Source organism: Hippoglossus hippoglossus, chromosome 7 (assembly GCF_009819705.1).
Source record: "Hippoglossus hippoglossus isolate fHipHip1 chromosome 7, fHipHip1.pri, whole genome shotgun sequence".
Classification (NCBI taxonomy): domain Eukaryota; kingdom Metazoa; phylum Chordata; class Actinopteri; order Pleuronectiformes; family Pleuronectidae; genus Hippoglossus; species Hippoglossus hippoglossus.
In genome coordinates, this window is record NC_047157.1 from 24758850 (window position 1) to 24880745 (window position 121896).

At 42.5% G+C, this 121896-nt stretch overlaps 11 protein-coding genes and 1 long non-coding RNA gene across 15 annotated transcripts; 4 read left to right on the forward strand and 8 right to left on the reverse strand.

Moving 5' to 3' along the window:
• Positions 1-26688: 26688 nt before the first annotated feature.
• On the reverse strand, positions 26689-29581 carry fam43b (family with sequence similarity 43 member B). The gene has a single exon (XM_034591101.1). The coding sequence runs from the start codon at positions 28916-28918 to the stop codon at positions 27935-27937; it is 984 nt and encodes a 327-aa protein (XP_034446992.1). The 5' UTR covers positions 28919-29581; the 3' UTR covers positions 26689-27934.
• A 1463-nt stretch (positions 29582-31044) lies between these two features.
• On the forward strand, positions 31045-41531 carry LOC117764543. The gene is made up of 3 exons (XR_004614410.1): positions 31045-31054; positions 35538-35547; positions 40694-41531. It is a non-coding gene; the product is annotated as an uncharacterized LOC117764543 (long non-coding RNA).
• On the forward strand, positions 37076-40620 carry mul1b (mitochondrial E3 ubiquitin protein ligase 1b). 4 transcript variants are annotated; one of them, XM_034590406.1, is made up of 5 exons: positions 37076-37224; positions 38291-38423; positions 38536-38623; positions 38759-38879; positions 39380-40620. In XM_034590406.1, exons 2-5 carry the CDS (start codon positions 38304-38306, stop codon positions 40107-40109), a joined length of 1059 nt encoding a protein of 352 aa, XP_034446297.1. In that variant the 5' UTR covers positions 37076-37224; positions 38291-38303; the 3' UTR covers positions 40110-40620. The 4 variants fall into 4 exon arrangements, with proteins under 4 accessions (XP_034446297.1, XP_034446296.1, XP_034446299.1 ...); XM_034590405.1 differs by having other exon boundaries at positions 37077-37224; positions 38288-38423; XM_034590408.1 differs by having other exon boundaries at positions 37084-37142.
• A 5576-nt stretch (positions 41532-47107) lies between the features above and the next one.
• On the reverse strand, positions 47108-69759 carry vwa5b1 (von Willebrand factor A domain containing 5B1). Its single transcript, XM_034590403.1, is given in 25 exon segments — positions 47108-49595; positions 49708-49831; positions 50663-50732; positions 51235-51306; positions 51738-51875; positions 52388-52525; positions 53107-53400; positions 56535-56793; positions 57571-57767; positions 58011-58197; positions 58903-59088; positions 59241-59355; positions 61158-61360; positions 61669-61779; positions 63521-63697; positions 65141-65265; positions 66525-66656; positions 67959-68113; positions 68314-68396; positions 68399-68535; positions 69274-69427; positions 69429-69436; positions 69619-69688; positions 69690-69734; positions 69736-69759. Coding segments are annotated over 25 exon segments (3864 nt in total). The 3' UTR covers positions 47108-48935.
• Positions 69760-74254: 4495 nt separating this feature from the next.
• On the forward strand, positions 74255-79671 carry zgc:193690 (ATP-dependent RNA helicase DDX19A). The gene is given in 12 exon segments (XM_034590404.1): positions 74255-74469; positions 75441-75504; positions 75599-75773; positions 76313-76405; positions 76809-76822; positions 76825-76910; positions 77000-77114; positions 77189-77366; positions 77473-77710; positions 78213-78375; positions 78601-78792; positions 78883-79671. Coding segments are annotated over 12 exon segments (1446 nt in total). The 5' UTR covers positions 74255-74406; the 3' UTR covers positions 78948-79671.
• A 476-nt stretch (positions 79672-80147) lies between these two features.
• On the reverse strand, positions 80148-81767 carry ubxn10 (UBX domain protein 10). Its single transcript, XM_034590410.1, is given in 5 exon segments — positions 80148-80481; positions 80484-80675; positions 80678-81079; positions 81285-81503; positions 81675-81767. Coding segments are annotated over 3 exon segments (546 nt in total). The 5' UTR covers positions 80877-81079; positions 81285-81503; positions 81675-81767; the 3' UTR covers positions 80148-80326.
• Positions 81768-83254: 1487 nt separating this feature from the next.
• On the reverse strand, positions 83255-85385 carry cptp (ceramide-1-phosphate transfer protein). The gene is made up of 2 exons (XM_034590691.1): positions 85016-85385; positions 83255-84164 (listed from the first exon to the last, which is right to left on the reverse strand). The coding sequence occupies exons 1-2, from the start codon at positions 85141-85143 to the stop codon at positions 83642-83644; spliced, it is 651 nt and encodes a 216-aa protein (XP_034446582.1). The 5' UTR covers positions 85144-85385; the 3' UTR covers positions 83255-83641.
• Positions 85386-85980: 595 nt separating this feature from the next.
• ints11 (integrator complex subunit 11) lies at positions 85981-92445 on the forward strand. Its single transcript, XM_034590689.1, is given in 18 exon segments — positions 85981-86183; positions 86559-86656; positions 86836-86909; positions 87006-87234; positions 87343-87441; positions 87833-87867; positions 87960-88098; positions 88198-88262; positions 88497-88686; positions 88773-88833; positions 88836-88855; positions 88933-89022; positions 89133-89295; positions 89444-89554; positions 90152-90213; positions 90351-90493; positions 90807-90936; positions 92181-92445. Coding segments are annotated over 18 exon segments (1803 nt in total). The 5' UTR covers positions 85981-86155; the 3' UTR covers positions 92247-92445.
• An 82-nt stretch (positions 92446-92527) lies between these two features.
• On the reverse strand, positions 92528-94367 carry LOC117764703 (lysophosphatidic acid receptor 6). The gene is given in 3 exon segments (XM_034590690.1): positions 92528-93496; positions 93499-93660; positions 94225-94367. Coding segments are annotated over 2 exon segments (960 nt in total). The 5' UTR covers positions 93623-93660; positions 94225-94367; the 3' UTR covers positions 92528-92660.
• A 2085-nt stretch (positions 94368-96452) lies between these two features.
• LOC117764939 (lysophosphatidic acid receptor 6-like) lies at positions 96453-98046 on the reverse strand. Its single transcript, XM_034591112.1, has 2 exons — positions 97768-98046; positions 96453-97398 (listed from the first exon to the last, which is right to left on the reverse strand). The coding sequence occupies exons 1-2, from the start codon at positions 97941-97943 to the stop codon at positions 96453-96455; spliced, it is 1122 nt and encodes a 373-aa protein (XP_034447003.1). The 5' UTR covers positions 97944-98046.
• A 9559-nt stretch (positions 98047-107605) lies between these two features.
• On the reverse strand, positions 107606-116548 carry LOC117765048. The gene is given in 7 exon segments (XM_034591275.1): positions 107606-108838; positions 108840-108878; positions 108880-109086; positions 113161-113318; positions 113321-113735; positions 113737-114154; positions 116040-116548. Coding segments are annotated over 7 exon segments (2190 nt in total). The 5' UTR covers positions 116216-116548; the 3' UTR covers positions 107606-108061.
• Positions 116549-117761: 1213 nt separating this feature from the next.
• On the reverse strand, positions 117762-119174 carry LOC117764969 (lysophosphatidic acid receptor 6-like). The gene has a single exon (XM_034591153.1). The coding sequence runs from the start codon at positions 119172-119174 to the stop codon at positions 118212-118214; it is 963 nt and encodes a 320-aa protein (XP_034447044.1). The 3' UTR covers positions 117762-118211.
• Between the last annotated feature and the right edge of the window lie 2722 nt (positions 119175-121896).

A 121896-nucleotide genomic window follows, 5' to 3' on the forward strand; every position in this document is an offset into this window, starting at 1 on the left:
CAATAGTTGAGCTCCTGGATGTAAAGCTCCAGAATCAAAAGAATAGTTATCAAATTAATATTTCCCCTGGTTCACAGGGTAAAATCACGATCCAGTAATAATATATGGTGCCCATTAACAGTGTTTTCTTGAAATGTTGAAATGTACTATACAAATTAACAATTTATTTTTGAACGGGGCCATAAAAGTTCCAGTACTTTTTAAATTCAAATTCAAATGATGAATCTCAAAGCAGGATGTTAACGCCTAACATCGCAGATTAACTTTTCAGTGTTGATACTTTTACTCTAGCGAAGGATGCGATTCCTTCTTTTGACCTTTTGAGGAAACTCATGTGCAGTAAATACGATCGCTGGTCCCGTCGGTGAAAGATAGTTATGATTCAGCGACTGAGCTAATTAAAAACTTTGACGGAGCAGAAGTGACACTTGTGTCTCGCCTGCATCGCGCGTCACTGTCAGATGGTGCGAAGCCGAACGTTCAGGGTGCAAACGAAGAAGCGGCAGCTGAGAGTTAGTGGCAGAGGGGGCGACGTGAGGCGAGTCAACGGCGTATCAGCTCCCATCAGTGTTCGGGGCCAGATGTGAGGCTGGGTTGTGTTTGGATGTGAGTAAATATCACGCCCTCTTCTTTAATAACACACATCTGGCATCTCCTGTCTAATCTGGGGAATAAGACGCAGGTTTTTTCTAACAACAAACCACAGAGACAACCTCGCTGCTGCACGTCTTGCTCTCGGGCGTGTGTGCGCTGCGTGCCTCCAGTGTACGAGCACCACTGCACAGAGGAAGACAACATCCATCCAAACTGCAGATAAGAACCCAGAGAGCCACTGAAATGTTCTGATCAGACAACTGCGATTAAACCAGCGGCAATGTTGTTCAGAGTGAGACGGGGAAGCAGAGAGACTATTGTTTTGACATCTGCGAAACCAGACAAAGTTGGAATTGTGTCAGGGAAAAGGTAGCAAGAGGACGAAGTGGAGCAATTAATCTTCATGAGCTCTGAAGCTCAACTGTCTGAATTGATGCCGCCGCTCAGGAGAGAACATAATCACACATCCGTCCAAATCTGGAAGGAGGACAGAGATGAGATGTGCAGAGCTGTCGTGCAAAGAGCAGCAGAGGGAGGCTGTGACGCTTTGATTGGTGGGTTGGCTCGCACTTTCTTTTTGAAGTTGACCCGCTCAGACAGAATCCTAAATGAACCTGGCAAACCGATCTCCCCACAGAAAAGCCACTTTAACAAGCTCCCCGAGTCACAATGAAAGAGACGCGCTCGATCCCGTGTCGGGGAGAACACGCGGTGTCACATCTGGGCCTGAGCCGCCTTCATCACGAAGACTCTCTGCAGATCACGGATCTGCGAGAGGACGTGGAGCTCCCGCTCTGCTGGAGCCGCGGTGTCAGGGCCGATCCGGCAAACTTTAAACATTCATCCCTGTCACAGAGAGAATCAGAATCCCGAGCTGGACACGGTGAGGTCAGAGGTCACAGCAGCTGTCGCCCTTCACTGTGGATGCAGCTCATCAAAGAGACACATGCCCCCCCCCACTCCTTGTGTTTACGTGAAGGAAAAATCTTTTAGCACTCAGCTCTGTCCAGAAGGCGACTTTCAACAGGGAACACTGATTGAACGGAACAGAGTCATTTCCGCTCCTGTGCCCCTCGGCCGCCCGATAGCACTTCCAGCTGGAGACGGCAGACAGATTACATCTCATCCGTATGCAGAATAGAAGAACCCCCCCCCCCCCCTTCGCTGCCAGGCAGTGATTACTCATGGAGGAGAAGAAGGGATGGCAATCAATAAAGGGGGGAAAGAGACTGATGCGATTCGGGAGTCGACGGGGCGTGATCCAAAGAGATCCACGTTCCCGCCTGGTCAATTCCAAACCAGGACAGGTATCGTGAGGCTGCTTCTTATTCGATGGAGTTTCCAGAGCAGCAGGAGGAGGAGACCAACAGAAGTCATGATCCTGAGAGACTCCTCATGAGAGACGAGCATCGCGACAGTTGAGAGAAGTTGTCAAACTGGGTTTTGTGCAATCTGGTCTGAACTAGTAGATAAAGTAGTGAGAGGCTTCGTGTGAGAATATCTTCACCGTGACATCACATATGCTGCATAATGACACATGCAACCCACACAAGCAAATACAGGAAAACACAACCAGTGATTTTTAGATTTTGACTTCAAGTTCATCTCTATTTGTTCGACATACGTCATCATTGACTACGTTGACATGGACGCTAACATTACAATTACAACCAAAATAAGCTCTAATATATAAGTATGAATATGACACTGACATGTAAACAGCATTTTCTGATGAGTTTAACCTGAACTCAGAATAAACTATAATCGAATTAGGATGTGTGGAGTATTCTGACCTTAGTCTCATTGTGTACACACTTTTACTTTTTACTTTATTAATTTAAAGTATTGCATGTTACTTACTACTTTACAGATGTCAATATTTAACTGCACTTGCTGCTGGAATATTGTAAATGTCCCTGTTGTGGGACTAATTTACTTATAACTTATCTGATCTCATTTGATCGTATCTTAAGAAATAAAATGAGAAAAAACAACTCTACAAATATTCATGGAGGTTTCTGTGTTTGAATTCTTTTGGGAATTTTGACTTGGTGCACAAAAATATCAAAGAGCAGAAGAAAAAATTCAGGAGCAGAGGAGAAATCTGAAAACAGACGTTTCACAGAAGCAGCGTAATCGTGAAGAGAAGAGCTGAAGCAGGAAAATCAGGAAAAGTGAGAGCATATTAAAATCTGTATGTTCTGTATCTGCATCCAGATGTTTGCAGCGGCAGTAGAGACGCAGGACGATGCTGTTCACAGAATATTTCAGATGAACCCTGAGTGAGGAGCAGAGGGAACATCCTAACTGACATGGTTACATAATGATTATTTCATAATTCACTGGTGAATTATTAGCTTTTTTTTTGTTGTGCTCTGCTGTCACTTTGATTTAGCAGCTCTCTCGGCCACTTCATGATTATGCTTGATTACCAAATAATTCATCCACTGACTCTCCAGCAGCAGTTTGTGCAGATTCGCTGCCAAGATGGACTTTTTTCATGCATTTGCATTTCATAGTCCCCACAGATTAATAAGTATATTCAGCCTTCAGGTCAACTCGTCCCCACAAGCACAAACACACTGAAAACCACAGTTCCAAAAGTTTCTGCACCAAAGTGTCGCCTGATTCACGAATGTCCATCTGTGGCTTTGCTGTGCAGCTTTGACAGGATGCAATTCAATCTGCTGCAATGTTGTGATGTAATGCCTCTCAAAGCTGGTGATGAATATGCATATAATCCATAACAACTATTACAACAAGCCCTCGTCTCCAGGTTGCTGGAGACAGAAACAAGCAGCGGTGGCGGCGGCGGCGGCGGCGGCGGCGGCGGCGGCGGCGTCGGCAGCGGTGGCAGCGGCGCAGCAGCACAGCTCAGTGATCCTCTGGCTACACAACAGGGCTAATGGCTTCATTAGTGAAGGGCAAGTAATTAGGATTAACGAGGCTTCGCCACAAACAAGCCGCCATCGCTGCACTTAAACCTCCATCTGTGTCAGGTTGCAGCTTGTTTCACTATATTCAGTCTCTGCAGTGGACGTCACGTGGTGCCCTGATAACCACTGGTCCATAAAAGAGAAGCTGGAACGAGTGAGTCCTTCAGTTCATGCAGAAGATACATGGACCTTGTTTTGTGAAAGTTAAAGAAGGTTTAAACCGAATGGGGCTTCATAATTAGTTGGTTTAAAGGATTATTGGTCCCATTAGTGAGTTTTCTCCTCAACATGTGTGTAGGAGCGAGGTGCATTCAATCACCAATAGTGGAAAGCGATGTGTGTGTCCGTGTGGGCGTCATAATCAATATCACCCCTCACCTACACTTTTTCGTTTACTTTAGCGCAGGTAGAAAACGTCGGAAGAATTTTGTTTTTAAATGTAAGTAGGCAACCGAAGAGCTAACGATAAAAAAAAGCGTCTCAGACTCAACATCCCTCTCCACTGCTTATCGTTGACCTTTGATTGTCGCTGCCTCAATGTTTTTATCCTTTGGATAAAAATCTGAGTGTTGATTCCATGCGGCTTCTATAATACTCTCATTAAGTGGAAAGCTGTGCACCCCCCCCCCCCCCCCGCCTCGGGAGCGTCCACAGATCCATCACATCCTTTCATCGTTGTTCCACTGGTAGTTGTGAAGATGCAGAGTTAGATCAGCATCTGTTCCTGCAAACAAACGGCCTGTGAACGCACGACCCGGACGATTCAATTAATTCAGGCCCTCTGAGCAGCCAATTCGTGCTGGTCCCTGTTTTTTTTTAAATTTGAAATCTTCCTGATAGGACAGAGCTTCGTGTGCATGTGAAGAAGTAAGGAGGGATTTTCGCTGGTTCAGCTCAAAGTTCTCAGTGAATGTGTTTGAAAGACTTTAACTGTTAAACTGCTGTAAATGTGCTGAAACAGAGCAACGAGTATGGATCAAGTGCAGATGAAATACAAAGCTTGCTGTTTCACAAATTAACTTCTTTAGGGAGATAGACAGTGATTTATTTTGGCAGCTGAATTCCAACAGAGATTAGTTTTCTACCTTTAGTTCGCAGTTTTTTTTTAATTCATTAAGAGCTTGAATCTATCGTCCAAAACTCCCCGATCGATTTGTTTCATTTCATCAAATGGATCTTTTCTCCGACAGTAACAAACAGCTCAACACTGAAATGAAGATGGTTTGTTTTTCACTCTGTCTCTGCTCAGAATAACTTTCCCTGCTCTTTGCTCGTTTTTTAATTCCTTTTTAATGACCTTTCTCTCAGAAATATAATTCAGCAAATGATAAATCTCTGACTCTTTTCTGACCCAGTTCCTGTTCTCCATTATAATAATTCTTTATCTTTACTACTGAAACCTAAAGTCCATTTCAGAGGCTCAAGGTAAAACCATTTATTAAATATATGTAATTATTGTATTGTGACCATGATATTATATTCAATAGTCAATATTGAGATCACGATTATTTGTAAATCATTATTCACTGGTAAAAATATTCATATCCGTCCATAGACTGTAAAAACATCCACAATGCATCTCCACCTCCTCCCGTTAAGCAGAAATGAAGTTAAAACTCCCTGAATGCAGGTGCTTGTGCTTTTGATTTCTCATCTGGAGTGAACATCTGTACAGTAGTGATCTGTGGCGTGGAGATGAAGTGTCAACGTCCCACCGACACACATGCTTGACCAATCCCGAGTCCGTCTCAGCTGTCAATCATGACAAGTCCCTGAAGTGGGGAAGAGGAGGCTGTTTGCTGCTTCTGAACAAAGTGAAGGTTGGAGCTGCAGCAGACGGTCGTAAACGGATGAGCTCTCTGGAGAAATACTTTTCAACAACTAATAACTGAGGATTTATGTCCGTTCTTGTCTCTATAAAACCAGACTGATACTTATTTTTTATCTTTTCTTGTTTTTATATATTTTTACAACAAACCTCACAAGCGAAGTATAAAATATTAAATGGGATAATATAAAGTTGCGCTGCCAAAACTTTCCAACCACCCACACACCCGTCTCCCCTTTTCCACTGGTCGCCTGTTAGCTTTAGCTTCAGAACCCATGAGACACTGGTTTGAAGCTCTGATATTTCCGTTGCAGTATTTTGATTTGTCTAAATAACCGTCGGTGACACATCCAATAAAACAAACATGTCAGAATCTCAGTGAAACATCTTTTCCTGCCGCCTCTGGGAGCTGAATATCTTTTTAATAAGTCTTGCTGTTACGTGGCATCTCTGTGGTTCTACTGCTGCAGATTGAAATGAAAGTTATGGGCTTGTGTGCACAGAGCTCTGTAGGGTTTGCAGGTGTATACGCGTGATTGTGTGTGTGTGTGTGTGTGTGTGTGTGTGTGTGTGTGTGTGTGTGTGGAAGACGAAGATTACAAACTGTTCCTCTTCCTCATCCTCTACATTAATGCCCCACTTGGGCTCCCTCACTCAGATTGCTCATTTTCCAGCTGCCGCGCTTTAATGGGAAGTTTGTCCTGTGAAACTGGACAATCGGTGGGAACCCGCAGAGACTCGTTCAACGACGGGATCGGTGCTTCGCTTTAAGTCGCACACGTCATAAAGGAGAAACGAGTGCCACAAACAATAAAGTGACTTTTCCGTTGTGTGCTTGGCCTCCTCACCGCCGCGCTGTTAAAATATATGAGAAATATGCTCATTATATGAAAGTGATTTCAAGAAGAAAGGCTTCTCTGTGTCCTCTGTTAATTATATTTTATGTATGGCTCTGTGGGGAAATTTTGATTTGCATGAATTAACAAGATTTGGCTCATTCCAGATATCCTTCTTCTTTTCTTTTTATTCTTATGAATCTTTAATTATTCTCCGCTGTATCTCCGTACAATTAAATAAAGTTTTAAAAGTCATCATGCTCGTGTGGCACCGATTGAAACGACCCGGCTAATTTCTGTTTTAATGTCACGTTGAGTTTTGAGGAATAATCATTATGAAAATCTGTTTAATTGGCAATTTATTTCCCTTTATTTATATATAAAATAAATAAGAATGTAAATAATCATCAAACAGCATGAAACAAGGAGAAGTGATTCTCTCTAAGACACAATCTGCTGGTTCAGTTGAGAACTTGCCTTCGTCTTGCAGCTGATGAAATTTTCTTCAGGGTTTAAGTTTAACCAAACAAACGCACCAGGAGGAGGAAGATGCAGTGAATCATAAATATTTGATCGTTAACGTTACCGCTCCCGGCACGTGAGAACTAAAACAAGGGGAGTTCTGGATCCATTAATGTGAGCACTTTTAAATTGAATGCACAATTAACTCGAGTCAGACTTTTACGTGGGAGCTTTGCCGTGTTAATTACCAGCTGTTAAACCGAAATGTAAATTTACCCTCTTTTGTGTGCAGCGAGGCGGAGAACTTCAACTGTTCGAGGCACGAGACAAAGAGGAGCATTTAAAATGAACTTGAGGAGTATGTCGTCACAGTCAGAGCCCAACTTGTACGTCAGGATACAGAAACGTCTGTTGCCTATAAAGCCGTGTCTCAATCTGGGAGACGCATCCTTCTGAGGCTGCATTTGAAGACCGACATCGTCCCAATTCGAAGGTTCTGAGAACTGCGTCCTTCCACCCCCGAGCAACGGAGGCCCCGCCGGGTGGATCCTTCCTTCCTCGTGCATCCCATTATACATTGCGCTTCACTGACGTACTGGTGGCAGCAAGCGAGGTGAAAACGTTGAATTTATCTTTTCAGCGTTTTTAATCAACCGAAGAACTTTGTCATCCTTAGCTCTGTTGCTAGGCGATGGCGTGACAAGCAGGTGAGTTAACAAGAAGATCAGACCGTATCGGTTCGGCCGACGCAGACTACGCAGCCGACGTCTGCTGCATAGACCGGGTCCTCTGAATGTGACACAGCTTCGAGATGCAGAGATCTCTGGGATGCTGTTTAGCCACGTGATCGACTATAAAACCAGATGTGTCGTGAGCATTATTGCATTCTACTAGTCATGTTCTACACATGTTACTGGAGTATTCCACTAGAGGGAACACTATCGACCTCAGACCGTGTAGAGCTTCTGGATTCGCATTTACGTACTGCCCCCAACAGCACCTCCTACCTTTTTACGTGCATCTTGACGTGTACGTTTAATTTCTGAGGACGTGCACACAACCTACGCATCATATGGACGCAGGACACGCGAAGCAGCCATCTTTGACCCTAAGTACACAACAGTAAGACCAGCATGCATGATGCTGCTCATGATGCTGCTCATGATCCTGCTCATGATGCTGCTCATGATGCTGCTCAATTTTTATAGCAGCACATATAAGCCTGTAGAGTGTTTGTGTCCTTTCTAACTGAGCAATGGTGCTTGTTATTCTTTAGACATCCAACTTTTCATTTGCAAGATGAACACTATGTGGTGAATATTGCATGTGATGAGTTGTTCCCGACATGTAGTAAACACGTGTTGGTAATATTTGACACCAATAAAGTAAAATACAATTAACCCCATGGGGCTGAAAGTGTGATTTTTCTGTAACTCGCTCATTATTTCTGTCTCTTCAAGGAAACAATCCCACTGGGTGATGAAAGACTCTGAGGAAAACTCAGCTGACCCGACTTTCTTATTAAAATTTGAAGCACCAAATATTTATACAGCTACCGAGGTTGCATGATACACAGATCTGTGTGGAGAGGCTCCCCGGAGAAACATTCGGGGAAAAGCTTTCCTTCCTCTCCCTCTGTATTTTGACTGGGTCTAAATCTCACTGACGGAAACAATAATCGCAGAACAATAACAACCGTGAGCGGGGGGGGGGGGGGGGGGGGGGGGGGGGGGGGGGGGGAGCGGGGGGGGAGAAACAAAACATGAGCAGATTTGGAAAAGGACTTAAGCAGCAGCAATTGTTACATAAAAAGGAAATAGGTCAGGAAGAGTGGAGTCAGTTGTGGGAATCTCTCCTCACAGCGTGCATACAAAAATATCAAACAGAAGATTCCCAAAGCAGAATTATGAATTCATGAATCTCACAGTTGTTTTGACTGTGAAGCAGAACAGAGCGACCGACTGGGTGAAATATTCCGCTGCTTACTCGCACCACATCCACGGCTAATAAGTGTGAGCGGGTACACGGCCAGAAGCGCAGAGCAGAGCTTTATTTGCATTAAATATTCAAATGTAGTCGTATCAGATTTCCTCAACCGAACGACGCCACAGAAAAGTTCACACAGTGTTTCATAGAAACCACCGTACCTTGTCCCCACTGGGTTGCATTTAAATAAACCTGTGAGATCTCGTGTGTATCAGACACAGGCATCTTATTGTAGTGCGATGATTTGTTTGGACTCAATGTGCAGAGACTCTGAGACGTGGTTTGAGCACAAATAGTTTTTATTTACGTTGTAAAAAGTGACAGAACACAAACTAAGGTGCAATGGTGAAGGGTTGTATGATGCATACATGACATGTTTTAGTTTTATTTTATTTTTCTTTTGCTCAGGTCATGGAGAACCACTTTCTACTATAATACTGAAAAAAGAAGTAGAGAAAAAAATGAATGTGCAAATATAGATCAAATAGTGATTAGTATTTTCCGTTAGCAGCACAGCATCAGTGTGATGTTATCTAGTATTAATAAATGCTGCTGCAAACAGATTCCCCCTTTTTTAACAACTCAAAATGTCCCAAGCAGTTATATTTGAATCAATGCTGACTCAAGTAACGCTGCATAATACAAAACTCTATTTAATATTTCTTCTATACACACTCTGTTCAACGTCTAGCAGAGATTACGGCCAAACTGTCAATTCTAAAAGCAGGAGACCAAAGGTTTTTGTACTCAACATACAGAGCATAAACTCTCAAACATAAAATTGAAATTGGCTGAGAAATGTAAATATTTTTTTTATACAGACCAAATGTTCATGGTCCAATATGGCTGTGATGTTGACGTACAATCCAACGACCAGGGCAGCATGTGTGGAGGTGGGGGGGCAGGGAGAGGTGAGAGCTGTTAGCTGATTGATCCTCAGGTTTAAAAGGCAGCGGCTGAGCTGCCTCCAAGAGAGTGACGGACAGACACTGTGGCAGTTGACCAGGCACCGGGGCGCTCCCACACACAGCCAGAGACCAGATGACTTTATTAGATCCACACAGCAGCAACAAACATAAATCTACACAAACCTCGGCTTTTCAGCTCAGTATTGTCTCCTGTGTGTCTCTGTGTGTCTCTGTGTGTCGGTGTCTCTCTCCCTGAGCTTCCCTCGTGTCTCGTGTGTCTCTGTGAGTGTCTCCATGAGGCAGCTCAGCCACTGCCTTTTAAACCTGAGTATCAATCCACTAACAGCTCTCACCTGCGCTGATTGATCCTCTGGTACAGGTGAAGGTGCTCTCCCAGCCCCCCCCCCCACCTCCACAATATGTCACATCACTTTAAACATGTGAAATGTGACCTTAAACAGTCGTAGGGTTACAGACATGAAACTTAAAATAACTCCATGACTAAACATATTCCAAAATGAAGGAGAAAACTGGATTTCGGGGCCTCAAAGAGGATGAAAATACAAGGTTACAACCTGGTATTTATTATTCAAAGCCTCGGTTCTCTGAGCAGAGAAGAAACACTGTGTTCTCTCCTGGACTGAAGCTCTGCTGCATCTTTGCTTCTCGGTTTAACATGCATGTTTGCGGAGGCAGATTCTTTTAATGAGCAGCGCACTTTGGGGTTTGAGCGACTCAGAGGTAGGGAGGGCTCATAAAGTCTGACCGCGCATGAAACAATTATAGCTTTGCTTACTTATTATTTTTTTCGAGTGCACACGTCCCCGTGAGGACGCCTCTGAGAGGACGGAGCGCTCGAGAGGAGCGTTCTCTCTCTCTCAGCTCCGACAGCCAACGCCTAATTGACATTTGCACCAGCCACCGTCTGTCCTCTCAGGCAATTACTGTAAAATCTGAGCCACACAAACACCCACTGATACTGACTAGCATCATATCGATATACTGACAAACATGACCATGTTGTGTGCAGCCAGCGACGATGCTTTTAGATTTCACGCGTCTCTGAATCGTTCCAGTCCAACGTGTTTCTGATGATCACACATCGTGCATAATTGATCATGTTGTGAAAAACGCAGGTTTGTTGTAACTGAACACACTTCAGACGATGTGGTGAAGCATGAGGCAGTTTTCACTCACCTTGTCTTCATCAGTGTGGAATCTGAAGTCGTTTTCAGTCCACACAGATCACTGTACTACATTTTTATGATGTTTTAGGTTTGAATTTGGGTTAATTCTCGTGACTAATTGATCCCATGTTGTGTGTTTGGATCCCCTCCTCCTCTGTGCTGGATTTTCCATTGACTTTCATTCATTGTGGACGGTCAAACCAATAACTTAACCTTAACCATCACAGAACGTGTGACATGAACCGATCCATAGATTATAATTAACGAGGAAATTAAAGAGGATAATTCGTTTTTAGAGTGGATAATTGGTGTATATAGTGTGTGTATGATCCATGCCCCTGGAACATAGATGCAGCCTAATAAAAGCACAGACAGTACAGTAAACCACAGACAGTAGGTTTATAAATTCTTAAACACAAGATAAAAAATAACTGCATACATCAGTGTGATAGTGCTCTGGATGTCATTGTTGCAAGAATCTAGAACAAAGACTAGTACTTTAGACTGTTGATCAAAGACAGATCAAACAGATCAAAGCCAATTTATATTAGCAAGCAACTTATTGAGGAAGAGACACTTCTCATTGCGATCAGAGAGTGCGACAGAATTACACAGAGAGGGTTCAGAATAACCCTTGAAATGACACATTATCTCGCAATCTTCAGACTCAGACAGAATCCATAGTCTTTCTGACCAAGGGGTTTGTAGATGATTAGTTATCACTCCCGCGTCCGTCTTGTTTGCAGTTTAATTACACCGTGTGAATATTTGTATCATCGAGAAAGAACTACAGCAGACAGAGACATTACTACCAACTATGCATTCTGCACAAACATTATCTTAAGAAGCAGGAAGTAGGTCCGAAGTTTTTCTGCATTTTATACAGAAATGGCAGACTTAAAGGTTCAGTTTGAAGAATTTAGCGACATCTAGTGGTGATGTTGCATGTTGCAGCTGAACACCCCTCACCTCACCCTCCCCTTCTAAACATGAAAGAGAACCTGTGGTAGCTTCAGTTGTCATAAAAACTCGATGTTTAGTTTGTCCAGTTTGGGCTACAGTAAAAAAACAAGAGGACCCACTCCCAATGTAAATATAAAGTTTTTTTTTAGAAGAAACTTAAATCTTACACACTGAACCTTTAAGTTGAGATGTGTCCCTGTTACAAAACACATGATCCCAGGGTTCGATCCCAAGGAGGCAAGCATCCCTGTTTTTTAATAGTTTCTCCTGACAAACCTTTGTACAACTTTACCAAATAAATCTACCCTTGAACATAAATCATCCTTTTCAAAATGCCAGAAATAGTTTTAATCCCTTGTCTTTATCTCATCAACATCTCAGAGACCAGCATAGATATCACTGAGTGTATTCCTGGCAGACGACATAGGCATTCTGGTAAAATGAAAGCGGAAAACAGCAGAGGTGTTTGTGAAAAGCAAGCAGGGAGAAGGGGATAAACTGATAGCAGAGGCGAGTCGGCAGTCGGCAGGTCACTGTGACTACGAGACACCTCCTGAGGTGAAGCTGAGCTGCGAACTGTGGCAGATTACATCCGCTCCGAGAGAATACTCCCACGTTTTCTTTTGGTATCTGTACCAGACTTTTTTGGAGGTGAAAATGTGACGACATATGCGGTTTTGGGTTTGAGCCAGTATTGGAGCAGCTGAGAAAAACATTGCTAGCTGTTTTTATGGATGGACCCTGAACTTGTGTTGTCAGTTGTCCAAAAACATATTTCACCTGACAGTGATGAATCCGTTCACATGACCGCTGCTTGGTGGTTTTTTAGTTAAAGGCACCGAGCTGGGAAATGAGTGAGAGCGAGGAGAAGGACTTTCTGGTGCCTGTTAATGTTGTTGGCCCTCGGGCGGCTTTTCTACTGGTGGAGTGTGTTAGTGTGTTAGTGTGTGTGTGTGTGTGGGAGCTGCTTCACTCACCTGACTCCTGTTGAGCCTCCTCACCTGGTCTCAATCATTTCATGATCTCGTCACCGGATTACAGGTCACAGCTAAACGACAGCAGCTGCTCTCGGCCTGTCGGTGTTTCAGCTTTAACTTTAACCTGTGTTTCATTTGACCAAAAACACAACAGAGCTTATGAGCAGTAAGTAATTAGAAATTAGAAACAGCTCTGTGGGTGTGCAGAGAGTAATTTTAACTAAATGTTATCGGGGTAAAGACTATATTTCCCTTTGAACTGTGGTGAAGTAGAATTAGCATAAAATGGAGTACAAGTACTGAAGTACCGAATGAAATGCTCTATTAGTTGCAGTCCACTACTGAATTTCGATGGACTTGCACTGCTGTGAAGGTTTTATTTGAGAGTTAGTGTGTGAATCTTTTTCCCTGTGGACTCATCATCCACTAACTTTCATCCCCTCAGCCGGTTTTCATTTCCTCCAGAGGGGTCGGGATGCGAGGACGTCCTCTACCAGCGTTCGTAAATATCTCCAACGTAACGGCTGCGGTGAAACAGACTTTGGCCGCAGTGTGTGGACTTAACCGCTCCTAATTTGTGCTGTGGAGTCACAGTGGTGTCATCCGCACGCCGAGGCGCTGAGAGCTGACTAACGTGCGGCTATTTATGGTCGTCAGTGAGAGCTTCATGATTAACTGTGTCAAGTGTGGGAGGCAGCGCTTTCACACGTTGGGAAATTTACACCATGTCCTTCCTCTCCACTGATTTGGTGGGTCTGATTTATCTAATGGCTTCGGTATCTCATCTGCAGCGAGCCTCCCTGGTGCCCTTCACTGTGTTATTATGATCTACAGGAGGAGGGAGGAGACAAACATATGGTTCTCAATGAAGGAGGGAAAACACATGAATTACAAAGTGGCCTGATAACACAGGCAGAAATGAAACTGATGTGCCGCTGTGGCAACTCTGTTCTAATGCAGGTGCAGTGATGCCCTGAGCCAAACGCCAGCATCAGCATGCTGATTATTAGATCTTTCTACGGGGAAATCTAACGTGAATTTTGCAGGTTACATCCAGTTATTATCACAGACTGTCACCCTGTCCACACTTTGTGCAAAACAAACCTCCTCTGTGTTTGAGCCTCTCATCCACATGCAAACAGAGATTTAAATCACTAAAACAGATTTTCCTAAACTCCGGTTTCTTTATGTCCGTACATGTAAAACGCAACGGCCCCCGATTACGTCACGGCTTACACACTGATGCTTTGCGTAATGAGCATGCACCAGACACAACAACAACAATGGCGACTACACCGCTTTCTCTACGTTTTGGTTAGCGTGGCGAGGCCAAAATTCCAAGTTTCTAGCTAGATTTGGCGTCACTGACATTCACGGACATCTGCTGTGCCCAATTTTATTTAGCAACACAGCGTTCTTCTTCATCTTTGATGTAGACTTTATCGCCACCTACTGGCCCGATATTTGTGTTCTGGACAGAGGTATTTTGTAAAAGGGAAAGAGAGAAATATCCATTCAAGTGAATATCAGCAGTAGTGTAGACAAGGCCTGTACGCAAATATGGACATAGACTGATTCTCTCAAATGCCCAACAGAGGGCGACTCCACTGATTGCAAAAAGAAGAAAATGATCCTCATGGATTTATAAACATTTCTCTAAGGAGTTTAGTCTCAATCTTTAGTTTCAAGTCTTCTTCAATACAGCGTGATGTTCACTCTGTGAATTATTACAATCATTTAGAGTCAAACAGATATTAAAGCACATAAAAGTGAAATTACGAGACTTGTACTCATCCCCTGAGGAACATGAATAACTCCATTCAATATATATACCATTCAATAGTTATGGACATTTCACTGAAAGCCATAAATGTGAATCTCAGGGTGGTGATAGAGGGAAAGTCAAACAATCACCACAGTCAGTAGGTTTCATCCTCTGGAGACCACGAACGTTACCACTGACATAAAGACGAGGGAATGAGGTTGTTCTGCAGCAGCTGAATCGCTTCGAGCTCTCGAGACACATTTCTGCCTCTTTCTGAACATGTGGCTCCGGAGCAGCCGAGCAGAGAGACGAGTGTTGCTGGGGAATCATTTGCCACCGTGAGCAACGGCTTAGCCGAGGGGGCTCGGCGTGCCCTGCCTCTGACAACCACATTGTTTAAAGCTCGGGGAGATTAGCTGAGCCACAGCCGCTGCCAGGCGCTGATATGACTGCAGCCGAACGCACAGAGCGGCCCGCTGAATAGAAGCTGGGTCTACGGGGGCCGTGAAAGGCAGGTGTGCTTATTCCAGCTGAGCAGTGGGAGCAGGAAAAAACACATCTGCAGTGTTGTCAGAGGTGCATGGGGGGGTGGGGGCAAAGGTTAGGGCCCTCCGGTGAGGCCCCAACCCAAAGGCAATCTCGTTTTAAAAGGTTCTCATTACCCCCAAGCCACTGCAATCAGGTATGCCGTAAATCGTCCGGATCCAATTTATTCTGGAGTGGGGTGACAGGGAGCCTCCATACCAGCTAATAGCTCTCCAGGACTTCCAGCCTTCACACACACGGAGCTAATCCTCTGATTACAATAGCTGACAAGGCCGGAGAAGTGCTGATCAAATGGATTAACATTAACTGGGTTCATTATGTGGACCGTTAATTAATTTCTCACATCTTCAATAAAACATTACAGAATATCTTTTGGTTCATATTTTACCTTCCAAAAGCCATTAAACTTAAATATTATAGCTTCGAATCCATTCCAAACTCATACTGTGTCACTTTCTGTGCCTGTTTTGGGACTGATGGAAAAGCTGAGGGGGGCAGCATGGTGGTACAGTGGTTTGCACTTTGGCCACAGCAAGAGTGTTCGCGGTTTGAATCCCGGTGCCCTGAGGTCTTTCTGTGTGGAGTTTGCATGTTTCTCCTGCTTCCTCCCAAACTCCCAATAACAGACGACAAATGTAAAGAACCGAAATAGAATGAATGAGTTATAATAACTAATTTATTTTTGATTGCTCATAATCTGAATTTTGTAAACACATTTTTTTCCCCCCGTCTACAATGCCAAACCTCTAACTGGGATTAGAATCTCACCAGCTTTAACTAGCTACACGAGAACCTAACATTTCCCAGCATATGCTCAGTGAGCTCAGCATATGGTGCAGGAGCTCGGAGCCATGTTGCATAACTAATGAGGAAGCTTTAATTCCTCCTTCGGTAATAACAAAGCAAAAAATGTTAATAACAGATGTACATTAAACCTAAATTTAAGATTTGAGGTGTTTCCTGGGGATACGAATTATTTGTTGTTGTTGTTTTTAAATGAAATGAGTTCTTTCAGATTGTGAAACAGCAACAAGACAAATCCTGCAGCTGCTTCTCTGACAGTGAATGAAAACCTGGTGGAGATATGATGTTTTCATATTCAAAGCCTCCAAAGCTTCAGGGGGGGGAAACAGAAATTTAATTTGGATGTAAAACACTCTGCTAAAGCCTGAGTCGCCCCAAATCCTTCTCGTCATTAATTATTGGTGCAACAGCTCCAAGTTTGGTCTCTTGATGATTTCACAGATGGAGGCTCTTTGGTTTCCAACATTTTTAGATTCATATGTGTCTTAGGGAAAGTGTGCACATGCTAATTTATCTATTCCAGTGTCGTGAGTATACCTCACACCAGGCTTCTTCACCCTAGTGGTCTAATTTATTGCTCATTATCCAGAGGCCGTCCCATACGCACCACATTCCCTCCACTTCCCAGCAAACGCTGTTCATGAATGAGTAATGAAGACTGGAGGTGGCCCGCTGTGTGCACCGCAGCATTCATTTTCTGCTGTTAAACGCCTTGTTAGTAGCACATCCCTCTCCTCTCTCCCTCCCCGGCGTGATTGGAGGTAATTGTGTTTGGTGTGCATGACTGAAATCCTCCGAGAAAGCAATAAAATGCCAGAAGAAAAACAACAACACAACCTATCGTTCTCTGTCAGATTTGTTGTTATGGACAATTAGAAGGTTTTTATTATTGATTTTATTCTCATCTATACGTCGTGATGGAATTCTAATGGAGGGTTTTGGTTCGGAGTGCGTGACTTTCATCCTTGTTATCACTGGATGAAGGATGTGGAAAGATCTCTCTGTTGAAAACAACACAAACACATGTCAACACGTATTTTTATTAATATATTAATTTATTTGCAAATGAGGATTGTTCAGCTGCAGGTTGAGATCACTGGGGTGTTTTTTTTTCTCATTGCAAGTTTCCCCCACTCTGCAAAATCTGCAAAGCAACTGTGCCTGAATTGACCCATTTTACAGAATTTGCATATTTGACTTTCTATGCATTTCCCTCAGATGATTTAAATTTTAAAAAGGGATCCAGCAGCATCTCCTATGAAAAGTTGGAACTTTCCCCAAGAGTTAAAGAATGGGTGGTTTGAATACTTTTGCATTTGTAATTTGTAGATATTTCGCCATGGTTCTGCACGACAGGGCTGGGGGAGTGAATCTTTGACTCTGGGCGACAACGCGATGCAGTTCTCGTGCCACCGTGAGATTGACACGTTTCTAGTTTATTGAACTGTCTCCACGGCTATTAAATAAATTGTCTTGACATTTGAACGACGTTCACGATGCTCAGGGGATGTGACAATAGCGATCGTCTGACCTTTTCCTTTATCACCACCGCGAGGTTTACATTTGTGGTTTCGATTGAGCCATATTGATAAATATTGATTAGATTGTCATCACATGAGTAGCGGATTGTTCTCTCCGCGGCCTGAAGGGAATTTAGTTTAAGTATCTCAGGGTCTTGTTCACAAGGGAGCGTGAGGTGGACGGTGGGTCGGTGCGGCGTCAGCAGTAATGCAGGTGTTATGTCACGTTATGTTGTGTTGAAGGAGTCGATCGAGGCGAAGCCTTTGATTTACCGTCCGATCTACGTTCCAACACTACCAACACCCACGGTCACAAGCTCTTGGTGGTGAAGGAAAGAATAAGGTCACGAAAACAGCCTCCTTCTGTCGGATGGCTTGCTTTAGCTTTAGTGATAAGGTTCAAACATCTGGAGGGAGCTCAGAGTATAGAACCGCAGCTCCGCCATGTCGAAAGGGTACAATGGAGATGCCTAAGAGCATTCATAGGCGTTGGATGTTTACTTGGCACGCCCAATCCCTGGAGAAGACCCTGGGGTAGACCTGGAACTCAATGGAGGGACTACATGTCCCATCTGTCCTGGGAAAGTCTCAGGATGCCCCAGGAGGAGGTGGAAAGCGTGTCCAGGGAGAGGGACGTCTGGAATACCTGACTGGGCGGGTTCACTCCGCAACTGGAGTCCGGATAAGCAGAAGAAAATAGATGGTTGGTTGGATGGTAAACTAAACAATATCTGCACAACATCAGCATATTAGCGTTGTCAGAGTGAGCATGTTAGCATCCTGAAATCTTTAATTTGCTCAGTGGACCATTGGGCCTGAGCAGAACCTCACAGATCCGCTGCCATCGCTGTTAATTAGTTAGAGTAGAGAAAAATGTAAAATTCAATCCAAAAATTGTTTTGTTTCCCCTTGAAGTGAAACTGTAAATGTGTAGACGATGATATGTTGCCGTGACACAGGCTGTGGCAGCAGCTAAGGGGTCACGGCTCTGTGCGGTTGCCTGAAGAGTCCCCGTCCTGCTGAGTGAAAAGGACACTGCAGAGCGAGGCCTGGTTCGTGTCTGATTGGAGATGATCCCTGGTCATGCTCAGCTTCTCACAACACTGTCTGGCCCGGCAGCGTTAACCGCCTGCATCGTATCTACAGATGGCGTTTGCTCCGCCTCCACTGGGAAACTGAGCAAAAAGAAAATTGAGGGAAAGAAAAAAGCTAAGTGGTAGAAATGTTTAATCACTGACTTCCAGCACTGAAATTAAATGTTTGTTTCTACATATTTATTTGTAGAAGAATGATCGTCACGAGGGAGATTTAAAGTTAAAGCTATGATGAAAACATTTATATGTAGTAATGGGTCTCGTTGCTGCTTGTATAGAAAGAGGTTGCTGATAGATTTTATATCGCAGCAGCTTGTTGATCAGATGTTAAAGTTCAGGTGCTGGTGGATTTGTGGGAGATCAGGAAACCAGAGGCCAGAAAGTCAAACAACAACAAACCACAATCCCAACGGATATGAGACAAATGTCAATACCTATGAGACACTTTTATTTTTTTTTATTTCAGACGAATTTCAGGAAGTTACAGCATTACACAACAAAAGAAGAGAGTCTAGCAGAAGCCTTACTCGTCTCTCTGGAGATGGAGTTGCCCAGATTTGCAGGATTGTTGGCAGCCTTCACCTATGATGAAATAATATTTGAACAATGCAGATTTGACGCATTTGAACTAGTGTCACGTACTGCGCCTGAATTTGAGGATTGTGGTTGTTCAATCAGGAGATTTAGGGGAAGGTGAAGATGAGAATGAGATGTGGAGACCGGAGGTGACTGGAATGACAGCTGACAGCGATGGAGAGGAGGAGCACAGGTTTAAAGTTTGACAGCAACAACATGATTGGCGGATTGAGATCATGGCAAAATCCGATTGGATCAACATAAACACCCAAAAGTCATCTGATTAAAGGGGGCGGGGAGAGTTAAAGCAGAATTGTGAATGTCAATTTCCATTCAAACTGGACCAACCAGCTCTGCACGTTAAGGTGTGAAGTCAGACTCGACTATTTCTTTATTTCTCACCACAATAAATCACCATTGTGTACAGGGGCTGTGCTGATGCAGCAGAGCTACAGGATGTGACAGTGTGCATATGCAGCAGCTTAGAACTTACAGATCAGAGCCTGGGAGAAAGTACAGCCGGAGGACAAACTGTACGTCTGTGCAGAACTGCGTGGGCTTCGAATCAAGCACAAATCTGATTTGAATGAGACAAGCAAATGACTTTTTTTGCTAAAATATAGAAGCTGTATCTTTTTTTTTAATTTGATTATTTCTGTCTTTTCAATCATCCGCAGACGCTCACTTTTTCCTCTCACACACACATTTGTACTCTGACACTTACTGCTCCGAAGCTGAGTTTAATATAAAGTTATATATGTGCCCAGCTCAACACCTCGGATCACATCCAGCTCATTTGTCTTCTGTCTCCGAAGCTGATAAAACTGACAAGTCTAGTCCCCGTTCGTGAAAAGTAGAGTAAGATATTAATTCCACCGCTGCCTTTGAAATGTAAGCGGCGGCGCTGAATCGTCAAGAAGACATATCCCATTCCCCTCATTTATCTTTTTCAAAGTAAAACCGCGAGCCGGGCGTTTTGAGGTGTTATTTATTTATTCGACTTGTAAAAAAAAAAAAGATGAAACTTCCTCACAAAGCTCATCGGGAGGCTCCACTCAAACAGTCCTCTCACAAACTGGCAACTTCATTTATACACAAGTGTCAGCAGGGATTTCAGCTTCTTCCCTGTTAGATTGTGCTTGTAGCAAACTAATGATGCCTGATGTTAATGTGAGGCTAAAGTGTCTGGATCGCCCCCTGGTGGCTGGCTGCAGTGCAGGTCATAAACCCTGCCTTCTCCATGTTAGTGGACGGGACATGGACCAAACATTTTAGAGCAAAGAGCAAGATGGAGAACATCCCATGCATGTTTGAGGATTGATTGATTGAGATGCCAACAACTAGTTGAAGTTAGCGGATGTTAGCGACCACCAATGTTTTTATACAAGTGTTTATACTGTATGTACACACACACACACGTGTAAATAAATGTGTACTTTTGTGTGTTTCTTATTTTATAATCTTATAGATCCATTAATTCACATCTTATCACCTCTTTCCGTTGAGTTTGACCCTAGAAAACAGTTTCCACCAATATGCCCCAAAACATATTGTATCCTCTTGTGCAAAACAAAAAAATGTCGGTAATGTCATCTTATCTAATATTTCCTTTATTTGAATTCCAGCGCAGCTCCGAGTTAGTAAATTATCAAACTGTCTGTTGGAGCTGACGACGCCCGTGAAAGGTAATGACGACTCTTGATGAAGGAAATCAGGCTCAGCGTGTGGAACCGATCGGTGATGATGTCTGTCTGCGTTCCTAACCCAGACACAGAGGATGATGAGTTTTACAATTAATTAGCAGCGCGCGCGCGTGTGTGTGTGCGTGTGCGCGTGTGTGTGTGTGTGTGTGTGATGCGCTCATAGACCACATCAGTATTCCCCTCCAGCTCTTGTCAACATTTCCAGCGATAGCGTGTCATGTCGTGCGAAGATAACTGACAACATGGATCCAGGGATAAAACAAGTGCGTTCGCTGGAAGAGCAGCTAAAATGCACAGATGGTGAATTATATACACATTAATGTTTAAGCAGTTCTGTGTTATACTGCAGTGAAGAATATACGAACCCAGTATTGTACCACATCTGTCCTGACATGTCACGTGACGTAACGTGTTGCACGGAGCACGCATCTGAAGATGATGATGTCCCCCTTAACCTCCTCCTCGATAAGCGGCCCCCCTGTGCAGAGTGGCAGGTTTTTTAATGACTTCCTGCTGATCCCAAATGAACACAGGCTCCGTCTGAGCGACTCAGAGGGATTTCTCATGCATGTAAATCGCCAAATGGGATAATTCAAGTGGAAACACAATACCTCTGGTTAGGGGAAGCGTCATAGTGATGAAATAACCCAGAGAAAAAAGACAAATGACTTCCTGATGGGTGGTGTTTAATATCTGTTTTATTTTTAAAGGTAAATCTCATTTAATCTGATTTTACATTGTCTTAATTCGCATTGGATTCACAAAATAAACCTTTCCTATTCTTGGCCTTTATCATTCTAGAATAAAAAATATTTACCAATGATTGAATTAATAGGTTTTAAATCCACCATCATTATAAAGTGATGTGAACAATAAAGCAGTCGTATATTAAACGTCCCCTCGAAAGGACGTCAGAGGTCCAGCCTGTCGTCCTTGTTGATTCAGGCACAGTGTCCACGGCTCGTGTCCGTGCTCCGTCTCCTCTGTGGCATGTGCCAACCCACTCACAAGCCGGCCAAGTCCACCCACTCCCCCACCCCCGGAATCCACCTGCCACTCTCCGTCGTTCATCACAGAGAGAAAGAGAAGTCCTATCTTGTCCTCGAACACCGTCCACCTAAATAAAATGCCCCCCCCCCCCCCCCCCCCCCCAGCCGTGCACGTGTGTGTTTTGGCCCAGTTTCTTTTATGACTGTGTGTGTGTGTGTGTGTGTGTGTGTGTGTGTGTGTGTGTGTGTGTGTGTGTGTCTAAGTGATTGCTCTCCGCTACCTTGTTCCCTGAGTAATAGGAAACCTGGAAACAAATGGATGCTCGACCGATTGCCTCTTCGCTGTCCAACGAAAGGCTTCAGGGGAGCGTAGTTTTTTTTACTTCTTGATGGAGCCTTGTTTTCTTCCACTTCACCAAACTTCCTCTGAAGTGACATCGAAGAGCGGAAAGGTTCTGCCTCAGACCCACAGGTGGAACGACTGCTACACCTCCGCTGTTACTGCAAATGGAGGCAAATGTGATGGTAATTGCAGCCAATTACTTTCCTGCTGCCCCCTGGTGTTTTGCAAGAGATAAGTATAAGGGGCCTTCATCACGGAGGCAAATGACATCAGCACAATGTTGTATCTCTCTCTCCATCCCCAGCAAGCAGCAGTTGTTAAGACCAGAGACAAAGAAGATGTTTGCAAGGCCACATTGATTCTATTGCAGCCTGATCAATATTACTAATCTGAGGTAGATGCATTACAAGCAGAGGAGGCAGTGAAAGGAAAGGTAGGTGTGAGACACCTTGTTCTTTTGTTATCGCATTTGTGCATCACCCTTTTCACATTTTGGGAAATGCGTCTCCAACCTCGACCGCCCCCTGGTGGCTGGCTGCGGTGCAGTCATAAACCAGCTGCCTCCTCCATGTTAGTGGGTGGAACATGGGCTAAAACGTTCCCTTAAAGATGGTTTCTGCCATTTTAGGCAGCTCTTATGTTAGTTCTACAGATTTGGGGATATTTTGGCTTCTTTTTTGCAACGTAGGAAGAAGTAGAGACAAGTCCTCCATCTTTAGGGGGGGGGGGGAGACAAAGGCCTAAACGATCCTTTAAAATTGCAAAATCTATAATTTACTCATTAAATCCGCCTGTGTTCTTCTGTGACGGCTGCTGACGTCTGTGGACTATCTGGCTTCAAAAGTCGGCGTAAATCACAGGCGTCAGATGAGGTCGATGCGTCACACAACCAGATTACACCGTTACCAGTCAGTGGAGTGACGCACAAACACAACCACAATACAATTGAATCAGGCCCCCACATGAACATAAGCAGCTCCGCCTCCAACAGGGCGCCATAAAGAAAGACTTGGGAAACACAAACCTGGGCTCCCAGCTGATTGATCTGATTATTAGTCAGTTTAATGGCCCTCCGGTGACGTCAGGAGACGATTGGTTCCGTGCAGCCTGCCTCCAGCTCCTCGGCCTGAGGTGGAGAGACATCAGCCGCTGTGTGACATGATGAAATGCAAGTTTTATACAATTACCTGCTCTGGTTTGTCAAACACTTTGAAGAACCTTCCTGTGCAAAGAGTTTATTTAAACAGGTTTAATGTCGGAACAGTGATGGACAGGGAGGAAACATCTCCTGAGCAGTGAGGCTGAGTTGTTAAACCAGCGTTAAATAAATCTGCAGCCTTTGCTTTGCCACATAAATATAAAACATTCACTGTTTCAGGCACAGCAGACGTATTATGCACTTTTCTGAACAGCATTATCAAGCAAAACGCACCCACCCATTTCCTGAGGCAGGATTTTTCATCTCAGACTTCTTCCCAGACGATTTTGGCATTGCTTATTATGTTTTAATGGGATAAAACCATTAATGTTTCATCGCAGTAACTAATCCTTTATTCTCATGAATTAGTTAGCTGTATAGTTATGCTCGCTGGCACCAAAGGGGTTTCTTGTGTATGAGAATCTAGGCTGCAGCTTACACTCGACGGGAACAGTCGTGGCCGCGGGAGATTATTTCACAACTAAGTGAAATGAGTTCTCATTCACGTTCAGGCCGTGATGAGACACTGTGTCATATAAAATCTGAGCGAAAGCGTTTCAGTCAAGATAAATCATGAAAGTGCATCGTACAGTCGGAGTGCCGACTCGTTGTTCGCATCAAACGAGAGTGCACACTCGGTGATTTTGACAGTCTTGCACAGCAAAACACTGCACCCCTCATTTGCAAATTGCCAGGTGTGCAACTCTTCTCCCAGACGATTCCATAAGATATGCATGAAATGGAAAATGATGCTTGTTAGCTTTGATGGTCCGATCATTTGAACTTGTAACTCTGTAGCTTTCTGCTTGGATTTATGCAAAAGACAGGAGCATCAAATAACGTGAGAAATAACCTGTCCTGCCGAGAAGAAGGACGGAATCATATCTGTTTACGAGTGAGAGACCGAGGCTTCTAGTGGCTGTGGTCATTATGAAGGGAGCAGAGGAGGAAGTCAGGTATGGTATTGTATCTATAACCTTGTTCATTCAGTGCTCTGGGGACAGTTCTGGTGGGTCTGTAAAAGGCCTGAGAAGCGACTGTGCTCTAAGTCATATTCCTTATTTTATTTTCCATGTGGAGTGGCATCATTTTTCCCTCTTATGGCATTTGTACAAAAAACATCCATAACCAAAACGGAGCTCAGAGGGAACATACCTCCAACCAAGGCTAATGCCATGTTCCGCCATGTTTAAGAAAGTGAATGAAAACACAACAACTGTGACTCGTGTCAAGAACGAGGGAATGTCTTCTGCCCACCTGCAGCAGGGGGCAGTAATGAGCCCATTTCAGTGAGGCACACCACAGTGAATAGAAGAAGATGTCGGACGAGAAACTCACCTGCACAAGTGACGTAAATGAGCCATTACTGCAGGGCTCTCTCTTCCGTTTGTCGTACACTGTTTACAGTCCGACAAGTTTCTTATGTCATGCATGTCGAACGTTTCTCTACACAAACATAAACAGTGATACTCTCTGCAGGAGTTTTAGATTAAGACGACATTTTGGCTGATCTCTATTAAAAGCTATATCTGCAATGCACATACATTAACCATCCCATAGCCGATGCATTTCGGTCAATGTGTCAGTCTCTAACCTGCGGGCAACCAAAGCCTGCTCGAACACGATTAGTCAAAACCAAATCTTGTCTGTTAAGATTCTGAATATTCTCCCGCAGAATATATTTAAAGAGAAACAAAGTACTTTGCTTTGGGAAGGTACAGATAAACAATGTTCTTCTGCCGACAGCGGTGTCAGATCAGAAAACATGTTTATGTATTGTTCCAGAGGCAACTGTGCGTTCGGGCGCATTAAACCCACAGCAATTTATTTTTTTATTTTTTACAAGGTCTCTTTATTGTTCATGTGTCTCTGTGCGGAGCGAGTCTCATTGATCCACGGTGTCCTTGCTCCCTCGGCACCGTCTGCTATCTCTGCCATCCTCGCACAGAAGCTCCTCAACACTGTTTCTGTCCAATTCTCACTGGAACAAAACCGCCTGCCACCTGCTGCCAGCTGCTCTGGGACACGACCGTCGCGATGGAGACGAGCGGGACGTCTTCCTGTGTTTGCTTCTGAGGATGAGAGAGTGTCTGAACTGAGCTGTGTGCCGGGGGAAGCAGCTTTTTGGGGTCTCCGAACACCCCCCCCCCCGCTGTAAAGAGGCACATCACGGTTACAGTATGTGTGATACTTGACGAGGCCAGTGTGTCTTCCGTGCTTGGTTAGATTTCGTGTTCGTTAATAGCCCCCCACCCCCGCGGCCGACAGTGTGACCGAACGCAACCATCTTTCAATCTGGGCTCGAGCCCCTTGTTATTCTGGAAGATGAGTGTGATGAAGCCCAGCGTGCAGCTCGCATGCTGCCATCTGCTCCCTCTCATCCGCTTGCCAGGCAAGAGTTATGTTTGCATTAAAGCACCGTGGCTCCTCTGCTAAACCGCTCCATGTTAACACAACATTGGCAGTTTGTCAGACACAATGCATCTCCCCGTGTGGAAGTCAGTGAGCAAACAATGAGGCCTAATCAAGCCGTGCACTGTGTGTACACGTCTACTCATCTATGCAGAACAGGAGCCTGTCAAACGGGCTGAAGATTAAAAGGCAGGAGAAACATAAAGCGATAGAAACAGAGTTGGTTTCTCTTAGTATTCACGTTCTGCAGGAGCTTTGGCAAGGGCACAGGAATCCTCTATTATCTTTCTTTTGACATTAGCTCCTGTTCTTTTTTTATTCCAGGCAAAGAAGGAAGTATTGATCTGGAAGGTTCCGGCTGAAAGTGCCGCCTCAGAACGAACCGTCACAGGAACTCGAAACCAACTCATTCATCTGCACCTGTTCTCTTTCTAAAAGCAGAATTCTTAATGAGAAAATGTCAAATCAAACCGCTTTTGATGTTGTGTAATGTGACAACTAAAGGGAATTCGTGAGCGGTTCCCACAAGGATAACTTCACATTGCATTGAAATATTCGTTGCACTGTAACAGTATTTTGTGATAATATAACATCGGATATTAAAAATGAACCCATCCATGTTCATACTAAGAGATTCTGAATCGTCCTGAATGCAAAACAGCACAACTCAAACATGGAGGGATCTTAAATGTTTCACTGTTTTCCACTGATGTTGTGTTGTTCCAGTAAAAAGACTCAGTCGTCACAGAAACAGCTGATGTTTGCAGTAAAATGGTTAATGGGCGAGTCAATGTCCCCGTCCCCGTTTTGGATCACTCGGTTCTGTCAGAGCCTGACAGCCCCGCCGCCGAGGCAGGTGCTTTATGGTCATTTCCCGAACAATTCAATTCGCTGATTAATTACCCACCAACCCCTCCTTCGGGGTAAAGGCCCTGGAAGCCAGAGCAAGACCCGCAGAATGAATCAAACCACATTAACGTCTAATGAGTGGCAGTTTGCAGTTGACACTGTGAAAACCCAAATGGCTCCGGAAGCAGATAATGATGCGATTGTGAATATGGTTTTTTTTTTATCTTTGAAGTGCAGGTTACACATATTTTCACATCACAAACATGCAAATGCTCGCTGGTGGAGAGTCGAGTGTTTGGACTCATTTGAATAATCTCTTTGATAACATCTAGAAATACCCTCCCTCCGAGAGCCAGGCAGTAAAAACCCCACAGTGAGACTAATTTTTATTCATCATCATATTTGGAAAATAAATAGCTTCATCTCATGATAGTCACAATGCAACTTTAGACGGCAGCACAAACAGTATTCAAAACAGATTGTGTTGACTTGTCAGGGTCCGTCTGCGTTTTTGCAAAAGGGCTCATGTGGAAAAGATTGCATTTGCAAAACTTGGCTGAAAAGCAAAGGACAAATTGAGATTGTTTTTTGGTAACACTGCAATAGATATAAATTTTAAAACAATGCACGACACTGAGCAAACACTGCTGCATGAACAGTTGTGTGGTTTGTCCCTGGTCACACGTTTATCACAGTGTTCATTCTAAAAAGCAGAAGGATCGGGGATTTCACACGACAGAAAAGGGGAAAGGTTAACGCTGACATGTCATGCATAAATAATGACTGTAACAAATGGCAGCAATAAACATGTCCACTCAATGGCTTGCTTCCTAAATTACAGCCTTATTCATTAGTCGGCTGTGATCATTAATAAAACCGTAACAAACTTCGTCTTGCGATTGCGAGCGTCCAGAAAAGGATCAGTCGGTGAACAACATCGGTGAGGATTGTCATATTAGAAAAAGAATTACACAAATTTACAAAGAACCTCCCTGAAAAAAATATCACAAGTCGATCCTAGAAAAACGTCCCTGCTGGCAAACACGGCATTGATTAAACTCACGAGAATAAGAGACAGAGGACTGATAAACACATCCCGCGTGGTGCTGCGATCAATATGTGACCCGCGTGTCGGTGATCTCAGCGTTTCCCTGAAAACACTCGCTGTCCTCGTCGTTGTGCTATCGCTAGTCTGTGCATCATCAGCCCTCTTTGTAAACACGTTCCCACAAACTGCCACAGTCAAACCAGCATCTGAGCCATCTGGCCAGAATAGAAATCACTCCCACACAACCATCGTACGTCTTTCCTCCTCCTTCCTGGTAGTCGGAGAAGTTTCTGGTAAACACTTCACATTACACGGACAGAGCAGGAGGGAGCCTGAGCGGGGCACCGGTGAAGGGCAGAGAGAGGAATGTGTTTCTGTAGTGTGGCAGAATTCTTTACACCACGTTGTAGTCACACCAGAGAGGTTATAAACGAAAACGTGTTGTTGTTGCTGCCGCTGACAAAGTTGATTTGGCACTGCTCCAATCTGGCAATATCCCCGATGTCCAACTCTGATAGTAACTGAGTCGGGTCTGTGTTTGTTGTGAAAATCCTCTGTTTCTCCCACAGCTCCTCCACCTCCTGCTTTTTATCTTTGCTGTACTCGTCGTCATCCTCCTCCTCCTCCTCCTCTGTGATGGAGCAGAGGCGGGTGGCGCTCCCGGGGTTGTCAGCAGGCGGTCTGTAGTGGCACTGCCCGTTCAGCAGCCTCCTCAGTGGCATCAGGGGCACCGCCTCCTCACCAAGCAGCTGCTGCTGGCAGTGCCGGAAATCACTCTGCCGCTTCAGCCGCTTGAACTCGCTGAAGGCGGAGGTGGCGTTCTGGTAGAGGCTGTGGGAGATGGCTTGGGCCTTCTCCGACTTGCTGACCAGAACGGCGTGACACCGAAGCACCACTGCCATGTTTTTGATCTGGTGCCTGTAGATCCAGGCCAGGATCTTGGGCCGGCACGGGTCGGCGCTGCAGTAGGTGATTCTGTTCAGGGAGTAAAGATGAAGGGGCTTCTTTTTCCCAGATTTGTCAGCGCTCATCCTGATGCCTTGTGGCCCCACCGTTAACCTCATCTTGACACACTGCTCCCCGTAGTTGCTCCTCGCCCAGATCTTGGCAACTGCCTCCTGGGTGCAGCCGGGTCCCTTGGCCGTGATGGTGACCACACTTCCCAGGTAGCGCACATTGTAAACAGGCTCCTCTTTGTTCAGCTCCACCTTTTGCCGTTTGGTTTGGAAGATGTTGCCCACCCAGTTGAAGGGACAGTCCGGCAGCAGGTCCGGACAGGAGCGCAGCAGAGAGGAGAGGATGGACTGGTAGGTCAGCCCGGTCCCCAGGCTCTTGGGTTTATTCTTGGCTTCATCCTCGACTAGAACAAACTTGTTCTTCCTCCAGGGAAGCATGGTGCGGCAGGAGTTGGAGCGAGTGAGCCCCTCTGCGTTTGCACTCGTCAGCTCAGACACAAAAAGAGTCGGAACACTCTCGGTGTGTGCGAGAGTGGGAGGAAAAACAGAGAGAAGCTGCTCCACGAAGCACTGAGGAGAGACTGAGAGCCGAGAGCCTCAGCCAGTCGGTTCCCTTCCCTCGCTCCTCCTCCTCCTCATCCTCCTCCTCCTCTTGCTCCTCTGTTGTCTGCATCATGCAGCGCTGATCAGCGCAGGAGCCTCAGCCCCGGCGTCAGACACCCTCAACCCCCTCCCTGCTTTGTTGTTTCCTTCCAAATGGCTCCGCACCAACGTATTATTTATCCGTATCACTGTATTTATGTTTCTTGTAAAGTCGAGGACGAGAGAACATCGTCACTCTCTCCCGGGGGTAGTATGAGACTTCTTGTTAATTCTGGTATAAAAGTCACTCGAGTCCAAACTGTGAAATCAATTCTTCTTGTTCAGTGTCATGTTTAATGTGAGCAGAATGATCTTGTGTCATTGTTAGGACGAGGATTAAATCGAAACCTTGTACCAGCCTCAAATTGTTTGAGAGCTTGTTTAATAAATAGACAAACACTGAATCTTCAGTTCTATTCTCCTGTTTGTTGTGCATCAGCATTTCCCAGAGAAACTTGAAAGGACATTTCAATGCATCATACTCTCCGTGTGAAAGTGCAGCTCGAACACACAGGATGGTCGAGTTCATTAGAAATGAGGATTTAAAACCCGCACTGTGATATTATTACCGTTTCATGAGTGATCATACTAAATAATTCAATAACAACTCGAAGAAAGAGCAAGAGCCCGAAATTAAAAATAGTTTGTAAGCTCCAGCTTCTGAAGAGTCAAATGATGAAACACAAGTTATGCATTTCAAACTAGACTCAGTATATTTGTATTCTACACAGTCCAGGTTATTATATCCACTCTAAAAACGAGGCAGTGAAACTTGTAGAAAGTCCAAAACCCTCTGTCCTGCAAATTGTGCTCGCACTGATTAATTTGTTTTGCCGATTGAAAGTTGGAGTTATCTCCAGGAAAGTTATTTCCCAGTGAAGAAAGTGCTACAACTTAGAAGTTATACTGGTTGAGGTACAGAGAGCGACACTCTTTCTCTGATAAGAGCTGCTAACATCAGCACATGGACATATACATGTACATTGGAGCTCAGAATTTCCGGCCCCCGAGTCAGGAAGTTGCAACTGGAGCGCCCCCCTCAGGTCGGAATTTCGAGGAATCTCACAATCTCCAACTTCGAAACCCAAGATGGCCGCTCCGTATATCAACAGTAGTGTTTATTTGCACTTCTGTCATTAAATGCTGCGTCGTACACATAGCACTGTCCAGTTACTGCGTGTGGACATATCACTAAGATGTTAGTACGCGTGAAATAATACATTATTATGAACTGTTTTTTGCTAACAATGGCTAGATGGCTAACGTCAACATTGTTCCGATACAACTGGAACGTTATCAACTCTGACGTCATTCCGAGTTCCGAAGTGTAACGGAACGTACCATTATTCTGAGCATGTTAGCATGCTGATATTAGCATTTAGCTAGCCTCACAAAGCTGCTAGCTTGACTGGAGACACTTCACCTGGTTTAATGTTTAACAGAGACCTCCATCGTTCACTGGACTTCCGCACGGCCATAAAACTTCAACCATGCTTTGGCTGCAACGAGCGGATATTGCAAGAATGATTGTAATAGGACGATAAAAAAGATTGATAGTGTCATCAGCATTTTGTGGCCTAGACATTCATTATAAAGTTATTACGTCAATATAAAGCGTGTCTGTTTCTCTTAAACATATTTGCTTTAGTAGTAGTAGTAAACTGTATAAACACGGTTTCTAGGTGACTGGGCCGATTGTCTGTGGTGCAATCTGCTTTCGGAACCTGATTAAACCGAGACCGGTGAACATCTGTCTTATTTTACTCCTGTGTCCAAACATCTGTGCGATGGCCGACACTTAATAACGAGAGCAGATAAAAAGCTGTGCGCTCTCGCCGTGGAGGATTCTGCTGAAATGAATCAAAATAACTATCATCTGTTTCTGCCGCTGAGTCGTGCCGGCAGTAGGAAATGAATTGTCGTGTGGAGATGGTGGATGAAGTTCTCTGCCGGGGTCACTGTGGCAACGCTGGAAAAATAAACGTCTCTATTTCTCCCCCTGGTGTTTGCTGGTTTCATTGGAAAAAAAACTAATTGCTTTGGAGACATGGCCTCATATGTGATTTATGATGATTATATAAGTTGAATGAAGAGTGAGCATGATGTAGCAGATACGTATCGTATGCAGACACAAAATTCTGAGTGTCGAATAAGGAGGAAATTATACTGATGATAATACTTAATGAAAACTCAGGAGACAGAGAGATGTGTTACTCATGGTACCATATGTTTTTAGAAATCAGGACAGACAAACAAAAAATACATAAATCATAATATATTTATCATTTGGCCGTCACATTATCACACTTCACCCAAATTTCCACAGGTGATCATCAACTCAAACTTAAATTCTCTTTCTTTTATCTTATTTTGAAGTGCTCTTGTGAATATTCTGAATCCACAACAAACTATTTCAAGACGCACAAATGTTTAGAGTTCATTGTTTCCCAGCACTGGAATAAAGCAAGTTTTAATACTACAGGAAATCACTTTAAACAGTCACTCGGTGGGAATCTGCAGCAGTTCATATTATCACGAGATTTCAACACACGGGAAAAACATGCATCTACGTACATTTACATTTAATTTCTTAAACTACAACCTGGGTAACAACGATCTGATCCCTGGATGAACCAGAACTTCCCTGAGTCACCACAGAACGACGGAGAGGCCTCATGCAAAGAGCTGTAGTCCCACAATTCACCGCTTGCTGTTAGATAACTCATCTCTAATCACAGAAGATAAACGCAGACCCTGATATGCTAAATTGAACTAATCCATCATGGTTTGGCCTTTGCAGAAACTGATGTGTGTATTGACTCGTCTGCCGTCTGAGATATGGTCCTGTAACGGGGGCTTTTTTGAATTAGGAAATGTCTCGACGCTCATCTGTTACACGTCCAGTCGGATTATCTCCAGGCTGCTGGTTTACTCTGTGTCTGGTTTGAGAGTGTGCAGCCGTTCACTCACAATAAACCCTGTAACTGAGGTTAAAAGCATCATAATATAATGATCTGCATCCATTGTAAACGGCTGTAATCAGTGAGGAGAGAGGAGGGGAAATTTGCTCAGTGTGAATTAGCTCTCGCAGACAGAGAGTGTGGTGCATTTTAATGAGGCTTTCTGCAGTCAAGGTGAATGTTACAGAGTTTATAAAGAATCTTATGAGTAAACTTTACTTACATACAGTGGGGAACTTTAATCGTGTTCCTCTGGCAAGGTAACATTATCCATTCATTCATTCGTTTGTATTCATTTCTAACATGTAAATAAGAAAAAGATAAATTATACAAACAAGTGAAAATATCAACAGAAAAAAGTTACAAACAGTGATGAGGATAAAAAAAAATAAAACATCTAACGATTAAATTTTAATATTCGAAAAAGGAGAAAGAAGAGGTATAATAATTCTTAAGTTATTTTCAGAAACTGATCAACGTCCAAAGTCAGTGGGACACATCGTCTCGAAATTATAGCTTTGACTTGCTGTTAATTGGAGGAAGAGTCACTGGATCAGCAAAGTCAGCAAGAGTCCTCCTCTGGGGACCATGAACATCCAATAAGAATTGCAATGACTCTGATGCTGATATTTCTCTTGGAACAACTCACCAACACAACCATCCCATTTTCCATCCCACACCACAATTCTGGCTTGGATCTGTTCACCATTTATTGGATAAGTTACAAATCCATCTCCAGCTGATTCATTGTCATTTCCTGTCACTCTGACTTTGTTTTTCCAGCATCCCAGGTTCCCAAATGTTAAAACAGCAATCAATCCAAGTGACGTCCTTCCCTCAAAATCCCTCTTCTTCCTTCACTTCCTTTCATTGTTCTCGAAGGCGGCTTTTTATGCAGCATATGCTACATACTTCTGTCTCTGCAGCCTAATTGAATTAGGCTCTGTGTTCATCATGCTACACTTACCCAGAGCAGCGTAATCAATGAGAGGGGCCTGGCAGAGAGGGTCGCAGCTCTTACGCGGCTGATTAATGGTCGTACGTGAGGGCGGCAGCGAGGCAGCCGGTGCACGCTGTAAAGAACGAGAGCGAGGGAATGATGACAGAAAGGGCCGCGGCGCTCCTCATACATCAGGCGGCTGCAGATAACGCGACTTCACCCAATAAACAAAAAGAGGCAAGTCCCGCAAAAATGATAAGAAAAGGCCGTGGACATTTTTGCTGAAGTCATTTCTTTGTTTACAAAAAGTGTGTGAAGTTTGAGCCTCGAGGGATGAAAATCAATATCACCTCATTGCCATGCTATAGATTATCATAAACCTGACGGAATCCATATTGAAGTTATGTCATCGGGTAACGAGCAGGACGTTAGATACAGGAGGTTCATTCCTTCCCTTAATCAGGGGAGCGACACAGTCACAGGAGACCTGAAGGTCGACTCATTTACTCCTGAACTGGAAGTGCTGCACAACAGTGAGAGATTTATTAGTTTGAATGAAAGGTCAGATTAAAAATGTAAATTAGCAAATGAAAAAAGTGCATTAGTGTATATTAATGTGAATAAGACATAGTTTTTCGGTCTTTAATCATCCAGATGTGACTCACGGTTAAAACATATTCAGGTAAGTTGCATTGTTGCCAAGACTAAGATGAGAAGATCCACAGTTTCTGTCATATCTGCCGTTGGAATATAGAGTGACAGTCGGCAGCCGGTTAGCTTAGCTTAGCATTAAAGCAGAAGATGGTAGGAACATGTGACCTGACTCTGCCTAAGGTGAGAAAATCCACACATCAACTCCTCTAAAGCTCAGAAAACAACAAGTTATATCTACTTTATTTGTGCTGTGCAAAACCTGAAGGGTAAAAATAGGAATTAATGAATAACAGGGACAACTTAACGACCGAGCCAGTGACTGTCAACAGCACTTTAACGTTAATGAGCCACTGCTTCTACAGAGCTTTTGATGATTTCTGGAATTATTAGATATAGATTATAATAGTTTTTTAAGATGTTTTATTGTATCTGCAGTGTCAAAGCACATTTTGGTTCCATGCCTGACGACATTCACACTAAGTGGATCACAAATAGATCATTTTTCTGTCCTCACTTATTCACACTGCGATAATTGCAAATTACTGATATCCCCCATATTCAGAATCATGAGCGTCATTATTCATTTTTAATGCAAGTGGTTTTGTCCTTGAGTGAATACGAGAGGCATCACAATAAAAGTCTGGACCAAACTGCTTAATTATACATCCAGAGTTCCTGTTAAATATTCCTCAGAGAACACAATGCCAGCTGATTTCAATATGTCAAGGAACTGAGACCTCTCCAAAATACTGCTCCTTTCAGTGGGAGAATAAGCAGATTGAACGCCTGAATAGAGCTGGAAGCTGTGAGATGTGTTGAGAGAACAAAAATATTAAATCTTCCAATTATTCCAAATGGGATTTTACACAAGAGACTCCACGTTTGAAGTTTTTCTTCTTTATCAAACGCCCCAAAACTTTCTTTTTTTAAATCACAGCCTTGACTTTAAAGGAACCTGAATGAAAGTTAAAGTTTAAAAATGATATTTATCAGCTTAACAATGGTTCAGAATTACATAGAAGTTAAAGAGGGAGCTGCACTTATTCAACCAAAACTAGCACAATGTTCCTATTTGACATTTTAGAGGTTAACAAACTTATTTGTGTGGCTTAGAATAATGTTTGTGCACTCAGTTACTCATGCAGGCATCCTATCATGTTTTTCTCAATTTCAGCATGTGTGCAGTAAATCCAACACAATATCGCAAGCAACGCAAGCTGCTGTGTTTGGCTGTGTAATTGGATAAACTCAGGGACGGGGAGCTTGTCTCAGTGTTGACAGCTTATCTGAACAGAGTAAATTCCAGCTGTCATCCTTTTCAACACGGCACCATCCAGAGGAGAGACACACATGATGTTCTTCTCACCTCTTGTGCTCCCGTAAAGCTGTTTCCTCCGTCTGCTCTTTGAAAATCCACTTGAGCGTGTGCCAGGCTGGCATTTGAGCAGAAGTCCTTGTGTGACAGGCACAAAGAAAGTGAGGAGGAAGGAGTTTTTACGTGGGCAGCGGGTCCAGAAAGGTGGAGTGAGTCCACAAAACAAGGTGACTAATATTTCACCGAAGACCCAAGGACATTTTTGTTCTTTCGCCGGGGTTGAAAATGAGGTGGCACCTTTTTTCGCGGGCAGAAGAAAGCTGTGAATTCTCGTAGGCTTATCACTCACGTGTCAGGTCGAGTTTGTCAGACGGATGTCGCCAGAGGAGTTTTTCTGTGCCAGACATTCCTGTTACATTATTAAACCGCTGAAGTTTTAAAGGGTAGTTCAAGAGGCCACATCCGAGTAAAACTTAAAATCTGGGACATATTTATTGTCTGAATTTTATTTCTAATGGAAAATCCAGACTAAAACAATAAGTACAGTATTTACAAGGTACTTAAAAACGATTCTGCTTGTGTTTATACAGAGCCTGTGGGCGAGGGAGACGATTCTGGGGGCTGGAAGCTTCTGGTTTCCTTTTTCTAGTTTGACAAATCATGTTTTGGTTGCCAGGAGGTAAACTGCAGGCGGAACACCTTGATTGAAATGCATCAGCTTTTCAATTTATCTGCGCTCATATGCCGATAGCTGTTATTAGCAATTAGCCAAAAATGTTGTCTTGAACTAAAACACCGTGAAAAACGATTACTGTTTGTGTTTGGTTTGGAGAAACAGACTCGTGTGATGAAGCGAAGCTGAAACTCCAAAAGTCTGTGTCCGGTATTACAGAGTGTTCTTTTTTTGAATGTTTTATTAAACAACACAGAAGAAATACACCAAACATGATGATATTCAAAGAAAAGAAGCTACATTTGTTAGTTTAAATATGTTTCTAGTCACGTATGAGGAGCAACACATTAAACAACATCACTGACTCACACTCGTGTTTTCTCAAGTCACTCTGGGATTTCACCTTTATTTATTTAAATGTAACTGTGTCCGTGCACTGGTGGGAATTGTAAGTCATGGTTGACTTTGGAGGCGCCCGATAATACCAGTGTTGAAAATATAATTTGTATGCAGCTGGAGGATGAATTTCTACCTCAGAGGGTCGACTGTGGGCAAGACAAACATCTTCCTGACCTCCATCCGGCCTGTGGGGGCTGGATTCTGCTTTTATTTATTTAGTTTTGTTTACTATAGCACTGACGTCCGCACCATGACACAGGAAGAATGAGTAAATGGTGCAGCAGATAAATTCAATGTGACATGGAGGTTAAAAAAAAAACAACAACACAGAGTCGAGTTGGATTTCTTTTATTTCCTGAGATATTAATTTATTGTTTGGACATAAAGATGAAATTCAATTACTGAGGAGAGGGACATTTTACTAATATATACAGAAAATAATTAATATTAAATCACACTGCCATAGTACAAAGTTTAGAAACCTGAGGGTGGTGACTGTTCTTAAGTTCAATGTAGATGGTCACTTTTAATGAAGGGTCGTCTATCATGTTGAGTTGGTGTGAAGAAATCAAATAACTTAAACTCATACATAAATATATACATTAAACACACAAGTTATTGAACTAAGTCACTCTCAAGTTCTTTGATTTATTCCCATTCACTCAACATGATAGAAAACACATCATTAAAAGTGACCATATATATAAAAAAAAGGTACATGTATTACTATGTAATTGAAATACATAAAATCACCTCTTTAAGCATGATTATTTATTTGAGCGTATGTGGTGACTATGTACTATATATTTATAAAACTATATAAAAGCTCATAATAATACAGAATGACAAGTAAACAAATACTGTCAGCTTCATAAAAACAATCACATTCAATATTTTAGTTAAAACACATGACTTTGAGATTCAATTTATACTTTTAATAAAATAATCTGAAATTACTGTTAATTAAAAAGCACATAGTTATTATCGGTGGTGTTACTGGTGATTCCGCAGCGACATCTTGTGGCCGGGAGGAGAAACTGCAGCTCGGGGGGTACTTCCTGCTCCTGATGTTCGCAGAGGTTGTTGTTGTTGTTGTAGTTTCTGTTGTTGTAGTTTCTGTTGGTTCCGTGAACTCAGCGACGAGAGACTCAGTGAAAACAGGTTTGACAAACGTTTCTTCACAGGTTTCAAACTGCTTCGTAACACGACAGCTTGACAGGCGTCTTTTAAACGAGGGGGGGGGGGGGTAACGTGTAATGCTAGCGCAGTTAGCCGAGGGACCGCTAGCTAAGTAGCCAGTTAGCTTAGTAAGAAACGAAAGTAGCTACGTGTCAGTGCTCGCACTGTTGATAACTAACTTAGGTTAGTAACTAGTTAGTGAAGCTAAAACGAGTCGTGTCACTTAATAGATTCTTCAACATCACAACAAACACAGCTAGCTTAATACTAACCATGTTAGCCTTGTGTCTCTGCCAGGGGAAACATATATATATATATATATGGATAATAATAAAGTTTATATCTCTATATACAATATGTTTTAGTTAATGGTTTGTGCAGTGGCTCTGAAAGTCAGTTCCTCTTTGAGTTCAAGGTAAAGATAGATAGACAGATAGAAAGATAGATAGATAGATAGATAGATAGATAGATAGATAGACAGACAGACAGATAGATAAACAGATAGACAGACAGAGAGAGAGAGACAGACAGATAGACAGACAGAGAGACAGACAGACAGACAGATAGACAGATAGATAGATAGATAGACAGTCAAACACAAGAGCATAAGAATAATAAAAGGTCAAAATGAATCGAGGATAAGTTCACTGCACTGAGATGAAAGTCTCGCCACCAGAACTACTACAAAGCTGTCACTGTAGAGGAGTATTGTGCTAATGAAGATATTGTAGTAACTGAGAGTACTGCAGAGTATTGAAGATACTAGTATATAAGATAAAGAAGATAAAAGAGTATTGAAGCCAAATATAAATAGATATAAAGATATACAAAGTTGTGCATTAGACTAACAGAGCCTGTACAAATCTCGGTACAGCGGATGTAAGTGTCTTTAAACAAAAGGTGCCAGAGTAAAACTTAAAATACAAAAAAACTCCTCTCCTCTGAAAGGTAGCGTTGAAAATGAAAAATACTTAAAAGTTGTACTTGAGTTAAATGTGCGAGGAAAAAAAACGACAGATGGTAAATGGTGTCGCCTCTTTTCCAGCAGCACGGATCACAGGATGGAGTCCAGTGGGAAACCCTCCACTGCACAGGTGGTGGTTCTGGCCACCAGCTCGGCCCTGACCGGCCTCTTCTACTCCATCTACAAGAGCAGAGCGACGACCGTCGCCAGACTAAAGGTCGCACGCGTTTCTGCTCACTCTGTCTCTGTCACGTTAAAGTCACCGGCGTGTGAATTTATTGCCCTTTTTATTTTCCACGTGTTAATCTTCGAAGTTTGTTTTTCGACAGGAAGCCAAGAAAGTAACCATTGATAAGGATTTGAGTAACATCCTGTCTGAAACTCCAGGAAGATGTGTCCCCTACGCAGTCATAGAAGGTGCGTTCAGCCACCCTGACTCTTTTTTATCAGGCCAAACCTGTATCTGCAGAACAAGCTCTAACCTATACTATTAAATCATGTATATTTATAACAATAGTTCTACACTTAGTCTTTACTTGTCCCACACTGCAGGCGCCGTGAGGAACGTGAAGGAGACTCTGAGCAGTCAGTTTGTCGATAACTGCAAAGGCGTCATTGAAAGACTGACGCTGAAGGAGGAGAAGATGGTTTGGAACCGCACCACTCACCTCTGGTAAGTACGTCACTGAGAGAGATGTTGTTCTGGTTGACGCAGACTTGTAACACCTTGTTGGTGTTTTTCACTTTTCCTCAAGAACTTATAGGAAAATACAACCCTTCTCCTTTCCTACAATGTTTGGTACTTTTTGATTTGATTTTGATCTTTGATCTTTGATTTTTGGGTTAGGCCCTTAAATCCTTTACACATAGCTGCAAATATCACTTCTGTGCATTGAGCTGCTGGTGTGGTCTTTAATCCAACGCAGCTCAGAGCAGGAAAAGAGTTTTTCACTCACTGGAAAAGTAATAAGCTCTATTTTTTTCTCTAAATGTAAAACATTTTTTTTCAATGTCAAAATTTCCAATTAAATGTGATTTCATTTGGATTCTAAAGTGACAGACAAACACTTCAAATTTGCAATAAATTCAGTTTTACTTTTGATGATCACTAATTGAATAATAATTAGTTGCAGCCTTTACGAAAACTCTAGTAACTGTGATATTTCTGAACAGGAACAGCACAGAGAAAGTCATCCACCAGCGAACCAACACAGTCCCGTTTGCCCTCGGGTCTCACGACGAGAACATCTCTGCCTTTGTGCGGGTTGTCCGTCCGCTGGACGCTGCAGAGCTGGACCTGGAGACCACCTACGAGAACTTCCACCCCACTGTCCAGTCCCTGTCCAGTGTTATCGGCCACTTCATCAGCGGGGAACGGCCCAAGGGCATCCACGAAACCGAGGAGATGCTGCGGGTGGGAGACAGCGTCACGGGGGTGGGAGAGCTGGTGCTGGACAACAACCTCATCAAGCTCCAACCTCCCAAGCAGGGCTTCCCTTACTTCCTCACCCGGCTGGACTACGACTCTCTCCTGAGGAAGCAGGCGAAGAGCGTGAGACTGTGGAGGATTCTGGCTCTCGTCTCCGGCGTCGCCGCCTGTTCGACGTTCTTCTACATCCTGTGGAAGAGATACGTGCTTCACAAGCAGAGTAAGAAGGAGAGGAGCATGCTGGAGGAATACAAGGAGCAGCAGAAGAAACGCATGCGTGAACTCAACATCGAGGAGAGCAGCGTGTCGCCCACCAGCTGTACTGTGTGCCTGAGCCAGGAGCGCTCCTGCGTGTTTCTGGAGTGTGGCCACGTGTGCGCGTGCGCTCAGTGCTACGAAGCCCTGCCACAGCCAAAGAAATGCCCCATCTGCAGGGCAACTATAGACAGAGTGGTGCCTCTGTACAACAGCTAATGTGGACATTTCCTACACAGAGACTACTCAGCATTTTAGAGTCACGGAAACACGTCATTCAAAAACTGTCGTCTGCAGCTCCAGATGATGAATAGCTGCAGGTTCTGTTTTTCTTTCCCGTGAAATGGTCAAATCCTATTTGGAAAGTTTAATTCATCTTGATAAAGAAAATGTAATTCCTTCTTTCAGCCTGTGTTACAATGACATTTTTTTTTTTCTGTACACAGAAATACTGATCAGATATGTCATTGCTCCATTTCCTGATAAAGATAATTAATTTATGTTAAGAGTGTTTTTTGAATGTTTTTCAATTTTATATGCGTCTCCAAGAGCAAAGAAACATTAAATGCATCTGAATAGACATTAAAGTAATGCTGTAAATTAGAAAATACATCAGCAACAAAGCATACGACAGCATAAAAACACTTTAATACTTGGAATTGTTAATGTGTTGATGTGTTAAAATCATATTAATCCTCAAAATAGCTGCACGACAACATACACACGACAACAAAAAGATATGACAACTAAAATCATGACAAAAAGAGTCACGTCAGCACTTTATAAGCTCATAATTTGTGGAGGGACATAAAATTGAAGTATGAAAAAGTGCTTCACTCCATTTGAGTAAATGTATTTAGTTAATTTACGATCATTTCTACAAATGTCTCTGCTGTTGCAAGACAGTTTATAAAATTGATTTTACCATCATGAATTTTTTGGGCATATTTTGTTCTTTTAGCTTCAAATTTTGATTTGAACGTGTGAACTGATTTTTCTAATAATATTCAAGGGCTTGTGCTTTATTTCAGGGGTTTTGTTCAGATGAGGAAAACCTGAATAGCTCACTCTGAATATTTCTGTGTCAAGAGTTTAAAGAGTGAGATCAAAGTGATTAGAGGCATTGGAGGCGGATAATTGTACAAACCTCCGTCAGGTGGTTTCTGGCTGACCTGGTTTTTTTTCATTATCCACCGAGCACCTGATAATTAAGGTTCATGCTCCCCCCCCCCCCGCAGTGTGAAGAGCAAGTGGAAACCAAAGAGCACTGATTCAGGGACGAACTCTGAATCATCACAGATCCTCAGACTTGTAACTTGCTTTTCCTTGAAGAAAAACAAATGAACTCACTCATGAAATCTCATTAAAGACGAATGATGACAAAAAAAACAACAACTTTCACAGTCATTGTGTAAATGAAAGAGGAAGATGGAGGTTTCTGCCAGGAGGGGGGGGTGTGAGCCTTTCCAGAACATCAGGGATGCAGAGCCACATACTCCCCCAGTGGAAGCTGCTGTTTCCACTCCTGCAAGCTGCCTGTGGATTGAAGTATTTAAAATAACTCATAAGTGAGTGATCATGTATGAGATTTAGTTAAAATAATAATGTAATATTGCAAATTTCCCCATTGCCGGACCAATAAAGGACTTCTGATCTAATCTAATAGTTTCCATGGCAAAAATTCATTCTTTACAGAATCGTCAACCTTTATTTTACCCCTTTGCTTTTTCATAAAACAAATGATCCTTCAGGCAGAGTTTCAGCTTTTGAAGACAGACGAGGGACCACGGGAGAAATTCTTCTGCTCGATTCAATTTGGTGCCGGCAGGGAGGCACGTCCACCTCCAGGGGAGGTCGACTTTAGTCAGTTTGAGGACTGATCCTCCTCTGAGCTTTCAAATTATTCTGTTATTCACTGAAAAAATCCATCTTATCTTCCCACATTATGCCTTGAAACCTCGGTCGTATTATTTAACGTGACACCGGGACTGTGGCATTATCATTACATTAGTATTCAGTGGCCGGCCCACGGATCTATTTTCCAGCAGTGAGCTGATGCTGAGCTAAATGTCAGATATAAAGTGTAATCAGAGTATCATTCTCTCCTTCCTGCTGCATGTATGGACGCTGATAAAAGGCAATTTACCACCAAGGCCCGAACTGAGCCCGGTTTACTTCTTCATCTTCTGCACCACCCCGTGTGTCTTTGTGTGTTTGTAGGCAAGATCACACAAAAGCAACTGAACAGATTCCCATGAAATGTGGAAGGATGGGATGTGGATCAGGGAAGAACCCATTAAATCATGGTGCCAATTCCAAGATGGAAACTTAAACTTATAAATGATAAAAACAGCGTTTACTGTAAACGTTCTCTGTGAGTATGACTATTTCAAACTATGTTGAAATTATTTTATTGTTATTACTGGTTGTGAATGTTGGAAAAGTGGTTTATGAATGTATTTTTGTGCAAATGTGCTGCAGCTGTTTTCTGTTAATGGCTTATATCTAAACACACTAGTAAATTATCTATTTACTACTAATAAATGCATTAATAACAGCTTATAAACCCTTTATAATAATAATAATAATAACTTTATTTGTATAGCACTTATCTAAACGAGGTTACAAAGTGCTTATCAGAAAATCTCTCTTTCCACATGTTTACCTTGTGCTCTGACTTGACTACATGTTTTTAAAGTTTAACTATAGGGATCAAGCGATGATACCTCAAGATCACACTTGTTCAGCCACTAGTCGTGCATTAACAAATCACTGTTTCTCATTGGGCCACTAAACATGAAAGCAGTCCGACACCATGGAAACCCATCAATTTAGCAGCAGGATCTGTCACTGTACTCAACCATCAAAGACATTCCCTCTATTATTCTCCACTTAAGAGGCCTGTGCAAGAACTGCACGATAAGAGCTGTACACAGGCTTAATGATGGAGGTGAGATGTCCGCCGCTCACCATTTACTCTGGGATGAAGGACATTAGCAATTTAGAGGAGATCACATTTTCCTGCACGTTTCAGCTCCTCGGCGCTCACACAGCAAGTCGAGCCTGTAAATCAGGTCGGACATGTTTCTCTCTCTCAAACGCACAGACTCAGGCCGACACTGATCTGAACAGCACCTGGGATTATTGTGTAATCTGCTCCGACAGCCGTGGAAACCAGCACCTGAATCTTCCTATTAAAGCAACACTGTGCAGCTGCTTTGAGATTCCCACTGAACTCCCGAGATCCTCTGGGGTTTCTCCACAGGGGCTGCATGTGTGAACGCAAATGTCAGAGGGGGGGCCTCCGGAGTTTCTGTGGCCTCCTATTATAGAGTCAGCAGAAACTCCGGAGGATTCCACGCGAGCGAGTGGGGGGGTTGGATATCGCTTCTAACACGTCAAACACGACAGACGCCAAAATGAAAAACATCTTTGCAGGAAAAAGCGATGTGACACACGTAGAAGACACAGACGAAGACGTCAAGAGAGTTTGTGGTGATGAGAGCGGTGTTGATGCGGCATAAATCACGTGATCCCCGCAGCAGAAGTAATTCATAATAATATAATTACCAATTAATACGTTACTTCCTGCCTCTGCCTGCTGCACCACACTTCTCACAGGAGTTAGAGAAAGAACAGACGTTCAGGCTGAGGAGTGGGAATGAAAGAATAAATGTTCTTTCTATTCTAAGTAACTGAACCTTCAAACTCATTTCAAAGCTGCTGTTTTAAGCCGTAGGTGGGAAGGTCGCCTCACAACAAGAAGGTGCTCGTCGTCTTTGTCTGGTTTCCTGCAGCTTCCTCCCACAGTCCACAGACATGCAGATTAGGTTCAGGTTAAATTGGAGCCTGTAAATTGACTGTAGATGTGAATGTGAGAGTGAAAGTTGCATAGTGTACTGTGAATGTGCAAGTGCTCGCCGCCCACTGTCCTTGCTTGTGTTGCCTACGTGCCCTTGTGCAACTTCTGAAGATACATTACCTGCATGACTGAAAATCGTCACAGATATGTTGCGCAGTGTTGTTTAACTGTGTAATTGTGAATGTTTATTTTTGCAAAATGGTCATAAAGCCTTATTTAAAAGTATGATTCACTTTTCTCCAGCCTGGTAATTTAGTTAATTGCTGTAATAATGTCCTCAGAAGCAGTTTAAGGACCAAACTGCAAATCCTGACTCATTCTTTCATGTTGAATTTGATTTTTACTCCACTCAAAGCTCGTAGACGTGTTTATTTGCACCACAGGGCGCCTGGAAATGGTATGACTCTCCAACAGAGCACGATCAAGGCTGCCTCATCACAGAGCAGCACTTCAGTTTCTTCTTTTATCTATGAAAGGGATGATAGCTGTCAAGGCGGCACTTGAATTCCTTCCATTTAATTATCCAGTCATAGTGGCATCGAGTCTTTTCTCTCAACAAACAACTACAGTTCTGATTATTGATCTTTGATTGAGTCAGTTTATGTTTTGCACTGATCTCCTGGTTTAGTAAATAACAGGATAGGGAAGATTTTAAAACTCTGCCAGTGACACTAACCTGAATAACATCCTGCATCTACAGTATGTGTTTGTTCATGAATCAGCGGTGGCTGTTGTAGACAAAGATTCGAACCTACTCACGTCTTCAGCTGTGAGATGTAAACAAGAACCTGATGCTCAGTGTCCGTGAGAATCCTCAGTGCAGCTCAAGTGTCCTCGAGTCAAACTCTTGAGTCTCAGCCAGCCGCCGCCGTGGTTTTTATTAGCATCAGCTTTTCTGCTCTGAGATTCTTCAAGGGTTCATTGAGCGACAGTCAAACACACGCTGTCTATTAATAGAGAGAAGACGAGCAGTTTTATTAGCTTATTATTTACAGTATGAAGTAATGAAAAATATAAAAGAGACTGGGATTTATGGAAGAGAGGGGCCAGTATGTGCACACGGCCTCAGGACGTTCACACTCACATGTCACGGGACAGGTCATGTCATGGTTCACACCTCAGACTGACGTGCGATTGGTCGATTCCGTGGGACCTCCATCAAACATGATTGCTACTGGCTCCAGACGCACAAGATGGTAGCTTTCATATTCGGTATATTTTAGCTTCAGTCCTATAGATAGTCGCTGTTACATCTCGCCTGGATACCTAAGTTCTGTTTATTAATAAATCAATATTATATTTATTTACAGTCTATGACATTGTCCTGCACACACCCAGCAGTGTCAAATTCAAACTTATCTTCTGAGTTTATTCCGAACCATCAATAATGTGATTAAGTGCTTTCATTTTAAAGTTGTGGCCAATCATTGCAGGTTTAAGTGCCTTAATTTAAAACTATAGCTGTGTCTCAGGGGCCTCATCCTCCGGAGGTTGCGTTTGAAGACAGATTACATCACAGTAGACTGTCCTTTTCACAACTAGTTATTTCTGAGGCAAACTTATCTCAGGATTATTGCACACCTGCGGAAAGTGCAGCCACTCAAACTAGCTAACGATGCAACAGCAGCGACTGGGACAAGCTGGTGAAGATTCTCCTCCGTAGACTAAACCGTCTCATTAAGATAAAGAACCAATAAAGAATAAGTTAGTTTGTTATAGTAGATAAATAAATTATATCTTGGACCAAAGCAAAATAAACATCGAGATCATTCTCCTTGCAGCACCGCCTTGCTGGTTGACCACATTAGATAAGGCACTAATGGTTGCCATAGGAACTGCTAATCATCGTCTTAACCCGTCCCTCCCAGAAGTCGAGGCGACATTCATCTATTACACCATGTGACTTACCTCTGCACGAGCCTTCAGCCAGACAGTGCAATTACTTAAACCAGCTATTTACGTGCACATTAAACTGATGTGATCTAGTGGCCTGGATTTTATTAGACACCCGCCTCCTTTCGGCGGCCGGAAGAAATTAAGTAGCAGGAATGTAAACGTATAATTGTCGGCTGAGTAACTGTCGCTCAAGATAAACTGTCAACAGACGTGTGTGTGGGGGGGGGGGGGGGGGGGGGGGACATGATGACAGCTGTTTGAGTGGAGCTGGATGATGGTGTTGATGTTTTTCAGTGTAAAATCCTGCTTGCGTCACTGGATCCTCATTAAAAGCTAAAAACGAACCTCTCTGCTGCATCTTCTCACTTGCATTCACCTCATCGTTTGCTTTATTACACACAGATATAATAAGAATAAACTGTTTTTGAACTAAATTTATTTCAAACAACTTTTTTTATTAGCTTTATTGGCAGTTACTTAGCAACAGAATGTGATTCAAAGTTCATCCATGGTAATTTTCCTTTGTGTATGATATCGGGAAAGTTAACAAGTGTTTGCTGTTTGATTTCAGAAGCACAGGTAAGAGGAGGTGATCAATGCCACAGTAATGAGATCGGCTGTCATTTTTCTTTGTTTGTTTTCAGTCTGTTCTACACGACCCCCCCCCGCCGCCCAGCACGCCGCCTCCATTAGCAGCCTCTGTGACAGTTTGACATGGCAATGTTGACGCGGCGTGTGCTGTGTGACATGGAAGAAATTCAACCAAATTGCATCGACTACTGAACCAGAGGTAATTACACAGCACGTCTTTCACCCTGGGATATGTCCACGTTCCTGGTGATTTAAAAATTAACAGATTCAAAGTGAGCTGCGTGTGGGAGCAGAAGCTGACGTGAACCAAAGCGACGTAGAGATGTAGAAATTAGTAATGCAGTGGGTCGAGGGGAAGCCTCAAGATTAATAAGAAGATGGAGGTGAAAGGGATCTGTTGGCAGAAAATGAATATTAAATAATCCTAGTGATGTTTTCACTAGTGTGTTTCATCTAAATTGTTATTTTATTTACCCTAGAATGGGCCCTTTAAATTTAAATACTTTATAATTACATCAGGAGAGTGTCCTCTCTACGGAGGCCACCATGTTTTTTACAGTAGCCCAAACTGGACAAACTAAACACCTTTTGAGTTTTATGACAACTGACGGTTTTGACCTAAGAGAGATTGAGTTGAAAGTGGCTTCCCATCATCCAATTTGAGAAACCACTGGAGCAGGTTGAGTGGGGTCATCGGGCCGTGAGGACAGATAGAACAGGGCATCATCAGCATAGTGACGGTAGCGGATGTGAGCAGATAGTCTCACCAAGGGAGAGGGTGTATATTACAAAAACAATGGGTCCCAGCATTGAACCCTGAGGTACCCCTTGTTAGTAAAGGGACAATAATGGCTACGGATCATGAACCTTTGCTTGTAGAATAATTTTATTACATGCACCTGCAGAGCTGGCCACTGCGTCGACAGATATAAAGACACCACAGAAGCTTCCAACGGCCTCAAACAGTCAACAATCATTTATAAAGGCACACACAGCAAATTGAAAGTTACTGCACCATAACAACTGACCCTGCTACATAAAAAAAATACTTGATAATACAACTACAGCTGCACTTACTACAGCAATTTACGGCACAAAAATATTAGAATATGACATCTACTGTATTTCTCGTTTCGTTTCAGTGAGCAAAATACTGCACTTCAGGCTCTTTTCATTCGTTAAACACCGTAACACAAACACATGTTCATGCAGAAGTACTATGCGATTCAGCCTGAGTTACAAAAAAAATTACGGAATACCTGAGTAAAGCAACACTGTGATGGAATGATAAATAAAAATAGATATTAGAAGATGCTGACACAGGCCACCAATAAGAATCAAGAAAAGGGTCCCCGCTGTATATCCAGGAGAAAAGAATCAGTCATTATCAACACTGATTGAACTGCAGTGGACAGATCTGCATCTTCTGCCGACTTTAAACCTTGGTGAGGCACTTGCGGTAAATGAGCCGTGACAATGACTGAACTAGCAGGAGTCTTTCCTCTGATTCACAGAACAGGGCTGTAGGTCGCCGCCCACTTTAGGATCAGGGTGCGCCAGCTGTTTGTTAATCTATTACTCAGATTGTCTGTAGAATTCTTCATAGTTCTAATTAACTAACTAATGATTTAATAGATTAGTTGAGGAATATTGAGGATTTTCTTTGCTAGTAAAGACTTGAATTGGGTGCAAGTCACTAATGAGCTGTTAGACTAACTCAGGGGTTTTCAAAATAAAAGTTGGTTAAAGGGGAGAGGTGCGAGCCAATGTTCCAAAAACTAAATTCCCCAAAAATTCCCAGACTAACTCTTTATGAGAACTAGTTTGTGTGATGTAACCCCCTTTAAATAAGTGAGGCATGAAAATATTAAATTTGCTTAATTTATCTTATAACTAAGCTAATTATGAAGTTGCCAACAGCTGGTGCAACCGAATCCAGGTTTGTGTGTTAATCTCTACATATAAGAACAAATGCTTGTTCTACTCTTAGATATAGAAAAAATATAAACTGTATGTATCATAAAGAATAAATAACATGCCAGTGGGACACACATTCATAGATTCCCACCCAAGCCACATATTTTTTAAACGTAATCTTAACAAGTATTTTATATTTTTCTTTAGCTTTGTTTGCATATTTTTCTGTCTCTGCTTTTATCGAACAGCACAATGGCAAATATTAAGAACACTGTAATGGTGGGATTAGAAAAGACGGGACTGCTAGCAACTACCCAGATGTGTTTCACAATACAGTCAGTAGATGTAAAAACAGTATATGCATCAGTCAGTGGAACAGTTTTCCATTGTTTTTTGCAGCATTCTCCCCATTAACATCAATATGATGACATTTAAGAGCTTTTCTCAAATGTTGATGGTCAGCGGTCCAGCATGCTACGAATTTAACACTGACATTCTTCTCCTTGAAACTCAAACCAGAGGCATAACTCTGATCAGACCCCTTGCTGACGGGCATCCAGCTACAGTATATGGCACCAGCGAGGTAATAGCTTGCACATCGTGCCTCTGAGAGCCTGTGATATGTTTTGGAGGAACAGCACACGAACAGAAGAAGAAACACATTGTTCACTACTGCGACGGCAAAATCAGACTCCAGAGACATACTGCTGGAATGGAAAAGAGAACAGCCTCAGTTAGCATAGTATCGTATGGGATTGAGTGGTCTGTATCCGCAGGGCTCAGACGCTGTTAGGGTTGTAACAGAGCATGTTCAGTTGCAGGTTCTCATCCCAGTGTCTGAGGATGATGAAGAGCTGGTTGGCAGCAGCCTTGATGGAGGCTAAATCGCGACCTTCCGGGATGTCCTGCGCACTCAACCACATGCTGGCCTTGGCAGCCACCAGTTCCCACTCTATGAAATAACTGGCCGAGCTGTGCTCCAGCCAGGCGAGGGCCACAGCTGTGCCCCACAGCATGCTCTCAGGATTCAGCATCCTCTTCAGCACGCCACCAGGCGACGCTGCTTCAAGGCCCCCGGACCCAGAGCTCCGACCACTGTCCCCGGTGGAGTGTGGGGAGACCGGGGGCTCAGCAGCACAGGAGGGACTTCCCAGTGAGGAAGGAGCAGACTCCGTCCAGGCGCTCCGGGGCAGATGAGAGGGGCTGTGGATGCCGACAGTTTGCTCTGCTGGTTGTTGATGTGTTTCTGACTCACACTGTGATTTGTGCCCGTGATCGGCGCTCTCGGTGCGGCGGCTGCTGGAGTGAGACAAGTGGCCAAGGCTGGTGCGGTGGCTGGTGAAGGGGGACGTCCACTTTAGCTTGTCCATGGGAACATTAATGGCGTCACACAGAGCTGTGTCGAGGGGAAACGCACCACACGCCAACTGCAGCAACACCTGCGGAGAAGATTGTGACACTTTCGTCTCTCCAGACAAATCTACAGTCCGTTCGAATTGGAATCCATCAAAAACATGCAGGCTGACAGATCTGTATAGATTTGTTACCCACCACAGGAATGTAGTCTTTGTTCTCGTTGTCACTTTCTCCGATTGAATCACCAGACCTGCTGTGAGATCGACACATGAAGCCTTTGGCCGCTCGGGTCAGGAGACGAGTCCTGCTGAGGGCCAACCTGACAGAGGAGAGGACTGTAAATCACAATGCACAACATGTGCAGCACACAGCCATTCAATTCAATCTGCTGCTCTCACCAGGAAGGCAATTGTTTCTTTTGAAAATAGATTTACATACATAAGAACAATTGAGGGTAGTTGTCATGCCAACGTGCTAAATGCAAAGATAGGCTGTGAATAAAGATGGAGGACACATCTTATTAGAATAACTCGTTCAAACCAAACTTACTGGAAAAACAAACCCTTGAACAAACATCAGTGTGATAAAAAATAGCAAAAATGACAGAAACTATATTTGAGAAAATGTATTTAACAAGTACTTTGAGTTTTTAGTTTAGGTCCCTCTGCTATTGAGGAGAAGACAGGGGGGGCAATGAAGGTTTTGGGGAGCGGTCATGTCGTCCATCTTTATATTAAGTCCATTTTCATCCTTTAAACAGATTTATTTATTGTTGTCAACAATGTATTTAGGAGAAATTGTCTAAAAATGTGTGACATCATCTACATAATTGAAAGATTCTGGCATTTTGTTTCTCTCTTTGATGGATTATTGAGCCCTGAGCACCGTCTGAGAAAGCTGCCGACTCCAGCTTCTCATCTTGGTTTTAAAAAGCATAATTACATGGTCCTGACTGGTCATAAAAGAGTTTGATTACATTAACCTCAATGCAACATTCTCTAAACGTCAAAAGAATCAGATGTAAATGTGCAGCGAGTCTCCGCCTTGTGACCCAGTCGTTAAAAAGCTGAAGTTCCAGCACTCGCTCATGCAGCAGCAGCAAGCACAGCTTCAACACATTAGTGCTGCCAGCGAGTGTCCAATCACCCACCTGGCAGAAAAAAGGCTCTCCACCGATTTCTGTGATTGGTCCGAGGTCACAGATGGACTCCTCTGGGCGACTTGGAGACAGAGAGGAAGAGTTAGACAAGGGACGGACAGAGAGAGAGACAAGCGGCAGCTGTGGCTCTTTCTATTTTGTTCTCAGCGTGAGTCTCAGGGAATAAAGGCGACAGAGGATGCTGCACCTTTTTAAGCCCTATGAGACAAATAGTCATTAGGGAATATGGGCTTTACACATACAATTAGATCTATTGAAAGAGCTGAAACACTTCCACTGAGCTTTAAGAGCAACGGTATATTCTCCGCCAGCTGTGTCTCCTCCGCAGGTGAAACACGTCTGTGTGTATGAGCCTTTGTGGCTTTTTATAAAAAAGAGGTCCAGGCAGCATTTGTCAATAGAAGCAACAAAACTATGTCGATTCCTCTCATCACTTACAAGAAGAGGGACGACTGAAATGTCAATAAGCTCATGTTTCACATTGGGAGCGATACAACGACGACGGCGAGGAGACGACACGGGGACAACCAGACAGTTCCTGTCGGCTGATGTGCTGCACTCACCCTCTGTGAAGCTACATCTCTCCCAGCCAGCGGAGGAGGGGGTGCTGCACGGAGAGACGCCATCCTCTCCACCTAAGACACAGAATGACATCAGTTCAATTAATCCCCTTTAATTCTCAGAACCCACATGGACATTGTTGTGATAAAAAAAAAAACAGACACTATCGTGGGAACATACTGACGCAGCCCCTCTGCATCTGTGCATCTTCTTTTTTAACCGGCACATGTTCACGCGGCGTGCTCGTCGTGCTGCTTCCTGTTGCCATGCCACCACTGGAAAAACAGCTCATTTAAAGAGCCGTGCCCTTTTGCAGAAGGTGAAGTATTTTTATTGTAAAGCAGGAGGCGGCTCCCTGACGCTGTTCAACACCTCACAGCTCCCAGTGTTTGCAACCTTTTTCATTTCATATATATATAAAGACATTTGAATAAGAGCCTTAGTAAAACTTCTATTAAACCTCCATCTGCTGTTTAACTATTTGAGATGAAAGAACGCAGCCTACTGTTCGGCAGCAGCTGGACGTCCTCGGCTTCCTGCGACATGCCGCCGGACTGAGAGCGACCCAGTCCGATGGAGTAACCTCGGTTCTTCCTGCTCCCCGAGCGAGAGCTGGAGTGAGAGCCCTTCTTCAGACCTTCGGCTGAAAGCAAAATTAAATTCTCAAACTGAAATCACGGTTTAGTTAACCCCCCCAACTGCGTCGGCAAACCACATGGGGAGAAGTCAGAGAGATATTCTTGTGATCACAGATGTTTCCTTTTCTGCTCCAGATGATTAAAATGTCAGCCCGAAGCAAAACCAACATTTAAATCTAATATTTGACTTTGCTCAGCTCTTCAATTAATATTTATCTGGGCAAGTTGAAATACTCAATTTAAACAAGGGATCACATGAGGCAAGCATTTGATCTTTCTGGGCAAATGTCAGATATCTATTGACTATCATGAGGGAATAACATATAATAGCTAATAGTTATAACTAATAACTAATAATATAAAATTATAATTCACACCCCAAACTGGTTTATAACTGCTTCACTACAAATTAAATAAAAGTTAAACCAACAGACGTTTTTTCTTCCAGGTGATGTTTGCTGACACTTAAATGTACAAACATGAGTTTCATACGGATTTATAAATCAGTGTGACTTACCGGGGTTTAAGTGTTCAATGCACGTCTGTAAATACTCGTTAGTGTCCAGGTCGATGGGAACAAACGCTGTGTATTTGCTCAGTATATTGCAGGACTTGCTGGTGTGAATCGCATAATGCTGGTACTTCCTGCCAGAGCCTGGGAATTACAATAAGTGCAAAGTGATTATGTAGCATTCGCATCAGACTAAATGCAAGAATAACATCATTACAATCATGTTACATATTCATAACCTCCATACAAATTAAAGGAAGAGTTTGACGTTTTGGGGAAATTTGCTCCAAACTTTAGATGAGAAGATAAATGCAACTCTCATATCTATGAGTGTAAAAATGACTTTAACGACAATATTCTCATGTAGCTCTTAAATAATACAATTAGCGTATTTCATGCATTAAGAATGAAACTGCTCCTTTAAGTTGTTATTTCCAAAACTTCAACGCTTATGCCAAACAAGCAGATTAGAGATAACAGCTAAATATAAACAAATTAAATGTCAGTAGGCCTCCTCCTGTTCTGAAAGTTAAGCCGACAAAAGCACAGACATCCAAACTCTACAAACTTTTGGTGCTGGACAGAAGTGACGATTAAGGACCTGTGCCCCGAAACGCCTGGTAGATCAGATAAATCCGCTTGTGGGAGCATCATCCTGCTCCTTCTATATAATTCCATCCCCAGATCTCCCTCTAAACGCTTCAATGCATCCACACAGATCTCACCGTGCTCGATCTCACACTCTTTGTCCGCCATGTGCTCGAAGTCGTGTATGATGGAGTGTCCGGCCAGGTGGTGGAAGGTCTCGTTCCACAGCTCCTCGTGAACCTTTTCCTCGCGTTCCCGCCCGTTCAGGTACGGCTCGATATCGAACACCACCTCCCACCTCATGGGCTTCCCGCACAGCAGCCCGGACACCACGGCCTTGCAGTCGGCCCTGTGGTGGTTGGCAGCGCCCAGTCCTGAAATGTGGTTCTCCTGTGGAGTTTCTGCTTGACACAACTGGTGTCCGTAACCGTCTGAAACATCACGGGAACAAGATTCAATCCCTTAATTAGTGTTTATGGTTGACATTGTTTTCAGATCTTCTTTCCTACGACTGGATTTTAAATCATTTGACAAGATGCAGGAGATTTAAATCAGTTTTCAAGGAGTTTAAAACAGAATGAAAAGCTTCAGAGGAGCGATGCATTCCCTGTTTATACAACGATCCCAATGTGCTAACTTTGCTAGCTATGTTGTTATAATGCCATTTATAGTGATGTCATCGTGACGTTATTTATAGCATATGATGATTGAGCTAATTAACCTGGAGATCAGGTCTCTGATCCTATTGGTTGCAAAAGTTAATGATTTATTTCACTATATGACATAATTTTGTGACTTCATGGTGATGTCATGATGACGTCATTACTCCCATATTATCAATAAAGATTTTTTTCAGCCTATATAACCTTTAGGTCGTATCTACAGTCCTGTAAAATGCTAAGTTACCACATAATTTATTTTAGCTGTGCATGACGTAATATCCTTACTTTCCTCTTGACGTAACTTATCATATGACATTTATAGAGTTTTATGATCAAGATCAGCTTAAGATTGTCGATATTTTTTGCGGCGATGTCTGTAAAATTTGTCTGCAAATTTTTCTCTGACCATTTCTTGTCGACCTTGACCTTTAACCGATCAGCTCCAAAAAGTGAATCATCTGGAGATAAACTCCCGAGTAATAATCCAAGTTTGGGAAAAATCTGTCCGTGCATTATTGAGTTATTTTGGAAACACACACACACACACACACACACACACACACACACACACACACACACACACACACACACACACACACACACACACACACACACACACACACACACACACACACACACACACACACACACACACACACACACACGGGGGGTAAAAACAATTCCCTGCTTCCGGCTATGCTGGCACACAGGGCTATAAATCCATTATGATGGTTTTGGTTTGAATAAAAAGGTAATTTCATTGCCTCAGTTCCTCTATTGTTACTTTCAGAGCTGGTTCTGATTAAAACTTTGTGCTTATTCACGTCACATCATTTTAAAAGAACATTTCTGGGAACTAATCGCTTTCTTTGTGACATTTCGACGAGGAAATCAATGCCACTCCTTTGTCCGTCCATTAAATATGAAGCTGCAGACAGAAGACACTTAGCTTATTATAAAGCAATTTCAATCAATGTCAGAGTTTTGGGCATCAATGCAACGCATGACTATTATGATTTCATGATCAACTTCCTTTATAATAAAGAGCAGAATACATTCAAACAAAGATGATCGCTATTTAAAAGCATATGACACATTTTCTGAATGTTTATTATTTAAAAAAGATCTGGACCAGGTCATAATTCAGGAAAAACAACAAATTCATAAGAAATAAAATCCCCTAAATTTGCTAAATATCCAGATTTGTCATGAAAAGGGATTTAAATCTGTTTCACATCAGTTTGTTCCAGCTTCATTTTGTCCGTTCTCTCTGTCTCCAGATTCACAGACACACACTGCGGTTGATAACATGATTTAATTTTCTCCGTTCAGTCGAGGTTCCATATCAGCTCTGTATAACATGATATCTGTAATAGCTCTACGCCCTCAATTTAGGATGTTAGGCAGCAGTGGGAAATTGACCTGAGTGAGGAGCTGAGTAATGACCGATGGGAGGTTTCCCTTAACAACACAACAGACAGACATGAATCCTCGTATGGAGCCCGTTGCCCTTTACCTAAAACCCAACCTGCAGAACATTTCCACATGTCTTATTCCTGCTTTAACTTTGTCACATTCTGGTAAAGTATATTTGATGCTTGCATTAATATATTTTCAAAGAAAACTCTCTTCTAATCCCTTGTGTCCCAGAGGTTTGCTCTTTTAAAGGCAAAGCTCCAGTGGTTATGAGGTTTACCCCCTTAATTGCAGAAGCAACAGACTCACAAGGTGGATTAGCGACAATGTGTCCCCCGATATCAGTTCATTCATTCAATTTAAATACAAGCAACAATTTATGAAGATCTGGACTCCCTTTCTACAATATGATAAGAACAAGCAAACTCTTAACCTCTTAACGTGGACGACCAAGAAGATAATCAGAGATACTAAGGACGACAACATGGACGGGCTGCTTTGAGGATCCTCCATCGGGGAACATAAAAACGTGGTTCGTGCAGCTGCTGGTGGATTGTTGTAGGAGGGAAGGGATTATATGAAACTTGTGTGTACTTGTAGATTCTCTGATAAGCAAATAAAACCCATTAAAATGTTAACAACATCAATTTATATGTGATCTTAAGAATGTTTTATTGCATTCATTTTAGAAGTCAAGATTCTTTATGGTCATTGACCTGTGGAGAATAATACAATGAAACTGTAATGACCCTGAGATTTGGAAAACTCTATGAAATATTAGAAGAATAAATACAGGGAACACTATACAACTAGAAATGCACTCAGTAGAGTACAGCCCACAACTGTCCCCTGATGGAAGCACATTTAAATTCAGGAGATCTGCACCAAATGGCAGAGAGACAGACGGACAGAGAGACAGATGGACAGATGGATAGACAGATAGATAGATAGATAGATAGATAGATAGATAGATAGATAGATAGATAGATAGATAGATAGATAAAAGGATAGATAGATAGATAGATAGATAGATAGATAGATAGATAGATAGATAGATGGATAGAAGGATAGATAGAAGGATAGATAGATAGATAAAAGGATAGATAGATAGATAGAAGGATAGATAGAAGGATAGATAGATAGAAGGATAGATAGAAGGATAGATAGATAGATAAAAGGATAGATAGATAGATAGAAGGATAGATAGAAGGATAGATAGATAGATAGATAGATAGATAGATAGATGGATAGATGGATAGATGGATAGATGGATAGATGGATAGAAGGATAGATAGATAGAAGGATAGATAAAAGGATAGATAGATAGATAGAAGGATAGATAGATAGATAGAAGGATAGATAGAAGGATAGATAGATAGAAGGATAGATAGAAGGATAGATAGATAGATAGATAAAAGGATAGATAGATAGATGGATAGATGGATAGATAGATAGATAGATAGGTTTTCTTTAGCTTGTGGCTTCACCTGTGTCTCCGCTGCTGCCGACAGATGGGCTGTCAGTGGAGGATCTAGACGCTTCCTCCCCAGCGGTGTTTTGAGCTGCTGGCAGCAAACCGCCGCTGCTGATGCTGCTGGGCAGAGGATTGTCTTGTGGCTGCAGAGGGAAATGAGGCTCAGAGTCGGCTTCCTGCTGCAGAAGCGCCGGCTCCTGCTGAGGGAGCGGCCGATGGCAGATGGCAGGATGCCCTCTGGAAGAGGAGGCGCACAGGCTCGCCAACTGTGGCTGAAAACAAAAGTGATTTTCTCAGTGTAAAATACCGTGGTTCTGTCACAGATTTTAATTACACACGAAACCTCAGCCACTGAATTTACTTTGATCTACTCGTGTGCTGAAAAACAAAACCTTCACTTGAATGGATGAACTGATTTTGGAGGTCAGAGGTCAAGGTCACTGTGATCTCATGTTCGTTTTCTTCAAGGATTACATTTTCTCATATCTAAAATGTAATTTCCTGCAGCTTCACCGGTTGGTGGAGGCAGTAATTCTAGTTCTTCAATTTGTGTAAAAATAAAGTAACTGTTTGCTCATGATAATTAGATTTGGATTGATTAAGCGTGGCGTGAGGGCAAAGAATCCTCAGCTGCGTTTTGCAGAGGGAGGATATCATTTCTTCACAGCCTGCTGAATTCTGTTTAATTATATTAGGATGCGACCTGAGAAATATTCAGACTTAATTAGAATTCATAGATTTTGTGCTTCATTACTGAACAGAGCACATTAGCTTGTTCTTGCTTATTCACCAGTGCAGACAAGGGTCGGCTCTCTGTTTAATTTGCCAGTACAGTCGGAATACAAATTTAATTTTTCAAAATACTAAATTAGATTCTGTTGCCGGATGGAGACCGCGTGTAATGAGTCTATGTGTGACTCAACATATACAGAACATGCTTTATTGTAATGATTCATGAAATCTCTCTCGGAGGGAAAAATTACAAATTAAATCAGAATAATTGTTGAGCCCTTTCAGAAAGTAGACCAGAGCTGTAATGTGGATCACACCTGGAAGTCCTTCTTCCACTGCGCCTCGTGCTCTGGACTCATCTGGCCGATCAGCTCCTGGACCTTTGCTCTCCTCAGCGGATTCTTGGCCACCACAGAGCTGGGGTCGCTGGGGGTGAAGACCTTCTTCGCTGGGTTGTAGTCGATTATCTGGTTGGTGCTGTACGCCCGTCTCCTTGGGGACGTCTTATCCAACCCTGGGGTTTTTAATCAGAGATGGAAAATACTCAACACAAACTATATCGCATCCATCCATTGAAAAATAAACATTCAGTGCAGCCCTGAAGACTTGAAACTACTTGAGGCATAAACTCAAGTCATTTCCTCATGGACTTCTTCTTGCAGCCAGTGAAGTGGACCTGGTGGTCACTCGAGAGAAAACAGGCACTTCAGCGTTGGCTTCACTTTCCGGACCTGAAGTCTCAGTAGGAGGTTCTTACCTGAGGTGTCTTGTTCCGTGGTGACAGGGCTGCCGTCGGTCATGGAGTCCTGGTAGGAGTCATAGAGAGGCCCAGAGAGCGCCTCCCTGTCCACACTCGTCCTCCCCGGGTCCTCCTCTTGAGAGTGGTAGAACACGGAGCTGGCTGACTCGGTTGAGCGCATCATGCTGTATCTCCTCCTCTTGTCCTGTAGGGAGACACATCCGAGACAAGTGGCTCAGTTCTAGGTTATGAGCGATATAATGGAAAAGTAGCCAACTTTGCTTTTAATTTTCTCTGAACTTCTACAGTACAATCTTCTGAAACTTGACATATAGACGGTGGGGGTCATATATGTTATATTACATTTCATTATTTCATTATTGTTATTGTCTAAACCTCCATAATATGTATAAATATAAATAGTTTCATTGTCTTCGGCCTGTTTTCCTTTACCGTAAGACCACGAATAGACACACATCAATTTTCAAAGTGCGTTTTCACACACGATGGACCACAGGACTCTCCCTCTCTGCTCCCCCTCTGCTTTTCTTCTGACCTTGATGATATTATCAGAAGAGGGTGCACGGCCGCTACAACAATTTCATATTGCTGTAATATCGTCGGCTGCTATGTGCGTTGCAGAGATGATGATGCTCGCTATGTTATTGCTTATCGAGTTATCAGTTCAAGGCCAAAAAGACCATCAGGCCACCGGGAAATGTGCCGTCCGCCACTGAGCTCAGCCCTTTCATCTCCACTGGGATTGACTTCAAACACATTTCAGAGGAACCAGAAAAGTTATTTCACTGAAATAAGCATAAAAAAACCACATGGAGTAATTTGAGGTTGGTCTGCTGAATCCTCCTGAGTCATCTCATTAATCACTTCTCAGCGAACGTCTTCCACTTACAGATTTGGGGTTGACGTGGTAACGGGTGGTGTCGCAAACCACGCTGTATCCGATCAGACTGTCCCCAGGAAACAGGAAGGTGTTGCCCACAGGAGACAGCAGCACTTCCTTGGTCTCGGGGAAGAGCCATTCGATGGAAATGTCACTGAGCACCGGAGACATGGTTTTCTTCAGGGACTTTATCATCTGTGGAGGAATACAAAAATATACGTTCAGACATAAAACACGGCTTCCTTCTGACCATTACACGCCTCTACATTACCCATAATGCCTCTTAAGTGGCCCCTCAGAATAGCTCACTGTCGTTAGGAGTGATACGCGAAGAGGGAAACGAGTACCTTGGGTTGCAGCCTCTCGCCCTCCGCCAGGAAATCTGCCGTCCCTCTTGAAACGGTCGCCAGCCCCTGCACCAGCCTCCTGCAAGCGTTCTGTCCAATGCCGAACGTAAAGCATCTGCACAGACACAGTAAAACACAGCAGCTCCATCGACAGATCCAGACATGAGCACGACAACAGGTGACCTGTGTGTAACACTGACAATTTTACAGCAGTATTATGTGTCATGGAATCCAATGTGCATTTAGATTTATTTCATTTAATCTAATCGTGATAACTACACATATTTGCACATAGTTATTACCTGGTATGGTGACAATGTGGAACCTTTAATAACGTCCTGTACCTCTATGTCCACTTTTGGGGGACCCCTCATTACGATGTGTCTCCCACTTCGAGGTACGTAACATTTTTGGTGGTACAAGTTTTTGTATGTTAGCTTTTGTAGGCGCTCCATTTAAAAACTAACTGATTTGGTTTTTCACTTGCTTTGTCAGAATAAATGGAGAACGACACTCAACTCATGCTCCGGCCAGCGCAGACATCGCTCGACTCCATCGGATTCATGTGCACACATGTTTTAACGAGATGCAGTGGAGATATATACAATTAAATTAGTTGAATACAGCTTGGGGATCTCTGGAGACAGGTCGGGGGGGGGGGGGGGGGGGGGGGGGGGGTTGCTTTATTTCCCCAGGTCGAAGCAGATTAAAAAGCCTAAATGTCACTTTCTACAATTAAACTCCCAACATGGATTATTTTGGCGAAGCAGAGATTCACCGCTGTTTGATCTCGTCTCTGACTGGCTGTGCCGATTTGTAAGCATGGCGTGATAATGACCCGGGAAGTGTTGGCGAATGGGCCGAGCTCCGTGCACCTAATGCAATCGTCTGCGGGCAGGCAGCCATTAGAAGGGAGAAGACAAAAAGTCAATTATCTCCAGAGTGACTCAGGAGAGGGTTTCACAGTGTGAGACTCCGATGCAAGCGGCAAAGTGGAATTATTTCCCTGTGTGCCGCAGAACTGCCGCGCCACCGGTGCTCGCCCTCAGCTGACAGCTGCCGTTCACATTGCGCGGGGAGCGTTCACGCGTCCTTATTCCGTTGTGTTGTTTTAATCTAAAACTGAGCTCGGGCAAATGTCGGCACAGATTCCTTGCAGTGAAATATGATGTTTGACTCTGACACAACATAAGCTGTATGATTTCATTTTGAAGGGATTATGGCTCCATAACCAGGTGTTGCATTTAAGTCCCCGACAATCCCTGGATGTGATACTTGTGTTATGGGTGAGCTCGGCTTTTGCTATTTGCATAATGAGTATAAACAAAAAGAGGAATGTATTTTCATTAACATTTCTCCGCTTGTGCCATTACTGTTACAGTGCTTTTTAATAAGCTTACATCTGATTCATTTAATCTTAACTCAGGTACCTTGGAAACATGCTCATGTACGTATGTGTAGATACAAATCACATCTGAATCAAATTAGCTTCTCAAGGAGTTTATGTTTTCACCCATGTCCATTTGTTTGTCGTTGTTTGTTGAGTGTTTCTAAGCAAGATTATGCAAATATTACTAAAAGGATTTCCACGAAACTTAATGGGAGGATGAAGTACGTGTCGGGTAAGAACCCTTTAAATATCTGTGCAGATCTGCATCAGCAAGTGGTTTTTCAAACACTTCCTTGATTTCTCAGGGAATAATTCATGGATCTCGATGCTGAAAACAATCTGGCATATATAACAAACTGATGTCTATGAGTGTGTGAACTGTGCTGCAGCCTGATTGACCTTAAGGGGACTGCTGGGCCTTGGTGGAGGTATGCGCTCGACTGAGTGACATTCTAGTTCCGCAATGTGTTTGTGTGTTGAACCGTGTTGTCCTTTATTCCAACATCCAGCACAGGGACAACACTCGCCTGCTGTAGCGAGCGTGTCTGCGGACCAGCTCGATCACTTTGCCCGTGTTGCTGACGGCCCCGTCGGTGAGCAGGAACAGCAGGCGCGGGTGTCCGCTGAACGTCGGCTGTCTCAGGATCCAGGTGAGTGGCGCCAAGATGTTGGTGCCCCCCATGTCGGCTCTGATCTTCCTGACATACTCGCACGCCAGGGACACGGCCTCCTGGGTTTATCGTGGCGCGCAGGAGAACATGAAAAGAAGATTCACAGTTGCTTTCATTTAGTTTTCACAACAGAGCAACTAAAATAGAAAATGCTACACACCATCGTGTCTGTGACTCGCATATCTCAAGAACCGTCCATCTTACCAGCTTCACACTTTGCATGTGGGCGCGTTACGGCAACTGATTCGTTTTTCTCAAACTTTGGAAAGCAGCTTTCAGTGCCGACTGTTTTAAAAGCTTTGCCAAAGAGCTGTAAGCTACGAACTTGTGTCAGTACGTGTGTTAGTGCAGCACAGAGCTCCTTTACCTCCTCATAGTTCTGGCTGGTTGTGAACAGCGACTTGAACGTGGAACCGAAGCCGATGATGTTGAAAAGGCAGCCGGGCACGAGGCTCTTGAGAATCACCACCATGGCGTCCTGAGAAAGAGACGAAGAACACGTCCAGAGAACAGAGCAGAACAGAGGCGGTGAAACCCGAGGTTCTGACAGAAGAAATCAACTCTGCTGCTCATTAGGGGCCTAATGTCATGTTGGAGTATTTGATCATTGCCACTTCAATACAACTACATGTTCCGATGGAAGCACGATGTTCTGCTGTCATCACCGCACAGCAGATACTCTCGAGGAGATGAGAGAAAGGTTATACTGTAGCATTACATCCATCACTGTCCCCACTACAGCAGTTTCCAGAAGAATAACACTCGTCTCAACCTTTACGTATTTAGAGGATGAGCAGAAAGATCATATCGGCCAGACAATCAAGAATAAAGCAATTCAGGCACATTAAGAAAGGAAAAAAATCATTATATATATAATGACCCAGCTATTCTGTGAGAGTCCCTGAAAGACCAGAGGGAACTAGGATAGCTCTGAGTCGAGTGCGTACCTCTGCCATTAAATTCAATCACAGCTCACAGATAAGCCAACAAAATACAGTTCATATCTATCCAACCATAATGTGGAAGAATTATGAAAAGACAAAACAAGGTCAGCCTCTAATTAATATTTTTAAACCTTCCAAATTCAGATCTGTTTTTGGAATCGACACCAAACTGTACGAAATCGTGAAAAATGTCCAGAAAAAAACTCTCAATGTTAAAGGAAGAGATAATTAATTCCTGGATCTGCCCCCTGATCCGGATCCGCACCAAACTTTAAGGGTTCGGTTGATTAGTATTTGAGTAAAACCTAACTTCCTTGGGGGAGGTAACTGTAAGGGCAGCTCATACCTCCACCAAGGTTAACGCCATGTCTCGTCATCATAAAGACAGTTGAATAAACAAATCCTTAATCCGCCCATTCTCCGGTGAAATTGGTAAAAATGTAAAAAAAAAGAAACATCCTATCTCACAATATAAACAAAAAAGAAAGTGGTGAAAAAATAAGGTTGAGATCTTACAATATTCTAGAGAAACCAAACCAGCAGCATAACTTTAGACGTGTGTCACAGGTCACCAATGAACGGAACTGGCTGCTCAGTAGTTCTTTTGTGATCCTGCTGATAAAATAAACCAATAAAACAAATGGACAGGGGGACGAAAACATAACCTCCTTGGTGCCGGTAAATATTCGGCACATCCCCAGCGTCGGGCTCATCCTGGCCCTGAGCCCAGAATCCCCCGGGACGAGACACATCCAATATAAAAAGCCTGAGTCACAAATAAACGTCACATCACAGGGTCGGTGCACAAGCAGACAAACAGCCAGCAAACGTGTTGAATCACATGTCGAGCGTTTTGGAATAAACCTCACATGAGCTCTGATGAAATGTCGAAGACTCAGTAGCGGCTGAGATGTTTGGCGAGTAGTGAATGATTCGTCTGATCGATAGTCTTGTGTACATGCCCTTCACACAGTTGGCTAACCACGTCCATAATCTGCCCAGACTCAGTGTTTGGCCGTGGCTCGGAGCCAAGGAAGCAATTACACAGCGTCTCATGCAGCCGCTCTCCTGTCGTATCATACCAGTCACGTGTTTTCTGTCTAATCGCTTCAAAAACATGTTTACATTTCTGTGTGTTTGGTTTTGACCACGGGAAAGTTCGGTGTTATCTGTAATAATCACTTAAAGAAAGATCCATCTTTAAACTGCTGCTTGCATGTGTGTGATATATTACAATTCATATGCACTCACACACACACGCTGAGATTAAAATACCTTCACGCGGTTGATGTTGACCCCGCTCATGCTGCCGCTGCGGTCGATGAGGAAGATAAATTCGCCGTGCACCTTCGTCAGGTCGGAGCTGATGGACTTGAGGTCAGGACAGAAGTTCAACATGACCACGGGGTTGTGGAGAATGTCCTTATGGAGCCGCCGGTGAATGACGTCCACCTGTAAAGACACGGGCACCGAAGGAAAGAGCATTCATTATAGAGGATTTGACACTGTGACAGGGATTTCAGTGAATTTGTGCAGGCTTTAATTTAACACTCAAGGAAGCCACAAGATAAAAGAGACAAGCGATGGGGGCGACAGCCGGAGAATATCAATTATTGTAGATGTGCCGGAAATTCCAGGCAGACTGTGGTGAGCCTTTTGGAGTGTTTCCATAGAAACCTGTTTTTATGGCCAAGTGCTCTCGCTCCGTCTCCTGTTTAGGTCTGTTGGTCACTTAACAACCTCATCACCGCCGAGATGTAGACACACAACTCTCTGAAGTAAAGGAAACAAAGCCCCTCAGCCCGGCGGCTGGAAAAATAATAATACAGATGTGCGCACCGGGCTGGAACGAGTGTGGCTTCCTTTTCTTTAAATGGGCTTTGAAAAATTGATTTTTGGGCGGTTGGCAATTATTTGGGTTCTACATAAGGCCAGTTTCCACCCTCAGAGAAGATATAGGCTTTTTTTGTAGAAATCCTTTTCTTAGTCACTTACACTTTACACGTGTATAATAATCTCCTGCTTCTCTTAAATATGATTGCCTATAAACATGCAGAAATCACGAGGGCACTTAGAACTGCAGGACTTGCCACTGAATCATTATATTTTTTATGTTTTCTCCAGAATCTAAATTATCCAGTCATAATTGTCAGTGCAATCAATGGTGCAATGGAATGACAGAAACTGCTAACAGCTAATTCAGCCGACTTAATTTTCCAAATTGTGAATAAATATAGTGTAAGACCGACTGCTGCTCATGTCCCTGATTGATAAATTGTGTTATTATGACATGTTATGTTTGGGTTAACATTAATTTAACTGTATCTACGTATATATTTGAATAGTGGACTATGCTAAGTTATGTTTCTATTGTAGGAATTACTTTTTAACCTTATTTTATTAATCTATTTACTCTTTTTATTGTTAGTCCCTTGGTGTGTCGGCACAATAAACAGAGCACCCTCCACATTTCACCACCACATGTTTTACCTTGTGTCTCTGTGCATGTGACAAATAAATAAAATCCAAATGATTAAAACTTCCCTCATCTTTCTTTTCTATTGACCCGTCTATGGAAAAAAATAGCTCTTCATCTAAAATGTTCTCTTTATCTTTGTGGATTTCCAAATAAAAATATTCAGCTCACTATATTTCATAAATATAGTGAACTCTTGTTCAGATGGGAGCTGATTCATCCACATAGTCATGTACTAGACTCGTATTGGATTCCCTCAGATTGCAAGATAGAACAAAAATAATGTGACACTATCACAGGGCTCTGTGCAGGGGGCTGCGCTGTCGTGTGCTCTGTACAACCTTCCCTCAAAATGATACCGCCACGATATCATTGTCCTCGGTTCAGGCAAATGGGGCCGATGTCGATGACACACTCACTTTCCTCTCGTTGCTGGAGTCCTTCTTAGTGGCCTTGATGAAATCACTGCGGCCGTGCAGATACTCATCGTACTCCTCCTGTGTCATGTCTCCGTTCTCGACGAGCACATGTGGCAGATGAGGCTCTACAGGGACACAGCGGGTCAAGACAGAGACGTAACTGAATATGTTGCAGGCAGATTGGAAAGCAGATGGACAGGACCTGAACGACCTGCAGTGGTGATCTGTATAAACTCCATATGAAGATGGGTCTGAAGAAAACAATGAGTTCAGTGGGCTGAGAGGATTCTGGGGATTTGGGATTGTTATTTCTCTTCAGTACCAGGAATCTGCATTTCTGCAAGAGACGTATGAAGTGTTGATTTCATTTTTATTGAAAGTTTATAGATTGAAAAATCTTTACTGGATAAAAATATATTTAAAGAAACAGACTGGAAAATTTCGCAACACCACTGTTCTCGATTTGCCCTCATGTCAAATTCATGTGAACCTTAACAATAAGAAATTGTTGATTTGTTTGTCTGTTTTTAAGCAAGATTACAGAAAAAACTACTGAACAGACGACCATGAAACTTGGATGCAAAATGAAAGTCTGGGTCTATCCTCTGGGGGCCATGAACTTCTGTACTAATCTACTGAAAACTGTTGAGCTATTTAACCTAGTAAAATAACGTCAATAAGTTCATAACCTCTTCGTGGTAACTCCCCGACTGGTTTCGACTGATATCTTTCATTGTTTCAACAGTTTGACCATTAAAAACAAGTCTTAAAATAACAAACTATGTGGAAGGCTTGAATTAAATTGGAGACTGGATGAGACAGTTTGTGTTTCTGGCTGTTAACTGATGATGAAAACAAACTCTGGGTTTGTTCCTGGCACACATGCATGCCTGTAACGCAGCCGTATCCTCCGTCTCTCCTGAGCGTCCATGTTGTGATTGAAACTCCGGCGGCGGTCTGAGCTGAATTAAATTGCTCGGCACTTGCTGCAGGTCTGTTTGTGAGCAGAGGCCCAATAAGAGACGTATTGGATCAGCGAGGCCGAGGCTCATTCCTGCCTCTGGGAGACGAGTGGCCCACACACACTCTAGGTCAAGGCAGCGGTGAGGGACAGAAAAAAAAAAAGGCCTGACACTGCACACCCACACAATGGAGACAGACTGCACTGGTATGTCACACAATAACAACAGGAGGGCCTTTTATTCCAGATGAGACACTTGTAAACACAATGTGAGGCCGTGAATCACCTCACCACTGATCTGATTAGACGTTCAACAGGGAAAACGTTGTGTACAAGAAGCTGCTCTCTAAATATTTTTACTTTAAAGAGACAAGAGAAGCATTTTGAATTGCATGTGTATGAGTTTCGAAGCCGTTCACCTACCGCTGGGGTAAATGAGGATGTTGACGGGGCAGTCGTACGTGTATTTGTCCGCCAGAGTGACGACCACACTGGTGGCGGAGCGGGCCAGAGGGTCTGCATCAGCTCGGATGGCGTGAGAGGGGCTCTCGACACCTACACGGAGCGGAAACCCAAAGGCAGATCAAAAAAAAACAGCGGCAGCTTCACCATCCTGTGACAACAACTGATAACAAACCAGCAGGAGCCACGGAAACAACTCGTAATTACAGATAATCATCACAGTGATGCTTTCGAGTGCTGTCGCAGTTTGAGAAAACATGAAGAATAAATTATCAGTGTTTATGCACCGTTATATAAAGATGTCTATGATGCTCAAACCACCAAGAAACGTTAAATGAAAAGAACCACAGCTGAGCAACAAGTTCTCCCAACAAGAATTTCTAACATATAATTATAATAAATAGAATTAAATGAATAACTGTGAAATATCGAATCAATAAATGTAGAAACACAGAATTTGCCTTTTTTCACCACATTAAATTCATTTTTTGATGTATTTTTTATTTATTTGCTACACAGTTTTTTTTGTCCATCATTTTCTAAAGTTCACCGGTTGTGGTTTTACAGGAGTTGAGTCTGTTATCGTCATTAAGGAGCTTTAAAGGTGCTGGTCTGTGGGGGGGGGTCTGTTTAGAACAGAGCAGATCTTTATGATAAGATACGTGGAACCATTACTGCTTTGTTCCCCCGGCAACATACCTGCTCAATTTGAACATGTTGTACATTTGAGTAATTTCAGTGCTGCACTTTGTAACATCGGCCAAGGAGGTTGTGTTTTCATTTTGTTTGTTTGCAGAATTTTGAAGGAAACACTGAACCTATGCTCTTGACACTTACATTTTGGCACCATCCAGAAATTTGCTCATTAACGTTTTTGCCATTTTCACTGATTTCCAAAAGAGGAATTCATGGATTTCATGACAAAAAAATCAGGCAAATTTATGTGGACTGATTTCTCAATGTGTGTGAGATTTGTGAAACTGAAAGTCTTTGTCTTGTGCACCTGATTGAAAGCCAAGTTTCCTGCGTGGGATAATAAATGACTGAATACTAATAGCATCTCCAGGCTCTGGCTCCACACTGAACAGACATGAGAGTGGTGTCCTCTCATTTAACCCTTGAATGAGCATATTTTACAAAATGTCCAACCTCCCTTTATTCCAACAGTTGTAATATTACAGACTTACAGTATGTTATCAAAACCCACTTCAGCTCAGAACCTGCTGAGAAATGTTTTTGTCCCCATCACAATTACAGCTGTCCAATGTCACAGACCTGCACAGCTTGATTACAGTGAATAGCTCAAGTGAGCAGGCTGATTGTAGCATTATAACAAAATCAGTGTTCCCCAGAGGAGAGGTTTGCCCTTAAGGAGAAACGATCAGTTCTCTTGACCTGCGAGGAGGTAAGGAGCGCGTATCTCCAGCTGGAAGTTGAACTTGTAGTCCATGGAGTTGATGGCCTCCTCCTCCAGCAGGGAGGCCAACCACAGCTGAGGAGAGTTGGGGGTTTGATCGTGAGGACTTGTGGCACAGGGATGTCTGTCCCGCCTAAAAGAGGCAAAACAGAACCGTGTTAAAACTGAGCCATCTTGATGCAACATAGAGAAAATCGTTTCCATCTACAAATATTTCTATTCGAGGCATAAATACTCAGTTAACTGCACCAAATCAAATCAATTTTGAACATGCAATAACGAGTAATGTCAACAACTATTGTTTGCATTCGTTTATTAGGTTGTTTTTCTTACGTTCTGGAGAAGTTCGGGGACAGTCCCTGCTCCTCATTGATCGTCCTCTGTACTCGAGGTGTGCACACCGGTGGGGGACGACACCCTGATGCCCCCCGCTGGGCAGGGTGGAGAGCTCCGAGGAGGTACTGACCAGAATGTGGACCGTCTCCATGGGGAGGGATGATTCCAAGGTTAACCACAACACCGTCCTCTCCAAATCCTCATCCAACACTATGTGTCCTGTTACCGGCAGAATAGATTAGCATTTTTTTAATTTACCACAACTTGAATGAAAGTCAGGATATTCAAACTAAAGTAAAGTTGTCCAGAAAGAGCCTGGAGCTGTAGTTGATGTCTGATACCTTCCTTGATGTATTTTAATCCCTAAGCAGGTCTCACTCCTAGAATACTGATTTAACATATTACTGATTTATGTAGAAGCACAAACAGGCTTCACCCTCGGTTACAACTCAGACAAACCTCTTAAAAGCCTGTAAACAACTTAGACGCCCACAGCAAGGGATCCTAATGTCGATTACTAATATTAAGAATGAAGCAAGAAGGGCGGTTGTTTGTCTAGAAACAAGAGGTTGTGTTATCTCTACTGTCTTTAAAAGACTAAGATTTATAAATCTACAGATGGTATTTATATTTACTGTATTTGTGAAATACCAGAATATTCTAATTTGACATCTCATTGTTTCCTATGAAAAATAAGATCAAACTGATTTGTTTCAACTCTAATTTATATTTAGATCCATAAGACTGTACAGATTTTCATGTGATGAAAATCTTAAAGGGCTGCTTCATCAGGCATATAAAGGCCCTCACTGTGTTAGTAGCCACCTGATGATGGACGGACAGTTGGATGGATTGGATGGACGGACAGTTGGATGGACAGTTGGATGTATGAATGGACAGTTCATCTCTCCACCACCAGTAGAACAACACATTGATTAGAGAGGGTTTAACTCTCACCACTGCCCGTCTGGAGGCCTCCATTAGATGCGTTGCAGCTGTCCAGGTAACAGTCCTCAATCTTCGCCTTGTCCTTGATTTGCAGAGTTATGATTTGACTGGATATCATCGCCTCGAACCCCACGACGATGGAGTTTTCCTCCAGGGGATAAATTGAAGATCCCTTAAAAAAGGACCAGAACGAGAGGAAGAGAAGAAAAAAAAGAAACGAGTGCATGAACCAGAGACAGCAAACAAGCAATTACACATCCAGTCAATAATAATCAGCTTTACAGCAGCGTTTCAGAGCATACGATGGGTTTGAATTGATCCAAAGTGGCTACTACTGGTGCAGTGTTCACTCACCCTCGATTGCATGATCCTCAATGTTTTCGTAGGTCATGGAGGCTGTCAGAGCCAGAGTATAGCCCCTAACCACAGGAAGTGATGTCAGAGACGCTGAGGGGCAGGGCGCTTCGGTTTCTCCTTGTTAATGAGTCCAGGCATCGTGCTGGTTTTAGGATATTGGTTTGTCAACGTGGGGAAAAAGGAAAAAATAGCCTCATGAGATAAGAACGCTTTAGGAAGAAATAGAATAGAATCCACAAGTTGTTTTGTATTAGGTAAATAAAGGAAAGACATTATAAAAAAAGCATGTGTATGTAACATTGAACCAGCATTTGCTAAATAATTAGATTCAAGTGAACTGTTATTTCATTACCTCCACTAAGACGGTTATAATCTTATTTGTGTTTGTTTGTGTTTTTCATAAAAACTTGCATAGTACCGTGAAGGATGTGGTATGAGTCAGAGAAATCTATTAAATCAGGGGACAGATCCCGGATTTTCTTTTTTACCTTCTTGGTATTGTTCTTAACATTTTCCCTCATTTCCCCAGGGAATAATTTATGGATCTTGATGAAAACAAAATCAGGCGTGTTGAGAGGGCTGATATTTATGAGAGTGTGCGTTTGTGATGCTTGAGTGTGTGAATTTTAATGTGGTTTCATAAGGGGACTGCGCTCTCTGAGTTGTTTGATTGTGAGCTGGATTACTCAAAAACTGATAAATCATTTTCCATGACGTTTTGTGGAGGGGTGGGGAACAACCCAAGGAAGAAGATCATACATTTTGGAGCAGATCTGGATAAACGGGTGGATTCAGGAGATTTTTTTCACTTGGGCAAAATAAGTCGTAGGTATACACTTTGGAGATCCGTAACAAAAAGCCTCTTCTTGCTCCTTTCTATCATTCCTGTTACATAGAGTTCAGTGCAGCAGGTTAACAGGTTTTCCATCCTCAGTAACCTATGACGTTCAAACGAACGGGTTCTCAGGGAAGATGACAGAGGTGCTTTAAGTGTTTGAGATAAAGGTTCAGAGTCATAAAGCAAATGTTATATGGTTTTTATAGTAATAAACACACTGTATGTGTCAGTATTCAGCTCCATGTGAGGGGGGGGGACAAATAAACTTTAAATGTGTTGAAAATGCCTTGGTGAGGAATACAGCGTTTCTAAGCTCAACAATAAAACGATCTGTTGCTCCGGGCCGTGCTTCGTCGCTAATGTCGTCTCCTCCGCCAGCAATCTTGGTTATGTGCTGTCAAAGGTCTGTGTCTGCTGCACGGCCAGAGCCCCGGCACAGGCTTAATAGGAAGTGTTATGACGAAAGCAATTTCCATAGAGACAGAGGCCGCTTGCTCGTCCGCTCGCCTGCAGACTGACCACTGGGATCTCTGAAGTGCGCCTTTATTCTCGGCACAGTAGGCAACACCAGGCAATCGGGGGGAAAAAAAACACATTTCAAAATCAAATTCACTTAGAAAGATTAGAACCCGGTCTCTACACACACACCTTCCACACTCGGGAGTCTGGCTGCATAAGGAGACCTTCAGAATCAATATCGGATTCAATCAGTCCTTCTAATGGCCAAACTGGGGTTTAGGCACCACATGGTTATTTATGGCGATGAAAAGGTCATTCAGATGCAGTTAGAGACTATTATGTCGTCTGTCTCAACAGTGCCATCGTGTGTCCGGTCCACCACAGATTGAGAAGCAAACACAGATGCATCCCTTTGTTTGGAAACAATCTCTCTTTTTACATTTGAACAAAGAAAAACTTAATGAAAGAAAGAACATCCTGCACGGATGGACTGCAACGCATCCCACCGCTGCTTGTGAGCGATGCAACACAGGCACAAAATACACATTCATGTCAAATTAAAGATCTAGCTCATGCATGAAGAGGGTTTCCAGAGAATTGTAAATAAGTTAACTTAATATGTGTAAAAAAACCTGCATTTCCCTGAGCTGGCAGGTGTTTTCTCCTCTAAAGCATCCGTTTCCTTTACGGTCTCTCAGATTACAGTAATTAGTGTTGAAAGTGACAGTCCCAGGGTGCTTTTCCTCTGGTTGGCTCAGCCTCATGAATCACCCTGCCTCCCTCCAGGGGTTGGTTGTTTTTTGCTAAAAGACCAGCAAACCATCAACTCTCAACGTTTTCTATCAGCGGCGCCACACTCTTCTGCCCTCATTAGTGTCAAAACAGGGAGCAGACGCTGTGTCAACCACCTGTGGAAACACACTGCCTGCATACACACAGATATAAATACACACACACACTCACACACACACACACACACAGGATTCTAGACGGCAGTTCCAATCATCATCTCACCGCTGACCTTTTCTTGATTTAAGACAAATGACAGGGAGGGTTTGATACATGCATCATCAGAGAGACACACTGCCGCATTAAAGTGCATCTGATGTGAACGCAGCATCATCATCTTACCTTTCATTTGTGTCCACTGGATGTGTGGCGAGGATCTCTCTCTCTCTCTCTGTGTGAGAAGTCCACTTATCATTAAAGATCTCCTCCTCCTCTCAGACCTCTCTCAACTCCCCCTTTTTTTTGGTTCTTTCTCTCTCCCTCTCTCTCTCTTTCTCTCCCTGTGTCGTAGAGGGAATAGAAGTGCTGCCACAGGTGGCAGCCACTACAGATGCAGTGGCCACATCTCGCCAGTTAGAGGTGCAGCGCAGAGACGGCGAAGGTTGGAGCTGCTGCAGCAACATGTGATAACAAAACTGGATCCTTTATCCTCCTCCTGCTCCTCCCTGTGGATGCAGGAGTTGGAGGGGCTTTGAGAGAGGAGGGAGAATGAGAGAGAGAGGTGGGGGTGAAACAGAGGATTGAATCCTTCCAATAAATATCCCCCCTGCAGCCCCTATGCATTCAAAGCCACCATCCCCCCCCCCCCCCCCCCCCCCCCCCCCCCCCCCCCCCCCCCCCCCCCCCCCCCCCCCCCCCCCCCCCCCCCCCCCCCCCCCCCCCCAGCCCCTCCCTGACACTGATTCGAAACAGGAAACCATCCAGGTAGCCTTTGTCATATCAAGGGATCAGTGTAAATAACATGTACTGTAACACCAGGAGGAAAAAAACGAGACTTGAGTGGGTGAGGGGAGCTCTAACTACACAACAATCTCCCCCACATCACCTATAACGCCTCCTCCTCCTCTCTGGTGCGACTGGAAAGCCCTAAATGTTTCAAATCCAAAACGTGGGTGTTGGCTGTCTCTGTGTTTTGGTAAACACTCGGTTTGATCCATCTGTTTTCCTGCTGCGGGGGTTTGCCATGACAATTAATATGTGTTTATAAAGTCATTTCAGTGTAGTCGTGAAAATGTAGATGTGTGTGTGTGTGGTGTGTGGTGTTTGGTGTGTGTGGTGTGTGTGGGTGGTTTGGCAGAAACTCAGCATCCGCCTCCAAATGAATTTACCTGCAGCCAATAACACTTGGTCTGTATACCCCCCCCCCTCCTCACCACCACCTCCACCTCCATCACCACCCCCACCAACCTCTCACTGTCTGATCTCAACCTCTCAGACACAAACACACTCTCTCTCCCTCTCCCTTTCTCAAACATCCTCACAGCAGGAGGGTTAACTAGAAATCCCACTCCCATTTTGAGGGCATGTTTTACAAACACAGCGGGATAACAGGAAAATTACATTTTGAATGAAAGTTTATTTGTAAGCCTACGTTAAAGGCTGTCGTGTAAGGTACCAGGAAAAGCACCCAATGTATGTATATGTAGATAGATAGATAGATAGATAGATAGATAAAAAACATTCTGCATACATTACATTACAAAATCTAACAAATTAATCTATTACATTTTATTTATATAGCCCATGTTCACTAATCACAATTTGACTCATCAGGCTTAACGAGGTGCGACATCGCCTGTCCTTTACCCTCGACAAGAAAGAGGTCTAAAAACTACCTAAAATTTAAGCTCCCAAAATAATAATAATAATTACAAATAAAACTGTTATAAAAATGAATACTGTTCAATTCAACGTTACTTATCCTATTATCCTACTTTGCTAGTGAAACCTCAAAATCTAAGTTGTATTAAACTATATCACCTAGAACTGTGGATAACAACAATAATATAGTATAATTGTGAAATAGAAATACATTGTAGTATAGAATATTAATACATAAAGTATTTTTCATGTGTTAACATGAACTCAGATCAGTTCATTTCATTAATTAAGTTTCAGTCCAGATGCTGAGTTCACCCTGGTGCCTTCAGGTGCTGCTCGTAATCTCCGCACATGTTGAACCAGCTGCATTAAAAGTGCTTTATTTACTTATTATTATTTGCCACAGATGCGTAAAAACAACATGAAGATATTAGAAGAAGTAACTGACAACTATTATAAAACAAAAACAGAGGCAGTAAGGAAATAATACGTTTTAAACAGCCAACAAAGAGTGGAATTAGCTTTTCTCTCAACTTTCCTCTCATTATAAACCACTGAATTACAGTAAGCATTAACCTAAGATGTAAATAAAGCTTATTTATATATTTATTATATATAAACAATTTATTAAATAAAGCTGTGTGTGTTTGCGGTCCCTTCACTTCCAGGACCCGCCGCCTCTGGTGACCCGGGTCTTGAAAGCTGCTGCAGTTTCCCACGCGCAGTGAACGCGGCCTCGGTGTCGCGGGGCAGCAGCGGGTCAGCTCGGGACGAACCGTCACTTTCACGCCGGCGGCATCAAACTTCTTTCGGCCCGACTCCCCGTGTCCGACCGGCCCCGAAATTAAAAAAAAAAACAACCCGGTTCCTGTTTGAAAATGTCCGAGGACTCGTGGGCGCTGTCGGTGGACGTGCAGGAGGCGACGGCTCCATCGGCTCAGGTGACTTTTCTTTACCCGCAGGTGATGAACGCAGGTCCGGCTAGCGTCGCCCGTTAGCCCCCGGCTAGCTTAATCTCCCGCCCGCTAACCCCGCCAGCACGTGTTTGTGTCATATTTTATATATAAATAAACATCGATGGTCCAGTTGAGCTTCGTGTCCGCCATTAAGTCCGCAGATGATAATGTGCAGTGACGCAGCTCCATCGACCCCAGTTCAAAATTCCACTCACCATTGTTTCCAGTATCACTCGGTTGGATGAACTTCATCACAAACCAGTGGAGTCGCCTCATGTGATTCATCCGTGGAAACTCTGTTGTTGAATCTGTCTCTTTTCTCTCGTTTAAAACCAGTTTAAAATATCAACTGGTGTGAAAACAAAAAGCATAAAACTACCAGAAACAAATGTGCATTGTTTTATTATTATTCTAAGGTCTTAATACTAAACAAAACAAATGTTGAACTGTCAAACATTAAATAAACCAGTATGTAGCTCCAACAGTTGAACTTGTGTAATCATTGCGTTTTCTCATTAAGCTCGTTAATAGGTTTAACTACATCATCTTCTCCATCAAAGGACATTTTTAAAAGGTCTTAAAAAGCTTTACATTTGATTTTTGATTTTAATAATGGTGCAAGATCCAGTAAGTACTTAACTTTAGACGTCCCTCGTGTACGAAACCATTATTGGCAGAACTGGATTCAGTTGCACCTGATTAAATGAAAAGATTTACAAACTTCCCTAAACTACAGTCTTTTGGATTTTAAATCTTTACTGTGTTGTTTTTAATGAATCTTGTGACTGTTTTTATTCATTAATTAATAGTTGTTTAGTTGTTGCTCGTGTTTAATTGTTTGTTGCTGATTGTGAATGTTTCTTGTTGTTGGAGAAGAGATCTTAATGTGAATAAATTCAATAAAATAAATGATTTTACCTGGAATTGATTTAAACTCTTATTTTTCTCTTCACCAGTTTGACATTTCAAAGAAAATGTCTCGAACGAGGAGTTCCCTGAACACGAGAGGAGACATAAACGGTGACTTCCCAAACTATTTACCCATATTTAATTTAATAAGACGAGAGATTATATCGCTGACTAACGATGTGTGTGTGTGTGTGTCTGCGTGCAGGCAACGTTGTGCGGGGGGACGGCGAACATGGAGACGAGCCGGGCCCGGCCGATCAGTCGCTGCTGCACAAGATGATCCGTCGCTCTCTGGTGCGGAACAGGAACGAGGTGGAGGTCCTGCAGAGGGACCCCAACTCGCCTCTCTACTCCGTCAAGTCGTTTGAGGACCTGAGGCTGTGAGTGTTTGTGACAGGGGCACGTGCACACAGCTGGGTGCAGCATCTAAAACCTGGGGGGGGGGGGTATAATACAACCTCCCTGCAATAAAATCTATTCTTTTAATGGGGCCAAAATGTAAATCAAAAGTAGTCTGGTGCTAAATTGATATTTAAAAAATGGTACTAGTGCCTAAACGGGGCCAGAAACTATACTTTAAACAAATATATAAAGGAGGGTTGACGTTAAGAGCGACTTTTTTATTGCTCAGACAAATTTGAAGCTGTTTAAAGTATACTTATTAAATATACAAATATAAATACGCACAAAACTCTGAGCAATTCAATGTGCCTGAATACAGCCACACTTTCAACCATGTGTAAGTGGATTTTCTTTTCATTTTCAACATCAACAAAAGGTAATTTCCCCCCCCCCCCCCCCCCCCCCCCCCCCCCCCCACCCCCCCCCCCCCCCCCCCCCCCCCCCCCCCCCCCCCCCCACCACCCCCCCCCCCCCCCACCACCCACTCCTGTCGTTATCTTGACTCAATATCCAACAGGAAACCTGAGCTGCTGAACGGTGTGTACAGCATGGGCTTCAACAGACCCTCCAGAATCCAGGAGAACGCTTTGCCCATGATGCTGGCACAACCGTGAGTGGATTTCCACTCCTTTTGAATTGCTGAGACACGTAAATCAATTCATAGACACGTCAATGGAAGGAAAACACAAGTACAACAAACTAGAATTTATAAAATACACTGTTCTGCATTGTTTATATTGTAAAATAAATATTTTCATACCTGCAAACATAAACTCTGATAATGTCAATGAAAGACTCATATCGGCTGATTTTTATCTGCCAACCAATTAATCAGTTTCAACTTCAAATCAATCATCAAAAAAGTGTCTAATTACTGTTTTGTCAATCAGCTTATTGTTGCAGCTTTAAAATTTACCACAACTACTTTGATTGAATACCAATAGCTCAGCAGTAGTTGTTTTTGAACCATCCCTCATATCAGGTTTGCCTGTGTGTGTTTTCTGTGGTTGCAGACCTCAGAATCTAATCGCCAGTCACAGTCCGGCACAGGTAAAACTGCTGCTTTCTCTCTGGCCATGCTCAGCCATGTAAACCCAGCCAATAAGTGGACTCAGGTAAGCGTAACATGTCACCTGCAGAGTCAGCCAGTGTTGTTATTCAGCTGAAGGCCCCAGAATGAACTCGCCATTGAAACTGTTTTCAGTGCCTGTGCATCTCACCAACGTATGAGCTCGCTCTGCAGATCGGTCAGGTCATCGAGCAAATGGGGAAGTTTTGTCCAGATGTGGAACTGGCGTACGCCATTCGAGGCAACAGAAGTAAGAAAGGGATCGTGATTGTAATTGCGTCTGACGGAATAAAACAAAATGCTGCATGAGGTTGTGTGTTTCAGTGGAGCGAGGCACTAAGTTGCAGCAGCAGATTGTCATTGGAACACCGGGCACGGTCCTGGACTGGTGCATCAAGTACAAGTTCATCGACCCCAAGAAGATCAGCATGTTTGTGCTGGACGAGGCTGACGTGATGATCGCCACGCAGGGTCATCGGGATCAGAGCTTTCGAATTCATAGGTGGGCTCCTTCCACAGAAAACTACAAACGCTTATTGCAAAAATACGAAGCAGCGTTTTTTCTGTTGCGTCGTTCAACAAGCTCCTCCTGTCACGATGTTTTTCAGGCAGCTGACAAAGGATTGCCAAATGCTCCTTTTCTCCGCGACCTTCGAGGACTCCGTGTGGGGTTTTGCCAAACAGGTGATTCCCGACCCAAATATCATCAGGCTGAAGCGCGAAGAGGAGACGCTGGACACCATCAAGCAGTACTATGTGGTCTGCAAGGAGGAAGAGGACAAGTTCACAGCGCTCTGCAATCTTTACGGAGGCCTCACCGTTGCACAGGCCATTATCTTCTGCCGTGTAAGTCGGACGTTTAAACCTTCCACAGCCCAGAGTTTTAAAATGTCTGTCTGTTAGACCCCATTTACACATGATATAAAAATGCTTTATACACAGCCCTGCACTACAAATTCACTCAGGTGTAATTTAAATACTTATTATTTATTGTTCTTATTATATTATTTATTATTTAGTGTATTTGTTTTGATATTTCCTTATGTTTACGTTTCATGTTTATAATCTTACACGTTTTACTGATGCTTTAATTTGACCTTCTTCTTCTGCTGCAATTTGGCAAATTACATAAACATAAGATAACCCTTAATTACTCCCACAGCGAGGAAACTACCTATTTTCATTTCCTAAAAATAATCTTTTTTTTTGTCGTCAATATTAATCAATAATACATTCTGGTATCTGAAAACAAAGTACGGTCAGAGTTCCACGTCTGAGCAGAAGTCATGTGATTAACAACATAATTATCTAACATTTTTCAGTTTAGCTTATGCATGTTTCTTCCCAGACCCGTAAAACGGCAGCTTGGTTATCTGTAAACCTGATCAAAGAGGGCCATCAGGTGGCGCTGCTGAGTGGAGAATTGACGGTGGAGCAGAGAGCCGCGGTCATTGAACGCTATCGCAACGGCAAGGAGAAGGTGCTCGTGACCACGAATGTGTGCTCCAGAGGTGAGGGAGATAAAGATGGACAAGAGCCAGACTTTAAAAAGCTTTATGTAGACTTTATTTAAAGATGTACGACATGACGGTTCCCCAAAAGTGAAGCTAAAGCATCTCAATCCCCACCTGGTTGCTGGATAGTGGGAGGAAGTGAAGACACGTCGTCCGTCTTTCTGTTCTGTCTATGATCTTTATTGAGAAACGACTATAAACCCGTTCTTGGCTCCGTTACAGGTATCGATGTTGAGCAGGTGTCACTTGTGGTAAACTTTGACCTCCCTGTGGACATTGATGGAAATGCCGACAACGAGACATACCTGCACCGGATCGGCCGCACGGGACGCTTCGGCAAAAGAGGATTTGCTGTCAATATGGTTGACAGTGAACACGGCATGGATATCCTCAACCAAATCGAGATTCATTTCAGTACGTGTGCAGTTCTCTCACTTCGATCATGTCCAACACCAACTATAAAGATACTGACTCTTTGTCCTTCCCTCCGTCTTCCTCCAACAGACAGGAGAATCCCAAAACTGGACCCAAGTGATCCGACAGCGATGGAGAAAGAGTTCAACCGTTAGCTTTGCTCGACGCACGACCGGCGCAGCTCAACCTCAGCTGTGACTTGAGTTCTTACCAGAGTTTGTGTTGGCAATTTATTGTTTACAGAAGAAATGCATGCAAATGTTGATGCATGCAAAACCAGTGTGCCAAAGTTTTCACTTGGATTTCATTTGATACTGTGATTGATTTATCACTGAAGTCACCTTAAGCCTTAATGCTGCGTCTCCCAGAGACTTTAAACTAACCGCTGGCTGTTAAAACAGCATTTAAGAAGGGTGGATATAATCCTACTGTTGATGGTTTGCTGTGTTTGATATTATTTTATTCTTTGTTTTGTTTTGAAGTGTATTAATGGGAGATGAGAAATGTCTCCTCTCTAAATCTTTGCATGGTTTGATTAGAAACTATCCTTGAGTGACTTGAAGCATTTTAACATTTAAAATGCCAGTTTCGGTCTAGTGGTAGTTGATTGTGAATTCCCCGAACTTCATTTGGTTGTTTATAAGTTTTGTGTGGATAAAAATAAATAAATATATTTGCTGTCTCGTGTAAAAGCACTTGAGACAGTTTATTGAAACGACACCTTTTGTTTCTGGCACCTTGATACTGGCTGTGTCTTTATCAGCCGCTGAACTTCTTCAGAATATACAATATGTTTCAAAGATACTACACCTGAAACATCTGTATTCTCTGTGCACTCTGTGATTGTTTGTTTTAATAAAGTTTCCAGAGTGAGCAGGAGGCGTATGTGTTTTTTATTTGAAGACCTTTGATTAGTTGGTACAATTTTACTTCTCTATCCGACAAGAAATAATTCAGTTGCTCCGTTCAGTGTGGAAAAATAAAGAAACTGGTGTTTATGACATTATGATTCATACAAAGAACTAGAAATGTGGTTGTACGAATCCAGAATATATATTTTTACTTTAACTTTGTTGTTTGACATAAATCTAGGTTATCTGACAACTTCCCTTTTTCATTATATTTCCACAGTAAAAACTAAATTGTGTGGAGGTTTGTTCTCTACTGAGCTCTGTTTCCACTTTTTATTATTAGGTTTTTCTTTTTGATGTCTCCAGTATAACGACCCCACACATACAGAGGAAGTTTGAGACTTTAAAAAGCAAATATAAAATATAACATAAATGTAATAATCATATTAACACACTTTACAAGCAGGAGAGCAGTTGTAATTTAAAAGCAAATTGTGATCATTCCTCAAATATCAATATACTGCATTTTATATAAGTTATTTGGCGTTAACCATAAAGGGTTGGACAGAGAGAAATCATTCTGCACAGGGGTCAGAGGTCAAGCATCCAAATAAGGTAAACAATGGAGGAGGGGGGCACAGCCAAATTTCAACTGCAAAGCTAAACTTTAAAATGGTTTCATCTCAATCATGTAGCTCCACACTGTCATTGTTATTCCGTGTGATGCACAGCACTGATCTGTTCATGATGCCGCTCTGGGCCAGAGTCATATTCATGTCCGTGAAGCTCCTGCGTGGCACATCCATGGTCTCGATGGAGACCTCTCCATACGTCTCGTGAACCTGGCCTCTGCACTGGCCTTCACCGTCAGCAGAGCGTCTGTGGACTCAAAGTGCTGCTGAAACCTCCTGCCGCACGGTGCTCGGACGGCTAACAGCAAACCAACACTGGCCCCGTCTTCGGCTCCTAATGGTTCTGGGTCTGAGGTGTTGGGCCACATCCTGAGCGACACATCAGCCCTGTTGTCCCCTCAGAGCTGGAGGTCCGCCTCTGCTGCGGGACGGTCTCATCAGACAGGCTGTGTATGTCTCTGTCCAGGCCTCCTCCGGGACTCCCCTCTGACCGCCGGCGCTCTATGGGTGGCAGGACCTTGAGCTTGTTTAAGGAATGTGGTGGAACCGCAGGAAGTTGCTGCAGCATGTGCAGGACCTCATCCTGGCTCGGCCGCCACATGGTGGCCCGGGACCCTGGGACGAGTGGAGGTTCTTGTCAGGACTGTTGTTGCTTCGCCCTCTTGAGAAGTCGGGTCCTGGGTTGAATCCCAATGTCCCCGTTAAGGACTCGAGCTCTGAGCCGTCGCAGACATTAGTTGGTCAATGATTGAGTGCGAGAGGCAGCGAGGGCAGACTGCCTGGATTCTCGTTCCAGGCTCTTGTCTTACAGAGTGAACGAGGGGTAATTGTTTAATAATTAATTTATTCCTTTTTGGAAAAATCATAATGCGAAATCTATCTATCTTCTATCTATCTATCTATCTATCTATCTATCTGTCTGTCTATCTATCTATCTATCTATCTATCTATCTATCTATCTATCCATCCATATGTCTAACAGTAAACAACGGATGACTTAAACGTGCACCTTACTGAATCAAGAATTGGCCCTGGATGTTTTCGGCCCCTCAGTGGGAGAATGTGGCCCCTGATCCTAGATCAGCTTCTGCATGAAGGACCTGAGCCCTCACTGACTCTGAGTCCTGGGCTGGACGCTGTGACTGTTTCTTCTTTAACGCATCAGTATCCAGATGTTGTAGCATCACAGCAGCATCTGTCTTTGTCGATGAAGATTTCCACTCACTTCCTGCTCTTCAGTCCTGAAGAGAGAGTGAAGAAAGTCTCACCTGAGTTAACAACAAGCCTCCATTTCCCCGAGAACAAACATGGCTGACTTTTAAAAACATGTCACACAACATGACACGTGTTTACATGTTCGTCCCTGAAGCTAAACTACACGTTAAAAACATGAACATACCTTGTTTCTGTGCGCAGGAGTTCAACGTTTCCTCCCAGTTTCACTTCCTGCCTTCAGCGTCCATGTGAGTCTGGTTGTCATGACGACGACATCAGAGGCAGGGCGCTCCCTGGTGGTGGAAGTACGCAGACACACACACACACACACACACACACACACACACACACACACACACACACACACACACACACACACACACACACACACACACACACACACGACTCTAGTGTTTGAAGTGTCTTTATTTAATTGTTTAATTGTGCGACTCTATGTCACAGAAGTACAGAAATGCTATTTGATTTATTTTATTATGTGCATAAAATTTAACTAAAGTAATTCCCGTAATGAAATCTGAAATTATACATATTAATTATAGTGTCCTTAAATTTAATGAAGCTGCTCCAAGTTTCACACACTCACACTGATATCAGTTCCCTGAATGTGCCGGATTTTCTTCATCTAGATGCTTCCACAAAGCCTGATTTTAAATTATTTCATTATTTCTACACATGGATCCACGTGAGTTTGAATAATCACAAGACATCTGGTTTCTTCCTCATTCATTAAAGATTTAGAAAAGCACGACACATTCGAATCACCTCCTCATGATCCTCAGGCAACAGATAAAAAAAGTCCAGATCAATAAATAATAATCAGACAAATTATTTTTTGATGTATTTGTTTTATTAAGCTACAGTGCTGACGAGTTCTGTTTGAATTCATAGTAATATATATAAACAATATACAGTACATTGCATGTATCATCAATACAGCATTCACTTCATGTACATTAGCTGCACCAACACTGGATGTTTGTGCTTCACATTTTAAATTAAAAAAATGCCCAAAGATCATAGAAAACAAAACAACAACAACTGAACTTTTCATTTAATTCAACCCAAAATTAACAGAATTTTCAGATTCTGTTTGTTCGGTAGATATTTAAAGATTCACTGTATTCAGCACTTTTGTTTCTTAGTGTAACAGCCTGTTCTCTTTACCATTGAATTAGCTTAGATTTGGCACATTTAGACTTTATTTTGTCTTTGGAGCAGTTTTAAAACTCCTCCTCTAATAAAGTTGCAGTTTTCTACCTGTCCAATTAAAGGTCTAATTTTTATTTCATTAATTAATACCAGAATCTCGCTGATACATAAAAATCGCGACTGGTGTCAGATCAAAACAGCCCTGAAACTATTTTCTTTTTCGCAATCAATCGATAAAGAAAACTGACCAAAAACCCCAAAATTTACCAAAATCACTTTCAAAATCAAGAAAAGAAAAGCAGCAAAAAGTAATAAATAAGAACCCAGTGTTTAAAGTTAAGAGGCAGCATCAGTGTATCTTCTTTTTTGGGATAAATAATGAAAACAAGCAGCTTTTGGCAGTGAATAAGGACTCCAATGATTCCCAATGTAGGTCTCTGTAGAGCCTGATGGAAATATTGGGATCTGCTTACATTTTCCAATATGAAAACTTGTATTTCACAGAATGAACAATATAGAAAAGATCTTCATTTATGTTGACATTTTAATTAATTTGGTTATATTCGTAACGCTCTTTTTATTTCTAGTTAATTATAATTAAGTTTATGGTTAAACTGTAAAATTTCGATCCTCAATTCTCAAGTCTTATTTGAGGGGTTTGATAACAACATCTCAGGAGTCAGAGCCAATTTTTTAAAATCGATATCGATCGGCCTATAATTTACTGAATTAAACAGATGATTCAGAGATGCATCACTAGAAGTAAAGACAAACATGCAATATTATAATTAACAGTAGATTTACATTCAGATCTGCAGTAGGTACAGACTAGTGTCAATGTAATAATGAGGAAATATTTGTGCCCAATACCAAACGGATAATACACAACTCATAGTAGCAGCTCGCTCACCAGCCCGTCACCAGGGACACATCTTTAATGGTGTCACGTATAAAGAGGTAAACAACAGGACTTCTCGCTCTCTACGGTAAATCAAGTAGGTTATGTTGAGCGTAAAGTTTCTCTGTTACTTGGTAGACCTCAGAGATGAGAGGCAGGGCTTCTCCCAGCATGGCCACCACCTGCTCTGAGGGGCCCACATTCATCACCTCGAAGAAAGCAGGGCGCCCGGGGAGCACGCAGAACGCCACGCCCGCAGCCTTGCGGACCACCCAGGGGTGGTACTGGGAGAGGGACTCGTTGTAGGCCTCTCCGCACATGACGGAGGTCTTGCCGTCCTCGCTGCTGGTGCGGAGGCGCTCCAGGAAAAGTTCCAGCCACCTCAGCGCGCGGTGGAGCCTCAGCAGGGTGCGGCAGCCGGACTCCTGGTGGATGCCTCTCTTGGTCAGGTCCACCAGATCCTTCTCCAGCTCGTACTTCACCATCGACTGGATGGTGACGTACTGAGACCCGTTCTCGCCGTTCAGGTGGCCGACCAGGATGAGGATCTTGCTGGAAGCATCCTTGGAAATGAAACCAAAGATGCTGCCTAAGCAGTTCAGGAACCTGGAAGAGTGATTACACAAAAACAGACTGTTAACAACTCGGACATTTAGCTACGCATAAGTATTATATCAACATGTATTGAATGTTTTTATAGTGATAATTAGTGATATTGTTCTATGGATCAGCCATAGTTGAAGGTTGGGGATGAGGTTTTGCTTGGAAATCAATGCAAAGTTCTAACAATGATAAACACACAAACTTTATGATTTTATATTTTGTAGTAAATCATTTGCACTCTTTGATTTCAAATGACATTGTACTGATTTGCTTGTTTTCATTTGGCCTCTTTGTGGCGGCTGTTTTAAAACGTGCTCTATAATTAAAGTTATTATTATGATTATTATTATTTTTTAGCCCAACTTGTGTGTGTAGGGCTGGATATCACCAATTATTTCCCAAATAGATTCGAACCTGATTCACAAGGTTTCGCTTTCTGATTCAATTCGATACTGATTCAGTTTGGGATACTTCAATTTACAACAACAGTTCACGATAACAAAGGTTGTTGGACGATATATTGTCCTGGAGATATTGCGATAAATGATTTTACCGTCATCGTTTCGAAACCATTTCTTACCACTGATGATAGTAACGATGATGATAATGATGATATAATCAAATAATAATGCAGCTTCGCTCTTTCAGAGAGCAATTGACTTTTAAATCTTCAGAATATTCAGTCCGACTTTGGAATTAGAATAAAAAAAATATTAAAATATCCTAAACAAATAAAACATTCAATAAAATAAAACCACAAATAACCAGAACAATGAATAAAATGGACTCTCTGGGGTGAAGATGAAGCCAAGCAGCCCAGTGAACAGGATTTAATGGGAGAATAAAGCACTTACTTGATGAGCCCTCGCCAGCCGTCCACGTAGTGCTGGAGATCCACGTCTTTACTGTCAGTCAGACACAGTTTGAAGGTGTCGAGAATCTCCTGGAAGCTGAACTTCTGCTCCTCACACGAACCGGCCATGTTTTCCTACCAGGAAGTGCAGGTCGAGCAGGAAACCGGGGAAGGAACGAGGAGTGACGGACGCTGACAGACTTCCGGTGTCAACGCGCACACGCCCCCGGATGTTTACAGCCGGAGACGGAAACACTTCACCTGAGAAGAAGACGAAGAACTGAGAGGAACCCAGAGGAACCCAGAGGACATTTCTGTGCAGCGATGATCCACCTGCTACTGCGCAGACTCCCGCCGGGAACACACCGGAAGTCTACGCACGGTACCTTCAGAATAAAAGCGGAGGAGGGGGGACTGTGCAGCATGTTGGGAGAGAAATCTGAAGAAAATGGAGGCACAACTTTTGCAAAAACAAATTAACACTTAAATGGTGTAAACGTATTAAAAACATCTATTTTTGCATGTGGGTTGTTGCACAAAACTTCCACTTGTGTATTTGTCAAATGCACAACTTTGTATAGATTCTATCTATCTATCTATCTATCTATCTATCTATCCCTCTCTCTCTCTCTATCTATCTATCTATCTATCTATCTATCTATCCCTCTATCTATCTATCCCTCTCTCTATCTATCCCTCTCTCTCTCTATCTATTTATCTATCCCTCTATCTATCTATCCCTCTCTCATCTATCTATCTATCTATCTATCTATCCTCTATCTATCTATCTATCTATCTATCCCTCTCTATCTATCTATCTATCTATCTATCTATCTATCCCTCTCTCTCTCTCTCTCTCTCTCTCTCTCTCTCTCTCTCTCTCTCTCTCTATCTATCCCTCTCTCTATCTATCTAAAAACATTTGGATCCATTGACTGTTCTCTTAAGACTGGTTTTACTGTGAAGGTGCTCACCGGAAGTCTTGATGGCGGGTAACTTGACAGCCCTAACGCGTCACATGTCCACATCAAATCAGACAATAAACATCTTTGCACATGGAGGCTCATTAACAGGAAACAAGCGGAGTCGTGTGATTTAACTGCAGCTGTGGAAACATCTGGGTGAAGGAGAAGGAGGAAACATGCCGGAAATAAAAGTAACTCCACTTGGTGAGTGACGCTACAGAGGCGAGTTAGCACAGCTAGCATCTGCTAAGCTAGTTGTGCTAACATACTTTACCTCAGCTAGAGAACTTTGTGTGTGTGTGTGTGTGTGTGTGTGTGTGTGTGTGTGTGTGTGTGTGTGTGTGTGTGTGTGTGTGTGTGTGTGTGTGTGTGTGTGTGTGTGTGTGTGTGTGTGTGTGGAGAGAGAGAGAGAGAGAGAGAGAGAGAGAGAGAGAGAGTGTGTAAGAGAGTGAGTGAGTGTTTGAGTGTGTGCGTATGTGTGTGTGTTTTAGTGTGTTGTCAGTTTCCTCACAGCTCCTCTCTCTCTCCTCTCTCTCTTCTCTCTCTCTCTCGCTCTCTCTCTCTCCCTCTCTCTCCAAGGTGCTGGACAGGATGTTGGTCGCAGCTGCATCCTCGTGTCCATCGGGGGTAAAAACATCATGTTGGACTGTGGGATGCACATGGGATACAACGATGATGTGAGTGAAGCAGCTCATCACACAGATTAACACTGAACAGACGAAACTGCACGTCAACAGTTTGTTTTGGGGCCGATGACGATATATACACCAATATGCATATTTTAAATTGGTCAATCAGTAAATCGGTCCACCTCTTGCATTATCTCAATTATTCAAAGTCTGTATTGTCGTTCCAGAGACGTTTTCCAGACTTTTCCTACATAACCCAGAATGGACGTCTGACAGAGTTCCTGGACTGTGTGATCATCAGGTTTGTTCTCAAATCAGCTTTTTTATTTTAAATGTATTTCAAAGTAAATCGAACAATCCTGTGTTTTAACTCGGCTCCAACCTGTTCGCCTCGCAGCCATTTCCACCTGGACCACTGTGGCGCTCTGCCCTTCATGAGCGAGATGGTGGGCTACGATGGCCCCATCTACATGACCCACCCCACCAAGGCCATCTGTCCCATTCTGCTAGAAGACTTCCGCAAGATCACAGTGGACAAAAAGGGAGAAACCAACTTCTTCACCTCGCAGATGATCAAAGACTGCATGAAGAAGGTGGTGCCGTTGAACCTGCATCAGACTGTCCAGGTGCGTAGAGCCCGACGTGCGCTCGCTCTCTGTCTGTTAATCATTCCTGCACCAGCTGCTCGTCTCTTTTGATGGCAAACCGCGCTGTTTCTGTTGTGCTGCTGGCAGGTGGATGACGAGCTGGAGATCAAGGCGTACTATGCAGGCCACGTCCTGGGAGCTGCCATGGTGCAGATCAAAGTGGGATCAGAGTCTGTCGTCTACACTGTGAGTGTCAACAAGTCTGCTCTGTGTTCAGGCTCAGTTATTCTGCCTTTTTATTATGCAACCGTCACTGTCCACCTATGCATCCTTTAAGTTATTAGGAAATCCATCCACCAGAGGGCAGTAAGGTTGTGATAATACACCAGTGAAGAAACCCTGTGCTCAGGCAAAGTCTGTAGTATCTAACTCAATCCTAACTCTGTTCTGCCTTTATCGAAACGTCTTCGTCATGTCTTATGGTTGTCTTGGACTATCGATTTCCAGTGGTACTGTTCTGTTTGTGTACGGACAGAAGCCGTCTCTGTATATGAATCACATTTTTGGCCTAAACGATCCTTTTAACGTCAGAGAACTCCACAACAACACGCTTAGAAGAATGTCTTTTCCTTTTCAGGGAGACTATAACATGACGCCCGACAGGCATTTAGGGTAAGTGGTCTTTACTGTATCCATCGATTTCCTGCTGGGGGTAAATTCTTGTGACGTTACAGTCTTTTCATCCTTGTGTTGTATGTTTTCAGTGCTGCGTGGATCGATAAGTGCCGTCCAGACATCCTCATCTCCGAGTCTACGTACGCCACCACCATCCGAGACTCCAAGAGGTGCAGGGAGAGGGACTTCCTGAAGAAAGTGCATGAATCCATAGAAAGAGGAGGAAAGGTAGAATTCAGTCAGTTGAATATTGTATTTTGGGGATTGTGGTTTTTGATTTACCTTGAAGTAATTAAATATTTTTTTATTTTATTATTATCTTTTCAGGTCCTTATCCCTGTTTTTGCTCTTGGAAGAGCTCAGGAACTCTGTATCCTGCTGGAAACATTTTGGTAAGGGGTCGTTCCCAGAGACAAAATTCCCAGAAGCTCTTAATGTTTGATATTTTCAATGTAGGTTTGTGAACGTGAACAAGTTCCAACTAAATAAAAGGTCATTTCACGCATGAGGGACTGTAAATAGGAAGCACAAAAGCCTTTTTTGTAGATAATAAAAAAGCTGCTGCTGATAATGTGTGAACTTCTCCATTGGACAGACTGTTTAATTACCTCCTCCTCACCAAACAGGGAGAGAATGAACCTCAAGGCCCCGATCTACTTCTCCACTGGGCTGACGGAGAAAGCCAATCACTACTACAAGCTCTTCATAACGTGGACCAACCAGAAGATTCGAAAAACCTTCGTACAGAGGAACATGTTTGAGTTCAAGCACATCAAGGCCTTCGATCGCTCCTACGCTGATAATCCTGGACCGATGGTAAAAGTTACTTTATGTGCCCCCCCCCCCCAAAAAAAGTGTGAAAGTAAAGCTGCAGTGAGCTACAACGATTCGTGCCCTTTCAGGTGGTGTTCGCCACTCCGGGTATGCTGCACGCTGGCCAATCTCTGCAGATCTTCAAGAAATGGGCGGCAATGAGAAGAACATGGTGAGACTCACAGGGAAATCTAAGGTGCTTTTAAAAAATAACAATACTTGATATACAACTAATTCTTCTTTTCTTAGGTCATCATGCCCGGGTATTGTGTACAAGGAACAATCGGCCATAAGATCCTAAATGGGCAGAGGAAGCTGGAGATGGAAGGCAGATCAACGGTAAGATGTTTTTATTTTCTGTATTTTACAAAGAACTCGAACAATTCAATAGGCAAAGAAAAAGAAGAACACGCTGACATTGGTTCTTTGTTTCTCCTCCTTTGTAACAGTTGGACGTGAAGCTGCAGGTGGAGTACATGTCCTTCAGTGCCCACGCAGACGCTAAAGGCATCATGCAGCTCATTCGAATGGCAGAGCCCCGCAACGTGCTGCTGGTGCACGGGGAGGCCGCCAAGATGGGGTTCCTTAAGGGCAAGATCGAACAGGAGTTCAGTAAGAGTTCCTCCACTCGTTCACATCAACATCGTTCGGCTCATTAAAGATAGATTATGATATAATATAATATATAATATACGTGCGCTCACACCAGGATGAGCGGAGGGTTTCAGTCCTCTTGATGTTTCTGTTTTTTAAATGTCAGGCATAGACTGTTACATGCCCGCTAACGGGGAGACGGTGACTGTGACAACAAACCCCAGCGTGCCCGTGGACATCTCACTCAACCTGCTCAAGAGGGAGATGGCGCTCGGAGGTAGGTTTTCATTATAGTTCAGGAGTTTTTAAGTTCAATTTGCAGCCGAATGAGTCATAAACGTGTTCTGGCACGTGGTGAACGAGGTTTAGGTGTCTTGTGCCCACACAGTGTCGCTCGGTGTTTGTTCAGTACTCTACACGACTGGTAATCCTGCCCCGCGCTTAAATGCTTTTATACACCTCCTCCTGTCCTTTTGTTCACTTTCCAGGATGGGTGAATATTTAAATCATAGTTAAATATTTATGGTTGATGGCAGAGCCAAATAGTTTTCCATTTTACATAACAAACATTTGCCTATTTTCCTAATTCAAGTTCTATATATATGGTTTTATTTGTGTTTTCTTTTTATTTATGGTTATTTATAATAAAGTTTATGATCAAACTGTAAAAACATCAAGGCTCACATCCATTTCTTTGTCATAAGGGTTTGATATCAATCTCTGTCTCGCTCTGGTTGAACTTTACAATATAGTTATATAGTTATAGTAATACTTTACAATATTTAACAATCTACATGGTTGTTTCTGTAATTATTAGCTTTTTTATTTTCATATACTCGTTGTGACAATGTACTAAATCATTCTTGTGTTGAAGGTCCTCTGCCTGATCCCAAAAAGCCTCGCACCATGCACGGAACCTTGATCATGAAAGAAAACGTGAGTTTATAAACTAGATGCCAGAGTGTTTCTCTTTTTTTTTTATATTTTCAAAACTTCTTCCAACAGATGAGCTGCAGTCTAGTGGGATTGACACGTTCTGATTCACTTGTCTTGTTGTTTTCCCCCGAGCGCAGAGTCTGAAGCTGGTGTCGTCAGAACAGGCGCTGAAGGAGCTCGGCCTCAACGAGCATCAGTTGCGCTTCACCTGCCGCGTGCAGCTCCAGGATCCGCACAGCGACCCCGACACACTCCACAGGATCTACACGCACCTCAAAAGGTGAGAGGAGGACATCAAGTGTCTCATCTGCATTATGTTGAAATTCTCCAACACCATCCACCTCTTCTCTCTTTATTCCACCTGCGAAACACATCAGGTTTTTGTTTTTTATTCCGAAAAAAAGCTATTTTCTCCCAATTCTCATGTCGTCTAATTTCCTCATTTCTTTAAGTGTGTTTGGGATGTACAGTATGTTTCATTTGTCGTTTTTTCCTTTTTTGTATTTCTTGTTAAATTATGTATCACTAGACAAATACAGCAAATGATGGTGTTACGTGTTCTAATCGCTTGTTTTCTGATTCCCATGGTTCAGCGTGTTAAAAGGTTACACCATCCAGCACCTCCCTGACGGCACCGTCATGGTGGAGTCCATCGTCATCAAAGTGTCGTCGTCCGCTGAGGACACCAACACCAAGGTCCTTCTGCTTTCCTGGAGTTACCAGGTAAAACATTTTCACTGTCTGAGTTCCTCGTACTGTCGCTTATGAATTAAATTCAACAATTAAAGCTGTTTAGTTTGTTTTTTTTAAAAGCAAAGTCAACCTTATTGTCAGTTCTGCCTTTTGCACATGGACAGGGTTGAAATGTGATTTCTCTCTAATCACTGGTGTAAACATATGAGCAGGCAAAACATATCAGTACGCAGCTTATTAGGTGCTCAAGAAAAATAATACTTTAAAAATCTGCTGCCCATTCATTTCATTGAAGAAGGGACAAGACACATTCAATCCTGAAATCGCAAAGATCTTCAATTTACATTAAACTTGAGGATTAGTTCAATTCAAAGGGTTTATTTGTATTTGTTGTTCATGTTCTTGTTACTAGTGCTGAACATTTTAAATTAAATGGAAGGAGGATAACTGAGGTTCAGAATACCAATTTTTTGCTCCGGATCCTTTTAGCCACAGCAGTTGTGTGTGTTTCTTTGGCTGGAATCTGGTCTGACCACAGCACCTTTTGTTAGACGGTTTATTGTTTGATTCCCACGCAGACCTGAGAGAAGGTCTGATCAGAAGAAGTGAAAACACTGGTGTGGGTGAACAGTACGAGAGAAGGGGCTGTGAAAGCAAGAGGTGGGGAAACCTGCCTGCAGAGCGGTGTAATGGAAGGAGCGGGGTTTTTGTGGTTTCATGTGTTCCATGCTAAACAGAAAGAAAGGGCAAAACAAAAAAGAGTCATATCTACTTTAATTATCGTCAGATGACGATTGGCACTAAAATCAAACCCAGGACCAAACATTTTCTCAGTTAGCTTCAGTGTAGAGGAGACAACTTTTAACGTGTTATTCTTTAAAAAAAGAAGGATACTGGTTTTACGAGATGTGGAGATTCTTTTCATAGCATGAAGAGCAAAGGTGGAACCAGAACAGCAGAAAGGCCCGACAGTCCCCTTACGAAACCACGACTTTACGAGTCCACTAGATCTGGATTTTTATTTGGATTTACACCAAAATGTAATGGCTTCTTCACTGATCCATACCACAACCTCCCATCAAGTTTCATGGAAATCCATTCTGTGGTTTTTGTATAATCTTGCTTCGATTACAAACAAACTAACAAACAAATGGACAGAGGAAAAAAACCTATCTTCTTGGCGGAGCTAATAAAATACTGTGTATGAGAATGTATAGCCATCGTAAGAATCGTTTCTTCTGTTTTGACTTAAAGCTGTGGTTATTCTCCGTCAGGACGAAGAACTGGGCAGTTTCCTCTCGACTCTGCTGAAGAAGGGGCTTCCAGCTGGAATCTGCTGAAATCCCTTTTGGCCCAAAACCATAAACATTTGAAGCTCCACCATTCATTGGATCCTGGATTCTCTGGAATAGGCTACAAACTTCTTACCAGTGCTGATAACTTCAAATTACAGCAGACATCAACAACATCAAGGCTGTATTCCCCCGTTCTCCTGTTGTGATCGTGAATCTTAAATATATTTGTTAAAATTTGGAAGGATTCTGGTCTGATTGGTCCATTTTTTTCATACGGACATTGTAGACTCATCTCGAGACACAAGATAAAGAAAATCAGATCCCTGTTTTCGAGCCGTCCCTTTATTTTGACGTAAAATGACAATTTCAATAAACACTTTTATATAAAAGTCTCCAGTTCCATATATAGACAAGGAAGCAGAGTTATATTTACATTATATATCTACAGGTTCAGTTCTTTCAGTCCACTGAAATCGTATAAACACCTCTGCTCCTCTGCACTCGTCCACACAGCCATGTCATCTTCCAGCGCCTCCATTTGCAGTGGCTGGTGGTGACATAGTACAGCACGGGGTCCAGGCACGTGTTGAGGGTGACGAGGGCCATGGTGACCCGCCTGGCGTCGTGGATGCGGTTGGCGGCGGAGCAGCTCTTGATGACATCCATGCGTCGCAGGAGGTGCAGCAGATACACCACGTGGTTGGGCAGGAAGCAGAGCAGCGTGATGGCCAGGATGGTGTAAATGACCCTCACGGCTCTTTGGGCTGTGTTAGTCCTGATCATGGAGATGCGCCTCACAGCCAGCGGGTAACACACCAGGATGATGATGGAGGGCAGCAGGGAGCCGAAGATCAGGCTCAGCAGGCTGTACACCACCAGACGCGTCTCCCACTCGTGCTTGGAGAAGTTCTCGAAACAACTGTGTCTTCCAGATTGGTTGACTTTGGTTTCCAGAGGCCCCCGGAGGACGAAGACCAGCATCGCCACTCCAGCGATGCACCAGAGCGCCACGCTCACGGCCAGAGAGCGCCAGGGCCTCCGCTGCCTCAGGTAGGCATGAGGATGCACCGTGGCCATGTAGCGGTCCACACAGATACAAGTCATGAAACAGATGCTCATGTAGATGTTGGAGAAGAACAGGACCCCAGTGATGCGGCAGGCGACGTCCCCAAACACCCAGTTGTTTCTGTTGAGGTGGTAGTGGATCCTGAAGGGCAGAGTGCAGAGGATGACGATGTCCGCCAGGGCCAGGTTGCTGATGAACACGCTGAAGGCTGTGCGAGGGGTGATCTGAAGGTGAAGACGAAGAGAGCAGCCAGATTTCCAGGTAGACCCACGACTAACGCCAGGATGTAGACAACTGGGAAGAGGTAGTACTGATACTCCTCTGAGGGGAGGCTGCAGCCGTCTGTCGCGTTCATGATGAACGATTGAGGGGGGGGGGGGGTTGTTTGTGTGTCTGTGAAAGAAGTCAAATGAACGTGTAAGTTGGTTTTCATTCACGCTGCTGCCTCGCACACCGTCCTCTGTAACTGTAGCAACACAAACATGTTTCCATTCAGAGTTTTTCCACTTTTAGTTTCACACAACATTGGAAACTAATCTTTTACTCATCGAATCAGTCACATGTCGACATTCCTTAATGTCTAATCCTTGCTTCTAATGCATTTCTCAAGAATCTTAACACATTCATCTGTTTTGTTCAGGTATAAACTATGATGGACATTTTTCACACTGCATACAACACATTGACCTGTATTTGTTACAGAGATTATCCAAAAAGAGTGAAGTGAAAAAACCGGAAGAAAATACTGAACACAAATAAAGGCAACACTTCCTCTAACGGTGTTTGTGAGACCACAGATTTTTTATCTTACTGCTTTTATATTAGATGTTAAACGTCTGTGACTCTCCCCTACATTGCAGGAGCTGCTTCTAAGAAGGTAAACGTGTTGTGAAAACTAAACCCAGACTAAATAGAGCAATAAACAAAGGATTTTGACATAAAAACAAAGTCACTTACCTAGTTGTTGAGAGTCTGATCTCCAAATGTAGAAAGCAACACCTGAGATTGTTGCGCTGCTGCGTTATCACCGTGCAGCTGCTCTCTGCGTTGTGTAGACCATGCAGCACTTTGCTCAGGCTTCTTAATTTCCTGTCAGCGCACCGTGTGACGAAAGGAGCAGGAAACCATAGCATGACATGAGATTCACCGCCCACTGCAGTCTAAAAATAATAAACTGAATTATATGAATGTGTTGCCTTGTTTGGACATTTGTTTGTTATTATGAGTCTGCTTTAGAGAGTGAAGTTTAAATAACAAAAACTTCCCCTCGAAGTTTGACAGCACCACAAACTGCAGCCTCCTAAATGATCTTACAGTTGAATCAACACATCACAACCTTCATGAGGATTTATTAAAGCGCTGTTTATCAGACAGTGTTTGTTAACTTTCATAAACAGTTTATTAGAAATAAAGAGAAGGCACATAAAAGCCGTCCTTATATAAAGTTTGATAGAGAATAAAAGCTGCAGACCTGGACATTTTCAAGCAGAATGCGTGGATTTTTGAGGCCATGTTCACAGTGCATGTTCAAGCATATACCTTCCTTTTCCCAACATTTCCAGCAGGCTACACAATCTGTACGATAATTTCACGATGTGCACAAAGAGGTCACACATGCTTCACATTTTATTTTTTATTCCAGGCCCTTGGTTCCTTGCGATTTCCAGACATAAGAAAAAACTCATTTTTTGTAGTTTTATAACCAGGTCAACCTGTTTCAGGTTCTCGAGAGACCAGGCCCCTGTTCTTTACACTTTCTATGCAGAGTTATTCACGAATATATGTAAAGTTTTATTAAACTTAAGAAGTTTCAACACTAAATTTTGACAATCTTGTTTCGATAACAACAACCACAGTCATATGTAAGAGTAATAATGATATCTTTTGTTATTATTATCATTATAGAAGAATAACTTAACATAACATATCTGTCTATCTATCTATCAAAACAAATAAATAAATAAATTTTCGGACTACTTTTATTCTGAAGGGCTCAGACCGGAAGTCTCTGTGTGTATCTCTGAACATGATGAAGATGAGAAGTTGAAGCGCTTTTATCGTTTCAGACTCATTTTGATGATTATTCTTTATTATAATATATAATTAAACACTAACCGGGTTAAAAACTAAGATTTAAACACTATTTGATCGTATTGACTTAAGTCAAGGTCGAACTAATCTTGTTAGCTACCGGCTAAGCTAGCTAAGCTAACCAGGTGTTGCTAAAGCTAACAGGAAGCTGCTAAACAAAACGTAAACTTTACGTGAGATGTAGTTTATTTAAAGTGGTTTTACGCGTAGTTTGGTTTCGTCATTAACTCGAAGTTATTATTCATATGTGGTGTTCAGGGTCGCAGCAGAGTTTTAATTTGACATGATTCAACGCACTTTGAAGAACAGTACATCAGTGTTCAGTCATAGCAGTAACGTTATATTTAGAACAAGAGTAAATCCTCCGGTACTTCACGTTTTCAATCACCAGGTCTCATCCTGCAGTCACAGTATTGGAACGGAAGGAAATAAAAAAAGTTTTCTACATTTGTTAAAGTTATTTCATCATAAAACAGAGGTCGTACTGTTGATTGACAGGTATCACATGGGCTGCCTCACACCTTCATTAACCACGGGCCCTGAAGGTGACTGGATTTGTCCTGACTGTGCAGCCAGTCCCCCCCACACAGGTGAAGCTGTGGAGTTATTACACTTACACTAGATACTTAATATCAGTAAAACACTGTAGTGAATGGACATTAAAATGACAGATACTAAAATGTTACTGTGCTGCCGCTTTTTATTTAATGAACTTAAAAAGAAATCGGAAAAATACAATAACTTGTTCAAAAGCCTAAATCGTTGCGAGGGTCTATTTCTTCTGTTTTAAGTTTGTAAAATATAAAATAACATTGCTTTAACATGAGAAATGTTGATTATTAACGTCTGCTTGCTGTAGACTCATTACAAGACACAACCGCACAAGATACAGAAAATCAGATCCCTGTTTTCGATCCGTCCCTTTATTTTGATGTAAAATGACAATTTTAATATTTTATATAAAAGTCTCCAGTTCCATATATAGACAAGGAAGCAGAGTTATATTTTAATTATATATCTACAGGTTCAGTTCTTTCAGTCCACTGAAATCGTATAAACACCCTTGCTCCTCTCCACTCGTCCACACAGCCATGTCATCTTCCAGCACTCCATTTGCAGTGGCTGGTGGTGACATAGTACAGCACGGGGTCCAGGCACGTGTTGAGGGTGACGAGGGCCATGGTGACCATCCTGGCGTCAAAGATGAGGTTGGCGGCGGAGCAGCTCTTGATGACATCCATGTGTCGCAGGAGGTGCAGCAGAGACACCACGTGGTTGGGCAGGAAGCAGAGCAGCGTGATGGCCAGGATGGTGTAAATGACCCTCACGGCTCTTTTGGCTGTGTTAGTCCTGATCTTGGAGATGCGCCTCACAGCCAGCGGGTAACACACCAGGATGATCACGGTGGGCAGCAGGGAGCCGAAGATCAGGATCAGCAGGCTGTACACCACCAGACGCGTCTCCCACTCGTGCTTGGATAAGTTGTCGAAACAACTGTGGCTTCCAGATTGGTTGGCTTTGGTTTCCAGAGGCCCCCGGAGGACGAAGACCAGCATCGCCACTCCAGCGACGCACCAGAGCGCCACGCTCACGGCCAGAGAGCACCAGGGCCTCCGCTGCCTCAGGTAGGCATGAGGATGCACCGTGGCCATGTAGCGGTCCACACAGATACAAGTCATGAAACAGATGCTCATGTAGATGTTGGAGTAGAACAGGACCCCAGTGATGCGGCAGGCGACGTCCCCAAACACCCAGTTGTTTCTGTTGAGGTGGTAGTGGATCCTGAAGGGCAGAGTGCAGAGGATGACGATGTCCGCCAGGGCCAGGTTGCTGATGAACACGCTGAAGGCTGTGCGAGGGGTGATCCTGAAGGTGAAGACGAAGAGAGCAGCCAGATTTCCAGGTAGACCCACGACTAACGCCAGGATGTAGACAACTGGGAAGAGGTAGTACTGATACTCCTCTGAGGGGAGGCTGCAGCCGTCTGTCACGTTCATGATGAACGATTGAGGGGGGGGGGGGGGGGGTTTGTTTGTGTGTCTGTGAAAGAAGTCAAATGAACGTGTAAGTTGGTTTTCATTCACGCTGCTGCCTCGCACACCTTCCTCTGTAACTGTAGCAACACAAACATGTTTCCATTCAGAGTTTTTCCGCTTTTACATTGGAAACTAATCTTTTACTCATCGAATCAGTCACAAATAACACAAATAAAGGCAACACTTTCTCTAACGGTGTTTGTGAGACAATAGACATTTTATCTTACTGCTTTTATATTAGATGTTAAACCTCTGTGACTCTCCCCTTCATTGCAGGAGCTGCTTCTAAGAAGGTAAACGTGTTGTGAAAACTAAACCCAGACTAAATAGAGCAATAAACAAAGGATTTTGACATAAAAACAAAGTCACTTACCTAGTTGTTGAGAGTCTGATCTCCAAATGTAGAAAGCAACACCTGAGATTGTTGTGCTGCTGCGTTATCACCGTGCAGCTGCTCTCTGCGTTGTGTAGACCATGCAGCTCTTTGCTCAGGCTTCTTAATTTTCTGTCAGCGCACCGTATGACGAGTGGAGCAGGAAACCATAGCATGACATGAGATTCACCACCCACTGCAGTCTAAAAATAATAAACTGAATTATTATGAATGCGTTGCATTGTTTGGCCATTTGTTTATATTATAATGAGTCTGCTTTAGAGAGTGACGTTTAAATAACAAAAACTTCCCCTCAAAGTTTGACACCTCCACAAACTGCAGCCTCCTAAATGATCTTTAGTTGAATCAACACAACATAACAACCTTCATGAGGATTTACTACAGGGCTGTATTCAGACAGTGTTTGTTAACTTTCATTTTTTATTCCAGGCCCTTGGATCCTTGAGATTTCCAGACGTAAGAAAAAACTAATTTTTTGTAGTTTTATAACCAGGTCAACCTGTTTCAGGTTCTCGAGAGACCAGGCCCCTGTTCTTTACACTTTCTATGCAGAGTTATTCACGAATATATGTAAAGTTTTATTAAACTTCTGAAGTTTCAATACTAAATTTTGACAATCTTGTTTCGATAACAACAACCACAGTCATATGTAATAGTAATAATGATATCTTTTGTTATTATCATTATAGAAGAATAACTTAACATAACATATCTATCTATCTATCTGTCTGTCTGTCTGTCTGTCTGTCTGTCTGTCTATCTATCCATCTATCCAAACAAATAAATAAATACATTTTTGGACTACTTTTATTCTGAAGGGTTCAGACCGGACGTCTCTGTGTGTATCTCTGAACATGATGAAGATGAGCAGTTGAAACGCTTTTATCGTTTCAGACTCATTTTGATGATTATTCTTGATTATAATATATAATTAAACACTAACCGGGTTAAACACTAAGATTTAAACACTATTTGATCGTATTGACTTAATTCAAGGTCGAACTAGTCTTGTTAGCTACCGGCTAAGCTAGCTAAGCTAACAGGAAGCTGCTAAACAAAACGTAAACTTTACGTGAGATGTAGTTTATTTAAAGCGGTTTTACGCGTAGTTTGGTTTGCACGGAAGCGTATTGCATTCACTTGAAAAAAAAAACAACCTCTGTTTATAAACCTATCTAGTATTTTGATGAAGTTACATTTTGCATGGACGTTTCGCATAGAGCTATATTTCCTTTATCGATCAAAATCCCCATAAAATTCATAATATGTACTATACATAATCTTGTCGTGCAGTATTTAGAAAACGTTATTATATTGTTATGCTTTTATATGAAATATCTGAATGCAGTTTTGAGATATTTAAAGAAATTGGAATTTTAAATTTTCATGTGACCATCTTAAATTTGTTCATATTTGTTGATGCAACAAAATGTGCATAGATTCTGCATTTTTCCTACATTTGTACAGAACCAGCAATGGCTACACCCTCAAATACCCCCTCCCACAAGATGATGGTCTGAGGATATTTCTTCAGAGTCGAGGTATTCCTGAGGAGAATATTCAGAAAATGCAGCAGGATCGTGTAAGTCTCAGAACAGGGAGAGGATAATTTCAGCACAGAAATAAACAATTTTGGTTATACTTTAGGTGTATTTTTAAGCCAGTCTCTTACACTTAAGTTAACGATAATGTCTTAATGTGTTGTTTTGTTTCAATTACAGATTGACACCTCAGTAGTTGAAGAAATTGATGATGACACTTTGGCTGCCTACATTCCAGCATATGGTGATTGGATTGCTACAAGGCGGTTCTGTATAGGAAAACAGACAAGAGGTGGAGTCCATTCAAAAAGACTGTCCCTGTTTGAAAAACTAAAAAGAAAAATGTACACAAAAAGCAACAAAGACAGACTTCAAGATGCTGAGGAAGAGCATTCTATGCAACCAACAAGGATGCATCTAAGAAATAATAAAAGGGCCTCAAAGGTGACAAGAAAAATAGAGTTAGGCTGGATAAATGATAAGAGACAGGTGAGAAAACGCAATGGTGGAGGAACCAGACTTCTTGATATTTCCAAGACAGCCACAAAGAAAGACATTCTGTCACATGCTGAGGCTATTTTTCCCAAATGAGAAATCGAGAAATGGAAAGTGGGAGGAGTTTAGTCCCGATATTGTTGACTTTCAGGAAGCATACCTTGATGACAGTATTAGTGTGGGAGAACTCTATGAGACACATAAATTGGGGGTGTTAAGATTTTACCTATTCACAGAGCATCCGACCAATAGAGAAGACATGTTCACAGAAATGGCAGAGGGAGCTGATAAACAGACAGCCGCAGACAAGCAACAGAAAAACACAGCAGAAAATGTTGAGCAGCTGACACAGAAAACACCAGACAGTGAACAGCAAACACACACTGTGGAAGGTGATGGGCAAAGTACCAACAACATGTCAGCGTTTGTCTCTACTGCTGTTGAGATTATTGATCTTACATCTTTGTACAATACATCGGAAGTCATTTTGGCACAAATAAACACTAACACCTACACCTCAACTCCTATTCATTCTGAGACAGTCCCTGCTGCCCCACCAAGTCCTTCTCGTGAACTTTGCATGTGACTGTGAAACTTCACAGAGTGAATCTCTTAGAAGAACTGATTACTCAATTCAAGGATGAAGCCATGATAAGCTACTCTGTGAAATACAGCTTTATTGATGAAATTGGTGCAGATGTGGATGGTGTGTCCAGGGATGTATATATGCTGCCTTCTGGACAGACTTTTTAGACTGTGCAGCAGAGGGTGCAGATGTGAGGGTTCCATCGCTATCCCCAAAATGGCAAGAAGAAGAATGGAGATCTGTTGGTAGAATAATGGTCAAGGGATTGAAGGACCATGGATATTTCCCCTCTCGGCTCGCTCAAGCCTTTACAGCAGCAGTCACATTTGGTGAACATTCTGTCTCACCTGATTTACTGTTTGACTCCCTGATGTTGTATCTTAGTCAGTCTGAGCGTGATCTCTTGTCCACTGCTTTGCAAGAGGCTCTAGTTGGTGATGATGAAGATGAGTTCCTTGATCTTATGGATCGCATTGGGAGTAAGAACAGTACCAACACAAGACAACTTGAAAGCTGTGCTTCTCCAAGTGGCCCACAAGCAAATAATCCAGCAACCGAAATATGCACTGGATAACATCGCAGCAGTCGCAGGACCAACTCTCAGGACGTTCTTCCCCAGTGTGCTGGAAATCCGGAAGATGTATGATGATCTTAAACCAACAACGCGAAAGGTGTTAAAGCTGATCACGGCCTCTCCAGCTACATCAGCAGAGAATCAAAGTTTGCGGTTTTTACATCAGTACATTAGGGGATTGAAATAGGCCTCCGGAGAGTTAAGATTTGTGACTGGGTCTGATGTCATCTGCGTTAAGGAAATTGAAGTCATATTCACCTCGTTGGAAGGGCTGGCACGGCGGCCAATTGCACATACTTGTGGCCCAACTTTGGAGCTGGAACTTTTTGTCCGGTTGTAGCCTTATCAGAGCCGACAGTCAAGATCAAAACAGTGTGATTGTGACACCGAGATAATGTGGGGAAGATGTGGTAATTAGCTCAGGAGCTGTATTATGAGCTCAGGGGGATTTTTTTTTTCATGATTAGCATTTTCTATTTTATCAAGAAAGTCATCACCTCACTTAAACTGTTTGTAACAAATGGTTGATGAACAGTCTGTTCATGCACTTGAAGGACTACTACACCAAAAAACAAATGTGCAAATGTGCAAAATTGTTTACTGCTTTTGTGTACTTTTTTCATCTAAATATACCAGCTCAGTACAGGTTTGTAGACAATGTGAAAGTCTTTAAGTGGTACAAAGGACATCATCCTCTAAACCTTTCTGATGTTGTTAACAGGAAGTCTTTTGTGCATTTTGTTGTGTTAAGGTGTCCAAGGTTTTACACTGAAGTAGAGTTGAATTATTTTGGAAGTGTTGTTATTGAAAAATGTTGATGTTTGAAATGCCTGAACAGGCTGGGCTTTTCCATGTTACTACTTTCAAATTTCTTGAATTATTTAAAAAAGCTTTACATTTATTTTATAGTGGTATTAATGACACTTTACAGAGCATCTGTTGAACCCTGTGATTCTATAAAAAAGCTAGACCTATAAACAAATTGAGCCTTTTACAAAAGTCATTTTTTTCACACATTTTGTTATGTAAATGACTAACAAACATCTATTTCAAATTTACTTTGATTGACGTTGTCTGTTATCAGTTTGAGGAGAATCTTTTTGGAAATGGTTCTCACACAGTTGCATTTTTTACTGAGAAATTATAATTGAATTGGAGCCTCTTGCTCATGTCAGCTGTTATTACTGGCTGTGTTTGTTTGTTAATCTGTTGTAATATACATTAAGGAGTACCTCAAAAGTGTCCTACTTTTTATAAATAAAAAGCACTGGTTTCTCTCTTGTTTTGTACATTTGTGATCAAACTAATTGTGTCTTTACTGCAGATAAGTTTAACTACCCATTGCCACAAATGGTACTTGACTATTTATTGTAAGCATTTATTTGTTCTAAAACTGGTGGACCCTGTCTCACAGAGCAGAATTGCTGACTTTGGATAACTGCAATGGATAAAATCTTGAAAACTTATATTATCCATCAAATTCCTTCACAGAGAATCTTTTAAGTAGACATTTCCCTGTTACTTATTGCTGTGATCAGATGCTACTGCATGTTTTATACACTAGGTGGCAGCAGTTGTTAAATATGAGTAATTAAAGAAGCAGAAAAGATTAGAGTAAGAAAACACTAAGATGCACATATATGTTGCTTAGGGCATCTTGCAATAAAGCTACTTTGGGACATAAACTAAGCCTCATCCTTCGAAACACGAACATAACAGTTATTGTGAAATGTTTATGTGATCAAACACGGGTTAATTCAAAAAGGAAAAAAATGTAGGCATACTTTAATTAGTGTGGAAATTAGGCTTTATTTGTTGATGCTGTCATGGCGGCCACACTGCAAATGAAAACAATATTAGGATGACAGACCACATTTTATTAGGCTACATAGGCAAGATTGGCCTGCTTTTATTTAAACGATAAAAGATAGTTGACTTATCAGCACCAAATAATAGACAATATAGTTCAACACCTAACATCATCTCTACATCACCAAATGCCATGTAATTCTTCGGTGGCAATTGAAATATCTTGATGAGAAAGACTAAAAGTAAGGAATTTCATAAATGCTTAAACAGTGTATAAACACTAAATCACATAGGGGAGAAATTAAACTGTTGCACTTCTCTGTATAACCAGGTTTGTCTGATGCCAAACACCACTGGACTGCGGCCAGAAGTGTGTTTTTTTTTTTAAGGTTGCCGCCCATCCTAAGATATTATAACATGTTTGATTTATGGATGATTATGCAAGAATAACCAAAGTGTGTCAGATCACATTCAGTCATGCTACGTAGTTCCACTATGAGGACAAATTTGACATTTTTCGCAAAGACAAAATGTGAGACGTTTATTTTCAGGACTGCCCCAGTTACCTTGTTGAGATGTATCATTTTTCCATAATGATGAATGAAAAGAGATGATATGAAGCTCAGAGGGGAGATGTCAATTATTTTAGAGTTCATTGCTATTCATTACTTAGAGACAATACATCTGTCAATCATTTAAACTGAAATTCGCAGTCAACATAACATTTTCCACCCATAGAAAAACTGCAAATATAGTGTTGTTTTGCTGAGGATGGGTGCTCACATTCAATCATCTGATCCAGTAGAACAACTTGTGGTTATTAAATATGGGCATATATGTAAGCCCGTAAAAACCTGTAAAGCTCAATGGCTTCCTCTGGAGAGGTGGGTGGATGAAGACTGTTTTCTGCCATGACAAGGCAACAAATGTCAAACACAGTATCATCACAGGGATACGGTCCTCTCTGTAGGCATTCCTCCCTGCATGCCTGTATCTTCTGTTGGGATACCTCTTTAAGGTACTCCCTAGCACCAAATAGTTGGGGTAGGGTGTACATCATCACCGGACGTCCTCCTGGGGACACCGCATTTCTGCATGGGCGAATTCTGTGAGTGTTCCAGAGGTGAACAACATCCTGCAGTTCTCTCAATTGTTAACGTGGCTAACCATCTGCAGTTTTCACAACATTTTCATTGCATATACCCTGAAAAGGGTGCATGTTAATCCTCTTCGAAAATAATTAGTCTCCATATGTGAGGATTTTTGTCCCAAGCCCAACCACAACTGTCTGCAGTGGGGGAATTTTACTACATTTACTCAACTACTGTAGCCTGCTTAAGATACAATTTAGGTTCTTGTACTTTACTTGAGTATTTGCATTTAGGGTATTTTGTGCAACTTTATTCTTTTACTCCCCTACATCTCAGAGGCAAATACTGTCAACTGAATTTGTCTGACAGCCTTGGTTAGTTACTTTTCAGATTCAAAACCATCTGATGGCGAAACTATCTGAAAAGACACCCCTCTCTCACCCCCCAAGCAGAAAAACAACACGGGCGCCCCAGTGGCCGCAGCGCTTCTAGTGGGGAGGGGCAGCGGGACCGTGGTGAGGACGAGACACGGATGATCCGGAACCGAGAGAGAACAGCGCGACGGCGACACAGGATCCCCCCTGTGGTCAGAGGACAACCTCTGTCTCCCAGGCAATGAGAAGCACGCCATATCCCCGAACCCACAGCCATTAGTAGCTGGAAATGTCCAACAGTGTCACGTGGAAAACTCGGTTACTTAAACAACAATCCTTCTAACTCAGCTGAACTCTATTCTTAAACCATAAACACATTATCTCAGTGAACATTAACATTTACTACCAGTCCTTTATAGTATTCTGGGTATTTTATTGGTATTAAATATTTTTTTAAGGACCTCCTGTGGTGCTTCATTTTTTTAACAGTGGAATTCACTTTTGTTGCTGGTAATATAGAAGAAGAACCTCACACACTTGCTTAACATATGACACCATGGACAAAATAATGTATTAAAACTTTGAATTATAGGCTACATTCCAAAAGCAAAAAAAAGTTTTTCTTACCTCTATTACTTCGAGACATGTGAATTGTATCAGACCTTTGTCGAGGAAGTCACCAGAGAAGTGGTCAGACTCTTTTAAATCCTGAAATACGTTCATCCAGAACTGTGCATGTTGCTTCCTTAAAAACCCCACCACTGCTCAATCCGTTGGTTATGATTGCTTGAGCCATACAAAAAGCATCTGTTCGAAAATTCGTCCATATGATCATCTCTCATGAATATTTGCATCTGCTCCACGAAGCAGTTCTCTGTCCCTAGGTCTGATCTAATTCGAGTAGCAGTCCCATTTCTTGATGACACCTCATCAATAAAGTATCCAGCGATTACCTTTGGATCACTACTTGTAGAGTATGCATGTAGCCACACCACCATTCTTGAAAACCCGTCTATTGCACCATTGATGCAGATTCCATATGGTTTGAGTTTATCATATGAATCTATGTGCCATAAAAAGTTCGGACCTGGATTCTGATACAAACGTCGTCGAAGGCGATTCCGGCGTCTCGGTTGCACTCCGTGGGGATCCAGTATTTTCAGCAAATGCCTGATTGTCTCTTGAGTCACCACGTAGCCGGCCTGAATGCATTTCAGATGCATCATCTTGTATCCGTGAAGCATTCCATATTCGTTCAACTGATCCTGTAGGAAAACTGCAACGTCCAGCAGATCGGAATGGTCTTTCCGTCTGAACAACCGCAGACTCCTGAGGTGCCTGCGCAAAGTCGACAAGCTAATACAAACACCATCTATATTACTTAAAGACACAAGTATCTCCCAGTGTCTCAAGCCCAAAACAAAATAAAACTGGATTAAACTAAGCAGACGGGACATTGTTGCTTCCACGGCACCAAATCTCCAACAAGAGAGGCGTCATTCAGAGTAACAGTAAAAAATTAAAAATACTATGAAATCTTAACTCTGTTTTACACTTTTATGCAGAGTTATTCACGAATATATGTAAAGTTTTATTAAACTTATGAAGTTTCAACTCAAATTTTGACAATCTTGTTTCGATAACAACAACCACAGTCATATGTAATAGTAATAATTATATCTTTTGTTATTATCATTATAGAAGAATAACTTAACATAACATATCTATCTATCCATCTGTCTGTCTGTCTATCCAAAAAATAAATAAATAAATACATACATTTTTGGACTACTTTTATTCTGAAGGGCTCAGACCGGAAGTCTCTGTGTGTATCTCTGAACATGATGAAGATGAGAAGTTGAAGCGCTTTTATCGTTTCAGCCTCATTTTGATGATTATTCTTTATTATAATATATAATTAAACACTAACCGGGTTAAACACTAAGAGCTTTAAACACTATTTGATCGTATTGACTTAATTCAAGGTCGAACTAGTCTTGTTAGCTACCGGCTAATCTAGCTAAGCTAACCAGGTGTTGCTAAAGCTAACAGGAAGTTGCTAAACAAAACGTAAACCTTACGTGAGATGTAGTTTATTTAAAGCGGTTTTACGCGTAGTTTGGTTTCGTCATTAACTCTGATTCACAGTGACTTAACTTAACTTTATTATAGTGAGCGCGTTTAAAAATCACTCGTTTGTTATCATGTGAAACAATGGACACAGCAGATACATGTCCCATCTGCCTGACTGGTTTCCACCATCAGACTGGCGTCTCTGGAAAAGTGTCCTCGTGTCTTCTGCCTCCAGTGTCTTCTGCAGTGGTCCCAGGTACACACACCTGACACACACACCTGTCACACATCTGTCAAACATCTGTCACACACCTGACACACAACATCTGTCACACACCTTCTTCACATTGGCACTAAAGAATGTTTGATAGTTTTCCTTCATAAGTGGTTTTAAAAGATTCACCAATTCATATTTGGTGATTAACTTTCTCTCGATTGACTGATCACTTTTGAACATCAATTAATCCATAAAGATAATCACTGGCTGTCGGTTCATTACAGTGCTTCTTATTTCCTCTGTTCAACGTGTGATGAGATTGTAAAACAACACAACACATTTCGTTGCTCTGTCCTGAACCTCAGACGGCCTCAGACGGATCGGATCAGCTTCTCCTTCATCTACCAGAGACGGTGTCCTGGGGGGGGGGCGTGCAAAAGAAGGTGATTATCTGCAGCGGGTGAAGGAAACTTCTCTGCAAAAGATTTAGGAGACATGTGAACAAGCAGTTGCCGGTATAGCTGAACTGCTCGTGCTGCTCCTGCAGATCAAGGTGAGGACGCCGAACAAGGATGTGGATGATGAAGAGGAGGCGAGCGATGCTGTTATCTGTGAGGAATGTGGACGCAGCGACCGCAGGCACCAGCTGCTGGTGTGCACACGCTGTGACTCAGGGTATGATGTTACACACGACCAATGCACTCGTCAAGTTATTATTCATAGGTGTTCAGGTCGCAGCAGAGTTTTAATTTGACATGATTCAACGCACTTTGAAGAACAGTACATCAGTGTTCAGTCATAGCAGTAACGTTATATTTAGTACAAGAGTAAATCCTCCGGTACTTCACGTTTTCAATCACCACGTCTCATCCTGCAGTCACAGTATTGGAGCGGAAGGAAATAAAAAAGTTTTCTACATTTGTTAAAGTTATTTCATCATAAAACAGAGGTCGTACTGTTGATTGACAGGTATCACATGGGCTGCCTCACACCTTCATTAACCACAGGCCCTGAAGGTGACTGGATTTGTCCTGACTGTGCAGCCAGTCCCCCCCACACAGGTGAAGCTGTGGAGTTATTACACTTACACTAGATACTTAATATCAGTAAAACCCTGTAGTGAATGGACATTAAAATGACAGATACTACAAATGTTACTGTGCTGTCGCTTTTTATTTAATGAACTTAAAAAGAAATAGAAACAAATACAATAATTTGTTCAAAAGCCTAAATCGTTGCACAAGTCTATTTCTTCTGTTTTAAGTTTGTAAAATATACAATAACATTGCTTTAACATGAGAAATGTTGATTCTTAACGTCTGCTTGCTGTAGACTCATTACAAGACACAACCGCACAAGATACAGAAAATCAGATCCCTGTTTTCGATCCGTCGCTTTATTTTGATGTAAAATGACAATTTCAATAAACACTTTTATATAAAAGTCTCCAGTTCCATATATAGACAAGGAAGCAGAGTTATATTCACATTATATATCTACAGGTTCAGTTCTTTCAGTCCACTGAAATCGTATAAACACCCTTGCTCCTCTGCACTCGTCCACACAGCCATGTCATCTTCCAGCGCCTCCATTTGCAGTGGCTGGTGGTGACATAGTACAGCACGGGGTCCAAGCACGTGTTGAGGGTGACGAGGGCCATGGTGACCAGCTTGGCGTCAAAGATGAGGTTGGTGGCGGAGCAGCTCTTGATGACATCCATGCGTATCAGGAGGTGCAGCAGAGACACCACGTGGCTGGGCAGGAAGCAGAGCAGCGTGATGGCCAGGATGGTGTAAATGACCCTCAAGGCTCTTTTGGCTGTGTTAGTCCTGATCATGGAGATGCGCCTCACAGCCAGCGGGTAACACACCAGGATGATCACGGTGGGCAGCAGGGAGCCGAAGATCAGGATCAGCAGGCTGTACACCACCAGACGCGTCTCCCACTCGTGCTTGGAGAAGTTGTCGAAACAACTGTGGCTTCCAGATTGGTTGACGTTGGTTTCCAGAGGCCCCCGGAGGACGAAGACCAGCATCGCCACTCCAGCGACGCACCAGAGCGCCACGCTCACGGCCAGAGAGCACCAGGGCCTCCGCCCTCTCTGGTAGGCATGAGGATGCACCGTGGCCATGTAGCGGTCCACACAGATACAAGTCATGAAACAGATGCTCATGTAGATGTTGGAGAAGAACAGGACCCCAGTGATGCGGCAGGCGACGTCCCCAAACACCCAGTTGTTTCTGTTGAGGTGGTAGTGGATCCTGAAGGGCAGAGTGCAGAGGATGACGATGTTCCGCCAGGGCCAGGTTGCTGATGAACACGCTGAAGGCTTGTGCGAGGGGTGATCCTGAAGGTGAAGACGAAGAGAGCAGCCAGATTTCCAGGTAGACCCACGACTAACGCCAGGATGTAGACCACTGGGAAGAGGTAGTACTGATACTCCTCTGAGGGGAGGCTGCAGCCGGCGTCCGTCACATTCATGATGAACGATTGAGAGGGGGGGGGGGGGGGGGTTTGTTTGTGTGGCTGTGAAAGAAGTCAAATGAACGTGTAAGTTGGTTTTCATTCACGCTGCTGCATCGCACACCGTCCTCTGTAACTGTAGCAACACAAACATGATTCCATTCAGAGTTTTTCCACTTTTAGTTTCACACAACATTGGAAACTAATCTTTTACTCATCGAATCAGTCACATGTCGACATTCCTTAATGTCTAATCCTTGCTTCTAATGCATTTCTCAAGAAACTTAACACATTCATCTGTTTTGTTCAGGTATAAACTATGATGGACCATTTTTTACACTGCATACAACACATTGACCTGTATTTGTTACAGAGGATTATCCAAAAAGAGTGAAGTGAAAAAACCACAAGAAAATACTTGTTGGGACCTGTTTTTTTGTGAGACAACACTTCGGTATCTACATGTTCAGTCAAAAGCCTGAAGCCGCATGTTCCCCAGGACTCAGTCTCCCAGGGGCCATCAAAAACCAGAGCAAGGAACTCAGTCTCCCAGAGGGCATCAACGTCACACAGAGGTGTGAAAACCCCCCAGGGACACAGGTTTCAACTCCCATTGGTCACTCTGGACCCCATGACCTGTGAGGTCACCGGGCCAATATAAGGCCTGGTCTCCCCCTCTTCTGTCTCTTCTGCCTCTTCCTACAATCCTTCCACAGGAGGGAAGGCTGTCGAGCCTCTTCTCCAGCTCACATCTTCTCTTCCCATCCAACTCTTCGAGAGGAGCACAAAGGTGCAGCTCCCAGCTCATCTCACCAAGGAAACCTCCTTGCCCTCCAAGCTCTACCAACGTCCTAGCAGCGACTCGATGTCCTGCAGGAAAACTTCAACCAGCAACTGAGCTACACAGCCAGACAGAAACCAGCAAGACGACTTCACAGGACTTCGAACTGCACAGCAACTCTTTTTCCCCTTTCTACGGACGGGTAACACAACTGGGCTTAATAATTATACTAGGCTAAGCAAGAACTGTTTATTCGATTCTGTGTGATGTTTATAAGTTTGATTTGTGGTGTTGTGATATTTTGGGTACAAGTTATTGAGAAAGTAATGTTAGTCTGTTATGCTCTGCACAGTCTTTCGTTGCATCCAATCTAGTAACTTTGTCTAATTTGGCACACACACAGACACACGCATAACTCTTCACCTCATTATCTCTACAGGTCGTAAACATTCCAGCCACCATCTTGAAAGCACGCTGACTCACACAGACACATACACATGTATACACACATACCTGTCTTTGTTTAGCAATTAGACCGTTAGTAATTTGTGTTTTTATACTTTATTATATTCATAATAAATGTTTTTCTTTCACAAATGTTTCTTTATTAATGTTGCATAAGTGAATTTTGCCAACCTCTACACTGTCAAGAACTCCATATCCTTCAACTTAGCTAACTATCTATATGGTAATTTTGGTTATAGTTATTAATTTAATTGTTAATCAGAGTTCCAAATTTGTAGTTAGTACTTTTATGAGACTTATTCAATAAATTGGCTATCTTTTCCCTTCCTTTGAAGGGTGGTGCCCCGAGGTAACTTTAATCAATTAAAGTTATTATTTAATATTCATAATAAAATATTAATATTTAATATTTTATTTTGATAACCAAAGTTATTGAATGCCGAAAGGCACACCATTTCATGGTATCACGTTTGATGCATTATGGCACAACATACTGAACACAAATAAAGGCAACACTTTCTCTAACGGTGTTTGTGAGACCACAGATTTTTTATCTTACTGCTTTTATATTAGATGTTAAACCTCTGTGACTCTCCCCTTCATTGCAGGAGCTGCTTCTAAGAAGGTAAACGTGTTGTGAAAACTAAACCCAGACTAAATAGAGCAATAAACAAAGGATTTTGACATTAAACAAAGTCACTTACCTAGTTGTTGAGAGTCTGATCTCCAAATGTAGAAAGCAACACCTGAGATTGTTGCGCTGCTGCGTTATCACCGTGCTGCTGCTCTCTGCGTTGTGTAGACCATGCAGCTCTTTGCTCAGGCTTCTTAATTTTCTGTCAGCGCACCGTGTGACGAAAGGAGCAGGAAACCATAGCATGACATGAGATTCACCACCCACTGCAGTCTAAAAATAATAAACTGAATTATTATAAATGTGTTGCCTTGTTTGGACATGTGTTTATGTTATTATGAGTTTGCTTTAGAGAGTGAAGTTTAAATAACAAAAACTTCCCCTCGAAGTTTGACACCTCCACAAACTGCAGCCTCCTAAATGATCTTTAGTTGAAACAACACATCACAACCTTCATGAGGATTTATTAAAGCGCTGTTTATCAGACAGTGTTTGTTAACTTTCATAAACAGTTTATTAGAAATAAAGAGAAGCAGAGAAAAGCCGTCCTTATATAAAGTTTGATAGAGAATAAAAGCTGCAGACCTGGACATTTTCAAGCAGAATGCATGGATTTTTGAGGCCATGTTCACAGTGCATGTTCAAGCATATACCTTCCTTTTCCCAACATTTCCAGCAGGCTACACAATCTGTACGATTATTTCACGATGTGCACAAAGAGGTCACACATGCTTCACATTTTATTTTTTATTCCAGGCCCTTGGTTCCTTGCGATTTCCAGACATAAGAAAAAAACTCATTTTTTGTAGTTTTATAACCAGGTCAACCTGTTTCAGGTTCTCGAGAGACCAGGCCCCTGTTCTTTACACTTTCTATGCAGAGTTATTCACGAATATATGTAAAGTTTTATTAAACTTAATGAAGTTTCAACTACTAAATTTTGACAATCTTGTTTCGATAACAACAACCACAGTCATATGTAATAGTAATAATGATATCTTTTGTTATTATCATTATAGAAGAATAACTTAACATAAACATATCTATCTGTCTGTCTGTCTGTATGTCTATCATCATCAAAACAAATAAATAAATAAATTTTCGGACTACTTTTATTCTGAAGGGCTCAGACCGGAAGTCTCTGTGTGTATCTCTGAACATGATGAAGATGAGAAGTTAAGCGCTTTTATCGTTTCAGACTCATTTTGATGATTATTCTTTATTATAATATATAATTAAACACTAACCGGGTTAAAAACTAAGATTTAAACACTATTTGATCGTATTGACTTAAGTCAAGGTCGAACTAATCTTGTTAGCTACCGGCTAAGCTAGCTAAGCTAACCAGGTGTTGCTAAAGCTAACAGGAAGCTGCTAAACAAAACGTAAACTTTACGTGAGATGTAGTTAATTTAAAGTGGTTTTACGTGTAGTTTGGTTTCGTCATTAACTCGAAGTTATTATTCATATGTGGTGTTCAGGGTCGCAGCAGAGTTTTAATTTGACATGATTCAACGCACTTTGAAGAACAGTACATCAGTGTTCAGTCATAGCAGTAACGTTATATTTAGTACAAGAGTAAATCCTCCGGTACTTCACGTTTTCAATCACCAGGTCTCATCCTGCAGTCACAGTATTGGAACGGAAGGAAATAAACAAAGTTTTCTACATTTGTTAAAGTTATTTCATCATAAAACAGAGGTCGTACTGTTGATTGACAGGTATCACATGGGCTGCCTCACACCTTCATTAACCACGGGCCCTGAAGGTGACTGGATTTGTCCTGACTGTGCAGCCAGTCCCCCCCACACAGGTGAAGCTGTGGAGTTATTACACTTACACTAGATACTTAATATCAGTAAAACCCTGTAGTGAATGGACATTAAAATGACAGATACTACAAATGTTACTGTGCTGCCGCTTTTTATTTAATGAACTTAAAAAGAAATCGGAAAAAATACAATAACTTGTTCAAAAGCCTAAATCGTTGCGAGGGTCTATTTCTTCTGTTTTAAGTTTGTAAAATATAAAATAACATTGCTTTAACATGAGAAATGTTGATTCTTAACGTCTGCTTGCTGTAGACTCATTACAAGACACAACCGCACAAGATACAGAAAATCAGATCCCTGTTTTCGATCCGTCCCTTTATTTTGATGTAAAATGACAATTTTAATATTTTATATAAAAGTCTCCAGTTCCATATATAGACAAGGAAGCAGAGTTATATTTACATTATATATCTACAGGTTCAGTTCTTTCAGTCCACTGAAATCGTATAAACACCCTTGCTCCTCTGCACTCGTCCACACAGCCATGTCATCTTCCAGCGCCTCCATTTGCAGTGGCTGGTGGTGACATAGTACAGCACGGGGTCCAGGCACGTGTTGAGGGTGACGAGGGCCATGGTGACCATCCTGGCGTCAAGATGAGGTTGGCGGCGGAGCAGCTCTTGATGACATCCATGTGTCGCAGGAGGTGCAGCAGAGACACCACGTGGTTGGGCAGGAAGCAGAGCAGCGTGATGGCCAGGATGGTGTAAATGACCCTCACGGCTCTTTTGGCTGTGTTAGTCCTGATCATGGAGATGCGCCTCACAGCCAGCGGGTAACACACCAGGATGATCACGGTGGGCAGCAGGGAGCCGAAGATCAGGATCAGCAGGCTGTACACCACCAGACGCGTCTCCCACTCGTGCTTGGATAAGTTGTCGAAACAACTGTGGCTTCCAGATTGGTTGACGTTGGTTTCCAGAGGCCCCCGGAGGACGAAGACCAGCATCGCCACTCCAGCGACGCACCAGAGCGCCACGCTCACGGCCAGAGAGCACCAGGGCCTCCGCCTGCCTCAGGTAGGCATGAGGATGCACCGTGGCCATGTAGCGGTCCACACAGATACAAGTCATGAAACAGATGCTCATGTAGATGTTGGAGTAGAACAGGACCCCAGTGATGCGGCAGGCGACGTCCCCAAACACCCAGTTGTTTCTGTTGAGGTGGTAGTGGATCCTGAAGGGCAGAGTGCAGAGGATGACGATGTCCGCCAGGGCCAGGTTGCTGATGAACACGCTGAAGGCTGTGCGAGGGGTGATCCTGAAGGTGAAGACGAAGAGAGCAGCCAGATTTCCAGGTAGACCCACGACTAACGCCAGGATGTAGACAACTGGGAAGAGGTAGTACTGATACTCCTCTGAGGGGAGGCTGCCGGCGTCCGTCACATTCATGATGAACGATTGAGAGGGGGGGGGGGGTTTGTTTGTGTGGCTGTGAAAGAAGTCAAATGAATGTGTAGGTTGGTTTTCATTCACGCTGCTGCATCGCACACCGTCCTCTGTAACTGTAGCATCACAAACATGTTTCCATTCAGAGTTTTTCCACTTTTAGTTTCACACAACATTGGAAACTAATCTTTTACTCCTCGAATCAGTCACATGTCGACATTCCTTAATGTCTAATCCTTGCTTCTAATGCATTTCTCAAGAAACTTAACACATTCATCTGTTTTGTTCAGGTATAAACTATGATGGACATTTTTTACACTGCATACAACACATTGACCTGTATTTGTTACAGAGATTATCCAAAAAGAGTGAAGTGAAAAAACCACAAGAAAATACTTGTTGGGACCTGGTTTTTTGTGAGACAACACTTCGGTATCACATGTTCAGTCAAAAGCCTGAAGCAGCATGTCCCTCCAGGACTCAGTCTCCCAGGGGCCATCAAAAACCAGAGCAAGGAACTCAGTCTCCCAGAGGGCATCAACGTCACACAGAGGTGTGAAAACCCCCCCAGGGACACAGGTTTCAACTCCCATTGGTCACTCTGGACCCCATGACCTGTGAGGTCACCGGGCCAATATAAGGCCTGGTCTCCCCCTCTTCTGTCTCTTCTGCCTCTTCCTACAATCCTTCCACAGGAGGGAAGGCTGTCGAGCCTCTTCTCCAGCTCACATCTTCTCTTCCCATCCAACTCTTCGAGAGGAGCACAAAGGTGCAGCTCCCAGCTCATCTCACCAAGGAAACCTCCTTGCCCTCCAAGCTCTACCAACGTCCTAGCAGCGACTCGATGTCCTGCAGGAAAACTTCAACCAGCAACTGAGCTACACAGCCAGACAGAAACCAGCAAGACGACTTCACAGGACTTCGAACTGCACAGCAACTCTTTTTCCCCTTTCTACGGACGGGTAACACAACTGGGCTTAATAATTATACTAGGCTAAGCAAGACTGTTTATTCGATTCTGTGTGATGTTTATAAGTTTGATTTGTGGTGTTGTGATATTTTGGGTACAAGTTATTGAGAAAGTAATGTTAGTCTGTTATGCTCTGCACAGTCTTTCGTTGCATCCAATCTAGTAACTTTGTCTAATTTGGCACACACACAGACACACGCATAACTCTTCACCTCATTAGCTCTACAGGTCGTAAACATTCCAGCCACCATCTTGAAAGCACGCTGACTCACACAGACACATACACATGTATACACACATACCTGTCTTTGTTTAGCAATTAGACCGTTAGTAATTTGTGTTTTTATACTTTATTATATTCATAATAAATGTTTTTCTTTCACAAATGTTTCTTTATTAATGTTGCATAAGTGAATTTTGCCAACCTCTACACTGTCAAGAACTCCATATCCTTCAACTTAGCTAACTATCTATATGGTAATTTTGGTTATAGTTATTAATTTAATTGTTAATCAGAGTTCCAAATTTGTAGTTAGTACTTTTATGAGACTTATTCAATAAATTGGCTATCTTTTCCCTTCCTTTGAAGGGTGGTGCCCCGAGGTAACTTTAATCAATTAAAGTTATTATTTAATATTCATAATAAAATATTAATATTTAATATTTTATTTTGATAACCAAAGTTATTGAATGCCGAAAGGCACACCATTTCATGGTATCACGTTTGATGCATTATGGCACAACATACTGAACACAAATAAAGGCAACACTTTCTCTAACGGTGTTTGTGAGACCACAGATTTTTTATCTTACTGCTTTTATATTAGATGTTAAACCTCTGTGACTCTCCCCTTCATTGCAGGAGCTGCTTCTAAGAAGGTAAACGTGTTGTGAAAACTAAACCCAGACTAAATAGAGCAATAAACAAAGGATTTTGACATTAAACAAAGTCACTTACCTAGTTGTTGAGAGTCTGATCTCCAAATGTAGAAAGCAACACCTGAGATTGTTGCGCTGCTGCGTTATCACCGTGCTGCTGCTCTCTGCGTTGTGTAGACCATGCAGCACTTTGCTCAGGCTTCTTAATTTCCTGTCAGCGCACCGTGTGACGAAAGGAGCAGGAAACCATAGCATGACATGAGATTCACCACCCACTGCAGTGTTACAATAACAAACTGAATTATATGAATGTGTTGCCTTGTTTGGACATGTGTTTATGTTATTATGAGTCTGCTTTAGAGAGTGAAGTTTAAATAACAAAAACTTACCCTCGAAGTTTGACAGCACCACAAACTGCAGCCTCCTAAATGATCTTACAGTTGAATCAACACATCACAACCTTCATGAGGATTTATTAAAGCGCTGTTTATCAGACAGTGTTTGTTAACTTTCATAAACAGTTTATTAGAAATAAAGAGAAGGCACATAAAAGCTGTCCTTATATAAAGTTTGATAGAGAATAAAAGCTGCAGACCTGGACATTTTCAAGCAGAATGCGTGGATTTTTGAGGCCATGTTCACAGTGCATGTTCAAGCATATACCTTCCTTTTCCCAACATTTCCAGCAGGCTACACAATCTGTACGATTATTTCACGATGTGCACAAAGAGGTCACACATGCTTCACATTTTATTTTTTATTCCAGGCCCTTGGTTCCTTGCGATTTCCAGACATAAGAAAAAACTCATTTTTTGTAGTTTTATAACCAGGTCAACCTGTTTCAGGTTCTCGAGAGACCAGGCCCCTGTTCTGTACACTTTATATGCAGAGTTATTCACGAATATATGTAAAGTTTTATTAAACTTATGAAGTTTCAACACTAAATTTTGACAATCTTGTTTCGATAACAACAACCACAGTCATATGTAATAGTAATAATGATATCTTTTGTTATTATTATCATTATAGAAGAATAACTTAACATAACATATCTGTCTATCTATCTATCAAAACAAATAAATAAATAAATTTTCGGACTACTTTTATTCTGAAGGGCTCAGACCGGAAGTCTCTGTGTGTATCTCTGAACATGATGAAGATGAGAAGTTGAAGCGCTTTTATCGTTTCAGACTCATTTTGATGATTATTCTTTATTATAATATATAATTAAACACTAACCGGGTTAAAAACTAAGATTTAAACACTATTTGATCGTATTGACTTAAGTCAAGGTCGAACTAATCTTGTTAGCTACCGGCTAAGCTAGCTAAGCTAACCAGGTGTTGCTAAAGCTAACAGGAAGCTGCTAAACAAAACGTAAACTTTACGTGAGATGTAGTTAATTTAAAGTGGTTTTACGTGTAGTTTGGTTTCGTCATTAACTCGAAGTTATTATTCATATGTGGTGTTCAGGGTCGCAGCAGAGTTTTAATTTGACATGATTCAACGCACTTTGAAGAACAGTACATCAGTGTTCAGTCATAGCAGTAACATTATATTTAGTACAAGAGTAAATCCTCCGGTACTTCACGTTTTCAATCACCACGTCTCATCCTGCAGTCACAGTATTGGAACGGAAGGAAATAAACAAAGTTTTCTACATTTGTTAAAGTTATTTCATCATAAAACAGAGGTCGTACTGTTGATTGACAGGTATCACATGGGCTGCCTCACACCTTCATTAACCACGGGCCCTGAAGGTGACTGGATTTGTCCTGACTGTGCAGCCAGTCCCCCCCACACAGGTGAAGCTGTGGAGTTATTACACTTACACTAGATACTTAATATCAGTAAAACCCTGTAGTGAATGGACATTAAAATGACAGATACTACAAATGTTACTGTGCTGCCGCTTTTTATTTAATGAACTTAAAAAGAAATCGGAAAAATACAATAACTTGTTCAAAAGCCTAAATCGTTGCGAGGGTCTATTTCTTCTGTTTTAAGTTTGTAAAATATAAAATAACATTGCTTTAACATGAGAAATGTTGATTCTTAACGTCTGCTTGCTGTAGACTCATTACAAGACACAACCGCACAAGATACAGAAAATCAGATCCCTGTTTTCGATCCGTCCCTTTATTTTGATGTAAAATGACAATTTTAATATTTTATATAAAAGTCTCCAGTTCCATATATAGACAAGGAAGCAGAGTTATATTTACATTATATATCTACAGGTTCAGTTCTTTCAGTCCACTGAAATCGTATAAACACCCTTGCTCCTCTGCACTCGTCCACACAGCCATGTCATCTTCCAGCGCCTCCATTTGCAGTGGCTGGTGGTGACATAGTACAGCACGGGGTCCAGGCACGTGTTGAGGGTGACGAGGGCCATGGTGACCATCCTGGCGTCAAAGATGAGGTTGGCGGCGGAGCAGCTCTTGATGACATCCATGTGTCGCAGGAGGTGCAGCAGAGACACCACGTGGTTGGGCAGGAAGCAGAGCAGCGTGATGGCCAGGATGGTGTAAATGACCCTCACGGCTCTTTTGGCTGTGTGAGTCCTGATCATGGAGATGCGCCTCACAGCCAGCGGGTAACACACCAGGATGATCACGGTGGGCAGCAGGGAGCCGAAGATCAGGATCAGCAGGCTGTACACCACCAGACGCGTCTCCCACTCGTGCTTGGATAAGTTGTCGAAACAACTGTGGCTTCCAGATTGGTTGACGTTGGTTTCCAGAGGCCCCCGGAGGACGAAGACCAGCATCGCCACTCCAGCGACGCACCAGAGCGCCACGCTCACGGCCAGAGAGCACCAGGGCCTCCGCTGCCTCAGGTAGGCATGAGGATGCACCGTGGCCATGTAGCGGTCCACACAGATACAAGTCATGAAACAGATGCTCATGTAGATGTTGGAGTAGAACAGGACCCCAGTGATGCGGCAGGCGACGTCCCCAAACACCCAGTTGTTTCTGTTGAGGTGGTAGTGGATCCTGAAGGGCAGAGTGCAGAGGATGACGATGTCCGCCAGGGCCAGGTTGCTGATGAACACGCTGAAGGCTGTGCGAGGGGTGATCCTGAAGGTGAAGACGAAGAGAGCAGCCAGATTTCCAGGTAGACCCACGACTAACGCCAGGATGTAGACAACTGGGAAGAGGTAGTACTGATACTCCTCTGAGGGGAGGCTGCAGCCGTCTGTCACGTTCATGATGAACGATTGAGGGGGGGGGGGGGGGGGGTTTGTTTGTGTGTCTGTGAAAGAAGTCAAATGAACGTGTAAGTTGGTTTTCATTCACGCTGCTGCCTCGCACACCTTCCTCTGTAACTTTAGCAACACAAACATGTTTCCATTCCGAGTTTTTCCGCTTTTACATTGGAAACTAATCTTTTACTCATCGAATCAGTCACAAATAACACAAATAAAGGCAACACTTTCTCTAACGGTGTTTGTGAGACAATAGACATTTTATCTTACTGCTTTTATATTAGATGTTAAACCTCTGTGACTCTCCCCTTCATTGCAGGAGCTGCTTCTAAGAAGGTAAACGTGTTGTGAAAACTAAACCCAGACTAAATAGAGCAATAAACAAAGGATTTTGACATAAAAACAAAGTCACTTACCTAGTTGTTGAGAGTCTGATCTCCAAATGTAGAAAGCAACACCTGAGATTGTTGCGCTGCTGCGTTATCACCGTGCTGCTGCTCTCTGCGTTGTGTAGACCATGCAGCACTTTGCTCAGGCTTCTTAATTTTCTGTCAGCGCACCGTATGACGAGTGGAGCAGGAAACCATAGCATGACATGAGATTCACCACCCACTGCAGTCTAAAAATAATAAAGTGAATTATTATGAATGCGTTGCATTGTTTGGCCATTTGTTTATATTATAATGAGTCTACTTTAGAGAGTGACGTTTAAATAACAAAAACTTACCCTCGAAGTTTGACAGCACCACAAACTGCAGCCTCCTAAATGATCTTTAGTTGAATCAACACAACATCACAACCTTCATGAGGATTTACTACAGGGCTGTATTCAGACAGTGTTTGTTAACTTTCATTTTTTATTCCAGGCCCTTGGTTCCTTGCGATTTCCAGACGTAAGAAAAAACTAATTTTTTGTAGTTTTATAACCAGGTCAACCTGTTTCAGGTTCTCGAGAGACCAGGCCCCTGTTCTTTACACTTTCTATGCAGAGTTATTCACGAATATATGTAAAGTTTTATTAAACTTATGAAGTTTCAATACTAAATTTTGACAATCTTGTTTCGATAACAACAACCACAGTCATATGTAATAGTAATAATGATATCTTTTGTTATTATCATTATAGAAGAATAACTTAACATATCTATCTATCTATCTATCTATCTGTCTGTCTGTCTGTCTGTCTGTCTGTCTGTCTATCCATCCATCCATCCATCCATCCATCCATCCATCCAAACAAATAAATAAATACATTTTTGGACTACTTTTATTCTGAAGGGTTCAGACCGGAAGTCTCTGTGTGTATCTCTGAACATGATGAAGATGAGAAGTTGAAACGCTTATATCGTTTCAGCCTCATTTTGATGATTATTCTTGATTATAATATATAATTAAACACTAACCGGGTTAAACACTAAGATTTAAACACTATTTGATCGTATTGACTTAATTCAAGGTCGAACTAGTCTTGTTAGCTACCGGCTAAGCTAGCTAAGCTAACAGGAAGCTGCTAAACAAAACGTAAACTTTACGTGAGATGTAGTTTATTTAAAGTGGTTTTACGCGTAGTTTGGTTTCGCACGGAAGCGTATTGCATTCACTTGAAAAAAAACAAAAACCTCTGTTTATAAACCTATCTAGTATTTTGATGAAGTTACATTTTGCATGGACGTTTCGCATAGAGCTATATTTCCTTTATCGATCAAAATCCCCATAAAATTCATAATATGTACTATACATAATCTTGTCGTGCAGTATTTATAAAACGTTATTATATTGTTATGCTTTTATATGAAATATCTGAATGCAGTTTTGAGATATTTAAAGCAATTGGAATTTTAAATTTTCATGTGACCATCTTAAATCTGTTCATATTTGTTGATGCAACAAAGATGTGCATAGATTCTGCATTTTTCCTACATTTGTACAGAACCAGCAATGGCTACATCCTCAAATACCCCCTTCCCACAAGATGATGGTCTGAGGATATTTCTTCAGAGTCGAGGTATTCCTGAGGAGAATATTCAGAAAATGCAGCAGGATCGTGTAAGTCTCAGAACAGGGAGAGGATAATTTCAGCACAGAAATAAACAATTTTGGTTATACTTTAGGTGTATTTTTAAGCCAGTCTCTTACACTTAAGTTAACGATAATGTCTTAATGTGTTGTTTTGTTTCAATTACAGATTGACACCTCAGTAGTTGAAGAAATTGATGATGACACTTTGGCTGCCTACATTCCAGCATATGGTGATTGGATTGCTACAAGGCGGTTCTGTATAGGAAAACAGACAAGAGGTGGAGTCCATTCAAAAAGACTGTCCCTGTTTGAAAAACTAAAAAGAAAAATGTACACAAAAAGCAACAAAGACAGACTTCAAGATTCTGAGGAAGAGCATTCTATGCAACCAACAAGGATGCATCTAAGAAATAATAAAAGGGTCTCAAAGGTGACAAGAAAAATAGAGTTAGGCTGGATAAATGATAAGAGACAGGTGAGAAAACGCAATGGTGGAGGAACCAGACTTCTTGATATTTCCAAGACAGCCACAAAGAAAGACATTCTGTCACATGCTAAGAGGCTATTTTTCCCAAATGAGAAATCGAGAAATGGAAAGTGGGAGGAGTTTAGTCCCGATATTGTTGACTTTCAGGAAGCATACCTTGATGACAGTATTAGTGTGGGAGAACTCTATGAGACACATAAATTGGGGGTGTTAAGATTT

Excerpts from the sequence above, each read along its gene's own strand:
- LOC117764939 (XM_034591112.1), bottom strand. The coding sequence starts at position 97,943 with ATGCTATGGTTTCCTGCTCCACTCGTCATACGGTGCGCTGACAGAAAA. Across the intron at positions 97,399-97,767 it reads ATCAGACTCTCAACAACTAG|ACACACAAACAAACCCCCCC; the intron begins GTAAGTGACTTT and ends CTTCTTTCACAG.
- LOC117764969 (XM_034591153.1), bottom strand. The coding sequence starts at position 119,174 with ATGAACGTGACAGACGGCTGCAGCCTCCCCTCAGAGGAGTATCAGTAC.
- mul1b (XM_034590406.1), top strand. The coding sequence starts at position 38,304 with ATGGAGTCCAGTGGGAAACCCTCCACTGCACAGGTGGTGGTTCTGGCC. Across the intron at positions 38,624-38,758 it reads CCCCTACGCAGTCATAGAAG|GCGCCGTGAGGAACGTGAAG; the intron begins GTGCGTTCAGCC and ends CCCACACTGCAG. Across the intron at positions 38,880-39,379 it reads AACCGCACCACTCACCTCTG|GAACAGCACAGAGAAAGTCA; the intron begins GTAAGTACGTCA and ends ATTTCTGAACAG.
- fam43b (XM_034591101.1), bottom strand. The coding sequence starts at position 28,918 with ATGCTTCCCTGGAGGAAGAACAAGTTTGTTCTAGTCGAGGATGAAGCC.
- cptp (XM_034590691.1), bottom strand. The coding sequence starts at position 85,143 with ATGGCCGGTTCGTGTGAGGAGCAGAAGTTCAGCTTCCAGGAGATTCTC. Across the intron at positions 84,165-85,015 it reads GGCTGGCGAGGGCTCATCAA|GTTCCTGAACTGCTTAGGCA; the intron begins GTAAGTGCTTTA and ends TCACTCTTCCAG.